This window comes from Lithobates pipiens, unplaced genomic scaffold (genome assembly GCF_037356315.1).
Source record: "Lithobates pipiens isolate NorthernLeopardFrog02 unplaced genomic scaffold, aLitPip1_a1.2 Scaffold_23, whole genome shotgun sequence".
In the NCBI taxonomy this organism is placed as follows: Eukaryota; Metazoa; Chordata; class Amphibia; order Anura; family Ranidae; genus Lithobates; species Lithobates pipiens.
Genome location: NW_027507785.1, coordinates 44,802,753 through 44,946,931, shown reverse-complemented (window position 1 = coordinate 44,946,931; position 144,179 = coordinate 44,802,753). Strand labels below are relative to the sequence as shown.

Here is a 144,179-nt window from a genome sequence, read left to right as displayed (position 1 = left end):
ATCAGCCAGTGCACTCATCATTCCTGCCAGTGCACTCATCATTCCTGCAATGTATCAGCCAGTGCACTCATCATTCCTGCCAGTGCACTCATCATTCCTGCAATGTATCAGCCAGTGCACTCATCATCCCTGCAATGTATCATCCAGTGCACTCATCATTCCTGATGAACAGCTGTTGAGATAAAATCAATTATCCACATGAAGAGTCTGTTTCCTGATCAGCCCAGTAGACTTTTGCTGGGAGAAAGGAACAGGACAGCGCAATCACCGCTATACTGCACTGCTAAGAAGGAAGCAAAATCTTTCATTTTCAATTTATCAGCTGGGAGGCCGAATCACTTTCACTGACTATCCCGGCACAACCCTCTGCTGCTGACATCAATAACACTGGAGCTTTTTCTTTATTGGAAAATAAATGATGATCCCGTTAAAGTGACTGCACTGATTTAAGGCAGAGTAGAGGGGGGTAGGAAGAGGGGTACACAGTGACAGGACAATGAAAATAGTTAAAGAAGAACCCCGCTCACTTAAAATCAGAATGGGATTATAAAGCTACTAAGTGCAACAAATGATCAGCCGTCCCTCCTATGTCTGTAATTGTAAATGACACAAACAATGGCTCGTGACACCCTCAAAAGATGTGCCTGTGTGTTCCACTAAGGTAGCTCATACTCACAAGGAGCACACCATATGCAGGAGCAGAGCAGGGAAAGATCCCACAGAATTATGGCTCAGTTTTTTTTATAGCTGGTTTTAGATTTCAGTTCTTCCTTGTGGAAGAGGATCAGCAGCTGAACATATGGAATATATTGAAATTGCTGCACATGCAATTGGCAGTGAGCGCCATGGAGACAACCGGAGAGCGATTATTGCCAGGCTTGTGGATTTTCTTATATTATCAGATGTGATCAATTCATCATTTTTGCTTAGCGGGGTTCTCCTTTAAGCATCTGGTTTAGTACAGACTTCATTACCTTTATATTGGGGTTCTTGAATGATGATCCTCTGTACCAACCTGGAAGATAAAGAGAACCTGTTAGCGCATCTCCAGCACTCACTTTATTGTAACAACATTGTAATATTGGAACTTAATTGAAACATAGAGATTAGAAGCGAATGAAGGAGTTAGAAAGAATGGACACATTTCACCTAATCCAGTGCCCTGCTCACTTGTCGGCACCTGCTCTAGCCTTCCTTATATGCCCCTTCCCCATCCCCCAGATAAAGCCTCCTGAAATTTCTGTCCTAGTGCAGACTATCTAAAACCTGATTCTCCATAGGTTTATTCAGCCTATTGCATTAGAGTTTGCACCCCAAAGCTCAAACGCAAAGTGGACGGTGTCAGTGGGGCAGAGGATGGTGTCAGTAGGGCAGTGGATGGTGTCAGTAGGGCAGTGGATGGTGGCAGTGGGGCAGAGGATGGTGGCATTGGGGCAGTGGATGGTGGCAGTGGGGCAGAGGATGGTGTCAGTAGGGCAGTGGATGGTGTCAGTAGAACAGTGGACAACATCAGTAGGGCAGAGGATGGTGTCAGTAGGGCAGTGGATGGTGTCAGTAGGGCAGTGGATGGTGTCAGTAGAGCAGAGGATGGTGTCAGTAGGACAGTGGATGGTGTCAGCAGGGCAGTGGATGGTGGCAGTGGGGCAGAGGATGGTGGCAGTGGGGCAGTGGATGGTGTCAGTAGAACAGTGGACAGCATCAGTAGGGCAGTGGACGGTATCAGTAGAGCAGAGCACGGTGTAAGTAGGGCAGTGGATGGTGTTAGTTGGGCAGTGGACGGTGTCAGTAGAGCAGTGGACGGTGTCAGTAGGGCAGTGGATGGTGTCAGTAGAGCAGTGGACGGTGTCAGTAGGGCAGTGGACAGTGTCAGTAGGGCAGTGGACAGTGTCAGTAGGGCAGTGGACAGTGTCAGTAGGGCAGTGGATGGTGTCAGTAGAGCAGTGGACGGTGTCAGTAGGGCAGTGGACAGTGTCAGTAGGGCAGTGGACAGCATCAGTAGGGCAGTGGACGGTGTCAGTAGAGCAGAGGACGGTGTAAGTAGGGCAGTGGATGGTGTTAGTTGGGCAGTGGACGGTGTCAGTAGAGCAGTGGACGGTGTCAGTAGGGCAGTGGACAGCATCAGTAGGGCAGTGGACGGTGTCAGTAGAGCAGAGGACGGTGTAAGTAGGGCAGTGGATGGTGTTAGTTGGGCAGTGGACGGTGTCAGTAGAGCAGTGGACGGTGTCAGTAGGGCAGTGGATGGTGTCAGTAGAGCAGTGGACGGTGTCAGTAGGGCAGTGGACAGTGTCAGTAGGGCAGTGGACAGTGTCAGTAGGGCAGTGGACAGTGTCAGTAGGGCAGTGGATGGTGTCAGTAGAGCAGTGGACGGTGTCAGTAGGGCAGTGGACAGTGTCAGTAGGGCAGTGGACAGCATCAGTAGGGCAGTGGACGGTGTCAGTAGAGCAGAGGACGGTGTAAGTAGGGCAGTGGATGGTGTTAGTTGGGCAGTGGACGGTGTCAGTAGAGCAGTGGACGGTGTCAGTAGGGCAGTGGACAGCATCAGTAGGGCAGTGGACGGTGTCAGTAGAGCAGAGGACGGTGTAAGTAGGGCAGTGGATGGTGTTAGTTGGGCAGTGGACGGTGTCAGTAGAGCAGTGGACGGTGTCAGTAGGGCAGTGGATGTTGTCAGTAGAGCAGTGGACGGTGTCAGTAGGGCAGTGGACAGTGTCAGTAGGGCAGTGGACAGTGTCAGTAGGGCAGTGGATGGTGTCAGTAGAGCAGTGGACAGTGTCAGTAGAGGAGTGGATGGTGTCAGTAAAGCAGTGGATGGTGTCAGTAGTCCAGTGGATGGTGTCAGTAGTCCAGTTGATGGTGTCAGTAGGGCAGTGGATGTGTCAGTAGAGGAGTGGATGGTGTCAGTAGAGCAGTGGATGGTGTCAGAAGTCCAGATGATGTTGTCAGTAGGGCAGTGGATGTGTCAGTAGGAAAAATATTGGTGTCAGCAGTAGGGCAGAGGTTGGTGTCAGTCAGTAGAGCAGTGTATAGTGTCAGCAAGGCAATGGATGGTGTCAGTAAGGCAGGGGACTTTGTCAGTAGGGCAGAGCTTGTGTCAGTAGAACAGTGGATGGTGTCAGTAGTTTTAGCAGGGGGAATCTGTGTGATTAAGGTGTGCCTGGGTACACTGGGCAAATCCCCTGCGCAAGCCTATGCAATACTTTACAAGGCTAAGCAAGCACCCCAACACCAATCTGTGGGGGGAAGAGGGGAAAATGTCCTAGGTGGCCTTATACCACAAAACATTTTTTTTGGTGGCTTCAGTTGCAGATAGATCAGCCCCATTCACACCTGCGCGCCTCGTAAAAGTACAAAAAATTGTGTAATTTTGCACACATTTACGAAACATGAGAAAAACACGTGTCACGCTTACAGTACCATTCCCTGTTTATGGTGCCCCAGACACGGCTAGCAGACGTGTGATTTTCCACGTGGATAAAAAAACGCGCAACAATACTTGCAGTTAAAAAGATGCAAAGATCGACACACAAAAAGCTACCTGAGCTACTTTGATGGTTTTGTTGCACAAAAGGCATCTCACTGAAATGAATGGGCAGCCCTATGTGCTTGGTGCAGGAACGCACACAAGATGCGTACAAATGGCAGTGCGACATTGCGCACACATTCTCAATACGCACACAATGCAGGTGCGAACGAGTGCGCGTTTTCACACCTTTCAGCACATTCCTATGCTTTCGCATGTAGGTCAGCCCACTCATTTCAAGGGGCTGCTCCACGTGCGGGAAATGCGGAAAAGAAGTCCATGACCGTTTTCCAAAATAGCGCCACACTAAACCACTTGGTGTTGCAACACCATGTGGTTTGACGCGTGCGAAAACGCGTACATTAGCAATGCGTGGGGTGCCATTAATAATTAATAGCGCTGCCACACATCTGCTATGGGGCAGCGCATTTTTGTGAGTGTCAGGAAAGCGTACGATTTTGCACGCGATCCCCAACATACGCTTGGCGTGAACCGAGCCTTACTGATGATTCTTGACCGGGGAACTCGTGTTATTTGCACAAGGACCGATCTTTCTTCTGCGGTACAAAACTGACACTCATGCCCCGTACACACGAGCAAATTTTCAGTCGGAAAAAAACTTGTTGATGTTTTTTCTGACGGAATTCCGCTCAAGCTTGGCTTGCACACACACGGTCACACAAAAGTTCTCTGAATTTTTGACCGTCAAGAACGCGGTGACCTACAACACTACGACGAGCCAAGAAAATTAAGTTCAATGATACCGAGCATGCGTCTAATTGTTTCCAAGCCTGCGTAGGAATTTTGCGCGTTGGAATTTGTACAGACGATTGGAATTTCCGATCGGAACTTTTTCTGACCGAAAAAATTGAGAACGTGTTCGCAATCTTTTAGTGGCTGGATTTCGGCCAGCCAAAGTCCAATGGAGCCTACACACGATCGCATTTTCCCACCAAAAAGCTCTCATCGGTCTTTTGTTGACGGAATTTCCGATCGTGTGTGTACGCGGCATTAGATTAGGCTTGGTTCACACAGGGGCGACTTGTCCAGGCGACTTAGCCGCCTGACAAGTCGCACTCCGTTCTGTACTATGGAACCGTTCTAATAGGAGCGACTCAAGTCGCTCCGACTTAGAAAAAAGGTTCCTGTACTACTTTTGGGGCGACCTCGGGCGACTTGCATTGACTTCTATACAGAAGTCGTTTTGCAAGTCGCCGCTGAAGTCGTTTGCGGGTCGCGTCTGTGAGTTGCGCTGCAAGTCGTGCCGCCCCTGTGTGAAGAGGCTGCAATGTCAAGCAGAGTTACAATGTAGCAATGTTATTATTAATTCATTGTAACTACTCTGGCTCAGTAATAGCAGATTAAAGGGATGACCTCTGACCTGCATATGATGTTAGTTAACACAACCTTAAAAATAATAATAATAATAATAATAATAATAATAATAATAAAAAAAAGATACAAATAAAACATGCTCCCATTTAACCCCTTTGTAACCCTTAGTAAATACCAATCAGCCCTAATTAACCACCTGCTTCCCAAGCCTAGTCAGACACTTCTCTCCTATAAGTAAAAAAAATCATGTTTTTTTACAAAAAAAATTACTAAGAACCTCAATAAAAAATCATATATGTTCTTTTTAAGCCCTAAAGAATAAAATGGTGGGTGGTGCAATTTTTTTTATGTCACACTGTATTTTCGTAGCGATTTTTTTTTTTTAAAACACAGTTTTTTTTGGAAAACACTGCACTTTAATTAATTTTAGCAACACAAACACAACATGATACCCATTTACCCATTTTTTTATGGTAAAATATAAAATATGTTGTTATGCTGAGTAAATAGATACCTAACATGTTACGCTTTAAAATTGTGCACGCTTGTGGAACGGCGCCAAACTATACGGTATCTAAAAATCTCTATAGACGAAGATTTAAAGCGGGAGTTCCGCCGTTTTTTTTTTTTAAAAGCCAGCAGCTACAAATACTGCAGCTGCTGACTTTTAAAATAATGACACTTACCCGCCCAGCGCGCCCGCGATGTCGGCACCCGAATACTGTACTGTACAGGTACCTGCACCCCCCCCCCTCCCCCATGAAAGGTGCCAATTGTGGTGCCGGAGGGGGGGAGGGTTCCAATGAGTGGAAGCTCCACTTTAGGGTGGACCTCCGCTTTAAATGCCTTTACAGGTTACCAGTTTAGAGTTACACAGGAGGTGTGGGGTTATAATAATTGCTCTGGGTCTGAAGTGATACATCATGATACCTCACATGTGTGTGGCGCAAGTGACGTTTACATGTGCGTGCGTTCGCTTTTGTGCGCAAGCAAGGGAGGATGGAGTTGCTTTAAAAAAAGTTTTATTATTATTTTTTAATTTTCTTTATTTTTACACTGTCTGTTTAGATTTGTTTTATTTATTTAATTATTTTTGATCGCTTTTATTGCTGTCACAAAGAGTGTAAACAATCAGCAGTGACAGGTCCTCTTTACTGAGCGATCTGGAGTCTATCAGACCCCTGATGTCTCCTCTGCCCTTAAAGTGATTGTAAGGATTTTTTTTTTTTTTTTTTCATTTTAAAATAACAAACATATCATACTTACCTCCAATGTGCAGCTCATTTTGCACAGAGTGGCCCCGACCTCCTCTTTTGGGGTCCCCCGGCGGCTCTCGCGGCTCCTCCCCACATCTCATAGCCCCCTCGGAAAAGCACTTCCCTGAAAGGGTTAACTTGCAGGCGCGCTCCCGAGTCCATTATCTGTGTCTATAGACACAGAATGCCGGAATCGGCCCCCGGTGCCCCCGCGTCATTGGATTTGATTGACAGCTGCGGGAGCCAATGACTGCGCTGCTATCAATCTATCCAATCAAGAGCTGGGACCCCATGGAGAGAGAGACAGTGCGTCCCCGCTGAAGAGATGAAGGGGCTCAGGTAAGTAAAATGGGGGGGCTAGGGGGGGGGCGGTGACTGTGAAGTGTTTTTTCACAAACTTTTACAACCCCTTTAACTGCATCAGATCAGACTAGTGCACTGCCGAAAAATGTGTTCGTTTTCGTTTCATTAGGTTTTATTTTTTATTTATTTTTTAGTTTTTTGGGTCATTCGTTATGATCGCAATTCTCAAATTTGTAAATTCGAAAATGCGTAAATTCATAAATTCGAAAATTCTAAAATCCGAACATAAGAAAGAAAATCCGAAAATTCTAAAGAATAAATAACTAACTAATAATTATTAAATGATAGGTATTGGAATTTTCTTTCAAATTTGGCTGTTAGTGAACATAACAAATACAAATTAATCAAAGGTTACGAATGATCAGAACTAAAGAATGACTTATCTAAACAAATGGAACGGAACAAATTAATAAATAATAATAATTATAATAAAAAGTTTTTATTATTATTCTTTCTCTCTCTTTTTTTTTCTTTTTTTGTACACCCTTTTGATATAATCCTTTTGATATGCATGTTTTTTTTTTTTATCACATTTTGTAATTTTTATATTAAAATAGTGGTTATTAAATAAAAAAAAATATTTTTTATTTATAGTTTTTATTATTATTATTATTATTGTTATTTATTATTATTATGAATTTGTTATGTTCCATTGGTTTATATACGGCATTCGTTATTTTGTAACTTCGGATAAATCTGTATTCGTTACATTCACTAACAGACAAATTTGAAATGAAAAATTCCAATACCTATAATTTAATATTAGTAATAGTAGAAGTTATTATCAGTTAGTTATTATTTCAGATTTTTAAATCTTCGGGTTTTCGCATTTTTGAATTTCCGAATTTCCAAATTTATAAATGTATGAATTTACGAATTTACGAATATTCGGAAAAACTAGTCAAGCGTGTTTTCATTCATTCGGATATTTCCAAATGAACAAATTTGTCGAAATTCGTTAAAAAATTTATTCGGAATGAAACAAATTACACATGTCTAGATCAGACCAAGACTTGCACAAGCTGCTAATAACTTGTCAACAGAAGACCGTAACCAGAAATGCCAAAATACAGTTTTGCTTTTGCTGCTAATTTTTTTTAAATTTAATGTTTTTATCATTAATATTCCTCTGCTCCATAGGGGGCGTACTGGGGTGAGAGCTGAAGGGGTTAAAAAAAAAATCTATTCAAGAAAAAAAAAAAACCTGCTAAATAATATCATTTTCCACCTTCGACAAAGAAGCCCTGTGAAGGTGTTTTTGTTGTCAGAGCGGCTGCTCCCTCGGTGAAGATAATAATGTCTGACAACCAATCAGAATGGGCCTCGTGTGGCGGCATTGTTGCGGGGAACGTTTTTATCCTGAGCAGGTGACAGAGAGGACATGTCGGGCCCTATAGACAGAGAGATGTAGGGCACGGGGGTGACTCTGGGATGTCACCGAGGTGTTCCCGAATGAGAAGAACGAATGAGACACATTCAGACAACGCGTGTCACCGCCGGAGACGGCCACCACCACCGCTATCCGAGGTGACAGCCGCGTCAACTGACATTCCTGTTGTCACCGGCACAGCGTCCCGCATCGCGGGGTCACCAAGAATTCTCTGTGCAGTAATTTACCAGAAGCTGCGTCTGCTATTCACCCCCGTCCCCCCCGTCACACGCAACACCGACATCCGACTGGAAACATGGAGGAAAAGTATAAAAAAAACCGGCAAAAAACGCAAAGCGACCCAAAGATCCCACAGACTGCGAAATCATCCAAAAATCAACAATTCCTGAAGATTACAAAAAAAAAAAACAGCAATTGTTTTTGCTGTACGGGATAGATAGATAGATAGATAGATAGATAGATAGATAGATAGATAGATAGATAGATAGATAGATAGATAGATAGATAGATAGATAGATAGATAGATAGATAGATAGATAGATAGATAGATAGATAGATAGATAGATAGACAGACGGACGGACAGACAGACAGACAACAGATAGACAGAGAGGTAGATCGATAGATAGATAGATAGACGGACGGACGGACGGACGGACGGACGGACGGACGGACGGACGGACGGACAGACAGACAGACAACAGATCGACAGAGAGGTAGATCGACAGACAGACAGACAGATAGATAGATAGATAGATAGATAGATAGATAGATAGATAGATAGATAGATAGATAGATAGATAGATAGATAGATAGATAGATAGACGGACGGACGGACAGACAGACAGACAACAGATAGACAGAGAGGTAGATCGACAGACAGACAGACAGACAGACAGATAGATAGATAGATAGATAGATAGATGGATAGATAGATGGATAGATAGATAGATGGATAGATGGACAGATAGACAGAGAGATAGATCGATAGACAGATAGATAGATAGATAGATAGATAGATAGATAGATAGATAGATAGATAGATAGATGGATAAACAGACAGACAGACAGACAGATAGATAGATAGATAGATAGATAGATAGATAGACAGACAGACAGACAGACAGACAGACAGACAGACAGACAGATGGATAGACAGACAGACAACAGATAGACAGAGAGATAGATCGATAGACAGACAGACAGACAGACAGACAGACAGATAGATAGATAGGTAGATAGATAGATATAGATAGATAGATAGATAGATAGATAGATAGATAGATAGATAGATAGAAAGATAGATAGATAGATAGAAAGATAGATAGATAGACAGACAGACAGACAGACAGACAGACAGACAGATAGATAGATGGATAGACAGACAGACAACAGATAGACAGAGAGATAGATCGATAGACAGACAGACAGACAGATAGATAGATAGACAGACAGACAGATAGATAGATAGATAGATAGATAGATAGATAGATAGATAGATAGATAGATAGATAGATCGTGGATGTGGAAAAGTGATATGAATACGCTAATAGACGCTTAAAAAAACAAAACGCTATTATAAAATCGTTGAAAAGGGTTGAAAAACTCACCGCAAGGCTATTGGCATTTTTATAACGTTATTTTAACGTCCAGTGTGTATGAGGCCTTATGGTCAGGTAGGTTAGTGTAGGGGTCATATAGGTCAGTGCCGGTGTCACGTAGGTCAGTAAAGGTCAGGTAGGTCAGTGTCGTGGTCAAGTAGGTTAGTGTAGGTGTCAGGTAGGTCAGTGTAGGTGTCAGGTAGGTCAGTGTTGGTGTCAGGTAAATTAGTGTAGGGGTCAGGTAGGTCAGTATAAAGGTCAGGTAGGTCAGTGTTGGTGTCAGATAGGTCAGTGTAGGGGTCAGGTAAGTTAGTGTAGGTATTAGGTAGGTCGGTGTTGGTGTCAGGTAGGTCAGTATAAAGGTCAGGTAGGTCAGTGTAGGGGTCAGGCAGGTCAGTGCAGGGGTCAGGTAGGTTAGTGTAGGTGTTAGGTAGGTCAGTGTTGGTGTCAGGTAGGTCAGCATAATGTTCAGCTAGGTCAGTGTAGTGGTCAGGTAGGTCAGTGTAGGGGTTAGGTAGGTCAGTGTAGGTAGGCAAGTGTAGGGGTCAGGTATTTCAGTGTAATGGTCAGATAGGTCACATGGGCTACATGGGCAGGGCAAAGGGGTGGAGACAGGGGCGGGGCCAATGAGGGTGGTAAAATGAGGTTTCGCCAAGGGTGTCAAAACTCCTTGCACCAGCCCTGTGTGTTTGTCATGTAACATCATAGGGATACCCATTCACTTGAAGTGAATAGCGCCGCCTTATGCTGTGGCCGCGTTATCTTATGAGTGGTGTTGTTGGCGGTTTGTCATGCGTTGTACCGCAGCGAACGCTCACCTTCACATTTTTCCAGAATGTGGACGGTTTCTCCCAGTTCTAGAGTTAACCCTTGTGGCACGGATCCTCGGAAACTGGATAACACTGAGGGAGACAAAGAGAGAGTCATCAGTGACGTTCAGCAACCAAATGACAATAAAGATTCAGCGTTCAGTATTTTTATCACACATTTCTTTCTGGGCGCCGGGCGAATGTCAGCGCTCCGTGTGAGCCCCTCGCCACCTTCCTACGCGATCGCTGCTCTGTGCTGGCGGGAGGTGACATTATGGCAATATGTGGTGGGGCTCATTGGAACTCTGTGTCACTGCGCTGTGACATTGTAACAATCTGCAAAACGCAATGATACAATAATACAATATTACTATACAATGATACAATGATACTGTACAACGGTACAATGACACTACACATTGATACAATCCTGCTATGCAATCATTCATTTAAACTAGAGAGAGTGCCAAATCTGGTGCAGCTCTGCCAATCAGCTTCCAGGGTTTTTGTCAAAGCTTAACCACTTCAGTCCTGGAAGCTTTTACCCCCATAATGACCAGGCCATTTTTTTTTTGCGATATGGCACTGCATTTCTTTAACTGACAATGGCGCGGTTGTGCGATGTTGTACAAAAAACAAATTGATGTCCTTTTTTTCCCCACACATAGATCTTTCTTTTGGTGGTATTTGATCACCTCATTCAAGGCTTTGGATATCTTTTTCTATCTTTTATTCTTTTTATACTTTTTCATCTTTATAAAGTTCCATTACCTTGTTACGCAGGTCTTTTGACAGTTCTTTTCTGCTCTCCGTGACTCATTATCTAGCCTGCTCAGTGCATCCATGTGAGAGTTAACAAGGTGGGTAAATTTACCTTTAATTGCCATTGTAACCTGTGTGTGTCACCTTGTGTGTCTGTAACAAGGCCAAACATTCCGGGGTTGGGGGGCGGAGCATTTGGGTGATTTCTGTTATCATTATGATTTAAAAAGGAGCCAAACAACTCTGTGATAATAAATGGCCTCATATCATCACTATCCTTAAATAAAAGACAGTTTTTGGCATGATCAGTCATATTCTTAATATCAGTGCCAACATTTCACTATTTCTGCCAGGGGATGCAGACTTTTGAGCACAACTGTATACAATGATACTGTACTACTATACAGTGATACAATGATACTATACAATCATACCATGGTACTATGCAATGATACTATACAATCATACCATGGTACTATGCAATGATACTATACAATCATACCATGTTACTATACAGTGATACAATGATACTATACAATGATACTATACATGATCAGGGGGGTACAGCCATTACAACTGTAAGGGTCCCCGGGGCCCGAGGGGCCCGCCCGGGCCAAAAGAAGGCAGGGCGGGGGAAGGGGACCGGCCCTGTGCAGTATAGAAAAGATCTCACAGTTTCTGCAGTTCTGGTGTCATTAATTTTAGTCGTCAAGCTCTTTACTGCCACCTCTGGCTACTATGTGCATGTGCACCCCTCGTGTGATGTGATCTGCCTGTACTATGCTTCTCAGCAACATGTCAGCTTTGTAAAAACGCGCCGGAATCAGTTAGGAAGCTACAAGTAGGGGCTGTGAAGGAAAGGGAGGGGGGCTGTTTGTGTACAGGGAGGGGCCAGAGGCTTGTGTGTGTACAGATTTGTGTATGTGGGGCTGCCATATATACAGGTGTGTGTGTGGGGGGGGGGGGCTGACATATATACAGGTGTGTGTGGGGGGCACTGACATATATACAGGTGTGTGAGGGGGGGCTGCCATATATACAGGTGTGTGTGTGTGTGTGTTTGGGGGTCTGATATATACAAGGTGTGTGTGAGGGGGGCTGCCATATATACAGGTGTGTGCGTGTGTGGGGGCTGACATATATACAGGTTGGGGGCTGACATATATACAGATGTGTGTGTGTGTGTGGGGGGGGGGGCTGACATCTATACAGGTGTGTGTGGCGGGGGGGGCTGACATATATACAGGTGTGTGTGGGGGGGCTTACATATATACAGGTGTGTGTGGGGGGGCTGACATATATACAGGTGTGTGTGTGGGGGGGCTGACATATATACAGGTGTGTGTGGGGGGGCTGACATATATACAGGTGTGTGTGTGGGGGGGCTGACATATATACAGGTGTGTGTGGGGGGGCTGACATATATACAGGTGTGTGTGGGGGGGGGCTGATATATATACAGGTGTGTGTGTGGGGGGGCTGACATATATACAGGTGTGTGTGGGGGGGCTGACATATATACAGGTGTGTGTGTGGGGGGGCTGACATATATACAGGTGTGTGTGGGGGGGGCTGACATATATACAGGTGTGTGTGTGGGGGGGCTGACATATATACAGGTGTGTGTGGGGGGGCTGACATATATACAGGTGTGTGTGGGGGGGGGGGCTGATATATATACAGGTGTGAGGGGGGCTGGCAAATATACAGGTGTGAGGGGGCTGACATACATACAGGATTGAGGGGGGGCTGAGTGCGTACAGGTGAGGTGATCGGTGTGCAGGTTCAGTACGATGGCCCATAGGCAAGCCCTGTGGAATGTTGGTGGTCAAGCTGTAGGGGGGGGGGGGCAGGTCTAAAGCTATGTAAGGGGCCCAAAAATTTCTGATGGCTGCCCTGTACATGATACAATGATACTATACAATCATACCATGTTACTATACATTGATACTATACATTGTGGACTCTCTGGATGCCTGTTGCTCACTGTAACAGGGCTCCCCAGGAATTAATCTGCTACACTTCATTCACTTTATATGAATGGTGGGGACACTCTACTATGTATCTCTATGGGGTGATCTCTCAATGGTCAGCAATGACCCATCAAACTGCTCTGGAATATCTGTGGACAGACTGGATCTTACTGCACTGTGCTTTACTGCTCCCCCCCCCCCCCCCCAGTACAGGTCTATCAGTGTCCTCTGTGTGTACTACACTTGTGGTGTGGCTTACCCTGCAACTGAGTTTATCTCAGCATCTACAAAGGGGTCTGCATGTCATTCAGATAGAAACGTGAAATGAAGAATCTTCAAACCTCTTCATTGAAACCTAATGTTATGACCCCATGAGATAGCTCAGTATTATGTGACCCCCCCCCCCCCCCCCCATAGGACAACTCCATGTTATGTTCCTGTGACCCTACGAGACATTTCCATATTATGTGACTCCCATAAGGCAAGTACATATTATGTTTGGTGACCCCATGTACTACGCTGGGTGACACCATGAGACACCTTTTATCTGACCCTATGAGAGAGCTTCATACTATGTGACCCCATGAGACAGCCCTGTGTTATCTGACCCCATGAGACAGCTTTGTAATATGTGACCCCATGAAAAAGGTCCATATTCTGTCACCCAATGAGACCGTACCATATGTTGTGACCCCATGAGATAGCTCTGTAATAAGATCAGTGACACCATAAGTCGGCCCTCAAATGAAGTGACCCCGTGAAACGGGTTTTCATTATTTTAGTCCATCAGGCAGTTCCATATGTTATGTAACCCCCATAAGACAATTCCATATTATGATCCATATTGTGTTCTGTGACCCCAGGAGACAGTTTCATATTATGTGACCCCATAGCTCTGTACTATGTGACCCCATAATACAACCCTGTCTTATGATCAACGACACCATGAGACTGCTCTGTATTATGATGGGTGACACCATAAGACTGTCCAAATGATATGGCCCCATAGGAGAGCTCCATACTGTGACCCCGCTCTGACTTGTCTCCAGAGCTATCAATAACCTGCAATCCATGCTGTTGTCTGCAGGGAGTCTGCACAGCCTTGTAAATGGACTGCGTCAGCTCCATCTCTCTTCCTCGGTGACACCCTGACTGCGAGTTCTCTCTCAATGCTGCAGTAGTAACCCCCTCACTGCCAGATGTAAGCCGTCACCACCAGGCGGGAGCGCTGCAACCCTTCACTGCAACCAAATCGACCCTCATCAAGATACAAAGAGGAGCCGATCACTACTCCCACCATATACCTACTACAAGGGGGACACCATTCCCCTAATCACCCTCCAGATACTACTGCCAGGACACCCCCATTACACTCCACCTACTACTGCCAGGACACCCTCATTACCCTTCATCTACTACTGCCAGGACACCCTCATTACACTCCACCTACTACTGCCAGGACACCCCCATTACCCTTCATCTACTACTGGCAGGACACCCTCATTACACTCCACCTACTACTGCCAGGACACCCCCATTACCCTTCATCTACTACTGCCAGGACACCCTCATTACCCTCCACCTACTACTGCCAGGACACCCCCATTACCCTTCATCTACTACTGCCAGGACACCCTCATTACACTCCACCTACTACTGCCAGGACACCCCCATTACCCTTAACCTACTACTGCCAGGACACCTCCATTACACTCTACCTACTACTGCCAGGACACCCCCATTACCCTTCACCTACTACTGCCAGGACACCCCCATTACACTCCACCTACTACTGCCAGGATACCCTCATTACACTCCACCTACTACTGCCAGGATACCCTCATTACACTCCACCTACTACTGCCAGGACACCCCCATTACCCTTCATCTACTACTGCCAGGACACCACCATTACACTCCACCTACTACTGCCAGGACACCCTCATTACACTCCACCTACTACTGCCAGGACACCCCCATTACCCTTCATCTACTACTGCCAGGACACCCCCATTACACTCCACCTACTACTGCCAGGACATCCTCATTACACTCCACCTACTACTGCCAGCACACCCCCATTACCCTTCATCTACTACTGCCAGGACACCCCCATTACACTCCACCTACTACTACCAGGACACCCCCATTACCCTTCACCTACTACTGCCAGGACACCCCCATTACACTCCACCTACTACTGCCAGGACACCCCCATTACACTCCACCTACTACTGCCAGGACACCCTCATTACCCTTCACCTACTACTGCCAGGACACCCCCATTACCCTTCATCTACTACTGCCAGGACACCCCCATTACACTCCACCTACTACTGCCAGGACACCCTCATTACACTCCACCTACTACCACCAGGACACCCACCCTCACATCACCTTCTACCTACTACCACCAGGACACCCACCCCCTACATCACCTTCCACCTACTACCACCAGGACACCCACCCCCACATTACCTTCCACCTACCACCACCAGGACACCCACCCCCCTACATCACCTTCCACCTACTACCACCAGGACACCCATCCTCACATCACCCTCCACCAACTACTGCCAGGACACCCACCCCCACATCACCCTCCACCTACTACCACCAGGACACCCACCCCCTACATCACCTTCCACCTACTACCACCAGGACATCCATCCTCACATCACCCTCCACCTACTACTGCCAGGACACCCACCCCCACATCACCCTCCACCTACTACCACCAGGACACTCACCCCCACATCGCCTTTCACCTACTACCACCAGGACACCCACCCCCACATCACCCTCCACCTACTACCACCAGGACACTCACCCCCACATCGCCTTTCACTTACTACCACCAGGACACCCACCCCCACATCACCCTCCACCTACTACCACCAGGATACCCACCCCCACATCACCCTCCACCTACTACCACCAGGATACCCACCCCCACATCACCTTCCATCCACTACCACCAGGACACCCACCCCCACGTCACCCTCCACCTACTACCACCAGGACACCCACCCCCACATCATTCTCCATCTACCACCGCCATATACTGATGTTCTTTGCTTCCTTGAACTTTGATGCTTGCGTGACAACATTCCATCTGCAATCAGAGCCCACTGAGGTTTTCTAAGGAGACCTAGATTATAACAACGGTGGAAGTGTGTAAGTGACAATTTGGAAACAGCCAATAAAAATCCGCCCTGAATTAAACTTAGTGATCTGGTGGAAGCGAAAGATTTAATTTTGGTTGCCATAGCGATGCTTTAATTTGACAATGGCGCTCAGCTCTCTGTACTTTGTGTTCAGGTTAAAGTTTAAACGCTCTTCCTGGAAAAAAAAAATCCGCACAACAATTCTTGGTAAAAGGAAACACAAGTCGGCTTTTTACACTGTTTGACGGGACGCAGAGATCCCGGCGTCCCCACTTTTATAGAAGGCAGCACATCGCCGCTCTGCCTGGGTAGAGATAAAAATAAAAAAAACTATTTTTGCCTTCTTTTGGACCCACTGTGGGTGTAGAGTTCCATTTATTAATTTATGTTTTTTTTTTATATGTTCTTGTCCTGAAACGCACATTAAAATGCGTAAAAAAAAATGCAGAAAAATTTAGACGCAAAGGTTTGAACCCGGGCAATGTTATAAAATCGATGAGCCGGGTTGGAAGTTTTCAGCCGGCCACAGCGGTTTTGGATATGACTGCGTCAGATGATGTCATCAGTTGTTAACCTGCATTTAACACACATTTAAAACGCGCATCTGACGCAAGATTGTCATTGACCTCAATGGCGCAATGCGAATGACACTTCTGAGGTCTGCATGCGACCTGCTTTGGAAGTGCGTTTTCGTTGCAGGCAAAGCAAACCTTTTTTTTGCGTCCTAATGCGCACGTTTTCAGCTGCGCTGCGTTCAAATATAAACGCCTGCGTTGGACAGCAAGCCCCGTTCGTCCGGGCACAATGGCGGCATACTTACGCGTCAACAAGCTCCATTCAGTCGCAGGGGCGGACTGACCATTCGGGTACTCCGGGCGCTGCCCGAGGGCCCCATGCCACTAAGGGGCCCCATCAGGGTTGCCAGCCTCAATAAAACCAGGGACAGTATGTAAAAATCTGTATTTTTTTGAAAATCCCAAGATTATAGCTGCCCCGCCTCTCCAGTACCTTTTCAGTGTGTGTATGTGTATTCTGTGTGTGTATACTGTGTGTGTATATTGTGTGTCTGTGTGTGTATACTGTATGTGTGTGTGTTTATACTGTGTGGCCCCATAATCTATTGCCTGGGGGCCCCATAATCTCCTACTGCCCAGGGGCCCCATAATCTCCTATTGCCCGGGGGCCCCATGAGTTGTCAGTCTGCTCCTGTTCAGTCGGCTTGCTGGAAACCAATGAAACGCTGACAGAGCAGCGGTTAATGGCTGGTTTGTTGCTAAGGATTCCAGCGCGCCTTCGCGCAATTACCTGTACTGTCTTTTTTTTTTATCTCTTTCACTCTTCCGGAATTTTGCCCAGAAGAAAAAATAAAAAAATCACATTTTTGAACATGTGAATACCTTTTCGGTGACGTTTCTTCGCTTTAAATGAATTGTATAATTTACAGGATGGAGACAATTCTTCAGAACCGCGCAGCCAATTTCACGGCGGTACAAAGGCGGCGCGGCGCACGGGAAAGGAGCGGGTCTAAAAAAGACTCGGAATCTGAGAACTGTGTTATGTGAAGTCTCTTTATCGCCAAGTGTCCTTGGTGGAGAAAATGTGTGAGGCTGCAGCCTACCGAACACCCCATTCACACGTGTGCACAAAGACACCCACACAGCCAGCGACGCAGCACTCTGCCGCCGCATCGGAGAGTCAGGCGCTGCCGCCGCCGGGGGAGGAAGAGAAAGATTGTTGAGAAAGGGTTGAAGTTTAAAGAGAGATTTATGTGCATACAATCCACACCATCGACGCTACAGACCCGGGAGGAACCACAAGTCTCAGCATGCCATGGCACACCTTTTGATCCATGCCATGATGCAATCTTTGTTTAAATTTTGGATAAAGTAAGGGAAGGTTATAACCCATTCGTTTTTTTGCCATCTGTGTCCCGTTAGGGAGATTTTCTTTAACTTCCTGTCCCATAGCCAAACAGGAAGTGAGAGGAAATCTCCCCCAAAGTGAGGAAATCCCAGAAATAGTGACCCTATTAGAAGATTTCCCCTGTTCCTGTCCTGGTTACAACCCAAAATGCATACCTCCCAACTGTTCCCGATTTGGAGGGACTGTCCCTGATTTGGAGGGACTGTCTCTGATTTAAAGGGACTGTCCCGGATTTGGAAGGACTGTGCCTGATTTGGAGGGACTGTCCCTGATTTGGAGGGACTGTCCCTGATTTGGCGGGACTGTGCCTGATTTGGAGGGACTGTGCCTGATTTGGCGGGACTGTCTCTGATTTGGAGGGACTATCCCTGATTTGGAGGTACTGTCTCTGATTTGGAGGGACTGTCCCTGATTTGGAGGGACTGTCCCTGATTTGGCGGGACTGTCTCTGATTTGGAGGGACTATCCCTGATTTGGAGGTACTGTCTCTGATTTGGAAGGACTGTCCCTGATTTGGAGGGACTGTCCCTGATTTGGAGGGACTGTGCCTGATTTGGAGGGACTGTCCCTGATTTGGCGGGACTGTCCCTGATTTGGCGGGACTGTCTCTGATTTGGGGGGATTGTCCCTGATTTGGGGGGATTGTCCCTGATTTGGAGGGACTGTCCCTGATTTGGAGGGACTGTCCCTGATTTGGAAGGACTGTGCCTGATTTGGAGGGACTGTCCCTGATTTGGAGGGACTGTCTCTGATTTGGAGGGACTGTCCCTGATTTGGAGGGACTGGCCCTGATTTGGAAGGACTGTCCCTGATTTGGAGGGACTGTCCCTGATTTGGAAGGACTGTCCCTGATTTGGCGGGACTGTCCCTGATTTGGAGGGACTGTGCCTGATTTGGAGGGACTGTCCCTGATTTGGTGGGACTGTCCCTGATTTGGAGGTACTGTCTCTGATTTGGATGGACTGTCCCTGATTTGGCAGGACTGTGCCTGATTTGGAGGGACTGTGCCTGATTTGGAGGGACTGTCCCTGATTTGGTGGGACTGTCCCTGATTTGGAGGTACTGTCTCTGATTTGGAGGGACTGTCCCTGATTTGGAGAGACTGTCCCTGATTTGGAGGGACTGTCTCTGATTTGGAGGGACTGTCTCTGATTTGGAGGGACTGTCTCTGATTTGGAGGGACTGTCCCTGATTTGGAAGGACTGTCTCTGATTTGGAGGGACTGTCCCTGATTTGGAAGGACTGTCTCTGATTTGGAGGGACTGTCCCTGATTTGGCAGGACTGGCCCTGATTTGGAGGGACTGTGCCTGATTTGGAGGGACTGTCTCTGATTTGGAAAAAAGTCCCTCTTCCCCCCTCATTTGTCCCTCATTTTGGTTTGATCTATATAGTTGTATATAAAATGCATTATTTAGCCACGAGGGAGATCCTCATTCTTCCTATTTTAATCTAATATTTTCAATAAATGTGAGATTTCATATTCCTTTTTTTTTTTTTTTTTTTTTAGAAATGAAAGCAGGTCCCTTCTTAGAGGTAATTTAGGGACTCTTTACATCCCCCCCGGTGCAGTCTGTTCCCGACAGGGGCTCCAGGAGGATGATTTTGTTCTCCTTTTCTTCACTCACTACGTTCTTATAAAAAAAATTCTAGTCTCCCTTTTTTTTTTTTCTCTCTGCACCATTTTATTTATTTATTTATGTAACTCCCTTAATCTATATTTACTGCTTTAATGCCTTTTTTTTTTTTTACTTCTTTATATTCAAATGTAAGTGATTTTTTTTTGAAGCTGGCATTTACCAGGCATCGTTACTTGTAACTCATTTCACATTGTACTAAAATGTATCATTTCATTCTTGAAAAATAAAATACTTTAATAAGGAAACCCTTGTCTGGATACAATGTATAATTGTCACTATTAATAAAAACATTTAATTCAAAATGCATTATTTATCTTTCAAACAGTGTTTCCCAGAGCTAAACTTCTAAATCGCTGCATTTGTAAAGGTCAACAGCTAATATAAAGGAATAGTAGCGGTTAAAAAAAAAATCACTTGTGGGTTTCACCAACCAATTTATTTTGCATAATTCTCCTTTAAGGGGGCGTGACAAGGGGGGTGTGTCCTATGCCTATGTACTTTTGCTAATAGGTGTCCCTCATTCCCATCTCAAAAATTTGGGAGGTATGAAAATGTAGGATTTTATTTGCTTTCACTCTCTGTTGTAATACAGTATCTCACAAAAGTAAGTACACCCCTCACATTTCTGTAAATCTTTTCTTCTATCTTTTCATGTGACAACACTGAAGAAATGACACTTGTCTACAATGTAAAGTAGTGAGTGTACAGCTTGTATAACAGTGTAAATTTGCCGTCCTCTCAAAATAACTCAACACACAGCCATTGATGTCTAAACCGCTGGCAACAAAAGTGAGTACACCCCTAAGTGAAAATGTCCAAATTGGGCCCAAATCGCCATTTTCCCTCCCTCCGGTGTCATGTGACTCGATAGTGTTACAAGGTCTCAGGCGTGAATGGGGAGCAGGTGTGTTAAATTTGGTGTTATCGCTCTCACTCTCTCATACTGGTCACTGGAAGTTCAACGTGGCCCCCTAATGGCAAAGAACTCTCTGAGGATCTGAAAAAAAGAATTGTTGCTCTACATAAAGATGGCCTAGGCTATAAGAAGAGTGCCAAGACCCTGAAACTGAGCTGCAGCACGGTGGCCAAGACCATACAGGGGTATAACAGGACAGGTTCCCCTCAGAACAGGCCTCACCATGGTCCACCAAAGAAGTTGAGGTCACGTGCTCAGCGTCATATCCAGAGGTTGTCTTTGGGAAATAGACATATGAGTGCTGCCAGCATTGCTGCAGAGGTTGTAGGGGTGGGGGGTCAGCCTGTCAGTGCTCAGACCATACGCCGCACACTGCATCAAATTGGTCTGCATGGCTGTCATCCCAGAAGGAATCCTCTTCTAAAGATGATGCACAAGAAAGACCACAAGCAGTTTGCTGAAGACAAGCAGACTAAGGACATGGATTACTGGAACCATGTCCTGTGGTCTGATGAGACCAAGATAAACGTATTTGGTGTCAGATGGTGTCAGGCGTGTGTGGGGGCAACCAGGTGAGGAGGACAAAGACAAGTGTGTCTTGTCTACAGTCAGGCATGGTGGTGAGAGTGTCATGGTCTGGGGCTGCATGAGCGCTGCCGGCACTGGGGGGCTACAGATCATTGAGGGGACCATGAATGCCAACATGTACTGTGACATACTGAAGCAGAGCATGATCCCCTCCCTTCAGAGACTGGGCCGCAGGGCAGTATTTCAACATGATAACCACCCCAAACACACCTCCAAGACCACCACCGCCTTGCTAAAGAAGCTGAGGGTAAAGGTGATGGACTGGCCAAGCATGTCTCCAGACCTAAACCCTATTGATCATCTGTGGGACATCCTCAAACGGAAGGTGGAGGAGCGCAAGGTCTCTAACATCCAACAGCCGCCCATGGTTGTCATGGAGTGTGCACTGCACATGCATGGCCCTTTGTTTCCTTTCTAGGGGGCAGAGTGGGCATGTCAGAGCAAAGCATGACATCAGTAGCTGTCAAAGCAGACTACTCTGGAGCTTTGCAGTAAGGGGGCACACACCCTCCATCCCACCACTACGCCCTGGGCGTCTGTCCCTCCTGCCCATCCCTTGTCCAGCCCTGATCCGAAGGCTCCTTATGTACGTAAAGGGAATCTGAAAGTTGGTTGCTAAATGGTTGGTGCTTGTATCACAGTGAAATTTTTTCTAGACTACATGGATCCCCCCCACAGACCCGGCAAGGCAGCAGAGTGGCCCTTTAGAAAGGGTGCTAATCTGCCATGGTGGAAATACCATCATTGGGCTCCTGTCAGCGACGGAACTATAGGGGTCGCTGCAGTCGCATTTGCGACTGGGCCCTGCCGTTCTGCCGCTGTGGGGGGGGGCAAGACCTGGCATCTCCCCTGCACCTCTGGCTGGCACTTTAGAAAGCACTGGGGGAGGTGGAAAGCCGCGATCGGCAGCTCTATGGTGCTTGTGAGCGGCGGGATCTGCCTGGGGCTTGTAGTTCTCTCTTCCCGAGTGTCAGTGTATACAGCGGCGAGGAAAGGGGAGGGGCCTCTGACCTGGGCAGGTATCAGTTTCACTTGCAGTGAGTCGCTCTGCTTGTACACTGTTTCTGATACATTCCCTGGTCAGAGGCCCCTCTCTTCTCCACTGTATACACTCGGGAGAAGAACTACAAGCTCCAGGGAGATCCCCCTGCCTGTGGACACCATAGAGTTGCCGATCGCCGCCTCCCACCTCCACCAGCCAGGTACAGGGAAACCTCTGGAAGGGGGGGGGGGTCAGCTGCCTGGGTACCCTGATGTAAAGGGGGGCCCTCTGGGGACACTAATGTAAGGAAGGGGCCCTCTGGGGAGACTAATGTAAGAGGGGTTGCTCTCTGGGGATACTAATGTAGGGATGGGGCTCTCTGGGGACCCTTATGTAAGGAGGGGGCTCTCTGGGGATCTTAAAGCAAGGGGGGGGCTCTCTGAGGACCCTGATGTAAGGAGGGGCTCTCTGGGGACCCTGATGTAAGGAGGGGGCTCTCTGGGGACCCTGATGAAAAGGGGGGCTCTCTGGGGACTCTGATGTAAGGAGGGGGCTCTCTGGGGACTCTGATGTAAGGAGGGGGCTCTCTGGGGACTCTGATGTAAGGGGAGGCTCTCTGGGGACCCTGATGTAAGGTGAGACTCTCTGGGGAACCTTATGTAAGGAGGGGGCTCTCTGGGGACCCTAATGTGGGGGAGGCTCTCTGGGGACCTTGATGTAAGGGGGCTCTCTGAGGACCCTTATGGAAGGGGAGGCTCTCTGGGGACCCCTTATGGAAGGGGAGGCTCTCTGGAGACTCTGATGGAAGGGGAGGCTCTTTGGGGACCCTAATGTAGGGGGAGGCTCTCTGCAGACTCTGATGGAAGGGGAGGCTCTTTGGGGACCCTAATGTAGGGGGAGTCTCTGTGGGGACCTCGATGTAGGGGGAGGCTCTCTGGGGACCCTAATGTAGGGGGAGGCTCTCTGGGGACCTTGATGTAAGGTGGCTCTCTGGGGGCCCCTTATGGAAGGGGAGGCTCTCTGGGGACCCTGATGTAAGGGGGGGGGCTCTCTGGGGACCCTGATGTAGAGGGAGGCTCTCTGGGGATCCTGATGTAAGGGGAGATCTCTGGGGACCCTGATGTAAGGGGAGGCACCCTGGGGACCCTAATGTAAGGGGGGGCTCTCTGGGGACCCTAATGTAAGTAGAAAAGTTCTCTGGGGTCCCTGATGTAAGTGGGGGACCCGTACTCAGTATATATATATATATATATATATATATGTCATTACATATCTAATATACATGTGTATGCCCGCCCAAGTGTATGACTTTCTTTTCTTTGCTGCTATGGGCTCTAGCCCCGAGATCTTTTGTAGACCTAACAACGCCCCTGGTGGGGGCCCTTCATGGTTTCTTGCACCCGGGCCCTGAAGATGCTAGTTACGCCTCTGGCTCCTGTGGTTTTTGTCGGCTGTAGGCATACCAGGATCACCATCCCCCCACCCCCACTTATCACTGCCGCCTCAGTTCAGGAGGGCTTATTCAGGTTTCCCCTCGTTCATAGCTAACCCATAGATCTACAGGCAATCTGCTGTCTGCACTGTCTCTTTAAAGAGGACCTGTCAGCTTCACAAGTCCACATTCCACACATGTCATTATATACAGCAACATATCATGTCCTAGAAAAGTTCCGCCTTTTATCATGAAAAAGCCGTCCTTGAGCTCCAGTCAGTGACTTTGCCTAGGCTGAGGTGATGTCATCAATCTGCTGCAGGCAGGGGGAGGCAGTTCTCCAGTCTCCCCTCCCCCAGCGAGAGGTAATAAATCCCTGGAAGGGTCACACTTACACATTACTTGGCATACAAAATTATACCCGAGGACTGCTCCACTTTTTCTGGCAACTGGACAGGGTTGTCTAGTACCCAGAACTGCGCCCCTCCCCCACTATTAATACATGCTGTAAAATGGGTGCGCCACCCTGCGTCCGTTTTTTTTCCCCTTTACTTCACTGCACCCAGGGCAACTGTCCCTCCTGCCTACCCCTTGCCCTGATTGTCCGGTTGGCCCCGGCCGGTCCAGGCATGTGGATATCCTCTCATCGGTGCCCCAGATCTCCATCCACAGTCATGATTTTGTTCCTTTTTTCGCTCCATGTCACCGGATAAGGTCTTGCGTTTCCTCTATGCTCCCCGCCTGGACATTATTTTTGTCTAAATGCTCCCAGCGACAAGAGAGCCGTTTCCGGATAATTTGCCGTATTACCGCCAAAGTGGCCGAAGCCGGGACAGGTCCCCATTTGCTCCACGCACTGGAGCTCTGCAATACGAGGTTTTCCGTGAATTAAGGTCAGACATAGCCCGGAGAAGGCTGAGGAGGGGGGTGGGGAGCCGTTTGGCTGAAGGATTATTTAATGCTGATTTGATTATAACAATCATTCCTGCACAGAGGCCTAATGCCGCAATGGAGGTCCCCGGCGCGGTTTAGGCTTCGTCCCGGGGGCCGCGCTGTCACCCCGGCGGTCTCTGCGTCAGAGGCTGGAGACACCGGCAGCAACATATAAAACCACTCGGACTGTTTATTTCCCCGCTTTAATGACCTCTGTGCTGGCTCAGCAAGTCCACAGCTGCTCTGGTAACCAGTTCTGAGCGGGAGCCAAGTCCCCCGGGTAAAATAAGAGGTTATTCCGGAGAAAATCCCTCCGTCAGCACTGGAGGGGGGGTAAGAAGACATTGATGTCCTTCATGTGATATATCAGAAAAAGCAGTAAAGTGCAATGTATGGAGGTCTGGAGAGAGCTGGAAGTCAGGAGGTTACCTACAACTGGAAGTCTCATCATCCCCATTAGCCGGGAGCATGATAGTCCCTATAGGCCAGTGGTGGTCAACTTTCATGATATGACCGGGGGTCTTACCTCCAGCCGCTGATATCACCAACAGGATGCACATAATATACAGGAGTGCCAGAGACCATGGGCATGATACAAGAGATGGTTAAAGACCATGGGCATGATACAAGAGATGGTTGGAGACCATGGGCATGATACAAGAGATGGTCAGAGACTATGGGCATGATTCAAGAGATGGGCATGATACAAGAGATGGTCACAGACCATGGGCATGATACAAGAGATGGTCACAGACCATGGGGGCGTGATACAAGAGATGGTCAGAGACCATGGGCATGATACAAGAGATGGTCAGAGACTATGGGCATGAATCAAGAGATGGGCATGATACAAGAGATGGTCAGAGACCATGAGCATGATACAAGAGATGGTCAGAGACCATGGGTGTGATACAAGAGATGGTCAGAGACCATGGGTGTGATACAAGAGATGGTCACAGACCATGGACGTGATACAAGAGATGGTCACAGACCATGGGCGTGATACAAGAGATGGTCACAGACCATGGGCGTGATACAAGAGATGATCACAGACCATGGGCGTGATACAAGAGATGTGATACAAGAGATGGTCACAGACCATGGGTGTGATACAAGTGATGGTTAGAGACCATGGGCATGATACAAGAGATGGTCACAGACCATAGGTGTGATACAAGTGATGGTTGGAGACCATGGGCATGATACAAGAGATGGTTGGAGACCATGGGCATGATACAAGAGGTGGTCAGAGACCTTGGGCATGATACAAGAGATGGGCATGATACAAGAAATGGTCAGAGACCATGGGCATGATACAATAGGTGCTCAGAGACTGCAGATGTCCTTTAGGGAATAGTTGGAGACTGGAGACATGCTACAGGGAAGAGACTGGACACAAGGGGCCTAGAGGGTCTACAGGGGCCCTAAAGCCCTCACAAAAAGTGCCAAAGGGCCACATGTGGCTCCTGGGCTGTAGATTTGGCAACTATGGGAATGATACAAGACATGGTAAGAGACTGCAGACATACAGTACTACTGGAGTTGGTCAGAGACTGCAGACATAATACAGGAGATGGCCAGAGACTGTAGACATACTACAGGAGATGGTCAGAGACTGGAGACATCCTCTGGGGAATGGTTGGAGACTAGGGACATTCTACAAGGGGCCTACAGAGGCCCTAAAGCCCTCACAAGTGCCAAAGGGCCACATATGGTTGGGCACCAGGAATATGGTCAACTATAGGTATGATACAAGATATGGTCAGAGACTGCAGACATACTACAGGACATGGTCAGAGACTGCAGACATACTACAGGAGATGGTCAGAGACTGCAGACATGCTTTGGGGAATGGTCGGAGACTGGGGACATGCTGCAAAGGGCCTACATGGGCCCGAAAAGTGCCAAAGGGCCACATGTGGCTCCTGGACCACAGGTTGGGCAGCAGGGATATAGTCAACTATGGTTATGATAAAAGAGATGGTCAGAGACTGCAGACATAATACAGGAGATGGTCAGAGACTGCAGGCATGCCACAGACAGCCTACACGGTCTACAGGGGCCCCAAGGGCTGAACAAAAATGTGCCACAGTTTGGGCACCAAGGCTGCAGGCCCCTCAGTTACTAGAGTTGAAGGTTGCACTTGGCTATGAAGATGACGGATTTGGCCCGGCAAAGAATAACACATCGGGATCGGTGTTGGGGAGGTTGGTACGGTTCCCAGTCCGCCCGTTCAGTTTCGGGGTCGTGCAGAGGTAGGACGTGCTGGCAGACTATAAAGGGAAGGAAAAATCTGTAAATAAGAATGGAGAGGGAGAGAGACCAAGGAATGAAATGAGGGAGATGGAGTAAAGGGGCTGTGCGGGTAACCTGTACCGCTCGGTATGCTGTAGTACTACAAGTCCCAGCAGGTCAGCTGACTCAATTAGCGGAACATACGGTGGGGGTATCAGTAGACTTTAGCCGTCTGTGAAGCTCTTGGTTTGCTCAAAGCTTTCAGCACAGATTAGCCTAATTAGATCCTCTTTACAACACAGTGCCTTCCCTCCCCCACCGGCATTAGGAACCGTCCCAACTCCTTCCATTCTTCCCGGGAAACGCTCTCTGCGGGGGGACCGCAAGAAAACAATCGCCGAAGGCGGATACGAGGGGCGACCGCAAAACTTGTCCCTCTGACGATGGGACTTTTCACTCCTCGCAGTCTACATACAAGACTCAGTATACATCCTCACTCTATATCTAACCCAACGCTCAGTATAATCATCTATATACACCCCACAGCTCAGAATCACCCCCTATATATACACCCCACAGCTCAGAATCACCCCATATATATACACCCCACAGCTCAGAATCACCCCTTCTATATATACACCCCACACTCAGAATCACCCCCTATATATACACACCACAGCTCAGAATCACCCCCTATATATACACCCCGCAACTCAGAATCACCCCCTATATATACACCCCACAGCTCAGAATCACCCCCTATATATACACCCCACAGCTCAGAATCGCCCCCTATATATACACCCCACAGCTCAGAATCACCCCCTATATATACACCCCACAGCTCAGAATCACCCCATATATATACACACCACAGCTCAGAATCGCCCCCTATATATACACCCCACAGCTCAGAATCACCTCCCTATATATACACCCCACAGCTCAGAATCACCCCCTATATATACACCCCACAGCTCAGAATCACCCCTATATATACACCCCACAGCTCAGAATCACCCCTCCTATATATACACCCCACAGCTCAGAATCACCCCCTATATATACACCCCACAGCTCAGAATCGCCCCCTATATATACACCCCACAGCTCAGAATCACCCCCTATATATACACACCACAGCTCAGAATCGCCCCCTATATATACACCCCACAGCTCAGAATCACCTCCCTATATATACACCCCACAGCTCAGAATCACCCCCTATATATACACCCCGCAGCTCAGAATCACCCCTATATATACACCCCACAGCTCAGAATCACCCCTCCTATATATACACCCCACAGCTCAGAATCACCCCCTATATATACACCCCACAGCTCAGAATCGCCCCCTACATATACACCCCACAGCTCAGAATCGCCCCCTATAAATACACCCCACAGCTCAGAATCGCCCCATATATATACACCCCACAGCTCAGAATGACCCCCTATATATACACCCCACAGCTCAGAATCACCCCCTATATATACATCCCACAGCTCAAAATAGCCCCATATATATACACCCCACAGCTCAGAATCACCCCCCTATATATACACCCCACCGCTCAGAATCACCCCCCTATATATACACCCCACCGCTCAGAATCACCTCCCTATATATACACCCCACAGTTCAGAATCACCCCTATACATACACCTCACAGCTCATAATCACCCCCTATATATACACCCCACAGCTCAGAATCACCCTCCTATATATACACCCCACAGCTCAGAATTACACCCCTATATATACACCGCACAGCTCAGAATCACCCCCCCCCCATATATAAAACCCACAGCTCATAATCACCCCCTATACATACACCTCACAGCTCATAATCACCCCCTATATATACACCCCAAGGCTCAGAATCCCACTCCTATATATACACCCCACAGCTCAGAATCACACCCCTATATATACACCCCACAGCTCAGAATCACCCCCCTATATATAAAACCCACAGCTCATAATCACCCCCTATATATACACCCCACAGCTCAGAATCACCTCCCTATATATATACCTCACAGCTCAGAATCACCCCCTATATATACAGCCCACAGCTCAGAATCACCCCCTATATATACACCCCACAGCTCAGAATCACCCCTCTATATATACACCCCACAGCTCAGAATCACCCCCCTATATGTACACCCCACAGCTCAGAATCACCCCTCTATATATACAGACCACAGCTCAGAATCACCCCCCTATACATACACCCCACAGCTCAGAATCACCCCCTATATATACACCCCACAGCTCAGAATCACCACCTATATATACACCCTACGGCTCAGAGTCACTCCCTATATATACACCCCACAGCTCAGAATCTCCCCCTATATATACACCCCACAGCTCAGAATCACCCCCCCTATACATACACCCTACAGCTCAGAATCACCCCTATACATACACCCCACAGCTCAGAATCACCCCCCTATATATACACCCCACAGCTCTGAATCACCCCCTATATATACACCCCACAGCTCAGAATCACCCCCCTATACATACACCCTACAGCTCAGAATCACCCCTCTATATATACAGCCCACAGCTCAGAATCACCCCTCTATACATACACCCTACAGCTCAGAATCACCCCTCTATATATACAGCCCACAGCTCAGAATCACCCCTCTATATATACACCCCACCGCTCAGAATCACCCCCCTATATATACACCCCACCGCTCAGAATCACCTCCCTATATATACACCCCACAGCTCAGAATCACCTCCCTATATATACACCCCACAGCTCAGAATCACCCCCTATATATACACCCCACAGCTCAGAATCACCCCCTATATATACACCCCACAGCTCAGAGTCACTCCCTATATATACACCCCACAGCTCAGAGTCACTCCCTATATATACACCCCACAGCTCAGAATCACCCCCTATATATACACCCCACAGCTCAGAATCACCTCCCTATATATACACCCCACAGCTCAGAATCACCTCCCTATATATACACCCCACAGCTCAGAATTACCCCCCTATATATACACCCCACAGCTCAGTACCACTCTCAAAAGTTTGCCCCCCCCCTCCCCCCATTGGAGAATTGATAATATACAGGATGTACCATTGTTACAAAAAACACGAGTGAGCCGGCAAAACCCATTTCTTGTATCTCTTATGGGACTCATAATCTATAACTGGAGGTGATAACAGAACAGACCAATCATAAAACAAAACGTGGCAACAAGTAAACCAATGAAATGCCCCCCCAGAAGTCTGCATCCCCTCAGTTCTTCATCCTGTGTATTGCCCCCTTTATCATCAATGGCAGCGGCCAGTCTTCTGTAATAGATGTCTATGAGGCTCCGAATTCTTGCAGGTGGTAGAACTGCCCATTCCTCTTGGCAAAATCCCTTCAGGCATACCTCCCAACTTTTTGATATGGGAACGAGGGAAACCTATTAGCAAAAGTATGGAGGCATAGGACACACCCCCAGCCACGCCCCCTTAAAGGAGAATCATACAAAAAAAAAAGATTAATTAAACCCACAAGTGCTTTTTTTTTACCACAACGATTCCTTTATACTGGCTTTTGGAATTTGCAAATGCGGCCATTTAGAAATTGGATGAAAGGTTTAGCGCCGGGAAACACTTTTTGATCAGACCAAAATGAGGGACAAATGAGGAGGAAAGAGGGACAATTTCTAAATTTCTGCATTTGTATTTCAAAAGCCAATATAAAGCAATAATAGTGGTAAAAAAAGTTAATTCTCCTTTAAGGGGGCGTGGCGTGGGGGGGGTGTCCTATGCTTACATTGTTTTGCTAATAGGTGTCCCTCGTTCCCATCTCAAAAAGTTGGGAGGAATGCATTCGTCTTGCCATCAATTTTTCACAAGATTCCCTTTGCCTTTAGAGTTCACACACTCTCAAAACATCAGTGAGCCACCACCATGCTTCACAGTGGGGGTGGTAGCCTTCCTCTCCAAACATAGCGCTGATGGCTGTGACCATAAAAACTCTATTTTGGTCTCGTCGCTCCAGATTACAGTGTGCCAGAAGCTGTGAGGCTTGTCAAGGTGTTGTCAGGCACATTGTAACTGGGTTTTCGTGGCATTGGCACAGTAAAGTCTTCTTTCTGACAACTCGACCATGCAGCTCATTTTTGTTCAAGTATCCTCATATTGTGCTCCTTAAAACAACCACACTGTCTTATTCCAGAGCAGCCTGTATTTCTACTGAGGTCACCTGTGGGGGGTTTTTCTTTGTATCCCAATTCTTCTTCTGGCAGTTGTCGCTGCAATCTTTCTTGGTCTACCTGACTTTGGCTTGGTATCAAGAGATGCCTGAATTTTCCACTTTTTAATAAGTGATTGAACAGTACTGACTGACATATTCAAGGCTTTGAATATTTTTGTATATCCTTTTCCATCGTTACAAAGTTTCTTTACCTTGTTACGCAGGTCTTTTAACAGTTCTTTTTTTTTTTTTTTTGCTCCTTATGGCTCAGTATCTAGCCTGCTCAGTGCATCCATGTGATAGCTAACAAACCCATTGACTATTTATACACAGACACTAATTGCAATTTAAAAAGCCACAAATGTGGGAAATTACCCTTTAATTGGCAATGTAACCTGTGCGTGCCACCTCATGTGTCTGTTCACTATCAATGCCAAGTTTCACCAATTCTGCCAGGGGGTGCAAACATTTGAGCACAACTGTATACAAATCCTACAGCTCAGCATGACCCCTCTATATGTACATCCCACCGTTCAGAATCTTCCTGTCTATATATGTATACACCCCATAGCTCATTATCGTCCTTCTCTATATACACCCCACAGCTTAAATATCACCTCTTTATATATACACCCCACAGCTTACTATCGTCCCTCTATATATACAGCGAGGGATAAAAGTATTTGATCCCCTGCCGATTTTGTAGGTTTGCCCCACTGACAAAGAAACGATCAGTCTATCATTTTATTGGTCGGTTTATTTTACCAGTGAGAGACAGAATAGCAACAAAAATATCCAGAAAAACACATTTCAAAAAAGTTATAAATTGATTTTCATTTTAATGAGTGAAATAAGTATTTGACCCCTTCACAGAACATGACTTAGAACTTGGTGGAGAAACCTTTGTTGGCGATCACAGAGGTCAGACGTTGCTTGGAGTTGGCCTCCAGGTTTGCTCACATCTCAGGAGGGATTTTGTCCTCTTTGCAGATCCTCTCCAAGTCATTAAGGTTTCCAGGCTGACGTTTGTTAAGTCGAACCTTCAGCTCCTTCCACATATTTTCTGTTGGATTAAGGTCTGGAGACTGGCTAGGCCACTCCAGGATCTTAATGTGCTTCTTCTTGAGCCACTCATTTGTTGCCTTGGCCGTGTGTTATGGTCAGTGTCATGCTGGAAGACCCATCCACCACCCATCTTCAATGCCCTGGCTGAGGGACGGAGGTTCTCACCCAAGATTTGGTGGTACATGGCCCCCGTCCATCGTCCCTTTGATGCGGTGAAGTTGTCCTGTCCTCTTAGCAGAAAAACACCCTCAAAGCTTAATGTTTCCACCTCCATGTATGACGGTGGGGGATGGTGTTCTTGGGGTTATAGGCAGCATTCCTCCTCCTCCAAACACGGCGAGTTGAGTTGCTGCCAAAGAGCTCAATTTTGGTCTCATCCGACCACAACACTTTCCCCCAGTTCTCCTCTGAATCATTCAGAAGTTCCTTAGCACCTTCAGACCGGTCTGTACATGTGATTTCCTGAGCAGGGGGATCTTGCGGGGGCTGCAGGATTTCAGTCCCTCCCGGTGTTGTGTGTTACCGATTGTTGTCTTGGTGTCTATGGTCCCAGCTGAGATCATGGAGAAGATTCTCCATGTAGTTCTTGGCGGATTCCTCACCGTTCTCATTTAACCTCCACAAGGTGAGATCTTCCATGGAGCCCCAGACCGAGGGAGACTGACCGTTATTTTGTGTTTCTTCCATTTGTGAATAATCGCACCAACTGTTGTCACCTCTCACCAAGCTGCTTGGCGATGGTCTTGTAGCCCATTCCAGCCTTGTGAAGGTCTCCAATCTTCTCCCCGACATCCTTGGACAGATCTTTGGTCTTGGCCCATGGTGGAGAGATTGGAATCTGATTGGTTGCTTCTGTGGACAGGTGTCTTTTATACAGGTAACAAGCTGAGATTAGGAGCACTCCCTTTAATAAAGTGCTCCTAATCTCAGCTCCTTACCTGTATAGAAAACACCTGGGAGACAGAAATCTGGCTGACTGATAGGGGATCAAATATTTATTTCACTCATTAGAATGCAAATCAATTTATAACTTTTTTGAAATGTGTTTTTTCTGGATATTTTTGTTGTTATTCTGTCTTTTGCTGGTAAAATAAACCCACCATTAAAATTATAGACTGACCGTTTCTTTCTCAGTGGGCAAATGTACAAAATCAGCAAGGGATCAAATACTTTTTCCCCTCACTGTATAAAGATTATATATATATATATATATATATATATATATATACACACACCCCACCGCTCAGTATCATCCCTCTCTCTCTCTCTCTATATATATATATATATATATATATATATATACATACATACACACACCCCACCGCTCAGTATCATCCCTCTCTCTCTCTCTCTCTCTCTATATATATATATATATATATATATATACATACATACACCCCATAGCTCAGTAATGTCCCTCTATCTACAGCTCTGTATTGCCCCTCTTAATACATACACCACAGTTCAATATCCCCCCTCTCTATATACACCCCACAGCCCATTATCTCCCCTCTCTATATATATAGTAACATAGTTACATAGTAGGTGAGGTTGAAAAAAGACACAAGTCCAACCTATGTGTGTGATTATATGTCAGTATTACATATTGTATATCCCTGTAAGTTGTGGTCGTTCAGGTGCTTATCTAACTATTAATGCCCCCTGCTGAGTCCACCACCTGTGGAAGGGGATTCCACGTCCTTTTTGCTCTTACAGTAAAGAACCCTCTACATAGTTTAAGGTTAAATCTCTTTTCTTCTAATATTAATGAATGGCCACGAGTCTTGCTAAACTCCCTTCCGCAATTTTTTTTTATCCCTATTGTGGGGTCACGAGTCCGGTATTTATATAATGAAATCATATCCCCTCTCAGGCGTCTCTTCTCCAGAGGGAATAACTAATATCCTCCAGACCCTTTATTAGCTTTGCTGCCCCTTTTGTAGTCGCTCCATTTCCAGTACATCCTTCCTGAGGACTGGTGCCCAGAACTGGACAGTATACTCCAGGTGCGGCCGGACCAGAGTCTTGTAGAGGGGAGAATTATCGTGTTGATCCCCTTTATAATGCCAATATTCTGTTTGCTTTGTTGGCAGCAGCTTGGCATTGCTGAGCCTATCATCTGCTACGACCCCCAGGTCCTTTTCCATCCTAGATATACAGCCCACAGTTCAGTATCGTCCCTCTATATACACCCCACAGTTTAGGATCTCTCTCCTCCTGAAAGTCTTTCATCTGAGATCCTCAGGAAGTGTCTCCTAAGTGTTTTGTCTCATCACAAACTCTTTATTAATCTTCAGCGGATGAATAGGAGTTGATTAATCTGCAGCGTCTCATCTTTCAGCAATAATGCAGCAAGCAAGTCATTAGTTGGCAGACTAATTAGTATGCATTTATGTTAATTACGAAGATACAAACCCGCATAAAGCCCACCACTATCTCTGGTCACAGTCTTCAAGACAAACCGATCCCGACAATGCCATGCATACCGTACACCAATGGCTCTACATCTCTAATCATCCGGCTGTGTCTTCATATTGTCCTCATATTATCCTCTGCATAGAAGCAATCAGACTTAGGGGGAGAATGAGAAAATACTAGGTGAGAGATAATAGGAGAGGGCCAGTACTGGGGGAGGGATATCAATAGAAAAGGAATAGTACTAAAAGGAAGCTTTTACAAGGAGTGGGCCATTACTATGGAGAGCTAGCACTAGGAGAAGGCCATTACAAGAAGAAGGCTAGTACTAGGAGAGGGCAAGTACTGGGAGAGGGTAAGTATTAAGAGAAGGTCAGTACTGGGAGAGGGCCGGTACTAGGAGAGGGTAAGTATTAAGAGAAGGTCAGTACTGGGAGAGGGCCGGTACTAGGAGAGGGTAAGTATTAAGAGAAGGTCAGTACTGGGAGAGGACCGGTACTAGGAGAGGGTAAGTATTAAGAGAAGGTCAGTACTGGGAGAGGACCGGTACTAGGAGAGGGTAAGTATTAAGAGAAGGTCAGTACTAGGAGAGGGCCGGTACTAGGAGAGGGTAAGTATTAAGAGAAGGTCAGTACTAGGAGAGGGTAAGTATTAAGAGAAGGTCAGTACTGGGAGAGGGCCGGTACTAGGAGAGGGTAAGTATTAAGAGAAGGTCAGTACTAGGAGAGGGTAAGTATTAAGAGAAGGTCAGTACTAGGAGAGGGTAAGTATTAAGAGAAGGTCAGTACTGGGAGAGGGCCGGTACTAGGAGAGGGTAAGTATTAAGAGAAGGTCAGTACTAGGAGAGGGTAAGTATTAAGAGAAGGTCAGTACTGGGAGAGGGCCGGTACTAGGAGAGGGTAAGTATTAAGAGAAGGTCAGTACTGGGAGAGGGCCGGTACTAGGAGAGGGTAAGTATTAAGAGAAGGTCAGTACTGGGAGAGGACCGGTACTAGGAGAGGGTAAGTATTAAGAGAAGGTCAGTACTAGGAGAGGGCCGGTACTAGGAGAGGGTAAGTATTAAGAGAAGGTCAGTACTAGGAGAGGGTAAGTATTAAGAGAAGGTCAGTACTGGGAGAGGGCCGGTACTAGGAGAGGGTAAGTATTAAGAGAAGGTCAGTACTAGGAGAGGGTAAGTATTAAGAGAAGGTCAGTACTAGGAGAGGGTAAGTATTAAGAGAAGGTCAGTACTGGGAGAGGGCCGGTACTAGGAGAGGGTAAGTATTAAGAGAAGGTCAGTACTAGGAGAGGGTAAGTATTAAGAGAAGGTCAGTACTAGGAGAGGGTAAGTATTAAGAGAAGGTCAGTACTAGGAGAGGGCCGGTACTAGAAGAAGGCTAGTACTAGGAGAGGGCCAGTGCTAAAAGGGAGCTATTACTAGGAAAGGGCCATTACTATGGAGAGCTAGCACTAGGAGAAGGCCATTGCTAAAAGAATGCTAGTACTAGGAGAGGGCAACTACTGGGACAGGGCCGGTACTAGGAGAGGGCAAGTATTAAGAGAAAGTCAGTACTAGGAGAGGGCTAGTACTAGGAGAAGACTAATACTAGATGAAGCCAGTACTAGGAGAGGACTAATAATACGGTAGATGAAGCCAGTACTAGGAGAGGGCCAGTACTGGGAGAGAGATAGTACTAGCAGAATGCCAGTACTAGGTGAGGTCCATTACCAGGAGAGGGTCAGTACTAGAAGATGGCAAGTACTTGGGGGGGGGGGGGGGGCAGTACTAGGCGAGGGCCAGTACTAGGCAAGTGTCAGTACTAGGAGAAGGCCAGACCAGTACTAGGAGAAGGTCAGTACAAGGAGAGGGCCAGTACTAGGTGAAGGTCAGTAGTAGAAGAGGGCCAGTGCTAGGAAAGGGTCAGTACTAGTAGAAGGCTAGTACTAGGAGAGGGCCGGTACTAGGAGAGGGGCAGTAATAGGAGAGGGCAAGTACTAGGTGAAGGTCAGTACTAGGAGAGGGCCAGTACTAGGAGAGGGCCAGTACTAGGGTAGGATCGGTACTAAGGGAGGGCTAGTACTCAGAGAGAGCTGGTACTAGGAGAGGGATAGTACTAAAAGAGGGCCAGTACTAGGAGAAGGCTAGTACTAGATGAGGTTCAGTACTGGGAGCCAGTCAGGGCTGGGGGCAGGGAGGTGACCAAGCTACATGGCCCAACTGCAGCTGAAAAAGGTGAGGTAACCAGCCTGTATATGTATTTCAAGTGTGTAATAAGCTGATTGCCAGGAGTTTGGCTTTAAGTTAAATTTGAATATATTGGCATATATATGTCATTGTAAATCTTACGCGTTTTGATCCACCTTATTCTTAGTCACAGTGTAAAAATAGCACTCTATGACTAGGGACGAGTTTGATGAATATGAGTAAGTATTTCTAATGCTGAATTAGTTTGAATAAAGTTAGCTCAATAAGTTAGCTAAAATGATCTTTGGTCTATCTTTGATGACTTCAGGTGTCCATTGGTCCTCATGATGTTCACAAAGTGTTTCTACAATGTTCTGCCATCCGAAAGAGAACATCAAAGTTGCAACAGCGGCTTGGTGTCCAAATGCAGAAAAAGACGTGACTTCTGGGTCTCCCAAAATGATCTACACTCTGCTCGGTGATGAAGCGCATCCGGGAACCCCAATCTGACCGCAGTGAGATATAGAACTTTAAAGCTCAACTAAACGTCCGGTTCAAATCAGTCAAATAAATCTCAGGTGCAATAAAATTGATTTTGTGCAAAGTCTTGCAGTTTGTCTTCTTCTTTTTTCGGAAAGCAGCCACAGCCTCAGTAGTACAGGTTTTCCGCTGCAGAGAAAGGCCTTTGCTCGGTGTGTGGAACCAGTGGTCTCTCTGCCGAGATCTGAAATGCTCCAGTAATACTTAAAGATTTGCAATCAGCGAAGCTCATACTCCTTGCTGATAGGAGAGTTCTAGCTCTGACTCAGCGGGGGTCATGTTGGACTTCTAACGAGAGACCGCTACTTCCACATAGAGAACAAGAGTCCATCTCGGCAGCATGCTGGAAGAGGACAGCCTTTTCTACTTGGGCTGTGGCTGCTTACTAAAGAAAACCAACTGTAAAACTTTCTACATATTTTGATTTGTTGCACCTGGATCATATTTATTTTGTTTAGATCAGTGATCTCTAAAATGTGGCCCAGGAGCTGTATGTGGTCATTTGCTTGCCCTCATCCAGACCTTGGTGTACCATTTCACCCACAGACATCAACGATGGGGTACCATTCCTCCCACTGCCGACAACAATGGAGCACCATTCCTTCCACTGACACCAACAAAGGAGCTCCATTCCTCCCTCTGACACCAACGATGGGGCTCCATTCTTCCCATTGACATCAATGATGCGGAACTATTGCTAATGCCGATGCTAATGATGGGGTGTCATTCCTCCCACAGACACCAATGATGGGTTTCTAGTCTTTCCATTGGCACCAACGATGGGGCTCCATTGTTCCCATTGACATCAATGATGGGGAACTATTGCTAATACTGATGCTAATGATGGGGTGTCATTCCTCCCACTGACACCAATGATGGGTTTCTAGTCCTCCCACTAACACCAACAATGGGACACTATTCCTCCCATTGGCACCAAGCAAGGGGATCCATTCCTCCCTCTGACACCAACAATGGGGCTAAACTCTTCACATTGACATCAATAATGGGCAACTATTCCTCCCACTGATGCCAGCGATGGGGTACCATTCCTCCCACTGACACCAACAATGTGGCACCATTCTTCTCACTAACACCAACGATTGGATTCTAGTCCTCCCACCAACACCAATGATGGGGCTCCAGTCCTCCCACTTACACCAAATATGGGGCTTCAGTCTTCCCTCTGACACCATTTCTCCTACTGACACCAATGATAAGGCACGATTCCTCTTATTGAACATTGAAGGGGTACCATTCCTCCCAATGACACCAACAATGGGGCTCGAGTTCTGCTGACACTAATGATGGGGTACCACTCCTCTAAATGACACCAATGATGGGGCACCATTCTCCCTACTGACACCAGGGATGGGGCACCATTCCTCCCAATGACACCAACAATGGGGCTCCAGGTCTCCTGCTGGCACCAACGATGGGGTAACAATCCTCCCACTGACACCAACGATAGGGCACCATTCCTCCCACTGACACCAGTGATGGGGCATTTTCCCTGTGGCCACAGTCTGGGCCCCCTAAAGCCTGAAGGACAGAAGATACAAAATGTGAGATGTAAAGAAAACGACAACCCAATGCACTCTTTGGCCCCTATTTTTGTCAGTTGTAACACGATTTCGATCTATCTGACATTTAATGGCTTGTGAACTATTCGAAGTATCACAGGCTGACGCGAAGCAAAGAAGAAAAATCCCATTCGTAATGCATTAAGGACGCGGTAAACGTTAGTGACATAAATATCACTGGATGTATCAAAGTGTTGAGGTCCTCAGAGTACACCACGCGGGTCAGAAAAGCTTTGTAGATGATGTTACGATGTACAAAGCTGAATCCAGTAGGTGTAACATGAGGGGCTTCAACGTCAATATTAATAGTTTTGGAAGATGGCAGGTTATCTTGGGAAGAAATGTGGTGACCTCAGTCCTGGGGGGGGGGGGGGGTGGAGAGGAGGTCATCTACACGTTATAGTGACATATTGGTCTGTCGATGGCTTTCAGCCAGGAAACATAAACAGAGAGCAATGTCAGAAAGCCAGAACCTCTTCTGGGAAGATGTACGACTGCCTGGAGCCCGAGGGACCGTCACCGTGCCCTGATACTTCCTGTCAGAGCGAGACAGACCGCACGTAAGTGGAGCAGCACGCTAATATTAGCACAATCTCAGCATGAGGAAAATTACATTCATCAGCCGGCAATAACCTGGGGAACCGACTCTGTTGTGTGAGGGCAGGCCGGCCAACGCTCAGTAACTGAGCAAATCCCGCAAAGCCGCAAGACATAAGATCAACCATTTTATTTCAACCGTTACAATACCGTTCCCCGAATACCCCAATCCCCATCACAGCGAAGCTTCATTTCCAACAACGATGATGTACGCAATGCTGTATAACCAACCAACGGATGTTAATTCCACTGACACCAAAAACCAATGTGTGGTACGTACTTCCAACATGACCAACCACTGTACAGGACACGTACACCCAACGTGGCCGAATGTGGGACCCGATCATCATACAACTCTATTAGTGCTGGTTCACACAGGGGCAGCTTCAGAGTCAGCACATCGCAACCTCAGCGCGGCTTGTAACCAACTTCTTTAATAGAAGTCAATGTAGGCCACTCTGAAGTCACCCCAAAGTAGTGCAGGAACCTTTTTATAAATTTAAGCGACTTGAGTTGCTCCTATTAGAACGGTTCCATTGCACTGCATGGAGCGTGACTTGTCAGACGGCTAAGTCACCTGACAGGTCTCCCCTGTGTGAACCGAGACTAACATTCTGTGCATAGAACACTACACCCCCAAATGGCCAACCACTGGACACCATTATAATACAACACTATTACACTCTATACATAGAACACTACACCCCCAAATGACCAACCACTGGACACCATCACAATACAATTCTATTACATTCTATACATAGAACACTACGCCTTCAACATGGCCGACCATTGGACACCATCATAATACAATTATATTACACTCTGTACATAGAACATTATACCTTAAACATGGCCGACCAGTGGACACCATCATAATACCATTCTTTTACACTCTATAGATAGAACACTACGCCTTCAACATGGCCGACCATTGGACACATCATGATACAACTCTATTACACTCTATACATAGAACATTACACCCCAACATGGCCGACCACTGGACACCATTATAATACAATTATATTACACTCTATACATAGAACACTACACCCCCAAATGGCCAACCACTGGACCCCATTATAATACAACACTATTACACTCTATACATAGAACATTACACCCCCTAACATGGCCAATCACTGGACACCATCATAATACCATTCTATTACACTCTATACATAGAACACTACACCTTCAACATGGCCGACCTCTGGACACCATCATAATACAACTTTATTACACTCTATACATAGAACACTACACCCTCCAACATGACCGACCACTGGACACCATCATAATACAATTCTATTACACTCTATACAGAGAAAACTGCACCCCCAACATGGCCGACCTTTGGACACCATCATAATACAACTCTATTACACTCTATTCATAGAACACTACACCTCCAACATGACCCACCACTAGACACCATCATAATACAATTCTATTACACTCTATACATAGAACACTACACCTTCAACATGGCCGACCTCTGGACACCATCATAATACAACTTTATTACACTCTATACATAGAACACTACACCCTCCAACATGACCGACCACTGGACACCATCATAATACAATTCTATTGCACTCTATACAGAGAAAACTACACCCCCAACATGGCCGACCTTTGGACACCATCATAATACAATTCTATTACACTCTATACATAGAACACTACAGCTTCAATGTGACCAACCACTGGACACCATCATAATACCATTATTTTACACTCTATACATAAAACCAGTGGCGGCCGGTGTTTAATATTTTGGAGGGGCAGCAAACCAATGCAACTCCCCCCCCCCTTGGCGGGAGACAAACATGAATGCGGGGAACACTGGGAACCAAGAAGGGTGGCCTCCTTACCTTAGAAGGCAGGTGTCCTACCCGGGATGATTCCGATCTCCCCTCCTCCTCCCTCCCCTGTCCGTGACGGGGAGTGCTGGATGGGGGTGCATGGGGGGAATGTGGGGGAGTCATCCCTGGAGCCTCAGGCTCTAATCATGTGCTTAAACACCCCTCCCCCCCCATTGGAATCCATGCATCCGGCATGAAGATCAGGAGGCCAGATGCATGGACGGGGGGGGGCACCTGTGCGCCCCTAATGGACGGGCCATCACTGCATAGAACACTACACCCCCAACATGACCCACCACTGGACCTTTTTTATTTTTACTAATAGAGATATTAACGATGAAGGAAAAGCTGGGTTTACAACGGTAGATTTCTGTCTGTTCATATGAAGTTAGGGGCCCTGTGGGCTGGTCCGGGGCCCCAGCTGGCCGATGCCCAAAGCACTTAGTGTACAAGTGTCTGAGATAACGATGTTTGTCACAGGCTGGATGCAGCACATTGACAGTAATGGAGGATGTGAAGGGCATTAAGTAATATAAGCTGCACTTCCAATGTGGAAGGCCGGAGGAGGGGAGGACGAGCTTCCTCTTCAGGGGTAACATTTCCATCAATCAATAACCTTCTTCACAGATAAACCTGAGCTGCAGAACACGCCAAATGTACCAGAAAAAAACTCAGGAGGCCAGAACTCCAGAAACCCACACGGGAAAAAAGTTCTATAAGAACCGCAGGAAATACTGACCTTAAAACATGACCATCTCAAACATACTCCCATAAGAAACCTCTGATGGAAGCTGCCAGTCTCTGTCTTCCAAACTGCCTGTTACATCGGTGGTGGCAACATAAACCGCAGTGAAGGTAAGTAGGTTCATCATCTCTGCACTACACAATCAGACCTTGTCAGATTCTTTGAGGCGCTTCCCATGCAGGTACTTTCTTAGCTTTAGTAACATTGTTTATAAACACTAATCATACAGGAGATAGAAAGCTACAAACTAACATTGTTTATAAACACTAATTAGACAGGAGATAGAGAGATACAAAGTAACATTGTTTATAAACATTGTTCAGACAGGAGAAAGAGAGGTACAAAGTAGCATTTTTGATAAACATTGTTCAGACAGGAGACATAGAGATACAAGGTAATGCTGTTTATAAACATTTGCAGACAGGAGATAGAGAGATACAAAGTAACGTTGTTTATAAAAAAAATTCAGGCAGGAGATAGAAAAATACAAGTAAAATATTGCACATATTTTTGCTAAAGACTGAATAATTTATTATAAATATATATAGTCCTTTAAAAAATAATCCTCAAAAATGAACCAAAATGGAGTGTCCTAATGTGAAAAAAATAATAATAATAATAATAATAATAATTATATATATATATATATATATATATATATATATATATATATATATATATATATATATATATATATATATATATATATATATATATATATATATATATATATATATATATACATATATATATATATATATATATATATATATATATATATATATATATATTATTTATTTATTTATTTTCACATTAGGACACTCCGTTTTGGTTCATTTTTGAGGATTATTTTTTAGAGGACTATATATATTTATGTATATATATATATATATATATATATATATATATATAATAAATTATTCAGTCTTTAGTAAAAATATATGCAATATTTTACTTGTATTTTTCTATCTCCTGCCTGAAAAATGTTTATAAACAACGTTACTTTGTATCTCTCTATCTCCTGTCTGCAAATGTTTATAAACAGCATTACCTTGTATCTCTATGTCTCCTGTCTGAACAATGTTTATCAACAATGCTACTTTGTATCTCTCTTTCTCCTGTCTGAACAATGTTTATATATATATATATATATATATATATATATATATATATATATATATATATATATATATATATATATATATATATATATATATATATATAGTCCTCTAAAAAATAATCCTCAAAAATGAACCAAAACGGAGTGTCCTAATGTGAAAATAATAATAATAATATTATATATATATATATATAAAAAAAAATTTTCACATTAGGACACTCCGTTTTGGTTCATTTTTGAGGATTATTTTTTAGAGGACTATATATATTTATGTATATATATATATATATATATATATATTTATATTTATGTATATATATATATATATATATATATATATATATATATATATATATACATATATATTTATATATATTTATATTTATGTATATATATATATATATATATATATATATTTATGTATATATATATATATATATATATATATATATATATTTATGTATATATATATATATATATATATATATATATATATATATATATATATATATATATATATATGTATATATATATATATATATGAACAACCATCTCTGCAGCACTCCACCAATCAGGCCTGTATGGTAAAGTGAACAGACAGAAGCCACTCCTCAGTAAAAAGCACATGACAGAAATTAGGAAAAAGTGAAGCTCTGTGAATACTTTCCCGGATGCACTGAATAAACATTGTTCAGACAGGAGATACAGATTCTTTTTCTATTAATCTTTGCCTATGTTTCAGCTTAAAGTGGTTCTAAGGGCTAAAAATGTTTTGCCTTAACGCGTTCCCTGCACTGGGCTCGGTTCACACTGATGCGACTAATGCCGGCCATACACGGTTCGAATTTCGAAAGAATTTTCTTTCGAAAATCGCATCTAAGAATTTACGTATGAATTTCGCACCATTAGTGGGGCGGCAGCAACAGCCGATTTTCGTGCGGAAATAACATTTGAGTAATCTGACATGTTGGAAATTTTTGGAAAAACAAAGGATTTTCTAATCAATGATGGGAGAATCGTGCGAGAAATGTGATAAGAAAAGAAAATTTACGGAGAGAAAAGAAGATTCCCGGCCAAGAAAATAATTTTCTGTAGCAACGTGGAGGTGAAATTGAAGGCTTGGTCGGCCGAATTTCGAAAATCAATGGTGGCATCATCGGATCACAGAAAAAAAACGAATTTTCTGATTTTGAAAAGAAAATTAGTTCGAAATTTGACCGTGTATGGCCTGCATTAGGATCCGACTTCTGAGACGCCCAAGTTGGATGATGTGTGAAATTGGATGTTTCCCTCTGAGAGCCATCTTACCTGCTACTACACAAGTCTATCCGACTTTAGAAAAGGTCCCTGCACTACTTTTTGGTCCGACTTCCATGCCACAGAGTGTAAAAAGTCACATCAAAGTGAGATTCCAAAGTTGCACTGAAAGTCGGGCGGCTTTGGAATTGGGCTAGTGTGAACCGAGCCTAAAGGTAAAAATGTCCAGCTCATTGTCACACCCCCCCCCCCCCCACCCATTCCCTTTATACTTACCTGAGTCCTATCTCGATCCAGCGCTGTGCCCGTATGCAGCGGCCCTGCTCTTTCTCTCCTCACAGGCTCAGAGACAGGAGTGGTGAGCCATTGGCTCCCCCTGTTGTCACTCAAATCCTGTGAGGAGGGAGCGAGGGTTGGGCCAAGCCGCATTGTGTGTTCCAGTGGACGCACACAGCCCAGCTCAGGAGTGATGGGGGCAGGTTTGCCACCATAGAAAGAGGCTTCCTAAGGTGGTACACAGAGAGGAGAAGAAGTCAAGAGTGCCGGCGGTAGTTCCCAGAGGAGAGAGGAGGTTCCGGGCCGCTCTGTGCAATGGTAAGTACAGTTGTGCTCATAAGTTTACATACCCTGGCAGAATTTATGATTTCTTGGCCATTTTTCAGAGAATATGAATGATAACACAAAAACTTTTCTCTCACTCATGGTCCGTGTTTGGCTGAAGCCATTTATTATCAATCAGCTGTGTTTACTCTTTTTAAATCATAATGACAACAGAAACTACCCAAATGACACTGATCAAAAGTTTACATACCCCAGTGATTTTGGCCTGATAACATGCACACAAGTTGACGCAAAGGGGTTTGAATGGCTATTAAAGGGAATCACCCTCACCTGTGATCAGTTTGCTTGTAATTAGTGTGTGTGTATATAAGGGAAATGGGTTTCTGGACTCCTGACAGACCCTTGCATCTTTCATCCAGTGCTGCACTGACGTTTCTGGATTCTGAGTCATGAGGAAAGCAAAATAATTATCAAAGGATCTGTGGGAAAGGTAGTTGAACTGTATAAAACAGGAAAGGGATATAAAAAGATATCCAAGGAATTGAGAATGCCGATCAGCCGTGTTTAAACTCTAATCAAGAAGTGGAAAATGAGGGGGTTCTGTTGAAACCAAACCACGGTCAGGTAGACCAACTAAAATTTCAGCCACAACTGCCAGGAAAATTGTTTGGGATGCAAAGAAAAACCCCACAAATAACTTCAGGTGAAATACAGGACTCTCTGAAAACGTGGTGTGGCTGTTTCAAGATGCACAATAAGGAGGCACTTGAAGAAAGATGGGCTGCATGGTCGAGTCGCCAGAAGAAAGTCATCACTGCGCAAATGCCACAAAGTATCCCGCTTACAAAAGCCAGACAAACCGCAAACCTCCTGGCACAAAGTCATTTGGAGTGATGAGACCAAAATTGAGCTTTTTCGCCACAACCATAAACACTACATTTGGAGAGGAGTCAACAAGGCCTATGATGAAAGGCCCACCATCCCTACTGTGAGACACAGCGGTGGATCGCTGATGTTTTGGGGATGTGTGAGCTACGAAGACACAAGAAGTTTGGTCAAAATTTACGGCAAGATGAATGCAGAATGTTATCAAAAAACACTAGAGGAACATTTGCATTCATCAGCCAGGAAGCAGCGCATGGGACATACTTGGACATTCTAACATGACAATGATCCAAAACACAAGGCCAAGTCCACCTGTCATTGGCTACAGCAGAATAAAGTGAAGGTTCTGGAGGGTCCATCTCAGTCTCCTGACCTCCATATCATTGAGCCCCTCTGGGGAGATCTCAAAACGCGCCGTTCATGCAAGACAGCCCAAGAATTTCCAGGAACTGGAGGACTTTGTGCCAAGAGGAATGGGCAGCTTTACCATCTGAGAAGATAAAGAGCCTCATCCACAAATACCACAAAAGACTTCAAGCCGTCATTGATGGTAAAGGGGGCAATACACGGTATTAAGAACTGGGGTATGAAAACTTTTGATCAGGGTCATTTGGGTAGTTTCTGTTGTCATTATGATATAAAAAGAGTAAACACAGCTGATTGATAATAAATGGCTTCAGCCAAACACTGACCATAAATGAGAGAAAAGTCTTTGTGTTATCATTCATATTCCCTGAAAAATGGCCAAGAAATCCTAAATTCTGCCAGGGTGTGTAAACTTATGAGCACAACTGTGTATTATATAAAAAAAAATGTACTCATTATAGACTTTGAGCTGGCGCCACCACGGCTGACTCCAGGTTTCCCATTTCAGAGTGTCTCCTTTCTCCTGCAGCAACCTATGGAGCCACTGCCAGGACTAGCGCTGTGCCTCGCTCCATAGATGGTGTCAGGCATGTACTGGCCATCGGGACTACAGGGAGTTTCCCGGTGGGCCAATGGCTCAGTGGGCCACTCTGATGTAAGGGGGCTGGTGATGGGACCGCCAGATGTAAGGGGGCTGCTGATGGGACACTCTGATGTAAGGGGGCTGCTGATGGGACACTCTGATGTAATGGGGCTGGTGATGGGACACTCTGATGTAAGGGGGCTGCTGATGGGACACTCTGATGTAAGGGGGCTGGTGATGGGACACTCTGATGTAAGGGGGCTGCTGATGGGACACTCTGATGTAAGGGGGCTGCTGATGGGACACTCTGATGTAAGGGGGCTGGTGATGGGACACTCTGATGTAAGGGGGCTGCTGATGGGACACTCTGATGTAAGGGGGCTGGTGATGGGACACTCTGATGTAAGGGGGTGCTGATGGGACACTCTGATGTAAGGGGGCTGGTGATGGGACACTCTGATGTAAGGGGGCTGCTGATGGGACACTCTGATGTAAGGGGGCTGCTGATGGGACACTCTGATGTAAGGGGGCTGCTGATGGGACACTCTGATGTAAGGGGGTGCTGATGGGACACTCTGATGTAAGGGGGTGCTGATGGGACACTCTGATGTAAGGGGGCTGGTGATGGGACACTCTGATGTAAGGGGGCTGCTGATGGGACACTCTGATGTAAGGGGGTGCTGATGGGACACTCTGATGTAAGGGGGTGCTGATGGGACACTCTGATGTAAGGGGGCTGGTGATGGGACACTCTGATGTAAGGGGGTGCTGATGGGACACTCTGATGTAAGGGGGTGGTGATGGGACACTCTGATGTAAGGGGGTGCTGATGGGACACTCTGATGTAAGGGGGCTGGTGATGGGACACTCTCATGTAAGTGGGCTGGTCTGGATGAAGTCCAGGGCCAAATTTCTGTCCCAGTCCGGCCCTGGATGGTGTATGGGGGGGGGGGGGGGGTCACAACTATTGGGGTAAAAGTAAACCAATCACCTTTTTTTTTTTTTTTTTTTTATGTTAGAGAAAGAAACAGACTTTTCCTTGTCGGGAGCGCATGGAAAAAATCACATATTTTCCCAAAACACAGAGAAACGCATTGGCAGACGGATCTGCTAATGCACGTGCCAACCCAACACCACATGGTGCTGATTGGACGCAAAACGCTTTCGGAAATGGGGCCAGCGACTTCTTTTTCTGTTTTTCTTGCCTTTGAAATGAATCGGGCTGCCCCCCCCCCCCCCCCATATGTAACGCACGGGAACACTCAGTCGTACCTGTAGATGTAAACTAAAGCCTAAGTCGCCCGTTTACACACCTAAGTTTACTGCAGCACCAGCTGCTGTGCCAGATATTTTTTGCTTTTGTTTATGGGTTTTTGGAGTGGCGCCATTCATTTGAATGGGCCTCCCTCCCTCCCCTCCAAAAAAAAAAAAAAAAAAAGGCGCCAAAGAAGCTCATGTGCTAAATTTTGGCACAGAGCCAGGCGTGTTTGCCGTTGTGTTGTTTGGCGTTGCGTTGTTTGCCGCACAATCTTTTTGCGTTTTGTGGTAAAACAATCGCGCCAAAACAGTTTTGGGTGCCATTAAGAAATGTGGAATCGCAAATACGTTTCGCTGCGATTCTGCCCATATCCACAACGTTCAGGGGTGCGAATCCAAAGGCTGGACATGTCCAGAGTCCAGTAAATGACAAAACACACGTGGCGCGGCCCGGTCTTAGCGCCCACTCTTTTGAAGAGTGATCTGTGTTTGGATTCTTCCTCATTTGTGTAATATCACCTCCTCGCTGCCTGCATTTCACCCCATGAACCGTTCACTAGCATGTGCATTGTACGCGGTCAGGGCTGCTGTTAGGCCCACTTGTGCGATCTGAAAGTTGCGCGATTTTTTTTTTCCCCGTGAACATGCGGCCCTTTGTCGCAATTTTGATGCAACGTTAAGCAATGCCTGTGTAATCTTGAGGTCTCTGGACTTCAAATTGCATCAATGTCGAAACCAAAGTAGTGCAGGGATTACTTTGAAGTCGCTGTGACTTGAAGTTGCACAGATATGAATGCCACTCATTGGAAATCATGGGGTACGACTTGCATTCTCAAGTCGCAGGACAAGTCGCACAAGTGTGAAAGGGGCCTCAGAAATCACGGGGGGCCCCATACAGCCTACCTGACATCACGGCCCCCCCCCCCCCAGGCCAAAAGTGACGAGGACGTAGATTTATCAGTCCCATTCTCTACAGCCTCAGCTCTACAGATGAATGAATAGGAAGCCCTCTGAGGCTTCCTGCTCATTAACAAACTGGAGCAAAGAAAAAAACTGTTTACTAGGCTTCAGTGATGAATGGACACAGGAGCGACTGGTACCGATCGCTCACTGTGTTCATTCAGGAAAGGAATGGGGCTAGTAAATGGCATTCCCTTCTGTGCCAGCAGCAGCTGCCGGCTGGAGAGGAGGGAAGCTGGCAGCGCTGCGGGGGGGAAAAAGGGCACACAGGGGGGCCCGGGCAGTAGATGGAAGCGGCACATGTGCTAGAACCAACCCCCTGCAGTTCAGTGGGAGGGAGCGAGAGAAGGAGAAGCTGGCAGAGCTGCTTTAGGAGACAGAAGAGGACAGTACAGCTGGCCCTCCTCCTCAGCAGGTAACACCTGGGCCCCCCTTTGAACTGATGGGGCCCGGGCCCAGTACAGGAGGGCCTTATCAGCGGCCCCCCTACGTGGTTGTAGGATGCTTGCAGAGCGGCTCTATTCGCTTGAATGGGTCGCGTTTGGCGGGCGGCATAAACTTCTGCCTCGGCAGTGAAGCAAAGCATTGCAGCTGCGGCATGCGTCCACCCCGGGTGATGCCTCTGCAGATAAAATGGGAGCAGTTGGGGGGGGACGGGGTGGTAAAAGCACATGTAAACAGCAAAATTCTACCACCCCTTAACATCTGAACGAGCTCTTATCGAGTGGCTCTGCCGTCCCCTCCATCCTTTGTACTGTATTTGCTTTCCGCTCCACCATCAATGCAGATCTGTGCTACCTCCATCTATAATTCATAGCGCCATCTGTACGCCTCTTACAGTCAGATGTACATTGCAGAAAGCTTTCAGGACAAAACACTCTCGCGGTCACCGCCGTAGAAAAAATAGGGCCGATGCGGTGTTCACTAGAAAGTGGGACGCTCATTCCTTTAATCGTCCTCCGAATAAGTGTTACAATGTAACCAGTGGTGGCCCGTCCATTAAGGGCGCCCGAGCGCCACCCCCTCCATCCACAGCCGCCACCCCCATCCATGGGACGAAACACGTCGGAGGATGTGGCTTAGATGGATTTCAGCTGAGGCTGTTTTTACTTCTGGGACGGATGGGTCTATAGGGGCATTTGGGACATCCTCTCCACATTCTATAGCAGGTCCAAAGATAATGTTCTGTGAGAGTCATTTGATGGTTAGGAACGGGAAGGTGCCGTCACTACTATGCAGGAAGCTTAGAAACTGGAAACATTAAGCTTTGGGGGTGTTTTTCTGCTAAGGGGAGAGGACAACTTCACCGCATCAAAGGGATGATGGACGGGGGGGGGGGGTGGGGGGGCGCACGTACCACCAAATCTTGGGTGAGAACCTCCTTCCCTCAGCCAGGGCATTGAAGATGGGTCATGGATGGGTCTTCCAGCATGACAATGACCCAATGGGGGGGGGGGGGGGTGGACGCATGTCTTCCAGTATGACAATGACCCAATGGGGGGGGGGGGGGGGTGGACGCATGTCTTCCAGTATGACAATGACCCAATGGGGGGGGGGGGGGGGTGGACGCATGTCTTCCAGTATGACAATGACCCAAAACATACCACCAAGGCAACAACAAAGAAGTGTCTCAAGAAGAAGCACATGAAGGTCCCGGAGTGGCCTAGCCAGTCTCCAGACCTTAATCCCATAGAAAATATGTGGAGGGAGCTGGAGGTTCGAGTTACCAAACATCAGCCTCGAAACCTGAATGACTTGGAGAGAATCTGCAAAGAGGACAAAAACCCCTCCCGACGTGTGCAGATCTGGTGGTCCATTGAAACCAGAGACCTCGAAACTCTATATGGGTTCACTGTTATTGAATGTGGTCACATGATCGGCTGATCCTTCCCACCCCACCAATGTTAAAGGGATGCCGGGGCTGGGCAGGAAAGGGATTATTATTGAAAAGAGTGTGCAAATAAAAAAATGCATTCTGCAGCTTTACGGGCCCCGGGGCCATCTTTAATATTGATCGGACTCTGGGCAACCAATCTCTTGGGTTCTCTTCCAAATCTACTTGTCAACTATTTGCGGGCAGTGCGGGCTCAAGGGGTAGCTGCTTTGGGCCCCCCCACAACAATGACTGGGCCCACTGCAGCTGCCCCTTTTGCCCTTTGTTTAAGATGGCCCTAATGGGCCCATGTACACAGGGCCGTCTTTAATATTGATTGGATGATGATGAGTAGGGATGGGGATTGGGGATGATAAGGAGGATGATGAGTAGGGATGGGGATGATGATGAATAGGGATGGGGATGATGATGATGATAGGTAGGGATGATGAGGATGATGATAGGTAAGGATATTGATTGGACCCTGGGCAAAATTTCGCTCTCCACCTGCTCTGAGACATACAATAAATAGCAGCTAGACTTAAAATCAGTTTACTGTATCAGATCAGGCAGCAATTGCGATTGGTTGCCAGCGGTTACAGCATATCATTACTGCTTACTGACTGGTTGCTAGAGGTTACATCACACATTACGGCTCACTGATTAGTTGCTAGAGGTTACAGCAAATGATTTCTGCTTGTTAATTGGTTGCTAAAGATTACTGTACAGTAATACTGCTCACTGATTGGTTGCTAGACGTTACAGCACATTGTCTCCTCACTGCAGGGGGCATGATATACATATGACTGCCACCTTTATTTACATATCAGCTATTTATATAGTAATGTCTCCGCTATTTACATATGAATACCGGTTATTACATGTAAACACAGGGTCTGCAGGTGAGTCACAATAGGGCAGAGCTGGGCAGCATTAATAGCAGCACTTCACACTGAGATATCGGGACACAGCACAGGACTAAATCTTCACTGGACAAGGGAATTTAAACTGAGATAGTTGGCAAGTATGAGGCAGCTGGTTTGGGCCCCACAACAATGACAGGGGCCCAGGGCAGCTGCCCCTTTTGCCCTGCCTTAAAGACGGCCCTGCATGTACACCCGCCCAGTCCGCTGTGGTGCATTAAATGCTTGGGCTGCCCGATGCCCCACAACAGGCCCAGAATTTTGCCCAATGCCCATTTTTCAGCTGTTTAGAATAAATGGCACTGCTTTGCGTCAATGTGTATAACGTGCCTTGTAGTGCGCTGCATAACCGCAGCACGATCGTGTGAATGAGCCCCAAATGTCTGGATATATGTGTGTAATCATACAGATCTATGCCAGCCTAGAGACAAAAAAAAAAAATCACTTTTTGGTTGTAACGTAAATTAAGTAGACCCCCCCCCCCCCCCCCAAATCACGGGACATTAATATCTCTGCACTGAGACGCAGCGAATGGGTCCGGAGTGCCTCCGAGCCAATTTGTTGCAGCAAATTTGTAATGGAAGAGATTAATATGAAGACCACCGAAATCTCTAGTGACAGATGCAGACCCCAACCCCCCCCCCCCCCCCCCGTGCGTTCTGTGCCCAAATCTCTGTCTGGCATCTGGAGTAATAATACCCTGAATCCCCGTCTGTGCAATCAGAAGGAAAGGCCAAGGCAGCGCAGACACTTCCCTCCCGGAGACACAAGTGAAATCACCAATGAGAAGCATATTGTGAGGTCACGGCCCAGACGGGACAGGGGGGAGGGGGGCACAGATCCTGCTATCCTCTGTAATCTCCGGCATGGTTACTATATATATGACCAAAGCCCCGGAGATGAACCGCGGCAGAACCCCGCATGCCCCCCGTTCCCGAATCCCAACATAGATCTACAGGCATCTGAAATATACTCCACATTCAGGACCGCAGAAACGCGTCAACTCAGCATGATGGGAATATAAATGGATATTTTTTTGTTTTAGATGGTAAAGGTTTTTATTACTGTCTATGTCTCCCAGCTGGGGAGATTCACCCTCTTAATCTGTTCTGGTGTCACCGACACAGGAAGTGGTCCAATATGTTACAAGTGGCACCAAAACAGGAGCTTTGTTTACAGATACACTTTAATGATGTTTCAGTTTTTGAAGGATCTCATCATTGAGTTCCCAGGTCTGTACACCCGCTGTGCCCATTATGAGGGGTTCCCACCATCCCTGTGCTGAGTTCCTGGGTCTGTACACCCGCTGTGCCCATTATGAGGGGTTCCCACCATCCCTGTGCTGAATTCCCGGGTCTGTACACCCGCTGTGCCCATTATGAGGGGTTCCCACCATCCCTGTGCTGAGTTCCCGGGTCTGTACACCCGCTGTGCCCATTATGAGGGGTTACCATCATCTCTGTGCTGAGTTCCCGGGTCTGTACACCCGCTGTGCCCATTATGAGGGGTTCCCACCATCTCTGTGCTGAGTTCCCGGGTCTGTACACCCGCTGTGCCCATTATGAGGGGTTCCCACCATCCCTGTGCTGAGTTCCCGGGTCTGTACACCCGCTGTGCCCATTATGAGGGGTTCCCACAATCCCTGTGCTGAGTTCCCGGGTCTGTACACCTGCTGTGCCCATTATGAGGGGTTCCCACCATCCCCGTGCTGAGTTCTAGGGTCTGTACACCCGCTGTGCCCATTATGAGGGGTTCCCACCATCCCTGTGCTGAGTTCCCGGGTCTGTACACCTGCTGTGCCCATTATGAGGGGTTCCCACCATCCCTGTGCTGAGTTCTAGGGTCTGTACACCTGCTGTGCCCATTATGAGGGGCTCCCACCATCCCTGTGCTGAGTTCCGGGGTCTGTACACCCGCTGTGCCCATTATGAGGGGTTCCCACCATCCCTGTGCTGAGTTCCTGGGTCTGTACACCCGCTGTGCCCATTATGAGGGGTTCCCACCATCCCTGTGCTGAGTTCCGGGGTCTGTACACCCGCTGTGCCCACTATGAGGGGTCCCCACCATCCCTGTGCTGAGTTCCCGGGTCTGTACACTCATTGTGCCCATTATGAGGGTCTCCCACCATCCCTGCTGCACTCATGTTATTTTTATATAATAGAAAAAATTCAACAGGAGGGGTTCAGACACTTGAATGTGGGCAAGGCCATCTAAAAGCATAAGGTGGTTGTAACAGCACATGGCCCATGGCACTGAGATCTCACTCAAGGAATATACAGAGGTGGAGGTGACAGGTGCTCTTTACTGGTGGACATGCAGTGGTCAGGTCTAGTAGCCCATACCTTAGCAGAAGGTTCTGGGTCGGGCAAGATCTGAGGGATGGGCATAGGTGGAAGAATGAACAGCTCACCGGGTACACCAGGGTTGCTCTGTGCGCCACATTCCTTATGGAACAACCAGTGAGGGCTGAAGACTAGTGGAGGAAATCTCCATTCCCTGCTACTGTACACAATATACAGGCTCATGTTTTATTATTAAAAAGTTGTCCTTGACCTCCAATCAGTGACTTTGCCTAGGCTGAGATGATGTCATCAATCTTCTGCAGGCAGAAGGAAGCATTTCCTCAGTCTTCCCTCCCCCAGTGATCAGACTGTACATTGTAACTTTATATCAAGTCACAAGGTGAGGGACTGAAGCAAGGGGCTGAACTGTGTCAGACATTTGTGAACACAGCCAACAACTCTGAAGAATTTACATGATTGTCTCATTTCTGAGCTGGCATCTCAGTCCAGGATGTAGATGATGACCTTGGATGATGCCTGAACAAAGATGGCATTGGCTTCCAGGAGAGAAAAGCAGATGAAGTCATTGTCAGGGGGGAGCACTGTGATCTCTGTGAGAGGTAGTAAATACCTGGAAGGGTGACACTGATACGTGCTGCACTTAGCATGCAGTTGCTGGGCCCACTTTCATGCTGGGACTTGTAGTTTCACAAGGTATATTTCAGGTTACTGGAGAGATTCAGAAGGTCAAAAAAACAAACATTGGCACTCAGGTGGAGTTTACCAATCTTACCAATTTCCTTCGCACGGCTGGCAATAAACTGCGTTCTTGGCGTGGGGAAGGAACAGACCCAATCTTGTCTGTATAATCGCCGCATTCACGCTGAGAGCTCGCCGTGTGATTACCGTCCACTGAGGCCGACCACTTCATACATAGGAATAGAAAAAGAACTTCTGCCAATTACAGCGCACACTGAGAAAAGCGCTGAAGGGATCTGGAAAAGTCATCTCGAACTGCGGGGGGTTATATTCCAGAAATGCGGAGCTCGTTCCACACTTTGGGGGTACTAATATTAAAGGAGAAGAAAAACTGGTGAGTTTCCTCCATCAACATTTCTTGGGGCCACATAATTATCTAAATTCAGAAGTTTTTTTTTTTTTTTTTTGCAAATATTTTTATTTTATTATTTATATAATTTTATTATATTTTTTTATTAGTATTATTTGTTTATGTATTTATTTATTTATATTATTTATTTTATTTTTATTTTTAAATGCAAATATGTTTATTTTATTTTATTAATGATATTATGTTATTATTTATTTTATTATTATTATTATTATTATTGATCTATTTATATTATTATTACTTTTATTATTATTTTTATATGCAAATATTTGAATTGTATTATTTATATTATTTTATTATATATTTTTATTATTATTATTATTGATTTATTTATATTATTATTTATTTTATTTTCTATTTTGTATTTTTATATGCACAAATATTTTATTTTTATTTTATTATTTATATTACTTTATTATATTTATTTGTTTTTTATCATTATTATTAATTTATTTATATTATTGTTTATTTTATTTTTATTTTTATATGCAAATATATTTTATTTTTATTTTATTTTATTATTTATATTATTTATATTATATTTTTATTATTATTATTAATTTATTTATAATATTATTTCTTTTTTTTGTATATATATATATATATATATATATATATATATATATATATTATGCCAATATTTTTATTAAGAAAAAGCCCAAAAGTTCTTTATGCACTACACGCAGATCATAGTGGGTGGGAGGAGCCAGCAGGGGGCGGTACATAGCTTCCTGAAACCAGTAATCTCAAGAGCCCTCAGCCCTGATGTAAGCAGTGGGAGGAGATATGTAAATCTTAATATGCCGTAGGTGGGGTCAGTCTGGAGGAGTGGGCGTTCCTAAGCAGGCTGTATTTGCATAGGTAACGCCCCCATGTGATGCTGAGCTTCCATGGTTGGGGTGTCCTGTCCTAGGGTGACAACGTTGCTTCTCCATAGATACAGTAAAGTGAAGCGTTGTCACCCTAGGACAGGAAGTGTGTTACCGGCAGGATCCCCGGGTGGAAATAAAGACAACAAAGCTTGAAACAGGAAAACGCCTCATCTAGGGATCGGTAGGATGAAATTTGGGACATCTTGTTGGTGGGTTTAGATACACTTTAAGAAGTAGTCTCCCCAACCAACGTGACTCTTGTCTCCAGGAGTATGAAGATATTCAGAGGAGGGCGCTGTTCTTATTGTTTGCGTTTGCATAAAGTTTATTCATGCATTCAGAATAAAATCCAACGTGTTTCAGGAATTCCAAGTTAGCTCCCTTCATCTGGGTTTATGAAATGCTGGAAGGGCTGTAACCTGGACAGTGCTGTTATCTTCATCCTACAGAGTGCTGCTTTAAGCCGGCTTCAGATATAGTGTGGATTCCCCCCCCCCCCCCCCCCCCTCTATTATCCTTTATCACCAGGACAGGAAGTGATGCGAAATCCAACTTTAACAGTTGTCACCGAAACAGGAAGTGAGGTTAAATCTTGCCAATGGAGACACTGGTGCTGGTTTCTAAGAAGGGATTTCTCCCTTACTTGCTGTTGTGTCTCCAGGACATGGGGACATAAAATAAAAAACTGACAGAGTTTCCAATCCTTCCCGAATCCCCTGACAGCTATTCTGATTCATTGTATCACTTTATGTTCCGTCTTCCTGGATTGCTTCCTATTTCCTGTGTCCATGGCCCAGGCCTTTGTCCGAGCCCCGGATAATGCCGCTAAGCCCTCGTTCACACTGAGGCTCGGTTTCCACTTGTGAGACTTGTCCTGCAACTTGGGACTGCAAAGTCGCATGACAAGTCGTACCCCCATGTCTTCTCTCAGGCCTCGAAGAAGGGGAATCCATATTCCCCGAAACATGTTGGCCATAGATCACCAATCTAACCATGGCACTGGGTCTGGACATTATACTCCACCGAGCTTCCTATACCTGGCTACGACAGGGGTCCCCAAGGCCAGACATGATACTCAACATAGCTTCACAGGCACACATTCTAATGATATCTTCTCTCAGGCCTTGAAGAAGGGGAACCCATATTCCTCGAAACATGTTGGCCATATATCACCAATCTAACCACGGCACTGGGGCTGGACATTATACTCTACTGAGCTTTCTATACCTGGCCCCCACAGGGGCCCCCGATGCCAGACATGATACTCCACACAGCTTCACAGGCACACATTCTAATGATGTCTTCTCTCAGGCCTTGAAGAAGAGGAACCCATATTCCTCGAAACATGTTGGCCATAGATCACCAATCTAACCATGGCACTGGGTCTGGACATTATACTCCACCAAGCTTCCTATACCTGGCTACGACAGGGGTCCCCAAGGCCAGACATGATACTCAACATAGCTTCACAGGCACACATTCTAATGATGTCTTCTCTCAGGCCTTGAAGAAGGGGAACCCATATTCCTCGAAACATGTTGGGCATATATCACCAATCTAACCACGGCACTGGGGCTGGACATTATACTCTACTGAGTTTTCTATACCTGGCCCCCACAGGGGCCCCCGATGCCAGACATGATACTCCACACAGCTTCACAGGCACACATTCTAATGATGTCTTCTCTCAGGCCTTGAAGAAGAGGAACCCATATTCCTCGAAACATGTTGGCCATATATCACCAATCTAACCACGGCACTGAGGCTGGACGTTATACTCCGCTGAGCATCCTATACCGGACCCACACAGGTGCCCGTGGGGCCAGCCATGATATTCATGTTGTTTCCCATACTCGGCCCCTATAGGCACTGCTGAAGCCAGACACCATACTCCATGTAGCTTCCAATATCCAGCCCCCTCATTTACCCCTCTGGTCAGACATTATACTCTATTGAATTTCCTATACCTGGCCTCCCACTGGTGTCCCTTATGCACCACATAGCTGCACAGGCCCACATTCTAATAATGTCTTCTCTCAGACCTAGAAGAAAAGGAATCCATGGCACTGGGGCCTGGAAATTAAATTCCACTGAGCTTCCTATACCAGACCCCCACAGTTGCCCCCCCCCCCCCCAGGGCAAGACATGATACTCCACATAGTTTCCTATACCCGGCCCCCATAGTAGCTGCTGGAGGCAGACTCTATACTTCTTATACCTGGCTCCCACAGGCACACATTCTACTGATGTCTTCTCTAAGGTCTTGAAGAAGGGGAACCCACATTCCCTGAAACATGTTGGTCATATATCACCTCAACCAATGGGGCCAGCCACTATATTTAACCAAGCTTCCTATACCCGGCCCCCACAAGTGCCCTTGGGGCCAGACATGATACTCCACAAAGCTTCCTTTACCTGCCTCCAAAGTTGGTCCCTGGGGTCAGACATGATACTCCATGAAGCTTCAATTACCTGCCCCCCACAGATGCCCCCATTGTCAAACACTATACTGCACTTAGCTTCTCTTACTCGACCCCCACAGGTGCCGCTGGGGCCAGACACAGCTTCCTATATCTGGCCCCCACAGGCACACATTCTAATGATGTCTTCTATCAGGCCTTGATAAAGGAGAACCCATATTCTCCGGAACGTGTTGGCTGGATATCACCATTCTAACCACGGCACTGGGGACAAGCACTATGTTCCACCAAGCTTCCTATACCCAGCCCCCACAGATGCCCCCTGGAGCCAGACAATATACTCCACCAAGCTTCCTATACCCGGCCCCCACAGATGCCCCCTGGAGCCAGACAATATACTCCACCAAGCTTCCTATACCCGGCCCCCACAGATGCCCCCTGGAGCCAGACAATATACTCCACCAAGCTTCCTATACCCAGCCCCCACAGATGCCCCCTGAGGCCAGACACTATACTCCACCAAGCTTCCTATACCCAGCCCCCACAGATGCCCCCTGAGGCCAGACACTATACTCCACCAAGCTTCCTATACCGGGCCTCCACAGATGCCCCCTGGGGCCAGACACTATACTCCACATAGCTTCTCATACCCGGCCCCCACAGATGTCCCCTGGAGCCAGACAATATACTCCACCAAGCTTCCTATACCGGGCCTCCACAGATGCCCCCTGGGGCCAGACACTATACTCCACCAAGCTTCCTATACCCAGCCCCCACAGATGTCCCCTGGAGCCAGACAATATACTCCACCAAGCTTCCTATACCCGGCCCCCACAGATGCCCCCTGGAGCCAGACAATATACTCCACCAAGCTTCCTATACCCAGCCCCCACAGATGCCCCCTGGAGCCAGACAATATACTCCACCAAGCTTCCTATACCCGGCCCCCACAGATGCCCCCTGGAGCCAGACAATATACTCCACCAAGCTTCCTATACCCAGCCCCCACAGATGCCCCCTGGAGCCAGACAATATACTCCACCAAGCTTCCTATACCCAGCCCCCACAGATGCCCCCTGAGGCCAGACACTATACTCCACCAAGCTTCCTATACCCAGCCCCCACAGATGCCCCCTGAGGCCAGACACTATACTCCACCAAGCTTCCTATACCGGGCCTCCACAGATGCCCCCTGGGGCCAGACACTATACTCCACATAGCTTCTCATACCCGGCCCCCACAGATGTCCCCTGGAGCCAGACAATATACTCCACCAAGCTTCCTATACCGGGCCTCCACAGATGCCCCCTGGGGCCAGACACTATACTCCACCAAGCTTCCTATACCCAGCCCCCACAGATGTCCCCTGGAGCCAGACAATATACTCCACCAAGCTTCCTATACCCGGCCCCCACAGATGCCCCCTGGAGCCAGACAATATACTCCACCAAGCTTCCTATACCCAGCCCCCACAGATGCCCCCTGGAGCCAGACAATATACTCCACCAAGCTTCCTATACCCGGCCCCCACAGATGCCCCCTGGAGCCAGACAATATACTCCACCAAGCTTCCTATACCCAGCCCCCACAGATGCCCCCTGGAGCCAGACAATATACTCCACCAAGCTTCCTATACCCAGCCCCCACAGATGCCCCCTGAGGCCAGACACTATACTCCACCAAGCTTCCTATACCCAGCCCCCACAGATGCCCCCTGAGGCCAGACACTATACTCCACCAAGCTTCCTATACCGGGCCTCCACAGATGCCCCCTGGGGCCAGACACTATACTCCACATAGCTTCTCATACCCGGCCCCCACAGATGTCCCCTGGAGCCAGACAATATACTCCACCAAGCTTCCTATACCCGGCCCCCACAGATGCCCCCTGGGGCCAGACACTATACTCCACATAGCTTCTCATACCTGGCCCCCACAGGTGCCCCTTTGGGCCAGATGCAATATTCCACATAGCTTCCTATACCCAGCCCCCACAGACAAACATTCTAATGATGTCTCCTATGAGGACTTGAAGGAGAACCTATATTCGCCGAGAGATCCTATCCCTGGATTGCGGTGGCTGTATACCACAATCCTAACCAATAAAGTCTTTACACACCGAGTTTTCCACCGCCTGTACCAGGTAGGAGATCATTTCACAGATAATATTTCATGAAAGTAATACTATAGAAAGTTGTCAGAAACTTCAGACATACTATAGAAGATGGTCAGAGACTGCAGACATACTACAGGAGATGGTCAGAGACTGCAGACATACTACAGGAGATGGTCAGAGACTGCAGACATACCACAGGACATGGTCAGAGACTGAAGACATACTACAGGAGATGGTCAGAGACTGCAGATATACTACAGGAAATGGTCAGAGACTGCAGACATACTACAGGAGATGGTAGGAGACTGCAGATATACTACAGAAGATGGTCAGAGACTGCAGATATACTATAGGAGATGGTCAGAGACTGCAGACATAGTACAGGAGATGGTCAGAGACTGCAGACATAGTACAGGAGATGGTCAGAGACTGCAGACATACTACAGGAGATAATCAGAGACTGCAGACAAACTACAGGAGATGGTCAGAGACTGCAGACATAGTACAGGAGATAGTCAGAGACTGCAGACATACTACAGGAGATAATCAGAGACTGCAGACAAACTACAGGAGATGGTCAGAGACTGCAGATATAGTACAGGAGATAATCAGAGACTGCAGACATACTACAGGAGATGATCAGAGACTGCAGACATAATACAGGAGATGGTGAGAGACGGCAGACATAATACAGGAGATGATCAGAGACTGCAGACAAACTACAGGAGACAATCAGAGACTGCAGACATCCTGCAGGAGATGGTCAGAGACTGCAGACATATTACAGGAGATGGTCAGAGACTGCAGACATAGTACAGGAGATGGTCAGAGACTGCAGACATAGTACAGGAGATGGTCAGAGATTGGAAACACATTATAGGAGAGTGCTATTCCAGGCTGTGTACAAATCAATGATCCCACATTTGTATTCCATAAACCCCCTTCTCTATTATTTGTATCACAATTTATATTCCTCTCAGTAACATCCAATATAAAAACATAAAGAGAGAAGAGAGATGAACAGCATAAGAAAAAGTGACAGTGTGTAAGAAATAAAAGGGGCCCCCCGAGGGCAGCACAAAAAGTGCCAAAGGTCCACAGGTTGGGCAGCGGGACCACAGAGCACAGTCATGTATGTACAGTGTGTGTGTGTGTGTCGCACAGTTCCAGGGGCGGGGGGTCACTTTATATATATGGAGCTGTGCGCTGGCTACATGTGTATACAATGCTTAAACATTATTATTTTTTATTATTATTTATACATTTGTGGCACTATTTGTTATGTGCTTTGTGTATATCAGGAGTGTGTGTAGCACACAATACTAAGTTTTCCTATAGTGTGCGCACAGTATAAGGATTGTGGTGCAGTGTGAGCACAGTACCGTGTATAGGGAGTTGTGCTGTGGTGTATAGAGACGTGTTGTGTAATGTACAGGGAGTTGTGTTGTATTGAGGGATGCTGTATATTGTATAGAATATTGTGTTGTGCACCAGATAGGTAGCTGTGGTGTACAGAAGGTCATGCAGTGTGTAGAGCTGTATGTGTTGTGTATAGGAGGATGTTGTGTATAGAGGATTGTGATGTACCCTATATAGGTTGGTGTTATGGTGAATAGAGGATGTCGGGGGTGGTGTTGTATAAAAGACCCCATGTATATGTGTTTGTAGTGTAGAGAGTTGTAAGGTGTTGTGCTGTACAGGGGGTTGTAGTGTACCCTCTATAGAGGGTTATGTTGTGATGTATAGGGGTTGTAGCATGTGATGTGTGATGTACAGGGGTTGTAGAGTGTGCTGTGTGATGTACAGGGGTTGTAGAGTGTGCTGTGTGATGTACAGGGGTTGTAGAGTGTGCTGTGTGATGTACAGGGCTTGTTATGTATAGGTATGTATAGGGAGAGGTTGTGTTGTATCCTATATATAGGTTTATGTCATGGTATAATGTAAGGGGCTGTGTTGCAGTGTATGTGGGGGTTGCAGAGTATCCTGTGCAGTGTGTTGTGTTCTACCCTACATATAGGTTGGTGTCATGGTGTAATGTATAGGGGTTGTGCTGTAGTCCATATATAGGCTATGGTGTAATGTACAGAGATTGTATTACAGTATATGGGGGGTTGTAGTGTACACAGTATAGAGAGTTATGTTGTGGTGTACAGGGGGTTGTAGAGTGTGCTGTGTGATGTAGAGAGGGTTGCAGTGTATAGGGAGATGCTGTGAGCTCCATAGGAGGTTGTGTTGTAGCCTATATATAGGTTGATGTCATGGTGTAACATAAAAGGTTTGCATTGTGTTGTACTCTATATACAGTTTATTATGGCGTAACATATAGGGGGTTTACAGAGTGTGCTTTGTGGTGCCAGAGGGCCGTGTGTTGTACCCTATATATAGTTCTGTGTTATAGTGTAATGTATGGGGGCTGTGTTGTACTCTATATAAAGGTCATAGTGTAATGTATAAGGGTTGTGTTGGGTTTATAGAGTGTGCTGTGTGGTGTTGGAGAGCTGTGTGGTGTGTTGGACTCTATATATAGCTCTATATGGTATAGTGTCTTGCATAGAGGTTGTGTTGTATCCCATATAGGTTTGTGTTATGCTGTACTCTGTATATCTATTTATGTTATGGTGTATATGGGTTGTGTTGTTGTGTTGCAGGCTGTGCGGTGTTGGAGGGCTGTGTGTTGTGCTGTGGTGTCATTTATAGAGTGTTGTGTTGTATTGAGCACTATTTATAGAATTTTGTTACAGTGGAACGCATAGGAGGTTGTGTTATGTTGTGTTGTATCCTTTATATATGTTTATGTTTAATGTATACTGAGTTGTGTTGTATCTGTGGGGTGTCATTTATAGGGGGTTGTGTTATACTCCGTATATAGGAAGTTGTATTGTATAGGGTGTTGTGTTTTGTCGGGTTGTGTTGTACTCTGTGTAGGGTGTGCTGTGTGTATATAGGAGGTTGTGCCGTACCCTATGTAGGGTGTACTGTATAGGGTGTTGGGTACATATAGCAGGCTGTGTCGCGGTGTCGGAGGTCGGTAGGTTGTATATTCGGGTCACGTAGAGTCTCACACTCACCCACTCCGTATTTCTCGTCCTCGGTTGGGATCCACATTCTCCCGACACCCGATTCCGGGTCACCGGCTGCGCCCCTCACCCGGCGGCGCCCGGCTCATCGGCTGTCAGCTCTCCGGCGGTTCAGCAGATCCCTCCTCGGCTGATGCCTGGCTGGGATTGGGGCCCATGTGGCGCCGGGGGGCCCCGGGAGAGCAGCATGTCGCTGTCAGGGGCCCCAACAGCTCCCGCTGTACACTGGATGGAGGCAGAGAGAGGAATCGGGAGAGGAGGAGAGAGAGAGGGGGAGGGGGAGGAGGACTCCAACATCAGCACCACTCCGAGATCCGCATCATCCTCATCATCATCATCCCTACTCATCATCGTCATCACCATCCCTACTCATCATCATCACCATCATCATCCCCACTCATCATCATCATCCCTACTCATAATCGTCATCACCATCCCTACTCATCACCATCATCATCCCTACTCATCATCATCATCACCATCCCTACTCATCATCATCACCATCATCATCATCCCTACTCATCATCATCCCTACTCATAATCGTCATCACCATCCCTACTCATCACCATCATCATCCCTACTCATCATCATCATCACCATCCCTACTCATCATCATCACCATCATCATCCCCACTCATCATCATCATCATCCCTACTCATAATCGTCATCACCATCCCTACTCATCACCATCATCATCCCTACTCATCATCATCATCACCATCCCTACTCATCATCATCACCATCATCATCATCCCTACTCATCATCATCCCTACTCATAATCGTCATCACCATCCCTACTCATCACCATCATCATTCCTACTCATCATCATCATCACCATCCCTACTCATCATCATCACCATCATCATCCCCACTCATCATCATCATCATCCCTACTCATAATCGTCATCACCATCCCTACTCATCACCATCATCATCCCTACTCATCATCATCATCACCATCCCTACTCATCATCATCACCATCATCATCATCCCTACTCATCATCATCCCTACTCATAATCGTCATCACCATCCCTACTCATCACCATCATCATCCCTACTCATCATCATCATCACCATCCCTACTCATCATCACCATCATCATCCCCACTCATCATCATCATCCCTACTCATAATCGTCATCACCATCCCTACTCATCACCATCATCATCCCTACTCATCATCATCATCACCATCCCTACTCATCATCATCACCATCATCATCATCCCTACTCATCATCATCATCATCACTATCCCTACTCATCATCATCCCCATCCCTACCTATCACCATCCTCATCATCCCTACCTATCATCATCCCCATCCCTATTCATCATCATCCCCATCCCTACTCATCATCATCCCCATCCCTACCTATCACCATCCTCATCATCTCTACCTATCATCATCCCCATCCCTACTCATCATTCTCATTATCCCATCCCTACTCACCATCCTCATCATCCCTACCTATCATCATCCCCATCCCTATTCATCATCATCCCCATCCCTACTAATCATCATCCCCATCCCTACTCATCATCATCCCCATCCCTACCTATCACCATCCTCATCATCCCTACCTATCATCATCATCCCTATTCATCATCATCTCCATCCCTACTCATCACCATCCCCATCCCTACCTATCATCATCCTCATCATCCCTACCTATCATCCCTACTCATCATTCTCATTATCCCATCCCTACTCATCATCATCCCCATCCCTACCTATCACCATCCTCATCATCCCTACCTATCATCATCCCCATCCCTATTCATCATCATCCCCATCCCTACTAATCATCATCCCCATCCCTACTCATCATCATCCCCATCCCTACCTATCACCATCCTCATCATCCCTACCTATCATCATCATCCCTATTCATCATCATCTCCATCCCTACTCATCACCATACCCATCCCTACCTATCATCATCCTCATCATCCCTACCTATCATCATCATCATCCCCATCCCTATTCATCATCATCCCCATCCCTCCTTATCATCCCCAATCCCCATCCCTACTCATCATCATCCTCATCCCTACCCATCATCATCCTCATCATCCCCATCCCTACTCATCATTCTCATTATCCCATCCCTACTCACCATCATCCCCATCCCTACCTATCACCATCCTCATCATCCCTACCTATCATCATCCCCATCCCTATTCATCATCATCCCCATCCCCATCCCTACTCATCATCATCCCCATCCTTTTCTATCACCATCCTCATCATCCCTACCTATCATCATCATCCCTATTCATCATCATCTCCATCCCTACTCATCACCATCCCCATCCCTACCTATCATCATCCTCATCATCCCTACCTATCATCATCATCATCCCCATCCCTATTCATCATCACCCCCATCCCTCCTTATCATCCCCAATCCCCATCCCTACTCATCATCATCCTCATCCCTACCCATCATCATCCTCATCATCCCCATCCCTATTCATCATTCTCATTATCCCATCCCTACTCATCATCATCCCCATCCCTACCTATCACCATCCTCATCATCCCTACCTATCATCATCCCCATCCCTATTCATCATCATCCCCATCCCTACTAATCATCATCCCCATCCCTACCTATCACCATCCTCATCATCCCTACCTATCATCAGGGCCGTCTTTAAGGCAGGGCAAAATGGGCAGCTGCCCTGGGCCCTGTCATTGTTGTGGGGCCCAAAGCGGCTGCCTCATATTTGCCAACTATGCCAGTGTAAATTCCCTTGTCCCTTGAAGTTTTAGTCCTGTGCTGTGTCCCGATATCTCAGTGACTCACCTGCAGACCCTGTGTTTACATGTAAAACTGGCATTGGCATTACTAAGTAAATAGATGGGGCTGGCAGCATTGATATGTAAATAAAAGTGCCATTCATATGTATATTATGCTCCCCTGCAGTGAGGAGATGATGTGCTGTAACCTCTAGCAACCAATCAATGAGCAGTATTACTGTACAGTAATCTCTAGCAACCAATTAACAAGCAGAAATCATTTGCTGTAACCTCTAGCAACTAATCAGTGAGCCGTAATGTGTGCTGTAACCTCTAGCAACCAGTCATTAAGCAGTCATGATATGCTGTAACCTCTGGCAACCAATCGCAATTGCTGCCTGATCTGATACAGTAAACTGATTTTAAGTCTATCTGCTATTTATTGTATGTCTAAGAGCAGGTGGAGAGCGAAATTGCATGGGGGGGGGGGGGGGGGGCAAGAAATTTTTTGCCCGGGGTCCAATCAATATTAAAGACGGCCCTGCCTATCATGATCCCCATCCCTACTCATCATCATCCCCATCCCTACTCATCATCATCCCCATCCTTACCTATCATCATCATCCCCATCCCTATTCATCATCATCCCCATCCCTATTCATCATCATCCCCATCCCTATTCATCATCATCCCCCTCCCTACTCATCATCATCCCCATCCTTACCTATCATCATCCTCATCATCCCTACCTATCATCATCATCATCCCCATCCCTATTCATCATCATCCCCATCCCTACTCATCACCATCCCTACCTATCATCATCCTCATCATCCCTACCTATCATCATCATCATCATCATCATCATCCTCATCCCTACACATTATCATCCTCATCATCCCCATCCCTACTCATCATCCTCATTATCCCATCCCAACTCATCATCATCCCCATTCCTACTCATCATCATCCCCGTCCCTACCTATCATCATTCCCATTCCTACTCATCATCATCCCCGTCCCTACCTATCATCACCATCATCATAATCCCTACCTATCATCATCATCCTCATCCCTGCCTATCATCATCATCCTCATCCCTACCCATCATCACTATCCCCTTCCCTACCTATCATAATCATCATCACTCCTACCTATCATCATCCTCATCCCTACTTTTTATCATTACCATCATCCCTACCAATTATCATCTTTATCATCATTCCCATGCCCACTATCACCCCCATCCTCACCCATCGTCATTCTTACCATCACCCCTACATGTTATCATTATCATTAGGAATGCACCGATACCATTTTTTTCTACAATGAGTACCGATACTTTTTTTTTTAGTATTCGCAGATACCAATTACCGATACCAATTACCGATACCAATTACCGATACCAATTACCGATCCCTACCGCTGTTTTGTTATAACCTCAGCTGTCAGCAATGGTACAAAGCATTAAAAAGTTATTTACAAATTAAATAAATAGATTTTTTCTTTAATTTAGCACTTTTTCAATGTGAAATGTGTAAATATATGTTAATATATATGTATAAAAATATTCACTAACAAAGCAAAAAAAATAAAAACGTTTTAATTGTTTATCGTTTATAAAATAGACGTGAACAAAAGAAAAAAAGCAGAAAAAGAATAATTAAATGGAGAAGAATAGGGAGTTAATTAAGGCTGATTAGAGTAAATGAAGGGTTATTAAGGGGTTAAACAGAGGAACATTTGTTCATCCGTTTGATCTGCAGATGAAGAAACAGAAATATACAAATAGAAACAATGTTTCTTTTTATTTTAGTTTTTCAGGGCTGAGCAATGTTGATAAACATTTGGCTGCTTTTTTTTTTTGGGACAGCTCCAATTACTGGACTTCTTTAACACGGAGGAGACCCGCTGACAGCTCACAAAACCGAGCCTGAAAGTATTGGTTTCAGGTATTGGTGCATTTGTACGAGTACCGATACTTGTGCAAATACTTGGTATCGGCACCAATACCGATACTTGTATTGGTGCAACCCTAATTAATAATTATCATAAATATCATCATTTTCCCTACCTATTATTATCATCCTGCTTATCATCAATCCCATCCCCACAATCATCTCCCATCCCTTCCTATCATTATCATAATCATCATCATCATCCCTACCTACCTACTTACCTACCTATCATCATCCTTTCCTCACCTATCATCCTTTTCATTACCATCACCCCTACCTATCATCATGATCTCTATTTATCATTCTCATCCTCATCATCATCATCATCGCTATCTCCCTCACCATCATCTCCATCCTTTCATCATCATCCTGATCCCCATCATCATCCTCATAATCATGAGTGAAGACACACGTTGAGGTGAGCGAAGACACACGGAGAGGTGAGCGAAGACACACGGAGAGGTGAGCGAAGACACACGGAGAAGTGAGCGATTACATGTGGAGAGGTGAGCAGTGACAGGCGGAGAGGTGAGCGATGACACGCGGAGAGGTGAGCGAAGATACACGGAGAGGTGAGCGAAGACACGCGGAGAGGTGAGCGAAGACACGTGGAGAGGTGAGCGATTACATGTGGAGAGGTGAGCGAAGACACGTGGAGAGGTGAGCGAAGACACACGGAGAGGTGAGCGAAGACACGCGGAGAGGTGAGCGAAGACACGCGGAAAGGTGAGTGAAAACACACGGAGAGGTGAGCGAAGACACACGGAGATGTGAGCGAAGACACGTGGAGAGGTGAGCTATTACATGTGGAGAGGTGAGCGATTACATGCGGAGAGGTGAGCGGTGACAGGAGGAGAGGTGAGCGAAGACGCTCGGAGAGGTGAGCGAAGACACGCGGAGAGGTGAGCGAAGACACGTGGAGAGGTGAGCGATTACATGTGGAGAGGTGAGCGAAGACACGTGGAGAGGTGAGTGAAGACACGCGGAGAGGTGAGTGAAAACACGCGGAGAGGTGAGCGAAGACACGTGGAGAGGTGAGCGATTACATGTGGAGAGGTGAGCGATTACATGCGGAGAGGTGAGCGGTGACAGGAGGAGAGGTGAGCAAAGACACACGGAGAGGTGAGCGATTACATGCGGAGAGGTGAGCGGTGACAGGCGGAGAAGTGAGCGATTACATGCGGGGAGGTGAGCGATCACAGGAGGAGAGGTGAGCGATGACAGGAGGAGAGGGGAGCGTTTACTCGCGGAGAGGTGAACGATGACACACGAAGAGGTGAGCGATGACACAGAAGAGGTGAGCGGTGACATGTAGGGAGGTGAGCGATGACACGCGGAGAGGTGAGCAATGACAGGAGGAGAGGGGAGCGATTACATGCGGAGAGGTGAGCGGTGACAGGTGGAGAAGTGAGCGATGATACACGGAGAGGTGAGCGATGACAGGAAGAGAGGGGAGCGTTTACACGCGGAGAGGTGAGTGATGACACGCGGAGAGGTGAGCGATGACACGCAGAGAGGTGAGCGATGACATGTAGGGAGGTGAGCGATGACACGCGGAGAGGTAAGCAATGACAGGAGGAGAGGGGAGCGTTTACATGCGGAGAGGTGAGTGATGACACGCGGAGAGGTGAGTGATGACACATGGAGAGGTGAGCGATGACATGTAGGGAGGTGAGCGATGACACGCGGAGAGGTGAGCAATGACAGGAGGAGAGGGGAGCGATTACACGCGGAGAGGTGAGCGGTGACACGCAGAGAGGTGAGTGATGGCACGCGGAGAGGTGAGCGATGACAGGAGGAGAGGGGAGAAATTACATGTGGAGAGGTGAGCGATGACATGCGGAGAGGTGAGCGATGACACGCGGAGAGGTGAGCGATGACATGTAGGGAGGTGGGCGATGACACGTGGAGAGGTGAGCGATGACAGGAGGAGAGGGGAGCAATTACACGTGGAGAGGTGAGCGATGACACGCGGAGAGGTGAGCGATGACATGCGGAGAGGTGAGCGATGACAAGCGGAGAGGTGAGCGATGACAGGCGGAGAAGTGAGCGATGACATGTAGGGAGGTGAGTGATGACACACGGGGAGTTGAGCGATGACACGCGGAGAGGTGAGCGATGACACGCGGAGAGGTGAGCGATGACACGCGGAGAGGTGAGCGATGACATGTAGGGAGGTGAGTGATGACACACGGGGAGGTGAGCGATGACACACGGGGAGGTGCGCGATGACAAGCGGAGAGGTGAGCGATGACAGGCGGAGAAGTGAGCGATGACATGTAGGGAGGTGAGTGATGACACACGGGGAGTTGAGCGATGACACGCGGAGAGGTGAGCTGTGACACGTGGAGGGGTGAGTGGTGACACAAGGAGGGGTGAGCGGTAACACGCGGAGAAGTAAGCGGTGACACAAGGAGGGGTGAGCTGTGACACAAGGAGGGGTGAGCGGTAACACGCGGAGGAGTGAGCGGTAACACGTGGAGGTGTGAGCGGTGACACGTGGAGGGGTGAGCAGTGACACGTGGAGGGGTGAGCGATGACGCGCGGAGAGGTGAGCAGTGACATGCGGAGAGGTGAGCAGTGACACGCAGAGAGGTGAGCGGTGATGCGCGGAGAGGTGAGCGGTGACACGTGGAGGGGTCAGTGGTGACACAAGAAGGGGTGAGCGGTAACACACGGAGAAGTAAGCGGTGACACAAGGAGGGGTGAGCGGTGACACAAGGAGGGGTGAGCGGTAACACGCGGAGAAGTAAGCGGTGACACAAGCAGGGGTGAGCGGTGACACGTGAAGGGGTGAGCAGTGACACGTGGAGGGGTGAGCGATGACACGTGGAGTGGTGAGCGGTGACACGTGGAGTGGTGAGCGGTGACACGCGGAGAGGTGAGCAGTGACGCGCGGAGAGGTGAGCGGTGACACGTGGAGGGGTGAGCGGTGACACGTGGAGGGGTGAGCGGTGACACAAGGAGGGGTGAGCGGTGACACAAGGAGGGGTAAGCAATGACACAAGGAGGGGTGAGCGGTGACACGCGGAGGAGTGAGCAGTGACACGCGGAGAGGTGAGTGGTGACACGCGGAGAGGCAAGCAGTGACACAAGGAGAGGTAAGGGGTGACACAAGGAGGGGTGAAAGGTGCCACGCGGAGTGGTGAGCGGTGACACGTGGAGGGGTGAGCGGTGACACAAGGAGGGGTGAGCGGTGACACGTGGAGGGGTGAGCGATGACACGCGGAGGGGTGAGCGGTGACATGTGGAGGGGTGATCGGTGACACGCCGAGGGGGGAGAGGTGACACGTGGAGGGGAGAGCGGTGACACGTGGAGGGATGAGCGATGGCACGCGGAGGGGTGAGCGGTGACACATGGACGGGTGAGCGGTGACACGTGGAGGGGTGAGCAGTGACACGTGGAGGAGAGAACGGTGACACGTGGAGGGGTATGCGGTGACACGAGGAGGGATGAGCGATGACACGCGGAGGGGTGAGCAATGACACGCGGAGGGGTGAGTGGTGACACGTGGAGGGGTGAGCAATGACACGCGGAGGGGTGAGTAGTGACACGTGGAGGGGTGAGCGGTGACACGCGGAGGGGTGAGCGGTGACACGTGGAGGGGTGAGCAGTGACACGTGGAGGGGTGAGCGATGACACGCGGAGAGGTGAGCAGTGACACGCGGAGAGGTGAGCAGTGACACGCAGAGAGGTGAGCGGTGACGCGCGGAGAGGTGAGCGGAGACACGTGGAGGGGTCAGTGGTGACACAAGAAGGGGTGAGCGGTAACACACGGAGAAGTAAGCGGTGACACAAGGAGGGGTGAGCGGTGACACAAGGAGGGGTGAGCGGTAACACGTGGAGAAGTAAGCGGTGACACAAGCGGGGTGAGCGGTGACACGTGGAGGGGTGAGCGATGACACGTGGAGTGGTGAGCGGTGACACGCGGAGAGGGGAGCGGTGACACGCGGAGAGGTGAGTGGTGACGCCCGGAGAGGTGAGCGGTGACACGTGGAGGGGTGAGCGGTGACACAAGGAGGGGTGAGCGGTAACACGCGGAGAAGTAAGCGGTGACACAAGGAGGGGTGAGCGGTGACACGTGAAGGGGTGAGCAGTGACACGTGGAGGGGTGAGCGATGACACGTGGAGAAGTGAGCGGTGACACAAGGAGGGGTGAGCGGTGGCACGCCGAGAGGTAAGCGGTGACACAAGGAGAGGTAAGCGATGACACAAGGAGGGGTGAGCGGTGACATGCGGAGGGGTGAGCAGTGACACGCGGAGAGGTGAGTGGTGACACGCGGAGAGGCAAGCAGTGACACAAGGAGAGGTAAGGGGTGACACAAGGAGGGGTGAAAGGTGCCACGCGGAGTGGTGAGCGGTGACACGTGGAGGGGTGAGCGATGACACGCGGAGGGGTGAGCGGTGGCATGTGGAGGGGTGATCGGTGACACGCCGAGGGGAGAGCGGTGACACGTGGAGGGGTGAGTGGTGACACGAGGAGGGATGAGCGATAGCACGCGGAGGGGTGAGCAATGACACGCGGAGGGGTGAGTGGTGACACGTGGAGGGGAGAGCGGTGACACGTGGAGGGATGAGCGATGGCACGCGGAGGGGTGAGCGGTGACACATGGACGGGTGAGCGGTGACACGTGGAGGGGTGAGCAGTGACACGTGGAGGAGAGAACGGTGACACGTGGAGGGGTATGCGGTGACACGAGGAGGGATGAGCGATGACACGCGGAGGGGTGAGCAATGACACGCGGAGGGGTGAGTGGTGACACGTGGAGGGGTGAGTGGTGACACGCGGAGGGGAGAGCGGTGACACGAGGAGGGATGAGCGATGACACGCGGAGGGGTGAGCAATGACACGCGGAGGGGTGAGTAGTGACACGTGGAGGGGTGAGCGGTGACACGCGGAGGGGAGAACGGTGACACGTGGAGGGGTGAGCGGCGACACGTGGAGGGGTGAGCGGTGACACGTGGAGGGGTGAGCAGTGACACGTGGAGGGGTGAGCGATGACACGCGGAGAGGTGAGCAGTGACACGCGGAGAGGTGAGCAGTGACACGCAGAGAGGTGAGCGGTGACGCGCGGAGAGGTGAGCGGAGACACGTGGAGGGGTCAGTGGTGACACAAGAAGGGGTGAGCGGTAACACACGGAGAAGTAAGCGGTGACACAAGGAGGGGTGAGCGGTGACACAAGGAGGGGTGAGCGGTAACACGTGGAGAAGTAAGCGGTGACACAAGCAGGGGTGAGCGGTGACACGTGGAGGGGTGAGCGATGACACGTGGAGTGGTGAGCGGTGACACGCGGAGAGGGGAGCGGTGACACGCGGAGAGGTGAGTGGTGACGCCCGGAGAGGTGAGCGGTGACACGTGGAGGGGTGAGCGGTGACACAAGGAGGGGTGAGCGGTAACACGCGGAGAAGTAAGCGGTGACACAAGGAGGGGTGAGCGGTGACACGTGAAGGGGTGAGCAGTGACACGTGGAGGGGTGAGCGATGACACGTGGAGAAGTGAGCGGTGACACAAGGAGGGGTGAGCGGTGGCACGCCGAGAGGTAAGCGGTGACACAAGGAGAGGTAAGCGATGACACAAGGAGGGGTGAGCGGTGACATGCGGAGGGGTGAGCAGTGACACGCGGAGAGGTGAGTGGTGACACGCGGAGAGGCAAGCAGTGACACAAGGAGAGGTAAGGGGTGACACAAGGAGGGGTGAAAGGTGCCACGCGGAGTGGTGAGCGGTGACACGTGGAGGGGTGAGCGATGACACGCGGAGGGGTGAGCGGTGGCATGTGGAGGGGTGATCGGTGACACGCCGAGGGGAGAGCGGTGACACGTGGAGGGGTGAGTGGTGACACGAGGAGGGATGAGCGATAGCACGCGGAGGGGTGAGCAATGACACGCGGAGGGGTGAGTGGTGACACGTGGAGGGGAGAGCGGTGACACGCGGAGGGGAGAACGTGACACGTGGAGCAGTGAGCGGTGACACGTGGAGGGGAGAGCGGTGACACGTGGAGGGGAGAGCGGTGACACGTGGAGGAGTGAGTGGTGACACGTGGAGGGGAGAGCGGTGACACGTGGAGGGGTGAGTGGTGACACGAGGAGGGATGAGCGATAGCACGCGGAGGGGTGAGCAATGACACGCGGAGGGGTGAGTGGTGACACGTGGAGGGGAGAGCGGTGACACGTGGAGGGGAGAGCGGTGACACGTGGAGGGGAGAGCGGTGACACGTGGAGGGGAGAGCGGTGACACGTGGAGGAGTGAGTGGTGACACGTGGAGGGGAGAGCGGTGACACGTGGAGGAGTGAGTGGTGACAAAGAAGAGGTGAAAGGTGACACATCCCGCTGCTATATAGAGAGCATGCTGACATCTCCTGCACCTTATTATTAAAAGCCCGGAGATCCAGAGGAACAATCTGCAGCCAAGGAAAGTCACAGCCTACCATTCGTGTCATGGGGGCTTAATATAGGGGCAACTAAACCCCCCCCCCCCATCTCTCAGAACCATCAATGGTTCATATTATTTCAAAAGTATTATTTAATATTTTAATAGTAGCTTTCATTAAAATAAACCCCGGGGGTCCATCCATGGAGGTCCTGGTTGAGGCACTTCCTGTTATAGGGTGACAACAGTTTGTCCTTATCTCACAGCTGGGCTTCTTTTCTGTCACCTTGCCACATTCGCCCCCTGCTGGAGACTACAAGTAACTGTAGTGATAGCATTGTTGCTGTGGAACTTCATCTAACAGAACGTAGGAATGTTGGGATAGCCCCTATATGGAGCTGTCCATGTTTTGTTGGGATAGTCCCTATGTAGAGCTATCCAGGTTTTGCTGGGATAGTCCTTTTATGGAGCTGACCATGTTTTGTTGGGATAGTCCCTATGTAGAGCTATCCAGGTTTTGCTGGGATAGTCCTTTTATGGAGCTGTCCATGTTTTGTTGGGATAGTCCCTATGTAGAGCTATCCAGGTTTTGCTGGGATAGTCCTTTTATGGAGCTGACCATGTTTTGTTGGGATAGTCCCTATGTAGAGCTATCCAGGTTTTGCTGGGATAGTCCTTTTATGGAGCTGACCATGTTTTGTTGGGATAGTCCCTATGTAGAGCTATCCAGGTTTTGTTGGGATAGTCCCTATGTGGAGCTGTCCATGTTTTGTTGGGATAGTCCCTATAGTGAGCTGTCCAGGTTTTGTTGGAATAGTCCTTACATGGCGCTGACCATGTTTTTTTGGGATAGTCCCTATAGGGAGCATTACATGTTTTGTTGGGATAATCCCCATGTGGAGCTGTCCAATTTTGGTTTTCGATAGTCTCTATGTAGAGGTGTCTATGTTATGTTGGGATAGTCCCTATGTGGAGGTGTCTGTGTTTTTTTGGGATAGTCTCTATGTGGAGGTGTGCATGTTTTGTTGGGATAGTCCCTGTGTGGAGCGGTCCATGTTTTATTGGGATAGCCCCTATGTGGAGATGTCCGTGTTTTGTTGGGATAGCCCCTATGTGGAGAAGTCCGTGTCTTGTTGGGATTGCCCCTATGTGGAGCTGTTTGTGTTTTTTTGGAATAGTCCCTATGTGGAGCTGTCCGTTTTTTGTTGGGATAGTCCCTATGTGGAGGTGTCCGTGTTTTGTTGGGATAGTCCTTATGCAGAGCTGTCTGTGTTTTGTTGGGATAGTCACTATGTGGAGCTGTCCGTTTTTTGTTGGGATAGTCACTATGTGGAGCTGTCCAGGTTTGTTGAGATAGTCCCTATGTGGAGCTGCCTGTGTTTTGTTGGGATAGTCCCTATGTGGAGGTGTCCAGGTTTTGTTGGGATAGTCCCTATGTGGAGGTGTGCATGTTTTGTTGGGATAGTCCCTATGTGGAGATGTCTGTGTTTTGTTGGGATAGTCCCTATGTGGAGGTGTCCAGGTTTTGTTAGCATAGTCCCTATGTGGAGGTGTGCATGCTTTGTTGGGATAGTCCTTATGTGAAGGTGTCTGTGTTTTGTTGGGATAGCCCTATGTGGAGGTTTCCAGGTTTTGTTAGGATAGTCCCTATGTGGAGCTGTCTGTGTTTTGTTGGGATAATCCCTATGTGGAGGTGTCCAAGTTTTGTTTGGATAGTCCCTTTGTGGAGCTGTCCTCCAGGGTTTTGTTGGGATAGTCCTTATATGGAGCTGTCCATGTTTTGTTGGGATAATCCCCATGTGGAGCTGTCCAGCTTTTGTTTTCGATAGTCCCTATGTGGAGGTGTTTGTGTTTTTTTGGAATAGTCCTTATGTGGAGCTGTCCGTGTTTTGTTGGGATAGTTCCGATGTGGAGGTGTCCGGGTTTTGTTGGGATAGTCCCTATGTGCAGGTGTCTGTGCTTTGTTAAGATAGTCCCGATGTGGAGATGTCCGTGTTCTGTTAAGATAGTCCCTATGTGGATGTGTCTGTGTTTTGTTGGGATAGTCCCTATGTGGAGCTTTCCAGGTTTTGTTGGGATAGTCCCTATGTGGAACTGTCCAGGTTTTGTTGGGATAGTCCCTATGTGGAACTGTCCAGGTTTTGTTGGGATAGTCCCTATGTGGAACTGTCCAGGTCAATGTCTTGGGGCTGGGTGGGAGATGGGGACAGAGCATTGTCACTTTATAACATCTTAGAGTTGCTGATCTCATGCAGACTCTTTGCAGCCACTTCCAGTCCACATGCATGCCACCGATGGCTACATGACATTACTCAGAGCCGGTGTCCTGATGGGGACAACAACAGTGCACCCTGTCTGTGTAATGTGTGCTGAAATGGCCATGTGTAGTCTCCCTTTCACATGAAGCCCATATGACAGGGTGACAACACAGGCAAACAAATTGGGGCCAAGGACAGAGCGTTGTCACCCTATAACAGGAAGTACCTGAAGAAGGACCTTCCTGGCAGGATCACCAAGGATTCATTTAAACATATTTGTTATTGGAATAAACATTAAAAAATGAGGCGCCCCACAGGGGGAGGTGGCTGGATCTCCAGTCCGGGGGGGGGGGGGGGGGGCAGCGACTCCCGAAGCAATCGAAGAATCTTGATAACAGATTCTAGTAATTGGGGTGGACATATCCTTTAATTCTCCCTTTTTTTAAACAGACATTTTTTAAACTTTATTTTTCCACCAATGGCTGGAGCCTAGAAAAGAGCCCTAGTCTGGGAAGACCAATGACAGTGCAGTGGCGCACCCTAGTGGCAGGTTTGCAGATTGGCATAAAATAATTTCTCATCTCACACATCCAATTTTAATTTTTTTTTATTTCTTGGAGGTGCAGGAACACTGATGATGTTCACAGTGCAGAGACTCATAACAACCAATCAGAAATAACCCCTCAGCTAAAGGCAGGAAGCTGAAGTTTGATTGGCTGTACTCGTTTATGCCGTTTATTCATTTATTTATATATTCCAGCAGACTTTCTCAATATATCAGTGTTGCTGATGAGGCCCAGCGGGGCGGCGACCGCTGATAAATCACGGGGGGTGCTGGAGTATATGTGCCAATAGCAAAGGTCATATTTTAGAGTGCAAGCTCTCTGGACCAAGGCCCTCCAAACCCTCTTGTATTGAATAGCAATTATAGTGTCACTTTTATTTAAGGATGCACACACTATTGGCGCTATATAAATCCTGTATAATAATATTAATAATAATATTATTAATAATAAGACCCAAAAGTGAGAATTAAAATGCACAGACCAATGGCACCCCCTAGTGGCTGATGGACAGACTGCAGAGAGATCACACTGCATTGTTTCACATCTGTAATTTGCACACAGGGATGGATTATGGCGGCTGGTTTAAGGTGGAGAGGAGACTGTCGCTGGTCTAATTCTGTGGAGCTGCTCCAATAGTGAGCCTGTGACCAGCGCTGAGATACAAAACAGGGAACCCCCCCGAACCTGCTCCGCCTGGTCAGCGTTGCGTCTTGACGTTTGCTGTAGTGCTCCAGTCCTCACCGCTCCATTCTGCTGGTCACCTGGGAACACCTTTTACTTATCCATTTATTATACAGGAATGTTATTCTCAGCCACACCCCCACTGGAAGCTCCACATCGCCTCCTACGGGAAGCTTAATGTATTGATTTGTCAAGAAAATCCTCACCAACCGCCACCACCAATCACATTCTTAGCTGCTTTGAAGGATTTCATCTGATTGGTGATCGATAAAGAAGAGAAAGGAAGTAACTAAGCGCGGATTCAGGAAGCAGACCGGTCCACTCCGCATAGGAGGAGCTCTCTGGAGTACGGTTGCAGGGGGGAGGGGCTACACATTATTAAAATGAAGGGAAAGTGAGGGATCTCTGGCTTTCACATAGATGCAGTGTTTGCTGGAAGGCGTTCACACCTTACTGGCTGCTTCCACTGCTATAAATTTCTTGCGACTGTCAGTTGTGCATTTATAGCCACTTGGCGACCAGCAACATACCGCTACAACGATGGACTTCAAGTACTTATACCGGAATTAGGGCCCCATCTGTAATATTGATTGGTCCCTGGGCTAACATTTCCTTGGGTTCTTTGTGTGCAGTGTGGGCCCAAAGGGAAGTTGCATGGGGCCCCACAACAATGACTGGAGCTCGGGGCAACTGCCCCTTTTGCCCTGTGTTAAAGACGGCCTTGACATAGCCTTGATAGTATTGTTTTTTGGGGGTTTTTTTAGCGCAGGCGGTCGGCTCTCTTGTAAAAGCAATCCTAGCAGCTAACTAGCTGCTGGATTGCTTTTACAAGCAGCTGGAGAGGACTCACTCTCCTGCCGCTTTCTACGGCTTTCCCTGACACTACCATCCCACCGGGAGACTCAATCGGCCAGCCGGTGCCTCTGCTGGCTGATCATAGAGGGCAAACTGTGACCGCAAGGGCTCTGGTCACCTCTATGATATATGATCCTGGGAGCGATGACTTTACATCGCTTCTGATTTCTGATGTAAGCGCTGCCATTTTTAGAAAATGAGAAGCATCTGAGCACACCGATCTTCGTGTGTTTAGTTGCTTTTTAGGGCAGAGGAGGGATCTGGGGTATAATAGACCCCAGATCTCTCCATGAAGTGTACCTGTCACTACCGATTTGCTGTCACAGGGGATCGTTATATTCAGGGATCGAGTTCTGCGGGAAACGCGTGGGAACGGCGTCCCTGCACTTTTTTCACAGCAGGAACGCCGTTCCCTTTGCAGGACTAGAGCCGCCTGAGCCGAATGTCGAGATGTATGCAGAGTAGCGCAGGAAGCATCTGTCTGTGGTAAGTTTTCTCTCATGTCGCACAGCACTGCTCGCTCCCCAGCGGCCCCTCCTCTCTTCTATCTTCGTCTATCCCCATTGGCTTGTGACATCATCTGGGGATAGACGAGAAGAGAGGAGGGGCCGCCGGGGAGCGAGCAGCGCTGCGCGACACGAGAGAAAACTTACTATAGACAAATGCTTCCTGCACTACTCTGCATGCTGGCTAGTAAGATCCCCTGATGTGCCCTGTAATGTGCCCCGTGTCCTGATGTGCTATGTGCCCTGATTCGCTGTGTGCCCCAAAATGTGCCCTGATGTGACCCATAATATGCCATAATGTGCCCTGGTGTGCTCCGAGCCCTGATGTGCCCGATGTGCTATATGCCCCATAATGTGCCCTGATGTGCCCCAAGCCCTGATTTTCCCCGATGTGCCATATGCCCTATGCCCTGATGTGCTATGTGCCCCATAATGTGCCCTGATGTGCCCCAAGCCCTGATTTTCCCCGATGTGCCATATGCCCTATGCCCTGATGTGCTATGTGCCCCATAATGTGCCCTGATGTGCCCCATAATGTGCCCTGATGTGCCTCTGATGTGCCATGTGCCCCAATGTGCCATGTGGCCTGATGTGCCCCGTGTCCTGATGTGCCCCATGCCCTTTTTTTGGTGGGGGAGTGGATCTTGGGTGGGAGTTCCCACACTTTTTTCCCCAGGACTTGACCCCTGGTTATATTCCCTGTGATAACAAAAAAAGTGCTAACAAAAATGAAAAGAACAGTGTAAAAATAAAAAAATAAATTTTTTTTAAAGCAACCCTCCCCCCATACCCCCCCCCCCATGCTTGTGGACAAAGGCGAACCCATATGTCCGTCTTGCAGCCATCGTCCCCCACATGTGAGGTATCGGTGCGAATGTTATATCATTGGCAGTCATTCTAGCACCAGACCTCCTCTGTACTTCTAAACCGGTGACCCGTAAAGGCTTTTAAAGCTTCGCCTGTGGATAGTAAAATGTACCTCGTTTGCTCGTCTTTAGCCCAGGTTCACATTGGTGCGATTTGACATGTTAAATCGCATGCCAAATCAGCGGCAATTGCCGGCAATGGTGCAACGCTGCATTTGCGGCGCCGCACCGAATTCAAAAAATAGTTTCTGTACTACTTTTTGCCATTTTGGGGTGCGATTTCCATTGACACCTGTGCAGAAATCCGCACAGATGTCTGTTAAATCGCCGCTGAGATCAGGACTGAGGTGCGGCAGTGAAATCGTGCGAGTTCAGGCTCCATTACCGGTGGTGTGAACCTGGGCTAACACGAGCGTCTCCGCAATTTTAATGCGTGACATGTTTCTATTTACTCGGTGTAACATCATCTTTTAAATTTTTCCAAACAATTGGGTATTATATTGTGTTTCCTGACATCTCCATGCCAGCCTACTATGTGGCATGCTCCACTCATACCCCCACCTGCAGGACCGAACTCATAAATTTGACTATTCCTGGTTTGTTTGATTCTAAACTCAACATGTTAATTGAAAGAGCTGATCACATTGGCCTAGGGTTGCCACCTGTCCAGGATTCACCTGGACAGTTTGGGTTTTGAATCATTTGTCCGGGTTTCAGTCCACCTGAAACACAATAGTCAGACCAGGCTGTGGCTCCCCATGTAATCATACACAAATCTGTTGCTGTCTGGGAGCTGCGGGCAGCTGTTTGGGGGCAGGCTTGACTGAAGGGTGGGGTGATAATGTCAGCAAGAGCAGTTTGGCCACACCCACTGTTTGCCAAGGCGCTCTCTGTGCGCTACATTACTACTCTCCTTGGGGCACCCAAATGTATCCAAGGTCTTTTATAATCTGCAAAAAAAAATAAAAAATTGCCCTGCGCTGCAAAAGTGTTCGGGTTTGGCTTGAAGAAAAGGTGGCAACCCTACAATGGCCTCTGTACAATCTGCTACCGGAGCTCCTTCTATTGTGAGAAGGAGTCCTGTGTTTATACTTTTGATAATTTAGAATCGACTGTGTGAAGCTCGGTGACAACGCTCGCTGACCTGTAGTGAATTCCTGATTAATCACAATGGCTGGGTGGGCATGGAGTCACCTCGGCTGCTTTAAGGGACTAGTTAACTGCTTCAGGTCCACGCTATAGCCAAATGATGGCTACAGCGCTGGCCTACTTTTCCGGGAGGGTGTCCCAGGCTTAAGCGGCCTGCGCGCCCCCTGTAGGGCGTGCGCTGCGTGCCCTGTGTAGGGCGTGCGTGGCGCGCTCTGAGATTAGCGATGATGGGTCGATCACGACCCCTTACCACATGATCAGCTGTCAGCCAGCTCATCTGTGCCCACCTGTGCCACCTACCAGTGCCACCTATCAGTGCACAACAATGCCACCTACCAGTGCCCACAGTGCCATCTATCAATGTCACCAATCAGTGCCTCATCAACAGTGCTGCCCATCAGTGTCACCTACCAGTGCCCATCAGTGCCACCTACCCGTGCACAACAGTGCCGCCTACCAGTGCCCAGAGTGCCACCTATCAATGTCACCAATCAGTGCCTCATCAACAGTGCTGCCCATCAGTGTCACCTACCAGTGCCCATCAGTGTCCCCTACCAGTGCTCATCAGTGCCATCTATCGGTGCCCTTCAGTGCCACCCATCAGGGCCCATCAGTGCCATTTAATCAGTGCCACCTTATCTGTGCCTATCAGTGCCCATCAGTACAGCCTATCAGTGCATATCAATGAAGGAGAAAAATTACCTATTTGCAATATTTTCTAACAAACTACGAAACATGTTTTTTTTTTTTCAAAATTTTCCGTCTTTTTGTGTTTGTTTAGCAAAAAATAAAAACCCCAGTGGTGATTAAATACCAGCAAAAGAAAGCTCTATTTGTGCGAAAAAAATTATAAAAATTTAATTTGAGTCCAATTGTCATTCGCAGAATGACAGCGCTGACAGCTGAAAATTGCCCTGGGCAGGAGGGGGGTTTAAGTCCCCGGTAAGCAAGTGGTTAATTAACAATGTTAATTCTGTTTCTGGTTACAGTTTGTATTGTTGGAGAGATGCCCTCCTGGTGTATATATTTGGGTGAGTTTGTTCAAATAAACAGTTCCATGTTCCAGCTTTGTAACTGAGCTAGTCTCACCTGGTTTTTAGTTACAATATGTGGCTGTAATATCTGATATCTATATTCAGACTGGAGGAAGCGGGATATGGCGGAAGCACTCAAGCGGAGTGCGATGGGGTTCCATGACAGTGCTGCGTGACCTGAAACTGCAGTCCTACCCGGAAGCACACAAGGGAGTTCCCTGGGATCTGGCTGCAGCAGATCGGAGAATTCTCAGACTTACGCAGAGCAGCGATATTGGACATTCCCTCACTTGTTAAGTGTTGCAATGTAAAGCCTTAATGTTGCTTATTTGTGTGTACAAAATAGGGGGGGGGGGGGGGTTAGAACCTCTGAAAGGTTTTTTATTGAGGTGAGTGTCCCCACTGGAGAGAGATTTGTTTTCACTTCCTGTTGAAACAGGAAGTGCAGGGAAACCTCTCCAGTGGGGAAACTTTATTTCCAATAAAATGGAGGGAGGGTCTGTATCCCTTTCAGGTTATTATTACCATCTATCTGGGTGATAATGGGGACACAGGGGTGTCACGGGGACAGGAAGTTGGGTGAAATCTCCACTTGGAAGGAGCAGCGGCTTTCTCCTGTGACAGGTGCACTTTTTACCTCCAGAACAGAAAAGGTGATTCACCATATTTAAAGGCCCAGTATAAGGCGGCAGCGCAGTCACCATGGTGAGCCGCCATATTAGGCAGAAGAAGACAACGTTATAAAATCCGGCGATTCTTTACTGTCGGGTCAAAGGAAGTCGGCATTCCCACAATGTCACAATGTATCATCTGTGGAGATTCTCTCCTGAAATTATATATTCTTTTACACAAATCCGGGAAAAATATTTCTGTCTACTGGCCCTTTAAATTGCATTTGCAGCCACATTCAGCATGTCGCCGACAAGTGACACAGGGCTCAGCTCCATAAATACGTATATGTATGTACACACAGCAAGGTGCCGGAATTATACTACAGACAAACAGAACAATCATAAAAAGAACACAACGACTCCGGGCGGCACAGGACACGCCCCCGCGGAACGCTCTGCCCAATGTACAGTCCTCATTGGTTGTTACAAGTAGGGGCGGAGCCATCTGTCTGTTTCTTGCGCCTCTTGTTGAGTAGTCTGTTAGTGGACGAGTTGAGATCTTTGATCTTCACTTGGTCATAATCAACTCTCATCGTAGCCAGAGCGCTCGTCATCTCCTCCTGGGGGCAGAGGAGAGAGAATTAGAGAGAGATAGTGGGGGGTGAAGAGGGGGGGAGAGAGAGAGAGAGAGAGAGAGAGAGAGAGGAGAAGAGGGAAAGAGGGGGGAGAAGAGAGAGAGAGGGGGGAGAAGAGAGAGAGAGGGGGAAGACGGAGAGAAAGGGGGAGAAGAGGGAAAGAGGGGGGAGAGAGAGGAAGAAGAGGAAGAGAGAAGGGGAGGAGAGGGGTGATAAAAGAGGGCTGGGGTCAAAGAGGTTAAAAGAGAGGGAAAGGGAAAAAGAGAGGGAGAGAGAGAAAGGAGAGACAGAGAGAGAAGAGGGGGAGAAGAGGGAGAGAGAGGGGGAGAAAAGAGAGGGGTGATAAAAGAAGGCTTGGGTCAAAAAGGTTAAAAGAGAGGGGAGAGGGAAGGGGAAGAATTAGGGCTGGAGGGGGGGGGGGGAGAGAGAGACAGACAGAGAGAGAGAGAGAGAGAGAGAGAGGAGAGACAGAGAGAGGAGAGACAGAGAGAGGAGAGACAGAGAGAGGAGAGACAGAGAGAGGAGAGAGAGGAGAGAGACAGAGAGAGAGAAGAGGGGAGTAGAGAAAGAGAGAGAATAGGGAGAGAGAGAAGAGGGGGAGGGAGAGAGAGAAGAAGGGGAGAGAAAGGAGGGGAAGAAAGAGATAAGGGGGGGGAGGGAGAGAGAAGGAAAGGAAGAGAGAGGGGAAGAAGGGGAGAGAGAGAGAGAGAGAGAGAAAGGGAGGGGGGATGAGAGGAGAGTAGAAGAGAGAGAAGGCAGAAGAGAGGGGAGAGAGAGAGAGAGAGAGAGAGACAGAGAGGAGAGCAGGGCGAGGGGTAATTAAGGAGGGCGGGAGAGAAGGAGGGTAAAGGAGAGGGCTGATACTTAGTAAAACAGAGCAAAAGAGTGAAGGGGAAAAGGTTGGGCTGGGGGAGGGGAGAGGAGAAGAGAGAAAGTCAGTGGGAATGAGGGGAGGGAAAGAGAGAGAAAAGGAGAGAGAGAGAAAAGAGAGAGAGAAGATGAGAAAAAGAGGTGGAGAAATGAAGACGGTGGGGGGTGGCTTGGGGGGTATGGAGCGAAAGAGAGAGGGGGATGACGGAGGAGAGAGAGAAAAAGGGGAAATATGAGTAAGGGGGTTGAATAGGGGGGGGGGGGGGTGAATGGGAGGGGGGGGCACAGAATAGCAGGTCAGGACAGATCAGGGAGAAGAGCAGCGCAATGCAGATGGCGATCTCAGCGGAACACATTGATGGACGGCGGCCATTGTTCTCTTACCTTAACCTCATCCCAGTGCTCCTTATCCTCCTGCAGCACCCGGGCCGTGTGTAGGGGGGTCTGCGGGACGGCCATAGATTGCTGGACAGAAAGAAAATACAGATGTGTTGAAATGATGAGGTAGAAATAGAGGCGCACTTACACCTCACTGCCTGTGGGTAGCGCCCTCTTCCTCCCATGGAGAGTACATAGAGTACTGTGATACTCTGATAGGGCCAAGGAGATTTTCCCGCAGGTCTGATTCACATCTGTGGCATTTTTAGGCCGCGTACACACGGGCGGACTGTCTGCCCAACTAAGTCTGTCAGACAATCCGACAGACAGTCCGTCCCACTTTCGAATGAACGGACTTGACCACACACGATGAACAGACAGACCGTTGAAAGCTTGCGCGATGACGTGTACAGCACGTACGACGGGACTAGAAATACGACGTCCAATACACTGCAATGCAACCTTTCGCCGTGTAAATCCTTTCTGAGCATGCGCCATACTTAGTCCGTCCAACTAGCCTACTCACGAGCGGACTGTCCGCTGAAACCAAGTTTGGACGGACAATATTACGGAAATTCCGAAAGACTAAGGCCGCGTACACACGGCGGATTGTCTGTCCAACTTAGTCCGCTGAACCGTGTTTCAGCGGACAATCCGCTCGTGTGTGGGCTTCAGCGGACTTTTTCAGCGGACAATCTGACGAACAAAGTCTTACGGAATTTCCGTAAGACAGTCCGTTCAAACTTGGTTTTGTCCGTCCAAACTTGGTTTCAGCGGACAGTCCGCTCGTGTGTAGGCAAGTTGGACGGACTAAGTATGGCGCATGCTCAGAAAGGGTTTACACGGCCGAAGGTTGCATTGCAGTGTATAGGACGTCGTTTTTCTAGTCCCGTCGTACGTGCTGTACACGTCATCACGCACGCTTTCAGCGGACTGTCTGCTCATCGTGTGTGGTCAAGTCCGTTCATGCAAATTTTGAACGGACTGTCTGTCGGATTGTCTGCCGAAACTTAGTTGGGCAGACAATCCGCCCGTGTGTACGCGGCCTTAGTCCGCCAGACTGTCCGCCGAAAAAGTCCGCTGAAGCCCACACACGAGCGGATTGTCCGCTGAAACACGTTTCAGCGGACCAAGTCTGTCAGACAGTCCGCCCGTGTGTACGCGGCCTAAGAGCTTACAGAACGTCTTCCATAGGAAACCATGTGAAATGGACTGTAGTGCAAATCTGCAAAATGCAAAAAGCACTAAAACTGCCATAGGTGTGAATCAGGCCATAGAGGGGAACACACTAATAGCATAAACCACCCGAGATCACCAACCCCCCCCCCCCACCCCCCCATATACTTCCCACCCGCCCAATATTACAGAATTTTTACTTACATTGATCCAAGCGTGGTTCATGAACTGCGTAATTGTCATGCGCTCTGTGGGGTCCGTCCGCAGGAGGAGGCGGATCATCTGTTTGGCTGTCGGAGGGGAACAAAGTTAAAATAGATCAGGGGGGGGAAGCAGAGGGGTTTGTTTATTGAAGTAGCCAGAGGATTAGATCCCCTGTCAGGTTTTTATTGCTATCTGGGGTTCTGTTTCTCTCACTTCCTGTCCTGCTAAAGTTTTAGCAGGCAGGGGAACTCTCCAGCAGCATCACAGATGCCACTCCCGGGTGAAATGATGACACTTGCAGAAACTCTGCGTGTGTCATTTAGAAAATACAATGTAACAATATATTCCTTCATGTGTAGATCAGAGATGTGACCTTCCATCTGCCCCTGCCATCAATTAAAGCAGGGGGTGCCCAACCGCTGGCCCCACATGTGGCCTGCGGCGCCCTCCGATGTGGCCCTGCCATGTCTTGCTCTGAGCTGGCGGGTCGCCAAGTCCAGATCGCGGGTTCCCGACCCGCCATCTCCGAGCATTAGTGTGTCGGCGGCGGTGGCGACCTCCCATAGCCTGCTCTTTACAGATGATCACGGCGACAGCGGCTTTCGTTTTCTTCCTCCTCGGCGGCCAATCAGGGAGTCTTCTCTTTTCGGCTAATCGGAAAATGGGTCCCACACCCGCTTCTGATTGGCCGGATTGAGGATCAGTGTTTCAACAGCGAATGTTCATTCGTTGTTGTAACACACCAGGGTGGGCTCTGTTCGCATTTTCTGCGACCTGAGCCCACCCTATTTTGAAGCTTATTAGAGCCTCTGGCTCTAATCAGGTGCTTCAAAAAAAAAAAACCCGGCTGCTGTAATTCATGCATCCGGTGTCCTGAAAGGGGCCAGATGCATGAATAGGGGGCAGCCGCGGCAGCCATGGATAGCTTCATATAGGGGGTAGCATCCGGGCACCCCTGAAGGTGGGGCGGCCACCCGCTGGATTTGGGTTTTACATAAAAGCAGATCATTGTAAGCACCCATGTCAGTGGGAAATGGTTTGTCTCATAACTGTTTCTGATACATTCTGCTGGAGAGCCTGTTCTTTTAAAAACAACAATTTTACTGGCAGGATGACCGGATGAAAATAGAAGAAAAAAAAAAGCCTAAAAAAAGGAAAAATGAATGCAGCCACCACACCTAAGGATTGGTAAGCTGCAATATAATATCTGTTTGCTTTTGGGTTTAATACTGCTTTAAAATAACTTGTATTTTTCAGTAACCCCCTTATTAACCCCTCCATACCTTCCTCCGAGACGTCATTCCACTCCGGCGCTGGGAACTCGTACTGCCCCATCCTAATCCTCTTCTTCATCCCGGGGGAGATGGCCTGGCCGGTGTTGGAGTAGAAGGGGGGATATCCGCACAGTCTGCAGAGCGGAAGAGAAAAAAAAGTGTTGGAATACAATGTTCATGTATTTTGTTCAACTACAGATATATTCTTCAGCCAGTAGATGGCAGTGTTGATAAGTTTGTAGCGGCTCTATGGTATACTCTATGTCTTTTCTCTGTATAATAAAGGTTTCCTGTCTGCAGTTAAGCAGCAAAGTAAGACACGTGAAGTGAGGCTATATACAGAATTTCTAACACAAAGATATCCAGAATAGAAGAACAGAAGGAGCTGAAATCATTTGTATAACCGATGACAGAGCTTCTCGCGGATAACGATGACAACCATCTGGATTATCATAACATGAAAACAGAGAAGAGGACGTGAAGAGCGCCTGAAGGAAATCTGTTGGAAGCACAAAATTATTTTCACTTTTACCAATATATATATACACATACATACATATATATATATATATATATATATATATATGTATATATATATGTATATATATATATATATATATATAGCAACAAAAGGAGGAATTAAAGCTGAAGATTAATCTGCTTATATGTCGCCATCCCTGGTTTTTCCCTCCTTCTCATCAAAATTAAAATGCTAATTACATTTTTTATCAAAAGCTGTTTTCATTACATAACTTATCTTAGACCCGGTGATGTCATCACTGGGTCTCTTTGCTTCTCTATGCAATGTAGGTAAGTCACGGCTGGTTGGAGGGGCCGGCAGGGGCTGTACATGGCTTTCTGAAAACGTCACAGTACCCGGCCTCAGTACTCCTCTTCATCTTCGTCTTTGATGCAAGCAAGTTGTGCAAGTATCAAAATGCCTTGGAGGGGGGGGGGTCCGTCTAAAATAGTGGACATTCCTAGGCAAACTGCAAGGAGACCACTCCAGCTAACACTTGTAATGCCGAGTCTCTATGACTGAAGGAACTGAAATCCCTGGGCAGGTCATGTTGGGCACCAAAAAAAAAAAAAGACCTGGCTCACACATCAGGCCTCATGTTGGGCACCAAAAAAAAAAACCCTGGCTCATACATCAAGCCTCACGTTGGGCACCCAAAAAAAAGACCTGGCTTATACAACTGGCCTCACAATGGGCACCACAAAATAAGACCTGGCCCATATATTAAGCCTCACGTTGAGAACCCCAAAAAAAAATTACCTAACTCATACATCAAGCCTCACATTGGGCACCAAAAAAAAAAAAAGACCTGGCTCATACATACGGCCTCACATTGGGCACCAACAAATAAGACCTGGCTCACACATCATGCCTCATGTTGGCCACCAAAAAATAAGACCTTGCTCATACAACAAGCCTCACGCTGAGCACCAAAAAAAAGACCTGGCTCACACATCAAGCCTCATGTTGGCCACCAAAAAATAAGACCTTGCTCATACATACGGCCTCACATTGGCCACCAAAAAATAAGACCTTGCTCATACAACAAGCCTCACATTGGGCACCAAAAAAAAAAGAGACCTGGCTCATACATCAAGCCTCACATTGGGCACCAAAAAAAAAAAGACCTGGCTCACACATCAAACCTCATGTTGGCCACCAAAAAAAAAAGAGACCTGGCTCATACATCAAGCCTCACATTGGGCACCAAAAAAAAAAAGACCTGGCTCACACATCAAACCTCATGTTGGCCACCAAAAAAAAAAGAGACCTGGCTCATACATCAAGCCTCATATTGGGCACCAAAAAAAAAAAGAGACCTGGCTCATACATCAAGCCTCACATTGGGCACCAAAAAAAAAAGAGACCTGGCTCACACATCAAGCCTCACATTGGGCACCAAAAAAAAAAGAGACCTGGCTCACACATCAAGCCTCACATTGGGCACCAAAAAAAAAAGAGACCTGGCTCACACATCAAGCCTCACATTGGGCACCAAAAAAAAAAAAGAGACCTGGCTCATACATCAAGCCTCACATTGGGCACCAAAAAAAAAAAAAAACCTGGCTCACACATCAAGCCTCATGTTGGCCACCAAAAAAAAAAAGAGACCTGGCTCATACATCAGGCCTCACATTTGGCACCAAAAAATAAGACCTGGCTCATACATCAAGCCTCATGTTGGGCACCAAAAAAAAAAAAAAAGACCTGGCTCATACATACGGCCTCACATTGGCCACCAAAAAATAACACCTTGCTCATACAACAAGCCTCACGCTGAGCACCAAAAAAAAGACCTGGCTCACACATCAAGCCTCATGTTGGCCACCAAAAAATAAGACCTTGTTCATACATCAAGCCTCGCGTTGGGCACCAAAAAAAGACCTGGCTCACACATCAAGCCTTATGTAGTACACCAATAAAAGAAAGAATTTACAGTGAGCACCAAAAAAAAAAAGCCTGGCTCACACATCAGGCCTCACGTCGGGCACCAAAAATGAAAAGACCTGGCTCATAGATCAGGCCTCACAGAAAAGGGTCTTCACCAAACTGTTACCACAAGGTTGGAATTGTCTGCAATGTCTTTGTATGATGTAGTCATACAAGACCCTTCACTGGGGACATGGGAACCTTGGAGGGGGGAGGGGTTCCCATACATTTGGCCATAATATTAATTAGAAGTAAAGTTGATGAAGTGTGAGAAGCAGAGCAATGATGACCAGAATACAAAGACATCTTTATACTTACAGTATATACATAATGACCCCCAATGACCACATATCACACGACTTGTCGTATTTTTCAGGGCCCAGAACCTCCGGAGCTGTGGGAAGACGAGAGAAAACAGAGATGAGGATGGAGGAGTCACGTTGTGTGGATGAAGCTTTACAAGTCTGTATGAATCAATTACTGACAAGTCACAATACACAGCAACAGCCGGGGAATGACAGCTCTGAAACCAGAAGTGACAATATGCTTGTCGCTTCTGAAATTTAGTGCAGGGATGATCAGCAAACAGATGTGCAGGGGTCAGGAGTAAGTAATGCACAGATTGCAGGGATCAGGAGTAAGTAATGCATAGACTGCAGGGATTGGGAGTAAGTAACACACAGTGTGCAGGAGTATGGAGTAATAACAGAATGCAAGGGTCAGGAGAAAGTAATGCAGAAAGTACAGTGGTCAGGAGCATATAACAGAGTACAGGGGTCAGGAGTAAGTAACACACAGTTCAGAGATCAGGAAAAAGTAAGACACAGATTGTAGGGATCAGTTGTAAGTAACACACAGTGTCCAGGAATATAGAGTAATAACAGAATGCAAGGGTCAGGAGAAAGTAATGCACAAAGTACAGTGGTCAGGAGCATATAACAGAGTACAGGGGTCAGGAGTAAGTAACACACAGTTCAGAGATCAGGAAAAAGTAAGCCACAGATTGTAGGGATCAGCTGCAAGTAACACACAGTGTGCAGGAATGTGGAGTAATAACACAATGCAGAGGTCAAGTGCAGAGGTCAGGAGCATATAACAGAGTGCAGGGTCAGGAACAAGTAATGCACAAAGTGCAGGGGTCAGGGGCATATAACAGAGTGCAAGGGTCAGCAGTAAGTAAGTTACAGATTGCAGGGGTCGGGAGTAGTAACGCACAGAGTGCAGGGATCAGGATTAGTAAAGCACAGAGTGCACGGATCCGGAGTAGTAATGCACAGAGTGCAGGGATCAGGAGTAGGAACGCACAGAGTGCAGGGATCAGGAGTAGGAATGCACAGAGTGCAGGGATCAGGAGTAGGAACGCACAGAGTGCAGGGATCAGGAGTAGGAACGCACAGAGTGCAGGGATCAGGAGTAGGAACGCACAGAGTGCAGGGATCAGGAGTAGTAATGCACAGAGTGCAGGGATCAGGAGAAGTAATGCACAGAGTGCAGGGATCAGGAGAAGTAAAGCATAGAATGCAGGGATCAGGATAAGTAACGCACAGAGTGCAGGGATCAGGATTAGTAACACACAGAGTGCAGGGATCAGGAGAAGTAAAGCACAGAGTGCAGGGATCAGGAGTAGTAATGCACAGAGCGCAAGGATCAGGAGTAACCCACATAGTGCAGGTCAGCCTCCAACTTTTCTTCTCCTTGTTACAGACCACGTGTGTTTTCAGTTACATGGAGCAGGTTAGGGATGGTTGGGCTACAGCAGCCATTGGCTGAGGAGGGAGCTGCAGGCGGTGCAGCTGTAGTAGTATTAGCAGGGCCCAGGAGCGAGCTGCTTGCATCCTAGCAACCAAGAATGCTAGGCTACCATTTGCTAAATATGGGAGAAAGTATATCCCATATTGAATCCATACAGGACACATCATTTTACTGTAAAATCTGGGACAATACCATAGACCGGCCTGTCCTCCTCCCCCCCACACTCACCCACATAGTACGGCGTGTAGCAGGGCGTCTGCAGCGCGTTCTGTATGGTCGTCTCTTTGGAGAAGCCGAAATCTGTGATCTTCAGATCAGCATTGATGTCCTTGGATGTGTAGAGGAGATTCTCAGGCTGGGGGGGGGGGGGGGACACAGAGAAACAAAAGGTGAAACAAAAGGTGAATATTATGGACAGACAACCCAGAATGCACTGCGCATGGAGAGGATGGGCCGCAGCTACTGACCTTCACATCTCGGTGGGCGATGTTCAGCGCGTGGAGGTGCTGAATGGCCAATCCGATGCCGCGCATTATCTCCGACGCCTCTGGAGAATCACAAATTCAATTTTATCTCAAAAAGTGATCTAAAATCAGCTGTCCTAATTGTGCGTTCATTCTCATTAATGCTAAAAATACAATGTTCCCATTTATCCAATGTACAACGCCAAGCCACGAGGCATGAGGCGCGCCACGTCTAGTTATGGTGAAGTCGTTATTTACTTGGGGAGGATCCCCTCCCCCCACAATCCCTGACTCTTGCTGCTTCTGTCCACCTTGGGGTAGTTTTGGGTTTTCCCATCCCCTTATGAGGTGTTCTTACTTACCTTTATGTATTGGCGGGAACCCCTCATAATGGGCACAGCGGGTGTACAGACCCGGGAACTCGGCACAGGGATGGTGGGAACCCCTCATAATGGGCACAGCGGGTGTACAGACCCGGGAACTCGGCACAGGGATGGTGGGAACCCCTCATAATGGGCACAGCGGGTGTACAGACCCGGGAACTCGGCACAGGGATGGTGGGAACCCCTCATAATGGGCACAGCGGGTGTACAGACCCGGGAACTCGGCACAGGGATGGTGGGAACCCCTCATAATGGGCACAGCAGATGTACAGACCCGGGAACTCAGCATAGGCATGGTGAGAACCCCTCATAATGGGCAGAGTGGGTGTACAGACCCGGGAACTCAGCACAGGGATGGTGGGAACCCCTCATAATGGGCACAGCAGGTGTACAGACTCAGGAACTCAGCACAGGAATGGTGAGAACCCCTCATAATGGGCACAGCGGGTGTACAGACCCGGGAACTCAGCACAGGGATGGTGGGAGCCCCTCATAATGGGCACAGCGGGTGTACAGACCCGGGAACTCAGCACAGGGATGGTGGGGACCCCTCATAATGGGCACAGCGGGTGTACAGACCTGGGACCTCAGCACAGGGATGGTGGGAACCCCTCATAATGGGCACAGCGGGTGTACAGATCCGGGAACTCAGCACAGGGATAGTGGGAACCCCTCATAATGGGCACAAGCAGGTGTACAGATCCGGGAACTCAGCACAGGGATGGTGGGAAAGGCAGGTGTTCCAATACTTTTGGTAATGTAGTGTATCTGCACAAGCACTGAATACTGCTGTGTTGACCGGCCTACGCTCTGCTCTCTCCTCCTGTGATTTCCCATCACAGAGCTCCTTCCCCACTCCATGAACTACATGACCAAGTTCTGAAATATAGAAGAAACCGACCCCTCCCCCAGCATCCACCAAACAATAAAATATCAGTTTTGGTTGGATTTCCCCTTAAACAATAATCAGATGACATGAATTCTATTTACCTCGTTCTGTGAAGGCCTGATCACCTCTCTGCTGGATGCGAGTGAAGAGCTCCCCTCCCTGCATGCTGAAATATACAACACATGACAATGATTAGGAAGAGAGAAAAGAAAAAGGAAGAGAGAAAAAGAAGAGAAAACAGGAAGAGAGGAAAGGAAAGGGAAAATAATGAAGGAGGAAGGAAGGAAAGAAAAAGAAAAAAAAAGTAGAAAGGGGGAGGAATGAGGGCAGAAAGGAAGGAAGCAAGGTGGGAGGGGAAGGAAGGAAGAAGGAAAGAAATGGAAGAAGGTTGGGAGGTGGGACTGGGAAGGGAAGAGGAAGGGAAGAAAGGAAGGAAAGGGAAGAAGGTTGGAAGGTGAGATGGGGAAGGGAAGGGAAGGTAGGGAAAGGAAAGGAGAGCAAGATGGGAGGGACAAAGGAAGGTAGGATGGAAAGAAGAAAGGAAAGAGGGAGGAAGGAAGGAAGGTACGATGGGAAGAAGAAAGAAAAAAGAAAGGACGGAAGAAAAAAGAAGAAAAGAAAAGGGAAGAGAGAAAAAGAAGAGAGAACAGGAAAGAGAAAAGAATGAAGGAATGGATGGAGGGAGAAAGGAAGGAAGGAATGAAAAAGAAAAGGAAAAGCAGAAAGGAAAAGAAGAAAGGAATGAAAAAGAAAAAGGAAGAGAGAACAGGAAGAGAGAAAAGGAAAGGGAAAAGAATGAAGGTGAAAGGAAGGGAAGAGAAGGAAGGATGGGAAAAGAAAAAGTAGAAAGGGGAAGGAATGAAGGCAGAAAGGAAGGAAGCAAGGTAGGAGGGGAAGGGAGGAAGAAGGAAAGAATGGGAAGAAGGTTGGGAGGTGGGATGGAAAAGGGAAGAAAGGAAGGAAAGGGAAGAAGGTGGGATAGGGAAGGGAAGGGAAGAGAAGGAAGGAAAAGGAAAGGAGAGGGAGATGGGAGGGACAAAGGAAGGTAGCATGGAAAGAAGAAATGAAAGAGGGAGGAAGGAAGGAAGAAAAAAGAAGAAAAGAAAAAGGAAGAGAGAACAGGAAAGAGAAAAGAATGAAGGCAGAAGGAAGGAACGAATGGAGGAAGGGAGAAAGGAAGGAAGGAAGGAAGGAAAAAGAAAAGGAAAAGCAGAAAGGGGAATGAATGAAAGCAGAAAGAAAGGAAGCAAGGTGGGAGGGGAAGGAAGGGGGGAAGGAAGAAGGAATGAACGAGAAGGAGGTTGGAAGGTGTGGTGGGGTAGGAATGAGGGAGGAAAGGAAGGAAAGGGAAGAAGGTTGAAATGTGCGATGGGGAAGGAAGGAGATGAAAATGGGATGGAGGAAGGAAGGTAGGATGGAAAGAATGTAGTAAGGAGTGGAATGGAATAGAAGGTGGCATAGGGAGGAATGGTAAGGAAAGGAATGGGAGGGAAGGAAGGGAAGGAATGGGAAGGAAAGGAATGGGAGGGAAGGACGGGAAGGAATGGGAAGGAAAGGAATGGGAGGGAAGGAAGGGAAGGAATGGGAAGGAAAGGAAGGAATGGGAGGGAAGGAAGGGAAGGAATGGGAGGGAAGGAATGGGAAGGAAAGGAATGGGAGGGAAGGAATGGGAAGGGAAGGAATGGGAAGGAAAGGAATGGGAAGGAAAGGAAGGGGTCGGCCTTCAGTGTTCTATATGCAGTGTAACCATCACACGTTGTCTATTATTGACCATGCTGTAGTCAATAAACAGTCAGTTATATCTGTAACAAGGATCCTTATCCTGGTGTGTTAGATTAGTGAATTGAGCCTTATGTGATGTCCTACTATCCCAATATCAGCCATGTTACCCACAATCCTGCCCCCCCCCCCCTTTTCCAGCTTTCCTCATTATTCCACAATCCAATAAGGACTTCATGATGAACCAGATGCTGTAGAATAAATGCAGTTAATGATGCCCCAACTTCTGTGCTCCGCCATAAAGTGATTATCATAATGTGCGGATTGGTGTCTGGAACCTCATAGAGACCCCACATCCTCAACTATTAGGCCGCGTACACACGGGCGGACTGTTCGCCCAACTTTGTCCGCTGAACAGTGTTTCAGCGGACAGTCCGCTCGTGTGTGGGCTTTCAGCGGACAGTTTCAGCGGACAGTCTGACGAACAAAGTTTTTCGGAATTTCCGTAAGACAGTCCGCTGAAACTTGGTTTGAGCGGAGAGTCCGCTCGTGTGTAGGCTTGTTCGAGAAACTAAGTCTCGCGCATGCTCAGAAAGAATTTACACGGCGAAGGTTGCATTGCAGTGTATTGGACTTCGAATCTCTCGTCCCGTCGTACGTGCCGTTCACGTCATCGCGCAAGTTTTCAGAGGACTGTTCGTTCGTCGTGTGTGGTCAAGTCCGTTCATGCTAATTTTGAACGGACTGTTTGTCAAACTGTTTGAGGAACCTAGTTGGGCGGACAGTCCGCCCGTGTGTACGCGGCCTTAGAGAGTCAGCTGCTCGGCTCTGTCTGGTGTGACCTCAGGTCATGTAGCTGTAGATGGAGGGATGAGAACCCATGTCTGACCTACCACTCCATTACAATGAGCAGGCATCTCTTGCCACGATGGATGTTCTCATACACGTCCAGGACACCCACAATATGTGGCCCCCCTGATGCTCTCATATGGTAATCCACCTCCCGTCGGGCCTTGGGGCTGTCATGCAGAATCTGGAGAAGAGAGGAGGAGAGAGGTTATTATGGAGCAGGGAAGAGAATCATGCTTGCTGTACCATATTTCCAAAAAATAAGATGCTGCTCCCTCTGGTGGCTTTTTTGTTTAACTTCAGTCACTCCTTGATCAGCAACTGCTGAAGAAAACCCTTTATAGTGACACACCTAGCACAGCTGGCACCTGTGCCCAATCATAATTTACACCCTCCCCCCAAAGAAATGGTCTGACGAAATACAGTACAGATGGACCCCCCTCTTCCCCAGCACAAACCCCCCAATACAGATACTCCCCCAGTACAGACATAAATTCCCCCCTCCTAGCCCACCTCCTCAAAACAGACACCCTTCTCCCAGTACAGAGCATTCGGTACAGACAACACCCCCATGCTCCCCAGTACAGACATAGACACCCCCATTTCCCATCCCCCAGTACAGATCCTACAGTACAGGATCCCACTCCCCTCCCCCAGTACAGATCCTTCAGTACAGACCCCTCAGTACAGAACCCCCCCACCCCAAGTACCAATCCCGTAGTACAGAACCCCCGCCCCCCATTTACAGACCCCTCAGCATATAATCACCCCATCACTCAGTACAGATTCCTCAGTACAGAACCCCCTCACCCTCCAGTACAGATCCTACAGTACAGGATCCAACCCCTCCCCCCCCCCCCCCACACACACACACACACATCTGCAAGTGAAGACTACCTAATGCAGCTTCCTGTGATGGGGTGACTACAATGCTGCACTGCTCTCAAATTCAGAGCAGAGTTGTCACTCTCATGTAGGCTGGGCCTGCTTGCACTACAGTGGGAGGAGAAGATGTTGCAGGGGGCGTGGCTATCAGCATTGTCACAGTCTGTAGCTTGCTGATCAGCATTTGGCCACACCCAGCCCCACCCACTGCTCTCTGAATTATCTGCACTCCTTCTGTTGCTGGACCCCGCCCACTGTGAGCTGCGGTGCCTGGGAGGGGGAGCGCGTGAGACACAACTGAAAGGAACATTATTTGTTTAAATGATGAGGTGTGTGCATCACATAGTGACTGGGGTTGGAACTTTAGTGCCCTTTGGTGGGTCTCTGCTCCCCTCTGCTGCTGCCACTAAGGCTGAAGGGCTCTTCCTGGCATTCAGGTACTGGCAGAGCCCTTTGGCACATCGGTGCAGACGTAGAGGATTCCCTGCGCATGCGCACAGATGGCACAGTATTGGGGCCTCTGCAATAACTGTCTTTGCACATCATTCCCCCTCTGTGTGTCTTTGTCCCCCCATTATGGAGCAGATGTGTCAAGGGGCTCTGCCCGGCCTTCGGTTTTCCTGTGCATGTGAAAAGACGGCGGAGTATTGGGGCTTCTATTTTTGCGCATGTGTGGGGAATGCCGAGCATGGGCAGATGTGCCGGGAACCTCACGCATGTGCAGATGAGCCTCAGGGCTCAGTCAGGACCCAAAGCCTTGCAGCACATCCGCACATGTGCAGAATCCAGGCGGGGGGACTAGTAAACCTCATTAGATATATGGCACAAATGTAAATCTGATTGGGAGTGGGGGGGGGGGGGGGGGCTGGGAGAGTTTGTTTTTAGGATGAAGGTCCACTTTGAGACTGATTAGCTCAGCCAGTCCTTATCTTGGTCTAGAAGGCAATTAGTGCCTATACTTTGCAGTGCTGAAGGAAGTGGGAGTAATTTAATAGTTTAATAAAAGTCAAAGGGCAGGGCTGACACCACTCAGTCCATGAAAATGCTGTTGTCAGCCCACAATAGGAAATTAGGACCTGAGTGCACTTCTGGCAGACCAATGGGAGTTTCTCTGTGCTTGCGGGGTCTTTATAAGGAAGAACATGGGGAAATGTGCATCATGAATGGCAGAAATGTACTGCATAGGTTTACTTTTTGTATTTTTCCCCAGACATGCACTTTAACCTTTTCCTGACCGCGCTACAGCCAAAAGAAAGCTACAGCGCCAGCTTCCAGTTCATGGATGCCCTCCCAGAACCCCGCCTCCCGCATGCCCCCTGGGGTGCCAATCAGGTACGCTCTGTGACTGCTGTGTCTTTTGGACACAGCTGATCACATATAGTGGTAAAGAGCCAATCACAGCTGATCACAGATAGCAGTAAAGAGCCAATCACAGCTGATCACAGATAGCAGTAAAGGGCCAATCACAGCTGATCACAGATAGCAGTAAAGAGCCAATCACAGCTGATCACAGATAGCAGTAAAGGGCCAATCACAGCTGATCACAGATAGCAGTAAAGGGCCAATCACAGATGATCACAGATAGCAGTAAAGGGCCAATCACAGCTGATCACAGATAGCAGTAAAGGGCCAATCACAGCTGATCACAGATAGCAGTAAAGGGCCAATCACAGCTGATCACAGATAGCAGTAAAGGGCCAATCACAGCTGATCACAGATAGCAGTAAAGAGCCAATCACAGCTGATCACATGTAAACAGGCTTGCTGGTTATTGGCAGTCCTTTCTTCCCACGCTATGTCTGTGTGAGGAAAGGAGAGCAAGACTATCAGTACACTGTTTACACTCATAATCAGTGCCCATCAGTGCAGTTTATCAATGCAGCCTCAGCAGTGCCTCCTCATTAGTGCCCATTGGTGCAGCCGCATCAGTGCAGATCGGTGCAGCTTATCAGTGCCTCATGATCAGTGCAGCTTATCAGTGCCCATCAGTGCCACCCCATCAGTGCAGCCTCATCAGTGCAGCTTATCAGTACACATCAGTGCAACCTCATCAGTGCCCATCGTTGCAGCCCCATCAGTGCAGCTTATCATTGCCCATCAGTGCCTCCTCATCAGTGCAGCTTATAAGTGCCCATCAATGCCTCCTCATCAGTGCCCTTCAGTCCAGCTTATCAGTGCCATCTCATCAGTGCAGCCTCATCAGTGCTTCCTCATTAGTGCCCATCGGTGCAGCCCAATCAGTGCTAATCAGTGCAGATCAGTGCCCATCAGTGCAGCCTATCATTGCCCATCGGTGCAGCTTATCAGTGCCCATCACGGCGTCCTCTTCAGTGCCTCCTCATTAGTGCCCATCAGTGCAGCCTCATCAGTGCCCATCAATGCAGCCTATCAGTGTACATCAGTGAAGAAGAAAAATTACTTATTTGCAAGATTGTTTTAGAGAGAAACTAAGAAAACTTTGATTTTCCCAAAATTTGTCAGTCTTTTTTCATTTGTTTAGCAAAAAATAAAAACCCCAGTGGAGATTCAATACCACCAAAAGAAAGCTCTCTCTGTCTCAAAAAAAAAAAGATCAAAATATCATATGGGTAGAGTGTTGCATGACCGCGCAATTGTCATTTAAAGTGCGAGAGAGCGCTGAAGGCTGAATATTTGCCTGGGCAGGAAGAGGGGTGAAAGTGCCCGGTATTGAAGGGGTTAATGAAGAATGAAGGTAAAAGATCCGGAGTTTACACCTTTGAAAAACAGCTGAGCGATGGTCGCTGTGTCTCCTCTGACAGGCGCTCTTGATATTGTTCATCTCTGATAAGTTCTATAGAAAGTTTCCATATTTATCCTCGTTACAGAAACGATCGTTCCATTCCGCGGCCTTGTGAGAGATCCGACAATGAGAATACAATGTACTGCAGACAGAGAAAGGTTTGTTTATGTTTATTATTGTGCGGGTCAGGGTGAGCGCCCTCCAGAGAGGAGAAAACATTGCGAGGACAGAAAGACGGCAACAAACCGCGAATCGCATCGCGTCCTTCATATTCAGAGCCCCCCCTCCCCCCCGGGCTGCTTTGATTTCATCCACTCTCACGCTGTTGCTACATAGAAAATTGCAGGGGATGTTTTTATAGCTGCTGTTATTGTAAATTGTGGGAATATCAAGAGGGAAGATAAAGAGCAATAATACTCTGCACTGCTGGAGAACTCTTCTCCTTCCTCTATGACTCTCCTCTCCTGAAATACTCTGCACTGCTGGAGGACTCTGCTCCTTCCTCTATGACTCTCCTCTCCTGAAATACTCTACTGGAGGACTCTGCTCCTTCCTCTATGACTCTCCTCTCCTGAAATACTCTCCACTGCTGGAGAACTCTTCTCCTTCCTCTATGACTCTCCTCTCCTGAAATACTCTGCACTGCTGGAGAACTCTTCTCCTTCCTCTATGACTCTCCTCTCCTGAAATACTCTGCACTGCTGGAGAACTCTTCTCCTTCCTCTATGACTCTCCTCTCCTGAAATACTCTGCACTGCTGGAAGACTCTGCTCCTTCCCCTATAACTCTCCTCTCCTGAAATACTCTGCACTGCTGCAGGACTCTGCTCCTTCCTCTATGACTCTCCTCTCCTGAAATACTCTACTGGAGGACTCTGCTCCTTCCTCTATGACTCTCCTCTCCTGAAATACTCTGCACTGCTGCAGGACTCTGCTCCTTCCTCTATGACTCTCCTCTCCTGAAATACTCTACTGGAGGACTCTGCTCCTTCCTCTATGACTCTCCTCTCCTGAAATACTCTACTGGAGGACTCTGCTTCTTCCTCTATGACTCTCCTCTCCTGAAATACTCTGCACTGCTGCAGGACTCTGCTCCTTCCCCTATAACTCTCCTCTCCTGAAATACTCTGCACTGCTGCAGGACTCTGCTCCTTCCTTTATGACTCTCCTCTCCTGAAATACTCTACTGGAGGACTCTGCTCCTTCCTCTATGACTCTCCTCTCCTGAAATACTCTACTGGAGGACTCTGCTTCTCCCTCTATGACTCGCATCTCCTGAAATACTCTGCACTGCTTGGGAACTCTGCTCCTTGCTCTATAACTCTCATCTCCTGAAATACTATGCACTGCTGGAGGACTCTGCTCCTTCCTCTGTAACTCTCCTCTCCTGAAATATTCTGCACTGCTCAGGGACTCTGCTCCTTCCTCCATGACTCTCCTCTCCTGAAATACTCTCCACTGCTGGAGGACTCTGCTCCTTCCTCTATGACTCTCCTCTCCTGAAATACTCTGCACTGCTGGAGGACTCTGCTCCTTCCTCTATGACTCTCCTCTCCTGAAATACTCTGCACTGCTGGAGGACTCTGCTCCTTCCTCTATGACTCTCCTCTCCTGAAATACTCTGCTGGAGGACTCTGCTCCTTCCCCTATAACTCTCCTTTCCTGAAATACTCTGCTGGAGGACTCTGCTCCTTCCTCTGTAACTCTCCTCTCCTGAAATACTCCACACTGCTGGAGGACTCTGCTCCTTCCTCTATGACTCTCCTCTCCTGAAATACTCTGCACTGCTGGAGGACTCTGCTCCTTCCTCTATGACTCTCCTCTCCTGAAATACTCTGCACTGCTGGAGGACTCTGCTCCTTCCTCTATGACTCTCCTCTCCTGAAATACATTGCGGGAGGACTCTGCTCCTTCCTCTATGACTCTCCTCTCCTGAAATACTATGCACTGCTGGAGGACTCTGCTCCTTCCTCTGTAACTCTCCTCTCCTGAAATATTCTGCACTGCTCAGGGACTCTGCTCCTTCCTCCATGACTCTCCTCTCCTGAAATACTCTCCACTGCTGGAGGACTCTACTCCTTCCTCTATGACTCTCCTCTCCTGAAATACTCTGCACTGCTGGAGGACTCTGCTCCTTCCTCTATGACTCTCCTCTCCTGAAATACTCTGCACTGCTGGAGGACTCTGCTCCTTCCTCTATGACTCTCCTCTCCTGAAATACTCTGCACTGCTAGAGGACTCTGCTCCTTCCTCTATGACTCTCCTCTCCTGAAATACTCTGCACTGCTGGAGGACTCTGCTCCTTCCTCTATGACTCTCCTCTCCTGAAATACTCTGCTGGAGGACTCTGCTCCTTCCCCTATAACTCTCCTTTCCTGAAATACTCTGCTGGAGGACTCTGCTCCTTCCTCTGTAACTCTCCTCTCCTGAAATACTCCACACTGCTGGAGGACTCTGCTCCTTCCTCTATGACTCTCATCTCCTGAAATACTCTGCACTGCTGGAGGACTCTGCTCCTTCCTCTATGACTCTCCTCTCCTGAAATACTCTGCACTGCTGGAGGACTCTGCTCCTTCCTCTATGACTCTCCTCTCCTGAAATACTCTGCACTGCTGGAGGACTCTGCTCCTTCCTCTATGACTCTCCTCTCCTGAAATACTCTGCACTGCTGGAGGACTCTGCTCCTTCCTCTATGACTCTCCTCTCCTGAAATACTCTGCACTGCTGGAGGACTCTGCTTCTTCCTCTATAACTCTCATCTCCTGAATTACTCTGCCCTGCTTGAGGACTCTGCTCCTTCCTCTATAACTCTCCTCTCCTGAAATACTCTGCACTGCTGGAGGACTCTGCTCCTTCCTCTATGACTCTCCTCTCCTGAAATACTCTGCACTGCTGGAGGACTCTGCTTCTTCCTCTATAACTCTCATCTCCTGAATTACTCTGCCCTGCTTGAGGACTCTGCTCCTTCCTCTATAACTCTCCTCTCCTGACTCTGCTCCTTCCTCTATCTAAGTCTCCTCTCCTGAAATACCCTGTAGGAAGCATTGGAGATGTGGACGATCGATTTGTAGATTTTTGTCCGCTCGATCAGCGCTGAAATTCTCAGCCGTTTCCAGGGACAGAATTCTAGGTTCCGGGACTGTCCCCGGAAGTCGGCAGCTCAGCAGAACTGGTCAAACCCGCTTGCGGCACTCCGGCGGCGCCAGCACTGCGGTTCAGCAGATTCCTGGAAAAGGTCCTAATCTGCTTTTAATCATATGTGAGCGCCCGGAGGGTCGCACGTTAAGTTCCTGAGGGCAGTAGAAAATAAATTTCCCATGATATGAACGTCCGCAGGAACTATTTCATTTCAGTTTATAGGAAGGTGACTCCCCCACCCCCTCCCTCGGCAACGGATAATGATTAAGCCATCGACTCAAGACGCTAATCTGATAAGACTGGGCCAGTAAGCAAATGTGATGGAGAAAGTGCAGACACCGTCTGCGTGTTATATGTCTGCGACTGTCCACGCATGGCGCTTGGCGTGGACGGCTCAGACCGCGCCGTTAGCCGCTGGTGTTTACGTGTAAATGTCGGATGACAGAATAACATTTGGACAAGTTCGAATAGTTTGTCCAATCTCAGGCTAGATCAGTGTATGGGGATGTCTACAGATGATGTCTAATCAATCATTAACTACTTGTGGACACAATAGGAACTACACATGACCAAAGAAACTTCATTGAGGAGCGCACAAGTATGTAGTATGCCCTGTCCTTCTGCCCCACTACCACCCTCCCTTCACACCTGACAATGATTCCCTACAGGAGATAGATACAAAGTAACATTGTTTATAAACATTGATCAGACAGGCGATAGAGAGATACAAAGTAACATTGTTTGTAAACATTGATCAGACAGGCGATAGAGAGATACAAAGTAACATTGTTTGTAAACATTGATCAGACAGGAGATAGAGAGATGCAAAGTAACTTTGTTTATAAACATTAATCAGACGGGAGATAGAGAGATACAAAGTAACAGTGTTTATAAACATTGATCAGACAGGAGATAATGTTACATTGTATCTATCTCCTGTCTGATTAATGTTTATAAATAATGTTACATTGTATCTCTCTGTTTATAAACATTGATCAGACAGTAGATAGAGAGATACAATGTAACATTATTTATAAACATTAATCAGACAGGAAATAGAGAGATACAAAGTAACAATGTTTATAAACATTGATCAGACAGGGGATAGAGAGATACAAAGTAACTTTGTTATTAAACATTAATCAGGCAGGAGATGGAGAGATACAAAGTAACTTTGTTTATAAACATTAATCAGACGGGAGATAGAGAGATACAAAGTAACAGTGTTTATAAACATTGATCAGACAGGAGATAATGTTACATTGTAACTCTCTATCTCCTGTCTGATTAATGTTTATAAATAATGTTACATTGTATCTCTCTATCTACTGTCTGATCAATGTTTATAAACAATGTTACATTGTATCTCTCTGTTTATAAACATTGATCAGACAGTAGATAGAGAGATACAATGTAACATTATTTATAAACATTGATCAGACAGGGGGAAGTCAGATACAAAGTAACATTGTTTTATAAAAATTGATCAGACAGAAGATAGAGAGATACAACTGGAGAGTGTAAAATCTGGTGCAGCTCTGCATAGAAACAAATCAGCTTCCAGGTTTTTTTTCTTGTCAAAAACTTAATTGAAGAAGCTGAAGTTAGAAGCTGATCGGCTCCCATGCACAGCTGCAGCAGATTTTGCACTCTCCAGTTTTTTAATAAATAAACCAGACTGTTTATAAACATTGATCAGATGGAGGCTAGAGAGATACAAAGTAACATTGTTTATAAACATTGATCAGATGGAGGGTAGAGAGATACAAAGTAACATTGTTTATAAACATTGATCAGCTAGGAGATAGAGAGATACAAAGTCACTTTGTTTATAAACATTGATCAGACAGGAGATAAAGATATACAAAGTAACACTGTTTATAAACATTGATCAGAGAGAGATAGAGAGATACAAGTAAAGATTGATCAACCAAGAGAGATACAAAGTAACATTGTTTATAAACATTGATCAGACAGGAGATAGAAAGCTACAAAATAACATTGTTTATAAACATTGATCTCCCCAGCAGTACAGTGTACAGTCCAGCACCGGTGTAGGTATGAGGTTCAGGTTCACCTCTTCTATGGGTTGGAGGTAAATCCTGCAGCTTTGAGATTCACAATCCTGCCACATTTTTATGCAGATTTTCCCTGGAGATTTTTTAAAGCCATAATACACAGCATGGTGTCTGAGCTATGGCTAGCGGACTTGAAAGGACAATAAGGGGGCTTTTGGATAAGCCAGGGAGGGGGTGGCTTATCCATCTGTTCTTTAAGCTGCCTTTTGTTTGCAGCATACTACTGCATCATTTGAAAGAGAAAAGCCTGAAGTTTAAGAACATTGTGTACCTAAATTATCTCATATTATATCAATAACATTTACTGTACCCCCTGTCTCCATAGATAAAAGTTAGGCATACACTACTTAGGCCTATTATCCCTGATTATAAGTGTCCTGCTGCTGGCCAGTTTTACACGGCACAGATCCACAGTATCCTAATTCTTGCAGTAACACATCAACCATCGCTCCTCGGACTGATCACTTTGCCAATCATGTGCAAGTAAAAGTACTGTTTTTTTTTTCCACAATTGGGTTTTTGCAGGGCCTGTAATAGCTCAAGCTCACAACACACGTTGCAATCTGATTGGACAATCCCCTTCAGGTCTACCAACACCTTTGTAGTGCAAGGGAACTGCCTAATTGGCTACATTTTGATTGGTTTGTTCATGTAGGTCCTCATATTACATAATTTTGACTCAAAGTTGTATGTAATTCAGTGGCAGCTGGTGTTTTTTTTTTTTTTTGGGTGGGGTGGCAAACAACCACATCGATCGGTGGTTGGTTGGCCGGCACTTACCCCATCTAGGTGGCGGGTGGCGGGCAGTGGCTCCCGTCTCCTCTCCTCCATCACGGAGTCTTCTCCCTCCTCCTCCTGGGCGTCCAATAGGATCGCCTGTCTTTTCTGCCAGGACCCGCTTTCAGTCTCAAGACCCGCTTCCTGATTGGCCGCAAGGAGGATCAGTGTGGCAATTGTGAATATTCCTTCGCTATTGTCACACAACTGGGTGGGCTCGGAGTGCAGTGCAGTGCTCTGCACCCTTAGCCCACCCTTTTAACCCTATTAGAGCCTCTGGCTTTAATCACGTGCTTCAAAAAACACCCCTCCCCCCGTTGGAATCCATGGTCTGGCAGCCCTGCATGTAGATCAGGGATCGGACGCATGGATGGGGGGTGGCACCCATGCGCCCCTAATGGAGGGGCCACCGCTGATGTAATTTCTGCCTGCATCCTAGCAACTGAGGACTCTAGGCAGCAAGAGTTGCCCGTGTCCTAGTAACCAAAGATGCTGCCTGTATCCTAGCAACAGTGGACTCTAGGCAGCAGGAGCTGCTCGAGTCCTAGTAACCAAAGACTTTGCCTGTATCCTAGTAACTGAGGAATCTAGGCAGCAAGAGCTACCTGTGTCCTAGTAACCAATAATACTGCCTGTATCCTAGCAGCAAAAAAATCTAGGCAGCAGGAGCTGCCAGAGTCCTAGTAACCAAAGAAGCTGCCTGTATCCTAGCAACCGAGGACTCTAGGCAACAGGAGCTGCCTATGTCCTAGAAAGCAAAGACGCTGCCTGTATCCTAGCAACTGAGAACTCAGAACTGTATCTCTCTATCTCTCTCTGCCTGTATCCTAGCAGCAAAAAATTCTAGGCAGCAGGAGCTGCCCATGTCCTAGTAAACAAAGATGCTGACTGTATCCGAGCAACAGTGGACTCTAGGCAGCAGGAGCTGCTCAAGTCCTAGTAACCAAAGGCATTGCCATTGCCCTAATGGAGGGGCCACCGCTGATGTAATTTCTGCCTGCATCCTAGAAACTGAGGACTCTAGGCAGCAGGAGCTGCCCGTGTCCTAGTAACCAAAGATGATGCCTGTATTCTAGCAACAGTTGACTCTAGGCAGCAGGAGCTGCTCAAGTCCTAGTAACCAAAGGCATTGCCTGTATCCTAGCAACTGAGGAATCTAGGCAGCAGGAGCTGCCTGTGTCCTAGTAACCAAAGAAGCTGCCTGTATCCTAGCAACCGAGGACTCTAGGCAACAGGAGCTGCCTATGTCCTTGAAACAAAAGACACTGCCTGTATCCTAGCAACCGAGAACTCAAGGCAGCAGGAGATGCCCATGTCCCAGTAATAATATTTTCCCTTATTTTTGCTTTCCTTTTACATACATTTTTAGCTTTTTAATATTTTCCTTCCTTTCAAAGCTATGCAAACGTCGCACGCTCCAGTTTGCCAACATGAAGGTCAGGAATTCTGATAGAGATCAGAACTATAAGGCCAGAGGGTTTCTGTCGCATACAGAGGAAAGACAAATATGCCGAAAGTAAAGGATTCTTTATGGTAAGAGCAGTGATGCTGTGGAATGCCTAATATAACGCCGTAATGGGGAAATCTTTCGCGATTTTGGACCTGTAGCTCATGAAATTCTTATTTGGTTGACCTCTCACTCCCAATGTATTGATTGACCGGAATGCTGTCCTGCAGCAGCAAACGCATGTAAACAATAAACAACTTGCGTCCATAAACTGGCATCGGCTCCATCACTTGTCCGGTAAGGTGGCGCTTCACGCCAGCGCTATTTATAGCGCAGAAACATGACAGAGGCAGGAGAGGTGCTATTTTTATCCGGGAAAGATATGCCAAGACCGATCGGCACTGCAAACTGAAAGAGGAGCCCTTGTCACAAGAGCTTGCAATCTGCGAGGGGCCATTACATCCCCAAATAAGAAGATCTTTATGTGACGGGCGCCAGGAACTTTCCCAACTTTGTATATAGAATTGTAAAGAAAATACGATACATGATGGATGGAATTATAGTGGCTGCCATTGTAGGCTGAAGGAGGCTGATGATGTGAGAAGACGTTGTCCTTGTCGTAATATTTCCTCTGTAAATGTGTTCAGTGCCGATAAGTCTCTGGAAATAGAAATTCCAAAGAAAGCTCTTCTAGATAATTCCTCTCCTAATCTGAGTAAGTGGAAGTGTTTCACTGGGGGGGGGGGGGATGCGCTTGCGATCAGTTAGAGGTAATAAAAAAACTTTTCAGAAGATATATTTAATGGTAATTCCACTTTCATTTTTTTTATGCCTCAGAGAATTGGTGCAGGAACTCCCCACTTCTGAGTCACCCCTTGACTCCGCCCACTGCCCACCTCTGAGCACCGCCCCTTGGTTCCATCCCCTACCTACCTCCCAGCACCGCCTCATTCAGAGAATATAGAGCCAAGTATCATTTTGTGGTGCTAAGTATTTTGTATGAAATTTGTTAAAGGGGCTTATAAACCCTCTTTTTTTTTTTTTTAAATAACAAACATGTCACACTTACCTCCAATGTGCAGTTCGTTTTGCACAGAGTGACCCCGATCCTCCTCTTCTGGGGTCCCCCAACGTCGCTCGCGGCTCCTCCTCGCAGCATCCGTAAACCCCCTAGGAGAAGAGCTCTCACGGGGGGTTACGTTGCGGGCACGCTCCCGAGTCCAGCATTTGCCTCCATAGACACAGAATGTCGGATTCGGCTCCGCCCCCCCCCGGCGACCATGTCATTGGATTTGATTGACAGCAACGGGAGCCAATGGCTGCGCTGCTATCAATCTATCCAATCAAGAGCCAAGAACCCTGGGCATAGAGGTACAGTGCGTCCCAGGTGAGTAAAACGGTTGGAAGTTTTTTCACCTTAATGCATAGGATGCAACATGAGGGTTTACAACCCCTTTCATGATAACAAGATAAGTAGTAAAATAGATCCAGGGCTGGTGCAAGGATTTTTGATACTCTAGGGGAAACCTCCTTTGCTGCCCCCCCCCCCCCCCGGCTCTACCCCCTTTCCCCTGCCCATGTAAACCCCACATTTTTAATGAAGTGCCCATCAAATGCAACTTCACCAGTGCCCATCAAATGCAGCCTCACCAGCGCCCATCAAAAGCCGCCTCACCAGCGCCAATCAAATGCAGCCTCACAAGTGCCCATCAAATGCAGCCTCACAAGCGCCCATCAATGCAGCTTCCCCAGCGCCCATCAAATGCAGCCTCACCAGTGCCCATCAAATGCAGCCTCACCAGCGCCCTTTTAATGCAGCCTCACCAGCGCCCATCAATCCAGCCTCACCAGCGCCCATCAAATTCAGCCTCACCAGCGCCCATCAAATGCAGCCTCGCCAATGCCCATCAACGCAGCCTCACCAGTGCCCATCAAATGCAGCCTCACCAGCGCCCATCAAAAGTAGCCTCACCAGCGCCCATCAAATGCAGCCTCACCAGCGCCCATCAAATGCAGCCTCACCAGCGCCCATCAATGCAGCCTCACCAGCGCCCATCAATGCAGCCTCACCAGTGCCTATCAAAAGCAGCCTCACCGGCGCCCATCAATGCAGCCTCACCAGCACCCATCAAATGCAGCCTCACCAGCACCCATCAAATGCAGCCTCACCAGTGCCCATCAATGAATGTTTGCTTGCTTCCATTCAGTCAGGAGATGGGATACAGACACAGTCCCACCGCTGTGCCTCTGACACAATGTGAGAAAGGAGCGGCAGCTGCCTGCTGATGCTGAGACTTAGTTGCTTGCTGCAGAAGGAAGAGAGTAGGAACACCAGTGGCTGGGCGCCCTAGGCAGTAGGGCGCCCTAGGCAGCTGCCTAGTTTGCCTAGTGGTAACAGTGGCCCTGAATAGATCCCCCACAGCCAGCAGCAATTACCCCCCCCCCCCGCAACAATAGCACCAAAATAGTGCAGGACCCCTTTTTTTGGGTGTTCACACCTATGCAATCCGATTCCTGCACCATTTGGTTTAGGATGCCGGGAGGCAGGGTTTATGATCATAGGAATGCAGTGATTGGCTGGTAACTGTGCTAGGAGCGCGCAGGGCGCCTGCTCTCGGCACAGCTCTATTTACACAAATTCACGCACTAAGGCACTAAGGCCCACCCGCCGAGAGGTGGCATATTTTGCGTGCAGCCGGTGCCAATGGGTTACATTTTAGAATCTCCATTGACCAAATGCATTTCACCAAATCATTTTACATTTTTTTTTTGCTGAAATTTCAGCAAAATGAAAAACTCCCCATTGTCACTTATGCCTGATATTAATTGAATGGGGGGTGGGGTGGGGGGTAAATATTTCACACAAGGGTTCTCCTATTTCCTCAGAGGCCACAAACAACGGCCGAGTGATCCTTCAAAGACCGAAAACCAGTTTCATGTTGTGTAAGTCTCGGAAAGGTCTTGGTCAATGTATAGAAGGAGACGTATGAGTCACAATATGGTGATGTGGTTTGTTGGGGGGTGGAGGGGGGGTATTCCCAACACTGAGGCTTTTTAAAGAGCAGGAGTCAGTATGAGTGTCACACGCCTGGGGTCTGGTTACAGCAATAAAATATTCCCCAACTCCGGCCTTAACACATGGGGGGGGTTCAGATTACTGGAAGACCTCAGTACCAGGAGGACTACAACTCCCAGCAATGCCAGGAGGACTCTTCTAATCCTGGAGACTTCCTGAATGTCTGTGAAGATTTAAATTGAACTTTTTCAGGATACAGAAAGAGGATGAAAAACATAAATGTGTTTATATAAAATTAAAATTACAATGTATCTATAAAGTAGCATTCTATTGTACAATGTATCTATAAAGTAACAATTGAATAGTACAATGTATCAATTAGAATGTGTTTGCAAACGAAACCTTCTTTCTTTAGATTTAGGCTCCACTTAGATAAAGCAATTTGGAATCGCAGGCACGAACCCCCTGCGATTCTGCCCACAAATCCAAATCGCTGCAAAATGCACAAGAAACACATTTGGGTGCCATTATTCTCAATGGCGTCCTAAACGCGGTGTGACTCTGCCGCTATTGTCATGCATCAATTTGCAGTGAAACATGCGGCTAAAAATTGAACTAAGCCTATCACCCAAGGAGCAGGCGCTTCTTTGGGTGAAAAATGCACATAGGGCGGCACTATGCATGGAACGTTTTTCCATGCGTTAGCCCAGGTTCACATTGATGCGGGTTAAAAATCTTTGCGAGTTCAGCTGAAATGCAGTCGGACTTCGGGGGCGATTTGACAGATATCTGTGCGGGTTCCCAGAAGCAGTGCAGGAACTACTTTTGGGAAACGGGGCGGACGCTCCCGCGCCAATACCCGCCACCCACCAAGAGGCCGCATATTTGGCTGGCGCCAAGAGGTTAAAGTGGATCTAAACTCAGAAGTACTTACCTTAGCTCCAAAGATCCGGTGTTCTGTCCAAAAATGTCCACCTATCGAAATAGTGTCCGCTGTGTACTGCGCAGGCGCAGCGCTTGCACAGTACGGAGCAGAAGGAGATTCAGAAAATCTCCAAAGATGAACAGCGCCTGTACCGTGAGTCCAGGTGCAAGCCCCCACCATCCAAGTGGACATAGGGCTGCACATATTAGAGGGCCCCTCACGGGCTCGCTTTGCTCTCCACGCTTCGCTAGCCACGCTTCGGGCATGACCTCGTTTCGCTCGGCTCTTTTTATTCTAACTCTATGTCCACTTGGATGGTGGGGCTTGAACCTGGACTCACTGCGCAGGCGCCGTTCATCTTCGGATATTTTCGGAATCTGCTTGTCCTATGTACTGCGCATGCGCAGTACACAGCGGACACTATCCGACGGGGGGACACTATTTGACATGACACCGGAACCTGTGAGGTCCCTCACCGGCATCTTCTCTCTGGCTTCTGCCAGGCACCGGTTTTCAGCCATCCTGATTGGTCAGCATGGGATTATGTAACTCCCGTACATGCACAGCAGAGCTCAGCACACAGGTACAGCACTAGAATGTATGCTGAGCTGCGCATGCAGCCTTGGTTCAGCTTTAACTGTTTTAGCTTTAACTATTATTATTATACAGGATTATTATTATTTTTATTATACAGTAATAGTATTATTAATATTATAAAATATTATTATTATTAATATTATACAGGATTATTATTATTCAGGATTATTATTATTATTATTAGACAGGATTATTATTATTATTATTATTATTATTATTAATAATAAACAAAATTATTATTATTATTAGACAGGATTATTATTTTTATTATACAGTAATATTATTATTAATATTATACAGGATTATTATTATTATTATTATTATTATTATTCAGAATTATTATTATTATTATTCAGTATTATTATTATTATTATTATTCAGGATTATTATCATTATTACTATTATTATACAGGCTTATTGATATTATTATTTTATACAGGATTATTATTATTATTCAGGATTATTATTATTATTATTATACAGGATTATTATTATTATTATTATTATTATTCAGGATTATTGATATTATTATTTATTTTATACAGGATTATTATTATTCAGGATTATTATTATTATTATTATTATTATTATTATTATCATACAGGATTATTATTATTATTCAGAATTATTATTATTATTATTATACAGGATTATTATTATTATTATTATTATACAGGATTATTATTATTATTCAGGATTATTATCATTATTACTATTATTATACAGGATTATTGATATTATTATTTATTTTATACAGGATTATTATTATTCAGGATTATTATTATTATTATTATACAGTATTATTATTATTATTCAAAATTATTATTATTATTATTATACAGGATTTATATAGTGCCAACAGTTTGCGCAGAACTTTACAATATAAAGGGAGACAGTACAGCAACAATACAACTCAATACAAGAGGGTTAGGAGGGCGCTGCCCCTGGGAGCTTACAATCTAATAGATTGGCCCTAATATATTTTGGGTCCCAGGGCCTGAACTGGTATGCTGCTCTGCTGTTGCTCTGCCTTCACTGGCCGCCTGCTTGCTGCAGGTCAGTGACTCAGAAAGTGCAGAATCCAGGGCCAGTCAGGCACTTCTATTTTCAGCGGCCATATTTCTCAGGACGGGTCTCCCTGTGTGCGTGTTGGTTGGGCGGTAGCTGCGTTGTGTGGATGGGGTGTGTCGCACAGTCGGGTGTGTCGCTCCTCTCACATCTCTGGAATGAGCCGCCGATTCCCCACGCCGGCCGTTTACTGGGAGCGGCTGGTGAGGAAAACATAATGTGGGCCATGTGATGAGGACACCACATACAATGTATCAGAACACAAAGGGCGGGATTTACTAAAGGCAAATAGACTGTGGGGAAGCTCTGCTGACTTCCATCATCCAATCACGTGCAAGCAAAAATGCTGTTTTTTTTTTCTTGTGATTGGGTATTCTTTGCAAAGTCAAGCTTCACCTCATTTGTGGCAACTGCACTTGCAGAGTGCTCAGTCTATTTGCCTTTAGTAAATCCACCCCGATGCACAACAAGTGCAGTTGCTCCAGAGCTTAGTAAATGAGGTGAAAGTTCACTTTGCAAAGTGTACCCAATCACATGCATATGATTGGACGATGAACATCAGCAGAGCTCCCCCCTTATTTACTAAGCTCTGGAGCAACTGCACTTCCGAAATGCGTATTTGCCTTTAGTAAATCAACCCCAAAGTGTTACACTTTTTGGAATTTATTAAAGATGTTTATTTAATTTTTATTAAAGTTTTATTTTATTTAAGCTTTTATGATCAGGACACCCTGAGCCTTCTTATACTGATCTGTATTGTAACTGTACTGTCTCCATTTATATTGTAAAGTGCTGAGCAAATTGGTGGCACTATATAAATCCTGTATAATCATAATATCAAATAATAATAATTGTAATAATCCTGAATAATATTAAAAATTATGATGTTTACTATTATTATTATTTATCCTGTAGTATATTAACAATAATTACCAACTACAATAATAATGATTAATTATTGATCATGATTAATAATAATAATTATAATACCCTCAGCTTTGCTGATCCACTACTCGGTAGTAGTTATTATTTATCTTGTATTATAATAATATCAACAACAGTAATATTAATAATAATAATAATTATTATTATTATTTATGCTGTATAATAATAATAATCTTTTAATAATCCTGAATAATAATAATCATTATTATTAATAATATTGTTGTTGTTGTTGTTATTATTATAAAGGATGAATAATACAAATAATAATAATTATACTGAGCAGTGGATCAGAAAAGCTGGGGGTAATATACGTATTATTAATAATAATAATAATAATTATTACTATTATTATTATTATTATTATACAGGATTAAAAATACTAATAATTATTATTTATTGTTATTCAGGATTATTAAAATAATAATTATCATTATTATTATTATTATTATTATTGAGTATAATAATAATAATTGTAATAATCGTGAATAATATAAAAAATTATTATGTTTACTATTATTATTATTTATCCTGTAGTATATTAACAATAATAACTAATATAATAATTATTAATTATTTATAATGATTAATAATAATAATAATAATAATAATAATTATTATTATTATTATAATACCCCCAGCTTTGCTGATCCACTGCTTGGTAGTAGTTATTATTCATCTTGTATTATAATAATATCAACAACAGTAATATTAATAATAATAATAATTATTATTATTATTTATGCTGTATAATAATAATAATCGTTTTAATAATCCTGAATAATAATAATCATTATTATTAATAATATTGTTGTTGTCGTTGTTATTATTATAAAGGATGAATAATAAAAATAATAATAATTATACTGAGCAGTGGATCAGAAAAGCTGGGGGTAATATACATATTATTATTAATAATAATAATAATAATAATAATTATTATTATTATTATTATACAGGATTAAAAATAATAATAATTATTATTATTTATTGTTATTCAGGATTATTAAAATGATTATTATTATTGAGTATAATAATAATAATTGTAATAATCCTGAATAATATAAAAAATTATTATGTTTACTATTATTATTATTTATCCTGTAGTATATTAACAATAATAACTACAATAATAATTATTAATTATTGATAATGATTATTAATAATAATAATAATAATAATAATAATTATTATTATTATTATAATACCCCCAGCTTTGCTGATCCACTGCTTGGTAGTAGTTATTATTCATCTTGTATTATAATAATAACAACAACAACAGCAACATTAATAATAATAATAGCTATTATTATTTATGCTGTATAATAATAGTTTTAATAATCCTGAATAATAATAACAATTATTACTATCATTAATATTCATCCTGTATAGTAAAAATAATAATTATAATAACAACAACAACAATAATAATGATTAATAATAATACTTAATTAAGTTTCAAGTACAGAAGACCACATACATACTTACTTCCTATTGTCCCTATTCAAAATATGACATGGGGGCAAAAGATGACTAGGTGTCACATAATGGACCCGGAAATTGGAACATTCTGACCATACGTGGCAAGCCCCTAAGGAGACGAGGGGAAGATCATTCAATTAATTACCAGCTGACCGGGTGAACTATATATGCCCCCAGCCACCATACTAAGTGTAATCCCCAATGCAAGTCTCCAATGGATTTAAACCCTACAGAAGCATAATTATTCAGGACTTATACCATATCAACCAAGATTTAAACTATCAAAGACCCCCCCCCCCCAGGACCCAGAGCGGGGGCCTACCATTCACATCATGGTATAGACAGGTGGCACCCATGATATCTCCCCAATATCCAATTCACAATTCACCATACACTAACAGCTGCTCCAAACCGCTCACCATCCTTAAGCCTCGTACACACGTTACGATTGTTGGCAGGGGATTGTCTGTTGACAGACTGTTGTCCTAAAATCTTACCGTTAGTACGCTCCTTTTGACAATTGTAGTCCAACTTTCGGCCAACAAATGTTGGATGACGTCAGATTTTCGTATTGGTCAGTACACAAATCCGTCACACAAAAAGTTGAAAGTACAAACATGCATGTTCGGAATCAATGCTCACCAAACACGAAATTAGCAGAAGGCGTCCAAAGGGTGGCGCTCAAGAGCTGAAATTCCTCGTAGTACGTAACTATGTTGGTGTTTGTGGAAGGACAATTATGTGCTGTTAGTATGCAAGACAAGATCCAGACACACGCCCTCTTGACAAAAATCAAACGCTCAGTCGGCCAACAATCGTACCGTGTGCACGAGGCTTTACCTTGCAGTATAAGGTTCTTAATAAGCCCCAATTATGGGATGAGAGTGATGAACCTGACACTGTACAGGAAGGAGAATCTCACTCCTCTGATGAGGAAGCTGGAGGTCATCAACCTAAACCTACAAAATTTAAAGCAAAATCGCAGAATTTACCAAAATTAGAACTTGCCCAGCTGTGTGGACATTTCTTAAACAAAGTGTCAAGGAAGTGGATAATGTTTCAGTTAGGACATCTTCCAACACCAATATCAGACGTTGCCAGCGTACAACACCAATCTCAGACATTGCCAGCGTACAACACCAATCTCAGACATTGCCAGCGTACAACACCAATCTCAGACATTGCCAGCGTACAACACCAATATCAGACGTTGCCAGCGTACAACACCAATCTCAGACATTGCCAGCGTACAACACCAATCTCACACATTGCCAGCATACAACACCAATCTCAGATGTTGCCAGCGTACAACACCAATCTCAGACATTGCCAACGTACAACACCAATCTCAGATGTTGCCAGCATACAACACCAATGTCATACGTTGCCAGCATACAACACCAATATCAGACGTTGCCAGCGTACAACACCAATCTCAGACGTTGCCAGCGTACAACACCAATGTCATACATTGCCAGCGTACAACACCAATCTCAGACGTTGCCAGCATACAACACCAATGTCATACGCTGCCAGCATACAACACCAATGTCATACGTTGCCAGCGTACAACACCAATGTCATACGTTGCCAGCGTACAACACCAATATCAGACGTTGCCAGCGTACAACGCCAATGTCATACGTTGCCAGCGTACAACACCAATCTCAGACGTTGCCAGCGTACAACACCAATCTCAGACGTTGCCAGCATACAACACCAATGTCATACGTTGCCAGCGTACAACACCAATGTCATACGTTGCCAGCGTACAACACCAATATCAGACGTTGCCAGCGTACAACACCAATGTCATACGTTGCCAGCGTACAACACCAATGTCATACGTTGCCAGCGTACAACACCAATGTCATACGTTGCCAGCGTACAACACCAATCTCAGACGTTGCCAGCATACAACACCAATGTCATACGTTGCCAGCGTACAACACCAATGTCATACGTTGCCAGCGTACAACACCAATGTCATACGTTGCCAGCGTACAACACCAATGTCATACGTTGCCAGCGTACAACACCAATCTCAGACGTTGCCAGCGTACAACACCAATCTCAGACGTTGCCAGCATACAACACCAATGTCATACGTTGCCAGCGTACAACACCAATGTCATACGTTGCCAGCGTACAACACCAATATCAGACGTTGCCAGCGTACAACACCAATCTCAGATGTTGCCAGCATACAACACCAATGTCATACGTTGCCAGCGTACAACACCAATGTCATACGTTGCCAGCGTACAACACCAATGTCATACGTTGCCAGCGTACAACACCAATCTCAGACGTTGCCAGCGTACAACACCAATCTCAGACGTTGCCAGCGTACAACACCAATCTCAGATGTTGCCAGCATACAACACCAATGTCATACGTTGCCAGCGTACAACACCAATGTCATACGTTGCCAGCGTACAACACCAATGTCATACGTTGCCAGCATACAACACCAATCTCAGATGTTGCCAGTGTACAACACCAATCTCAGACGTTGCCAGCGTAATGCCCTTCGTGACCTTATCCATAACGACTACTTTGTCATCAAGCCCTCTGACAAGGGTGGCAAACGTAGTCATTATGGATAGAAAGGGGTATGGTGACATGTATGGTAACATGGGTGAACGCATCCTTCATAATGTAGAGTGGTATCAGGTGATACCACCGGACACAGTGGACAATTTAAGGGTGGAGTTTAAGGCTCTTATCGGTGCTGCCTATCATTAGGGCATGATTGAGAAGGACCTTTATGAGTATCTAGATGTCAAGTGACCCGTGACCCCCCCCCCCCCCCCACATATTATGCCCTCCCAAAAGTGCACAAGAATTTGGCTAAACCTCTGGGGTGTCCAATCATCTCTGGGATTGGCTGCCACACAGAAATGGCTAGTAGGTTTATCGATGGTCAGTTGCGACCTCTGCGTAATAAGAGGGTCGTCGTATATAAAAGACACTCTTGAGTTGTTGAAAGCTCTGGAAGGCCTCAGTGTCCCACCGGGCTCATACCTGGTGGCTATCGACATTGAGGTTCTCTATTCTAGTATCCCCCATTCAAAGGGGGTCGTGGGGGTCTCTACCTTCCCTTCGGGAGTTGGACATTTAGCGATTTTCTCTTTGAGTTGTTGAAACATATTTTTGTTTGATGAAGTTACCTACCTCCAGGTACAGGGGGTTGCGATGGGGACTTCTTGTGCCCCATTGTAAGCCAACCTGTACCTGGGGGGGGAGGGGGCCGCTTTTTTCTAGTGAGGCCGCATCAATATATCTTCGCCACATATTACTGTGGAATCGCTATATCGATGATGTCATATTTTGAATAGGGACAATAGAAAGTAAGTATGTATGTTTCAGGGCTGGGCTCAGCCCTTTCTTTTCTGAGCTGGCCACTCAGCTGTTGGCTAATTGCCAGCTCCTATCTCTCCACCGTTAATCAGCTGTTGATGATCCTGCTCGTCAGTCCTGCCTTCTTAAGCCGTCCAATCCAGAGGAGCTCTGCCTTCGCCTTGGTCAACATCACAGAGATGCTCTCCTGTGATCCAGTTCAAGTCTTGCTTTGCTGACTTCCCTTCTGGCTCCAGATCCTGCTTGCTGTTCCACTACATTGATCCCTGACATCTGGCTTGGCTGACTATCCGTTCCAGTAACTGAACTTTGGCTATGTTTTGACTACGTTTGTTCTTTTTACTTTTATTATTAACCACTTCCCGACCGGCACACGCTGATGTACGTCGGCAGAATGGCACGGACAGGCATATTGGCATACAGGTACGTCCAGTTTTAAATGCCGCCCTGCCATCGCGAGCGTGCCGCCACCAGTGCGCTCGCGTGCCGGTCGGGACCCCCGTGAGTCTGGTCGTGGGTCCCGCAGACTCGATCGCCGCGGGCATACCCACGATCGTCTTACGGGGCGGCTGAACTAGGAGATGCCATTGTAAACAGCATCTCCCCGTTCTGCCTAGCAACAAGTGACGCTGATCTCTGCTCCATGTGATTGGAGCAGAGATCAGTGTTCACTAAAAGAAAGCCCAGCCCCCCAACAGTTAGTAACACGCCCCTAGGAACACTTAACCCCTACACTGCCACCCACTGGTTAACCCCATTCACTGCCAGTGTCATTTACACAGGAATCAGTGCATTTGTATAGCAGTGATTGCTGTATAAATGACAATGGTCCCAAAAACGTGTAAAAATGTCCGATGTGTCCGCCATCATGTCGTAGTCACAATAAAAATCGCTGATCGCCGCCATTACTAGTAAAAAAAAATTATTACTAAAAATGCCATAAAACTATCCCCTATTTTGTAAACGCTATAACTTTTGCGCAAACCAATCAATAATCGCTTATTGCATTTTTTTTTACCAAAAATATTTAGAAGAATACGTATCGCCCTAAACTGAGGGAAAGAAATGTTTTTTTTATATATTTTTGGGGGATATTTATTATAACAAAAAAGTAAAAAATAATGTTTTTTTTTTTTTAAATTGTCGCTCTATTTTTGTTTATAACGCAAAAAATAAAAACTGCAGGGGTGATCAAATACCACCAAAAGAAAGCTCTATTTGTGGGGAAAAAAGGACATCAATTTTGTTTGGGAGCCACGTCGCACGACCGCGCAATTGTCAGTTAAAGCGACGCAGTGCCGAATCGCAAAAAGTGGTCTGGTCTTAAGCCAGCAAAATGGTCCGGGGCTGAAAGTGGTTAAACAAGTGCGATTTAACTGTACTTCTGTCTCGGCCTGATTTCACGGTTTCTGACAGTATGTGGCGTTCTGTACCTTGTCATGCTGTTTGTAAAGTGCAATAGTCATAGAATACACATACTCTCTCTCTCCTTCACAGCACTTCGTACTGGAGATCCTTCCCACCATGTCTATCACTACATGATCCAGTATTCGCATGACGGGGTTCCTGGTTTTATTACCAAGGACCATTGATTGGAGGGCAGTCTCTTTGTATGCTAAGCTCAGGGCTGGACTGGGACAGAAATTTGGCCCTGGACTTCATCCAGACTGGCCCACTTACATTTTGAGTGTCCCATCAGCACCCCCTAACATCAGAGTGTCCCATCGGCACCCCCTAACATCAGAGTGTCCCATTACCAGCCCCCATACATCAGAGTGTCACAGCAGCACCTCCTTACATCAGAGTGTCCCATCAGCAGCCCCCTTACATCAGAGTGGCCCACTGAGCCATCGGCCCACCGGGAAACTCCCGGTAGTCCCGATGGCCAGTACATGCTTGGCTGAGCCTATGGGAGTGCATATTTCTGCATATCGATGTATTTGGTGAGCGCGTTTGGTGAGTTATATAGTATATAATGAAATGAATGTTTTTATGGATGTATTGTGCAAATCAGCATAACGTGATAATAATAGTATCTCTTTCAATTCAATGATGATGAGATATAATGTGAAATTCCCTGAAGAAGCAGAGATATTACTCGGCGAAACGCGTTGGTTGATTCTGCTTATATGAACTGTCATCGAGCATGTGGAACACGTATTAATATCTGTACATCATGCTATGCTATTGATGATACCATGAGATATGATTATCTCTGTATGTGATTTTACTTTTTCTATTTAATTAATTATTTTTATCCAATATTGTGTGCTCACTTCAGTGTCAGCCCTACATCCTTTAAAGTTCTATTTTTATGGTTTTTACCAATACACATATTTCGCAATTTCAAGATGTGGATGTTGTAGCTGTCCCTGGAAATGCTAACACCATTTTTTATCATATAATACAGGATGAATAATAACAATAATAAGAATAATAATAATAATTATACTGAGCAGGGGATCAGCAAAGCTGGGGGTTAATAAAGGATTATTATTAATCATTATTATTGTTGTTAAAAATTATTACTATCATTAATATTCATCCTGTATAATAGCAATAATAATAATAAAAAAACAACAACAATAATAATATTAATAATAATACTTAATTAACCCCCAGCTTTACTGATCCACTGCTCAGTATAATAATAATAATTATTATTATTATTATTATTATTATTATTATTATTATTATTATTATTATTATTATACAGGATGAATATTAATGATAGTAATAATAATAATTATTATTATTATACAGGATGAATATTAATGATAGTAATAATTATTATTATTCAGGATTATTAAAATGATTATTATTATTATTATACAGCATAAATAATAATAGTTATTATTATTATTAATATTGTTGTTGTTATTATTATAATACAAGATGAATAATAATATCTACTACCGAGCAGTGGATCAGCAAAGCTGGGGGTATTATAATTATTATTAATCATTATCGATAATTAATAATTATTATTGTTGTTGTTATTATTATTGCTAATATACTACAGGATAAATAATAAGTCCTATTTTTATGGGTTTTCCCAATACACATATTTTATTTATTTTATTTATTTCAGTTACTTATATAGCGCCATCAATTTACGAAGCGCTTTACATATACATTGTACATTCACATCAGTCCCTACCCTCAAGGAGCTTACAATCTAAGGTCCCTAACTCACATTCATACATATTAGGGACAATTTAGACAGGATCCAATTAACCTACCAGCATGTCTTTCATCCTGTATTATAATAATAACAACAACAACAACCATATTAATAAAAATAATAATAAAAATAACCATTTTATCAATACTCAATAATAATAATAATAATAATAATAGTTTTAATAATCCTGAATAATAATAAATAATAATAATAATAATAATGATTAATGATTAATAATGATTAATAATGATTAATAATAATACTTATATTACCCCCAGCTTTGCTGATCCACTGCTCAGTATAATTATTATTATTGTTATTATTCATCCTTTATAATAATAATAACAACATCAACAATATTAATAATAATAACTATTATTATTATTATTATTATTAATACTGAATGATGATAATAATAATAATAATAATAGTTCTAATAATTCTGAATCATAATAAATAATAATAATTATTATTAGTATTATTACTCCAGTATAATTATAATAATAATAATAATAATAATAATAACAACAATACAAATAATAACAATAATAGTTTTAATCCTGTATAAAAATAAAAATGTTACATAAATGGAAACAAATTATAGAAAGCCTCTGAACCGTCCGCCTCACATAAATCTGTCTTTACGGGGCCATTAAAATGAATGACGCCTAAGAATAACTTCACAACGCATTATATAACGTCAACAGATCGGCGCAGAAAACCTTCAGGAATGGAAAACGTCAAATAAGGGCGGAGCACAGCGGGCTGCGGAGATCGCAGAGACGGGAACGTGTCTCTCGGCACTCGTCAGCCTACAATGGCTGCCAACACAGGCGTTGGATCGCACCGCGTCTCCGCACAGATTTTCAGATGGTTTTCGTCTGAATGCCAATGACGACGTTTACGCTTTTTTTTATAGATAAGGTCACTTTAAAAAAAAAAAAAGTTTTAACTAAACTCCATGTAAACTACTAAGTACACATAATACATATATGGGGGGGATTTACTAAGACTGGAGAGTAGAGAATCGGGTGCAACTCTGCAGAGTAACCAATCAGCTTCCAGGATTTATTGTTAACGTTTCACTGCACAAGCCGAGGTTAGAAGCTGATTGGTTACCGAGCAGAGCTGCACCCGATTCTCTGCGCTCCAGTTTTCTGAAATCTCCCTTATACTGTATATTAAAAAGTGTTTTATTCCTCTTCAGCCAGTCCTTCGATCTACGAACCGGCCTAGCCAGGCTGGGGACACACTGGCTTCCTGGCTCCCCAATGCCGCTTCCTGTGTCACCCGCTGATTGGACGAGAAATCCGCATCATCAGCTGCTCTGCACCAATGGACAGTAAAGCGGAACCAGCAGTGGAGTGACCTTCCTGGCTGCGCTGTTTGGCAGGAGAGGAAGTGAATCACAAGACTGGCCGAGCAGAATTACAATCATTTCAGCCATTAAAACAGCTTTAGAATTCCACTTTAAGCCTTATTATTATTATTATTGTCATTATTATTATTATCTCAGCCAGTAAAGTGGGATCAGGCAGCACCCCCGCCGTCCCCCGGGTACATCTTATTTTTTATGGAGTCCTCCTATCCTCCTTCATGGGGAGGCAGACATTGTGTCATCTCCGGAAAGTTCATCACCCCCATCCCCCTCACCGCACAGCTATGGAGTGACACCAGCAGGATGGGGGAGGGGGAGGTCAATACACATATGTGTGAGTGTGCTGCACATATATATATATATATATATATATATGTGTGTGTACTATACATAGCTCCTAACTGTCCCTGACTTCGAGGGACTGTCCCTGATTTGGAGCAATGTCCCTTTGTCCCTCATTCCTCCTCATTTGTCCCTCATTTTGCTCTGATCTATAGAGTTGTATATAAAATGCACTTTTTATCTATCATAAAGTGTTTTCCAGCACTAAACCTTTCATCTGATTTCTAAATTGCTGCATTTGTAAATTCCAAAAAGCCAATATAAAGGAATAGTAGTGGTAAAAAAAAAGCCCTTGTGGGTTTAACCAATCTTTTACTTTTTGTACAATTCTCCATTAAGGGGGTGTGGCAAGGGGGCGTGTGCTATGTCTGCATACTTTTGCTGATAGGTGTCCCTCATTCCAGTGGCATAGTGTAGGGGGTGCAGAGGGGGTGCCGTGGCCCCTGGGCGCGACATTTAGGGGGCGCCAGTATGCGTCACTGCTATCTCCTCCTAATTTTAAATTCCTGTGTCCCCCGCGCTCCGACCGCCATGTTTAGTGTCCGGTGCCCTGTGATTGGGCGTATGGGGGTCATGTGTGGCATAGGGCTGGCCTGTCCTCTATCGCTCCTGAAGTCCCGCCTCCGCGCATATGACCCCCGGCCCGCCCTATCACAGTGCACTGCGCCGGACACTGGAGAGAAGCAAAATGTGAGTTGTCTTCTCCTCCGCGAGAGACAGAGAATAGAGAGAGAGAACAAAGAGAAGAGAGAGAGGAGAGAATAAAGAGAGAGAGACCAGAGAGGAGAGAGAACAGAGAGAGAGAGAGAGGAGAGAGAAGAGACAGAGAGATGAACGGACAGAGATGGGAGAGAGAAGAGAGAGAATGAACAGAGAGGGGAGAGAGAGGAGAGAATAGAGAGAGAGAGACCAGAGAGGAGAGAAACCAGAGAGAGGAGAGAGAAGAGAGAGAGAGAACAAATGAACAGAGAGGGGAGAGAGAGAGAAGAGAGAGAGAGTGAACAGAGAGGGGAGAGAGAGAAGAGAGAGAATAGAGAGAACAGAGAGAGAGAACAGAGAGAGAAAACAGAGAGAAGAGAGAGAGAGGAGAGAATAGAGAGAGGCCAGAGAGAGAGGAGAGAGAGAGAGAAGAGAGAGAGAGAATGAACAGAGAGGGGAGAGAGAGGAGAGAGAGAGAGAACAGAGAGAGAGAAGAGAGAGAGAAAACAGAGAGAAGAGAGAGAGACCAGAGAGGAGAGAGAACAGAGAGAGAGAACAGAGAGAGAGAGACAGAGAAGAGAGAGAGAACAGAGAGAGAGAGACAGAGAAGAGAGAGAGAACGAACGAACAGAGAGGGGAGAGAGAAGAGAGAGAAGAAAGAGCGAGAAGAGAGAGCAAATGAACAGAGAGGGGAGAGAGAGAAGAGAGAGATAATAGAGAGAGAGAACAGAGAGAGAGAAAACAGAGAGAAGAGAGAGGAGAGAATAGAGAGAGGAGAGAGAGAGAACGAACGAACAGAGAGGGGAGAGAGAGGGAGGAGAGAGGGAGAGAATAGGGAGAGAGAAGAGAGAGAGAGAGAATAGAGAGAGAGAGAGAGAGAGAGAGAGAGAGAGAGAGAGAGAATAGAGAGAGAGAGAATAGAGAAAGAGGAGAGAGAATAGAGAGAGAGAGAATAGGGAGAGAGAAGAGAGAGAGAGAGAGAGAGAGAGAGAGAGAGAGAGAGAGAGAGAGAGAGAGAGAGAGAGAGAATAGAGAGAGAGAGAGAGAGAGAGAGAATAGAGAAAGAGAGAGAGAGAATAGAGAAAGAGGAGAGAGGAGAGAGAAGAGAGAGAGAGAGAGAGAATAGAGAGAGAGAGAGAGAGAGAGAGAGAGAGAATAGAGAGAGAGAGAGAGAGAATAGAGAAAGAGGAGAGAGAATAGAGAAAGAGGAGAGAGAATAGAGAAAGAGGAGAGAGGAGAGAGAAGAGAGAGAGAGATGAACGAACAGAGATGGGAGAGAGAAGAGAGAATAGAGAGACCAGAGAGGAGAGAAACCAGAGAGAGAACAGATAGAGAGGAGAGAGAAGAGAGAGAGAGAGAACGAACGAACAGAGAGGGGAGAGAGAGAGAAGAGAGAGAGCGTGAACAGAGAGGGGAGAGAGAGAGAAGAGAGAGAGCGTGAACAGAGAGGGGAGAGAGAGAAGAGAGAGAACAGAGAGAAGAGAGAGAGAGGAGAGAATAGAGAGAGGCCAGAGAGAGAGGAGAGAGAGAGAGAAGAGAGAGAGAGAGAGAACAAACGAACAGAGAGTGGAGAGAGAGGGGAGAGAGAGAAGAGAGAGAGAGAACAGAGAGTGAGAAGAGAGAGAGAAAACAGAGAGAAGTGAGAGAGGAGAGAATAGAGAGAGAGACCAGAGAGGAGAGAGAACAGAGAGAGAGAAGAGAGAGAGAGAACGAACAAACAGAGAGGGGAGAGAGAAAGAGAGAGAAGAAAGAGAGAGAAGAGAGAGCGAATGAACAGAGAGGGGAGATAGAGAAGAGAGAGAGAACAGAGAGAGAGAACAGAGAGAGAGAGAAAACAGAGAGAATAGAGAGAGAGAAGAGAGAGAGAAGAGAGAGAACGAACGGAGAGGGGAGAGAGAGAGAAGAGAGAGAGAGAAGAGAGAGGGAAGAGAGAGAGAGAAGAGAGAGAGGGGGGAGAGAGGGAGAGAATAGAGAGAGAGAGAGAGAGAGAGAGAGAGAGAATAGAGAGAGAGAGAGAGAATAGAGAAAGAGGAGAGAAGAGAGAGGAGAGAGAGAGGAGAGAAGAGAGAGAGAATGAACAGAGAGGGGAGAGAGAGAAGAGAGAGAGAGAGAATAGGGAGAGAGAGAGAAGAGAGAGAGAGAGAGAGAGAGGGAGAATAGAGAGAGAAGAGAGAGAGAGGGGGGAGAGAATAGAGAGAGAGAAGAGAGAGAGAATAGAGAGAGAGTGAAGAGAGAGAGAGAGAGAGAATAGAGAGTGAGGAGAGAGAGAGAATAGGGAGAGAGAGAGAATAGAGAAAGAGGAGAGAGAGAGAATAGAGAAAGAGGAGAGAGAGAAAAGAGAGGAGAAAGAGCGAGAGAAGAGAGAGAGAGAGAAGAGAGAGAACAAACAGAGAGGGGAGAGAGAGACAGAGAAGAGAGAGAGAACAAAGAGAAGAGAGAGAGAGGAGAGAAAGAGAGAGAGATAGAAGAGAGACCGAGAATAGAGAGAGAGAGAGAGAGAATAGTATAATATGGTGATCAGTCAGTATAGTGTAGTATGGTGTGTAGTGTAGTGGTCAGTTAGTATAGTGTAGTATGGTGTGTAGTGTGGTGGTCAGTCAGTGTAGTATGGTGCACAGTGTAGTAGGGAAGGGACTCATTGAGTGCTAAAAGTCCACGTGTTGGGGGGGGGGGGGGGGCGTAAATTACTTGCCTTGCCCCGGGCGCTGACAACCCACGCTACGCCACTGCCTCATTCCCATCTCAAAAAGTTGGGAGGTATGTACTATATACTATATATATATTAGGGAAGCCCAGAGAAGTCCTGTCCGGGGTTTATACATCAACAAGACTTTTTCGTATACATCGTGGAGCCTTTGACCCCCCCGGGAATCCACCTGTCCCTGGCAGCCAGGTGAGTTCTCACAGACCGCGCATGCTCCATAGCCCGGGGAGCAGGCAGGCTGAGTCTAACCATCACTAGGCTTGTTCAGTCTGCTAGTCAGGACGGGTTTATGTCAAGTTGGTGCCGGCCTGCCGGGACATGGATGGGTTTGTTTTGAAGTCTTTTTTTTATTATTAATGTTTTTTGGAGCACTGCAAATCACCTTTGTAAATACCTATTCCCTACACCAGGGAGCAGACCACCAGCTACTTATTCCCTACACCAGGGAGCATAGCACCCGCTACCTATTATCTACACCAGGGAGCATAGCACCCGCTACCTATTCCTTACACCAGTGAGCATAGCACCCGCTACCTATTCCTTACACCAGGAAGAATATCACTGACTACCTATTCACTCCACCAGGGAGCAGAGCACCCACTACATATTCCCTACACCAAGGAGCAGAGAACCTGCTACATATTCCCTACACCAGGGAGCAGAGCACCCGCTACCTATTCCCTACAGCAGGGAGCATAGCGACCGCTACCTATTCCCTACACCAGGGAGCAGACCACCAGCTACTTATTCCCTACACCAGGGAGCATAGCACCCGCTACCTATTACCTACACCAGGGAGCATAGCACCCGCTACCTATTCCTTACACCAGTGAGCATAGCACCCACTACCTATTCCTTACACCAGGAAGAATATCACCGACTACCTATTCCTTACACCAGGAAGAATATCACCGACTACCTATTCACTACACCAGGGAGCAGAGCACCCGCTACATATTCCCTACACCAAGGAGCAGAGAACCTGCTACATATTCCCTACAGCAGGGAGCAGAGCACCCGCTACCTATTCCCTTCAGCAGGGAGCATAGCGACCGCTACCTATTCCCTACACCAGGGAGCAGACCACCAGCTACTTATTCCCTACACCAGGGAGCATAGCACCCGCTACCTATTCCCTACACCAGGGCGCTTAGCACCCACTACCTATTCCTTACACCAGTGAGCATAGCACCCGCTACCTATTCCTTACACCAGGGAGAATATCACTCACTACCTATTCACTACACCTGTGAGCATAGCACCCGCAACCTATTCCTTACACCAGGGAGAATATCACCCACTACCTATTCACTACACCAGGGAGCAGAGCACCTGCTACATATTCCCTACACCAGGGAGCAGAGCACATGCTACTATTCTATACATCAAGAGATTATTCAAATCACCTTTTCAGTGGGAATGTTGACTTGAATAAATTAGACTTTTGAATGTTATGTTACGTTGGCCACCTATATACCTCTCTCTCTATATATATAAACTGATTTCAGTTCAGTTTCAGTGAACAGTTTCCCTTCACATTTATTCGTCTGACAGGAATTTGTTCAGCAAAGAATATTTTAAAAAAAAGGAAGTGGTAGCGCAACTATTTTCCTTTTTAATCACTGTGCTGATTGCTCAGCTGATTCTCATGGAGGCCAATTCAGGCCCCTTTTCTTGGGTAGGAGAAGAACAACAGACCCACCGGTGATCCGATCAGCAAAGGTGCCCATTGGAGTGTGTGGTGGGATTGTGGTGTGTCTATGGATGGGTTGGAATCATGATGTTGAATAATAAAGAGCTTTATTTCACCGAAAAGATGCGTTTTGCGGCTCGCAACTGCCACTTCCCCAATTGTGAGACACGAAACGCGTATTTTCTGTGAATTAAAGCTCCTTATTGTTTATCCAACATCATAACTCAGACCCACCACAATCCCACCACACACTCCAACAAGTGCCACTGGTGATTGGATCACCGGTGGGTCTGTTGTCCTTCTCATAGCCAAGAGTCCACCACCCACCTTATAGTCCCGTGGAGGACTGAGAATCGGGACCCCTGAGACATGGAGAGCGACCAAGCTCATTCTGAGTGGAGACGGGTTATCTCCACCTGCAATCATGGAGGGTTGCATACCTTGCCTCACGGGGTTGTAAAATAAGTAAAAATTAGAAATGTACTCACAAGATACAAAAGCAAACAAAACAGCTGATGAACACGTGTGAAAACGTCACCGCTATAGCTCCACTCAACACGCGTTTCGTCAGACAACCTGTTTCCCTGGACGACGTCTGTGTTGACGAAATGCGTAATGTTTTCACACTCGCTCATCAACTGCAGCGAAGCACTGTTTTGTGTGCTTTTGTTTCTTGTGAGTACATTTGGGTATTTTGGTGCTACACCATGGAGTTTCCTCCCTGTTTTTCTCTAATGCTTACCATTGTGGGATTGGAGTTTGTGTAATCTGCCTTTGGAGATGCAGTACTGGCTGCAGTGGGCGCATTCTGACCCTCAAAGTGTGCCAAGAAAATATCCCGTTTGTGATCCGATTGGCAGAGGCCCCCATTGGAGTGTGTGGCGGGATTGTGGTATGTCTATGGATGGATTGAAGTCATGATGTTGGTTGAGTAACGAAGAGCTTTAGATCAGCGAAGTGTCTCACAACTGCTACTTCCTCAGTTGTGCTCCATGAAACGCATTTTTTCCACCCTTTTCTTTGGGTAGGAGAGGGACAATAGACCCCATGGTGATCTGATTGACAGAGGCCCCCGCTGGAGTTTGTGGTGGGATTGGGGTATGTCTATGGATGGGTCGAAGTCATGATGTTGGTTGAATAACGGAGAGCTTTAGATCACCGAAAAGTGTCTCACAACTGCTACTTCCTCAGTTGTTATCCATGAAACGCGTCTTTTTGACCTTTTTCTTTGGGTAGAAGAAGGACATTAGACCCCATGGTGATCCGATTGACAGAGGCCCCCATTGGAGTGTATGGTGGGATTGGGATATGTCTATGGATGGGTCGAAGTCATGATGTTGGTTGAATAACGGAGAGCTTTAGATCACCGAAAAGTGTCTCACAACTGCTACTTCCTCAGTTGTGATCCATGAAACGCGTCTTTTTTACCCTTTTCTTTGGGTAGGAGAGGGACATTAGACCCCATGGTGATCCAATTGACAGAGGCCCCCATTGGAGTGTATGGTGGGATTGGGATATGTCTATGGATGGTTGAAGGTCATGATGTTGGTTGAATAACGGAGAGCTTTAGATCACCGAAAAGTTTCTCACAACTGCTACTTCCTCAGTTGTGATCCATGAAACGCGTCTTTTTGACCCTTTTCTTTGGGTAGGAGATGGACATTAGACCCAGGGTTGATCCTATCGGCAGAGGCCCCCGTTGGAGTGTGTGGTGGGATTGTGGTGTGTTTATAGATGGGTTGAAATCATGATGTTATTTGAAGAACAGAGAGCTTTAGATCACTGAAAAGACGTGTTTCTTGGCTCACAACTGCCACTTCCTCAGTTGTCATGGATGAAACGCGTCTTTTCGACCCTTTTCTTTGGGTAGAAGATGGACATTAGACCCGGTGGTGATCCGATCAGCAGAGGCCACCATTGGATTGTGTGGTGGAATTGTGGTGTGTCCATAGATGGGTTGCAGTCATGATGATGGATGAAACCCAAAGAGTTTTAGATCACTGAAAAGACGAGTTTCATGGCTCACAACTATTCTCTAAAGCCGTTCAAAGTCCAGAAGTTATAAAACTTGTCTGAGAGTTCAGAAAAAAGGGGTGAAGAGCTGAAATTACACACTTCAGAGCTAAGTGAGGAGAGCTCTGAGAGCTGATTGGACACAGCACCCAGTAACCGAGCTGAGACTACTAATCACAGGCTGTGTGCTGGAGCTCCCTCCCCTGTCACCTTTTTTTTCTTCGTTTCTGTTATTAAAAATTTTGTTTTCTCCATCAATGATGGGCACTGATGAGGCAACACTGATGGGCACTGATGAGGTGGCACTGATGAGGTGGCACTGATGGGCACTGATAAGGTGGGCACTGAGGAGGCGGCACTGATGAGGTGGCAATGATAAGGTGCTATCGATGAGGAGACACTATTATGTAGAATTGATCGACACGGATAGACAGCACTGATATGCAGTACTGCTGGGCACTGATAGGTGGCACTGATAGGTGGCACCGATGGACTCTAGTAGATGGCACTGATGGGCAGCACTGATGATGAGGTACTGACAGGTATTACTGATGGGCACTGATTGGCACTGTGATGGGCACTGATTAGCACTGTGGGGGGAAATGACTGGCAGCTAATAGGCACGAATTTGCAGCTGTGGTGGGCACCTCTCATGTTTGCACAGTGCCACTCACTGGGTGTGTAATACCCATGTATGTGTTATTCCTTCATTTAGCGCCACTCTTTACCTTTCATTTATGTTTGGCAGATCTCGTTTATCATAATTATAAAGTGTAACAATGTATTTGTGTTGCCCAACAAAGAGTGGAAATGTTGTAAGGGGGGTCACTAGCAAGACTTGGTTTATGAAACCTTCAGACTTCTAGAAATGTTTCCTGTTACAACGCCGGGACTGATCATGTGACTCTGATGTAAGGGGGCACTCTGATGGGAACCTAAACTATAAGATCTTGCCTCAATCTAGATAATAGAAAATTAGATAGGGGCACTCTGATGGGGACACCTGATGTAAGGGGGCACTCTGATGAGGACACCTGATGTAAGGGGACACTTTGATGGGAACCTGATATAAAGGGGTACTCTGATGGGGACACCTGATGTAAGGGGGCACTCTGATGAGGACACCTGATGTAAGGGGGCACTCTGATGATGACACCTGATGTAAGGGGGCACTCTGATGGGGGAACCTGATATAAGGGGGCACTCTGATGGGGGAACCTGATATAAGGGGGCACTCTGATGGGAACCTGATATAAGGGGGCACTCTGATGGGGACACCTGATCTAAGGGGCACTCTGATGGGGACGCCTGATGTAAGGGGGCACTTTGAGGGGAACCTGATGTAAGGGGGCACTCCGATGGGGACACCTGATGTAAGGGGCACTCCAATGGGGACACCTGATGTAAGGGGCACTCCAATGGGGACACCTGATGTAAGGGGCACTCCAATGGGGACACCTGATGTAAGGGGCACTCTGATGGGGACACCTGATGTAAGGGGCACTCTGATGGGGACACCTGATGTAAGGGGCACTCTGATGGGGACACCTGATGTAAGGGGCACTCTGATGGGGACACCTGATGTAAAGGGCACTCCAATGGGGACACCTGATGTAAGGGGCACTCTGATGGGGACACCTGATGCAAGGGGCACTTTAATGGGGACGCCTGATGTAAGGGGTTACTCTGATGGTAAACTGATGTAAAGGAGCACTCTAATCGGGACACCTGAAGTAAAGGGGCACTTTGATGAGCACCTTATTTAAAGGGGCACTCTGATGGGGACACCTGATGCAAGGGGCACTTTAATGGGGACGCCTGATGTAAGGGGTTACTCTGATGGTAAACTGATGTAAAGGAGCACTCTAATCGGGACACCTGAAGTAAAGGGGCACTTTGATGAGCACCTTATTTAAAGGGGCACTCTGATGGGGACACCTGATATAAAGGGGCACTCTGATGTGAACCTTATGTAAAGAGGGACTCTGATATGTACTCATGATGTAAAGCCGGGCTCTGATAGGGACACCTGATATAAGGGGGCACAGGTTCTGTTTATTCACCCCAACCCCCTGACATTCATTTTACTGCCCCCCCCATCTAGATCCTGCCCTGTACAGGGGTGACCTGCATGGGGAAGCTTTTACACGCCATTCAAAGTCCTTTGATGATAAAATTCCTCGGTATCACATTCGATGTTTTGAACCATAAAAATTCAAAGCATGAGGAAGGGTGGAGGGAGCGGAATTGTACCCCACCTGACCTTCTATGCGTCATATTTGGACAATCTATTTTTCCAAGAACTCAACAAAAATAATTAAAAAGAAGAAGAAGCAATGAGGACAGAAAACAATGGAATTCACAGAGCCCAGGACAGATAATTGATCACAGATACAACGATGAGTGTTTTACTGAGTGACCAGAAAAAGGCAGTCACTGCTTCCAGGGAATCTTTAGTCCTGTAAACGCATTATTCTTTTTTATATAGACACGTGACTGCAATCAGGACGAGGTGTGTGTGATAATTATAATGTGTGTGAATGTTTTATAATTAAAAATGTACAGCTTGGATCTGTACCTTTGGTGGCGGCCATGTTCCCTCATTACATATGCAGACTCTGCTTCCTCCTTTGTAGTCCTGTACTGTGATTAGATTTTGGATGACTAAAATTAGTTTTAGTCGACTAAAATCATTTTAGTTGTCTAAAATGTCCTGGAGATTTAGTCAACTAAATATGACTAAAACGAAAAACAATGTTTGTACACACGGTCGGACATTCCGACCGCAAAATACGTCAGATTTTTTCTGACGGATTTTGTCCTAAACTGGTGTTGCATACACACACAGTCGGACAAAGTTGTCGGAAAATCCGATCGTTCGGAACGTGATGACGTTATTTCGTTACGACGGGACTACGTTGAGGCTTGTAGCCAATAGCTTTGGTCTCGTAATTTGGTCTCAGCATGCGTGGCACTTTGTCCGATCGGAATTCTCTACAAATGATCGTAAAAAGTCCGATCTGATTTTTTTGTGGGAAAATTTGAGATCCTGTCCTCAAATTTTTCCCGGCGGAAAAAAGTCCGATAGAGGCGACACTCGATCGGATTTTCCGACAATATAATCCAATCGGACCTTTTCTGACGGAATTTCCGATCGTGTGTATAGGGCATTAGAGTAAAACTACATCAAAATTTGCTGCCAAAATTAACCCCCCCCCCCCCAAAACGACCATCCTAGCACAAATCCCTTACCCCCTCTACCATACCACCTCTTCCAGGACAACCCCCCCCACATTGACCCTCCTAGCACAAATCTCTCCCCCCCTCTACCATATCACCTCTTCTAGCACAACTCCCCCCTCCAAAAAAATGCAGCTCAACCATGCATTTTTACTGCCCCCCATCACATGTCTAAACTTGGCCTAGCACTAACAACTCAGCTATTAAAGAGGAAGTAAACCCTGGTGGATTTTACTTCTTCTGTATTTCCCTGCAAAGGTAAAGCATAATGGGCTACTATTCATCGCATCGCATCGCATAGTAGCCCACTTGACACTGAACTCCGCGACGTCACCAGGCATGTACTGGCTCAGTGGGCCACTCTGATGTAAGGGGGCTGCTGATGGGACACTCTGATGTAAGGGGGCTGCTGATGGGACACTCTGATGTAAGGGGGCTGGTGATGGGACACTCTGATGTAAGGGGGCTGCTGATGGGACACTCTGATGTAAGGGGGCTGCTGATGGGATACTCTGATGTAAGGGGGTACTGATGGGACACTCTGATGTATGGGGGTGCTGATGGGACACTCTGATGTAAGGGGGCTGCTCATGGGACACTCTGATGTAAGGGGGCTGGTGATGGGACACTCTGATGTAAGGGGGCTGGTGATGGGACACTCTGATGTAAGGGGGTGCTGATGGGACACTCTGATGTAAGGGGGCTGGTGATGGGACACTCTGATGTAAGGGGGCTGGTGATGGGACACTCTGATGTAAGGGGGTGCTGATGGGACACTCTGATGTAAGGGGGTACTGATGGGACACTCTGATGTATGGGGGTGCTGATGGGACACTCTGATGTATGGGGGTGCTGATGGGACACTCTGATGTAAGGGGGTGCTGATGGGACACTGATGTAAGGGGGTGCTGATGGGACACTCTGATGTAAGGGGGTACTGATGGGACACTCTGATGTAAGGGGGCCGGTGATGGGACACTCTGATGTAAGGGGGCTGGTGATGGGACACTCTGATGTAAGGGGGTGGTGATGGGACACTCTGATGTAAGGGGGTGCTGATGGGACACTCTGATGTAAGGGGGCGCTGATGGGACACTCTGATGTAAGGGGGCTGCTGATGGGACACTCTGATGTAAGGGGGCTGCTGATGGGACACTCTGATGTAAGGAGGCTGCTGATGGGACACTCTGATGTAAGGGGGTGCTGATGGGACACTCTGATGTAAGGGGGTGCTGATGGGACACTCTGATGTAAGGGGGTGCTGATGGGACACTCTGATGTAAGGGGGCTGGTGATGGGACACTCTGATGTAAGGGGGTGCTGATGGGACACTCAAAATGTAAGTGGGCCGGTCTGGATGAAGTCCAGGGCCAAATTTCTGTCCCAGTCCAGCCCTGGACGTCACCGCTGTCCCCACTAGCAGCGAGTGTCCATCTTCGCCCCTCTTCCTTCCGGGGCAGCGAACTCCGGCTCTGTGACTGGCCTGGAGTCGCGTGACGTCACTCCTACGCATGCGCGGGGGGCCACCAGTCATGGCATGACCCCTATTAGAAACGGCACAATGTGCCCCCTATAAAGTGCGCATGTGCCGTAGACATCGGCGCTCGGCTTTTTTGTAAATATCTCCTAAACCGCGGAGGTTTAGGAGATATTTCCAGCACCTACAGGTAAGCCTTAATATATGCTTAAAGGTAGGTAAAAGTGGTTGTAGAGGGTGTAGAACCACTTTAATGAGCAGGAAGTGGAAGGAGGGGCTCCCAATGATGTCAGGATTGTGCAGCCAATCACAGTGCAGCATGATCGGGAGCCCCTTTTACTGACCTCAGGTGTTACAGCCCATTTAAAGCGCCAGTTACTGGGGGTTATACATGTCGGGTTGCATTGGACACCCATTCATTTTGCATGCTTATGTGCAGCATAATGTGAAGAATGGACCCTGCCATACACATGGCCATGAAAAACTGATTGTCATATAACAAAATTGAAACGAAACGCGTCGGAACCTTCATTGCCCATCATCAGATTTTTTTCTACAGGGTTTGATGACGATTTCCATCCCATCGCCTTGCGTTCAATCGGACCGTTTTTCAATTCTGCACTCCATTGCTCAGGATTTCGGCACGGACAGCAGTAGAACGTGGCCCCGTGTATGAGCAACTTAAAGCTGCCCACCTCTTCATGGTGGATTGAAATGACCATTTTATGTCTTCAATTGCATTGCAAAAAAAATAAAAATGAAAGGAACCGAAAGCTCGATTGCTCAATCAAATTGTCAAAGTGTACGGCCAGTGTGGCTAAATGGTCTTATCTCAGCACCCGTTTATCAGGTTTTTATATTCAGTTTTAGACAAAGAATCCAGAAATCATGAAAATATGGGACAGCAAGCGTGTAAAAAAAAAAAAAAAAAGTTAGAATGACTCATAAAAAATTATTTTTAAGGCCAACGTGACAGTAATGACTCTCTCCGACATGTCCTCGCTGGAAGGACGTTGTGAGACGAGCGTGCGGCACCCTTCGGAATGTGGGCGTGACGAGATAAGACGGCGCACTCTGGACTGTCTGAACGTGACAAGAGGGATCCGTGTTTGGCTTTTACATCGACCCATTCGCTGGGTAAAAAAAGATTTCACATGTTTACCAACTGACACTTCTGCTTCCTGAACTGGTCGAAGCCACAGGAATTGCGCAAAACAGACGTTTCGCCACATTTTGCCTCTGGCGAGAAGAGGCGGCGAGGAGACCTTGTCTGACTTTTCATCAACTGAGCTCTCCGAGCGAGGAGGTTCATAATCGCTGTGCACACCCCCCGCGCATTACATGCGACTCTTACTGAGAAAGAAGCTGTACCTATCTATATATGCAGTATATATACACACACAATATGTATATATACACACACAATATATATATATATATAGTAAATATACATAAATAACTCCACATAAGAAACGACAAACTCCAGCACTTCCAGTGACTAAATCAAAACAGATATCACCATTGCCGAGTAATCGCTGTGTAAATATCTGCGATTCTGGTGATTTCTCAATATGAATCTGGGAGGGGGAAGGTCCAAATGATGAACTACAAATTCCAGCCTCTCCAGAGACAAAATTAAAGCAGACATCATCGTTACCGAATATTCGGCTGTGTAAATTTCAGCTATTATGGTCACTTTTCAATACGATTCTACGAGTGGGAAAGTCCACGTGATGAACTACAAATTCCAGCATCTCCAAAGGCTAAATTAAAGCAGATAATCATCTTTACTGAGTAAACGGTTGTGTAAATTCCAGTTATTTTGGTAACTTTTCAATATGATTCTATGAGTGGGAAGGTCCACATGAGAAACTACAAATTTCAGCATTTCCAGTTACTAGATCAAAACAGATATCACCCTTTGCCGAGTAATCGCTGTGTAAATTTCAACAATTCTGGTAATTTGTCAATAGGAATCTGTGCAGGGGAAGGTCCGCATGATGAACTACAAATCTAGAATCTCCTGGGACTAAATGAAAGCAGATATCGCCTTTACCGAGTAATCGGCTGTGTAAATTTCAGTTTTATGGTTACTTTTCAGTATGATTCTATGGGGTTGATTTACTAAAGGAAAATGGACTGTGCACTTTGCAAAGTGCAGTTGCTCCAGAGCTTAGTAAATGAAGAAAATCTCTGCTGAATTCCATCATCCAATCATATGCAAGCAAAAAGGCAGTTTTTTAAATTTTTCTTGCACGTGATCGGGTATTCTTTCCAAAGTGAAGCTTTACCTCATTTACTAAGCTCTGGGGTGTGCAATTTTACTTTGCAAAGTGCACAGTCTATTTGCCTTTAGTAAATCAACCCCTAAGAGTGGGAAGGTCCACATGATAAACTACGAATTCCATCATTTTCAATGTCCAAATCAAAACAGATGTCACCTTTAGCAAGTAAACAGCAGTGTAAATTTCAGCTTTCATTTATTCTGGTCATTACTCAATAAAAATCTGTGAGTGGGAAGGTCCACATGATAAACTACAAATCCCAGCATCCCAAGGCACTAAATGAAAGCAGATATTGCCACTGCCGAGTAATCAGCAGTGTAAATTTTAAGTAGTCTGCTAAATTCTCATTGAATCTTTCTCTCTCTGCGAGTGTGGAGTCAGAAGCCCTGCAAATAATTATTCAAAAATGCAAAGTAAATCCTTTTAGACAAGCTAGCTGGACCTTCCCACTCACAGATTCATTGAGTAATGGCCAGAATAGCTGAAATTTACACAGCTGATAACTCGACAAAGGTGATATCTGTTTCGATTTAGTCTGTGGAGGTGCTGGAGTTTGTAGTTCATCATGTGGACCTTTCCACTCAGAGAATCTTATTAAGTAATGACCAGAATAGCTGAAATTTACACAGCTGATTACCTGGCAAAGGCAATATCTGCTTTCATTTAGTCCCTGGAGTTGCTGGGATTCGTAGTTCGTCATGTGGACCTTCCCACTCAAAGAATCATACAGTCACTGTTGTTAATAAGTTAAAGAGAATTTTGATTGGATGCTTTTTGCTACATATTTTCAATTGTAACTGATAAATGTAACACATTTAAAAATACATAGAGTACTCGGCAAAGGCCATCTCTATTTTGATTTAGTCCCTGGGAGGTGCTGGAATTTGTAGTTCGTCATGTGGACCTTCCCACTCAGAATCATACCCGAGAAATTACCAGAATAGCTAAAATTTACACAGCCGATTACTCGGTAAAGATGATATCTGTTTTGATTTAGTCACTGGAGGTGCTGACGTTTGTAGTTCATCATGTGGACCTTCCCACTCAAAGAATCATACTGAATAGTGAGCGGAATGGCTAAAATGTACACAACCAATTATTCTGCAAAGGCACTATCTATTTTGATTTAGTCCCTGGAGGTCCTGGAATTTGTGGTTGGTCATGCGGACCTTTCCACTCAGAATCACATAGACAAATGAGCAGAATAGATGAAATTTACACCGCTGATTACTCGGTAATGACAAAATCGCTTTTAATTTAGTCCCTGGAGGTGCTGGAATTTGTAGTTTGTCATGTGGACCTCCCCACTCAGAATCACATAGAGAAATGAGCAGAATAGATGAAATTTACACAGCCGATTACTCAGTAAAGATGATATCTGTTTTGATTTAGTCACTGGAGGTCCTGGAATTTGTGGTTGGGCATGTGGACCTTCCCACTTAGAATCATATTGAGAAATTAGCAGAAGAGCTGAAATTTTACACAGCTGATTACTTTGTAATGGCAAAATCTCTTTTAATATAGTCCCTGGTGGTGCTGGAATTGGTAGTTTGTCATGTGGACCTCCACACTCAGAATCACATGAGCAGAATAGCTGAAATTTACACAGCCGATTACTCAGTAAAGATTATTTCTGTTTTGCTTTAGTCACTGGAAGTGCTGGAACACTCCTCTTTCGATCCTGGTGTCACTGGCACAGGAAGTGATGGGAAATCTGAAATGTTACAGTTGTCACCAGAACAGGAATAGAGAGAAATCTAATGGGGACACCTATCTAAGATGGGAAGTGGGACAGGAGGTGGGACAGGAGGTGAAGACAAAACTCCTTAAAGGGACACAGACAACAAAACATTCAACCCTCTTTTGGTCCTGGTCTCACCAGGACAGGAAGTGATGGGAAATCAGAACTTTTACAGTTGTCACCAGAACAGGAAAAGAGGGAAATCTTCTGATGGGGACTCCTATCTAAGACAGGATGAGAATGGGATTTCTCTCACTTCCTGAGACAGGAGGTGAAGACGAATCTCCTTAAAGGGACACAGACAACAAAACATTCAACCCTCTTTTGGTCCTGGTGCCACCGGGACAGGAAGTGATGGAAAATCAGACATTTTACAGTTGTCACCAGAACAGGAAAAGAGGAAAATCTTCTGATGGGGACAACTGTCTAAGACAGGATGAGAATGGGATTTCTCTCACTTCCTGTTACAGGAGGTGAAGACGAAACTCCTTAAAGGGACACAGACAACAAAACATTCAACCCTCTTTTGGTCCTGGTGCCACCGGGACAGGAAGTGATGGAAAATCGGACATTTTACAGTTGTCACCAGAACAGGAAAAGAGGGAAATCTTCTGATGGGGGCACCGATCTAAGACAGGAAGAGAATGGGATTTCTCTCACTTCCTGGGACAGGAGGTGAAGACGAATCTCCTTAAAGGGACACAGACAACAACACATTCAACCCTCTTTTGGTCCTGGTGTCACCGGGACAGGAAGTGATGGGAAATTGGAACTTTTACAGTTGTCACCAGAACAGGAAAAGAGGGAAATCTTCTGATGGGGACTCCTATCTAAGATGGGATGTGGATGGGATTCCTTTCACTTCCTGGGACATAAGGTGAAGGCGAATCTCCTTAAAGGGACACAGACAACAAAACATTCCTTGTTCTATCCAAAGCAAATGATTTGAGATACACTATAGGGAGCTGGCAGAGCATAATGAGCCTTGTAGTTCCCCAACATCTGAAGGGATCCACAACTACAATAGGTCAGATGCCCAGGTGCTTGGGTTGGCACCCCATGCCCGGCTGTGCCGAATTGGCACCAAAGCGCCAAGGCTGCCCTGTGACCCCAGAAACATGGGCAGATACCTGTGCCCACCACTGTCCTGGCAGGTAGAATACCCGCCCCAGCAGTCCCCCCCCATCCCTGCGAATCCTCCGCCATTCACCGGCGTCTATTATTCTGCCGCACGTCTCACCTTCAGAGCGCACTTCAGCCCGCTGTCCCTGCGGTAACACTCCAGCACTTTGCCGTTGATGCCCAGGCCCAGCACCTGCTTGGATACCTTGTAGTCGTCGGTGATGGCATGGCGTTTTATATCGAACTTCAAGGGCTGCGTCGGCGGGCACTCGCTGGCCGGCTCCAGCACGTTGGCATTCTCCTCCTCCATGGCGGCGTGCCCCCCCACCACCCGCCTCCCCGTCAAGGCTCAACGACAGCGGCCACCAGCCTCATGGCAACGGCTCCCAGGCTGAAGTCCAGGTGACGGTGACACCAGCTTTCCACAGTGGATCGGCTCAGAGGGAGGGAGGGGGGGGGGGGGAAGGAGTGGAGGAGGGGCGGGGACGCCATAGGCCGAGGAACAGCCTTCTCTTTAACCCCTTCTCCGCCGCCCTCCTCCGCGTCTTCTTTCCTTGCTCTACATTTTTCACAGCGAGAGCCAATAAAATGTTAACAGTGACACAAGATGTAACAAGGCGATTCGCTCCCGTCGCGCTCCCTTGTTGCGCGTCTGCGGCGAAACGTGAAAGGATACGGCAAATTTCTTATCTCTCTCTCTCTCTCCGTAAATGCGATTTCCAGTCGCCTCGTCTGAGTTCTTCTTCCATCCGCCTGATATTCTACATGACAAAAAAAAAAACACCAAAAATGTAACAAAAGATTGCAATGTATCTAAACCAAAAAAAAACAACAACGTAAAAGATTACAACGTATCGGATTTGGTGGCCCAATCCACAGACGATGCGATATGTCCCATCGCTTCAGTGTGCACCAATGTGCTGCATTGATTGTACACTGAGGGTTGGTTCATAACGCAATTTCTGCATTTCAGATGCGTTTCTGCATTTTTTATGTGTTCCAGTGCGTTTTTATGCATTTTTGATGCGTCCCAGTGCTTTTTTAAATAGAGTTTTGATGCGTTCCCGTGAGTTTTTCCCCCCCCCCCTCTTTTTTCCCTTCAGCTGCTCTCCCATTGCTCCACTAAAAAAAAGGCATCAAAAGCGCATATGCGTTTTTGCCGCGCTTTTGCTGCATTTCCAGTGCCTTTTGTGGGTGCCCATCGCCCAGCATGCACCTGTGACATTTGGACATGTGACTTGAAAAATCGCACCAAAAACGCAACATTTTTTTTTACAGAGAGTCAATAAAATGTTAACAGCGACACAGAACAATGTTTATGTGATGTAACAAAGCGCTCTGCCCCCATCGCGTTCCCCCGTAGATCGTCCGCGGCAAAAAACGTGAAACGATACAGCGGATTTCTTCTCTCTCTCCGTAAATGCGATTCCCAGTCGCCTCGTCTGAATTCTTCTTCCATCCGCCTAAATGACAAAAAAAATAAACAAAATGTAACAAAGGAATACAATGTATCTAAAGCTCAAAAACAACAAAAATAGATTACAACGTATCGGATTTGGTGGCCCAATCCACAGACGATGCGATATGTCCCATCGCTTCAGTGTGCACCAATGTGCTGCATTGATTGTACGCTGAGGGTTGGTTCGTAACGCAATTTCTGCATTCCGGATGCGTTTCTGCATTTTTTTGTGTTCCAGTGCATTTTTATGCATTTTTGATGCATCCCAGTGCTTTTTTAAATAGAGTTTTGATGCGTTCCCGTGAGTTCCCTCCCCCCCTCTTTTTTCCCTTCAGCTGCTCTCACATTGCTCCACTAAAAAACAAGGCATCAAAAGCGCACATGCGTTTTTGCCGCGCTTTTGCTGCATTTCCAGTGCCTTTTGTGGGTGCCCATCACCCAGCATGCACCTGTGACATTTGGACATGTGACTCGAAAAATCGCACCAAAAACGCAACTTTTTTTTTTCACAGAGAGTCAATAAAATGTTAACAGCGACACAGAACAATGTTTATGTGATGTAACAAAGCGCTCCGCCCCCATCGCGTTCCCCCGTAGATCGTCCGCGGCAAAATGTGAAATGATCAGACGGATTTCTTCTCTCTCTCCGTAAATGCGATTCCCAGTCGCCTCGTCTGAATTCTTCTTCTGTCCACCTAAATGACAAAAAAATAAACAAAATGTAACAAAGGAATACAATGTATCTAAAGCTCAAAAACAACAAAAATAGATTACAACGTATCGGATTTGGTGGCCCAATGCGATCCGAATCCCCAGACGATGCGATATGTCCCATCGCTTCAGTGTGCACCAATGTGCTGCATTGATTGTACGCTGAGGGTTGGTTCGTAACGCAATTTCTGCATTCCGGATGCGTTTCTGCATTTTTTTGTGTTCCAGTGCATTTTTATGCATTTTTGATGCATCCCAGTGCTTTTTTAAATAGAGTTTTGATGCGTTCCCGTGAGTTCCCTCCCCCCCCTCTTTTTTCCCTTCAGCTGCTCTCACATTGCTCCACTAAAAAACAAGGCATCAAAAGCGCACATGCGTTTTTGCAGCGCTTTTGCTGCATTTCCAGTGCCTTTTGTGGGTGCCCATCGCCCAGCATGCACCTGTGACATTTGGACATGTGACTTGAAAAATCGCACCAAAAACGCAACATTTTTTTTTACAGAGAGTCAATAAAATGTTAACAGCGACACAGAACAATGTTTATGTGATGTAACAAAGCGCTCCGCCCCCATCGCGTTCCCCTGTAGATCGTCCGCGGCAAAATGTGAAATGATCGGACGGATTTCTTCTCTCTCTCCGTAAATGCGATTTCCCAGTCGCCTCGTCTGAATTCTTCTTCTGTCCGCCTAAATGACAAAAAAATAAACAAAATGTAACAAAGGAATACAATGTATCTAAACCTCAAAAACAACAAAAATAGATTACAACGTATCGGATTTGGTGGCTCAATGCGATCCCAATCCACAGACGATGCGATATGTCCCATCGCTTCAGTGTGCACCAATGTGCCGTGTTGATGTGCACTGAGGGCTGGTTTATAACGCAATTTCTGCGTTACGGATGCTTTTCTGCATTTTTGATGCATTCCAGTGCATTTCCCCTCATAAAAAGTAACAAAGGAACACAATGTATGTAAACGTGTGTGCAAAAAACGCAAAACGCAACGCAAAAAGCACTACAGAAACGGATCAGAAGCAAACTGCATAGGTGTGAACCAGACCTCAAAGGGAAAACATTTTTCTTGCGTTTTTTTTAGCTAGGTAAAAAATTTGTGGGAAAGGGGCCTTGGTCTCAATTGAGGACATGTGCGTTTCAGTGCCTTTTTGATGCGTTTTGCCAAGTTCCAGATATATTCCATGCAGAAAACAATGCAGCATCTTCTACTTTTGTTGACTGCACTGGGACGCCCTGCGCTGGTGTGAACCAGGGCCACTGGAATACATGGAAAACAC

General features: G+C 46.5%; 2 protein-coding genes across 2 annotated transcripts in view; both read right to left on the bottom strand.

Moving 5' to 3' along the window:
• The window catches only part of DOCK3 (dedicator of cytokinesis 3), a 189,767-nt gene extending 125,761 nt beyond the window's left edge, over positions 1-64,006 (bottom strand). Inside the window, 3 exon segments of the mRNA XM_077451060.1 lie at positions 932-1,015; positions 10,279-10,362; positions 63,709-64,006. Coding sequence (XP_077307186.1) covers positions 932-1,015; positions 10,279-10,362; positions 63,709-63,745 — 205 coding nt within the window. The 5' untranslated portion in view covers positions 63,746-64,006.
• Positions 64,007-83,446: 19,440 nt separating this feature from the next.
• MAPKAPK3 (MAPK activated protein kinase 3) lies at positions 83,447-141,174 on the bottom strand. Its single transcript, XM_077451509.1, has 10 exons — positions 140,836-141,174; positions 96,406-96,545; positions 93,895-93,959; positions 92,525-92,604; positions 92,286-92,412; positions 90,624-90,699; positions 87,866-87,990; positions 86,583-86,668; positions 85,209-85,289; positions 83,447-83,939 (listed from the first exon to the last, which is right to left on the bottom strand). The coding sequence occupies exons 1-10, from the start codon at positions 141,025-141,027 to the stop codon at positions 83,793-83,795; spliced, it is 1,119 nt and encodes a 372-aa protein (XP_077307635.1). The 5' UTR covers positions 141,028-141,174; the 3' UTR covers positions 83,447-83,792.
• Between the last annotated feature and the right edge of the window lie 3,005 nt (positions 141,175-144,179).

Excerpts from the sequence above, each read along its gene's own strand:
- MAPKAPK3 (XM_077451509.1), bottom strand. The coding sequence starts at position 141,027 with ATGGAGGAGGAGAATGCCAACGTGCTGGAGCCGGCCAGCGAGTGCCCG. Across the intron at positions 92,413-92,524 it reads TCGCCCACCGAGATGTGAAG|CCTGAGAATCTCCTCTACAC; the intron begins GTCAGTAGCTGC and ends CCCCCCCCCCAG. Across the intron at positions 87,991-90,623 it reads GGGGTCATTATGTATATACT|ACTGTGCGGATATCCCCCCT; the intron begins GTAAGTATAAAG and ends TCCGCTCTGCAG.